At 47.0% G+C, this 137,677-nt stretch overlaps 2 protein-coding genes and 1 pseudogene across 2 annotated transcripts; 1 reads left to right on the top strand and 2 right to left on the bottom strand.

Moving 5' to 3' along the window:
• Nucleotides 1–16,375: 16,375 nt before the first annotated feature.
• Nucleotides 16,376–25,198, bottom strand: LOC121161206 (annotated as a pseudogene).
• Nucleotides 25,199–25,297: 99 nt separating this feature from the next.
• Nucleotides 25,298–61,041, top strand: LOC121161205 (beta-galactosidase-1-like protein 2). The gene is made up of 20 exons (XM_040987516.1): nt 25,298–25,383; nt 34,882–34,929; nt 35,349–35,546; nt 37,559–37,627; nt 38,324–38,419; nt 40,154–40,262; nt 46,797–46,889; nt 49,313–49,394; nt 51,810–51,880; nt 53,878–53,962; nt 55,507–55,644; nt 56,171–56,251; nt 56,581–56,690; nt 57,252–57,392; nt 57,580–57,651; nt 57,924–58,002; nt 59,729–59,816; nt 60,128–60,239; nt 60,591–60,707; nt 60,955–61,041. The coding sequence occupies exons 1-20, from the start codon at nt 25,298–25,300 to the stop codon at nt 61,039–61,041; spliced, it is 1,962 nt and encodes a 653-aa protein (XP_040843450.1).
• Nucleotides 61,042–66,958: 5,917 nt separating this feature from the next.
• Nucleotides 66,959–73,200, bottom strand: B3GAT1 (beta-1,3-glucuronyltransferase 1). The gene is made up of 5 exons (XM_040987513.1): nt 73,162–73,200; nt 72,862–73,008; nt 68,563–69,071; nt 67,755–68,051; nt 66,959–67,059 (listed from the first exon to the last, which is right to left on the bottom strand). The coding sequence occupies exons 1-5, from the start codon at nt 73,163–73,165 to the stop codon at nt 66,973–66,975; spliced, it is 1,044 nt and encodes a 347-aa protein (XP_040843447.1). The 5' UTR covers nt 73,166–73,200; the 3' UTR covers nt 66,959–66,972.
• Between the last annotated feature and the right edge of the window lie 64,477 nt (nt 73,201–137,677).

Below are 137,677 nucleotides of genomic sequence, written 5' to 3'. Positions count from 1 at the left end.
AGGGAATGAGGTAGAGAAATACAGGGTTTTGTAATAGGCTTGATACAACCAGGAGTGAAAAGATCAGTTTTTTCTGGAATGAGAGAGAGAGAGAGAGAGAGAAATCTATGCGCAATTTTATCCTAGCTGGCTACAGGGTAGATGATTCCTTAAATATCTGTGTTCGTGATGACTTCTTGGGCATTTAGGAACATTTAATTTAATGATACACAAAGATTGTTTAAGAAACAAAGAGAAAACACAAATAAAATGCAAGTTTACATTCTAACAACTTTAAGAAGCAACTGTTTTCCAAAAACTATTTGAAGACTCCTCATGAGTGTGTTTCAAAGTTCTTTCCACCAATACACAGGAAACATTAAACCTATGGGTTCATGTTCTTTTCCCATTTTTTTAATGGATTTTTTGTTGTTGTTGAGTTCCTTAAGTTATTTGTAGTTTATGGGCATTAAACCTCTGCCAGTTGTATAATTTGCAATTATTTTTCTGTTGCCTCTCCATTTTGTTGAAAGTTTCCTTTGAAGTACAGAAGCCTCCTGACTTGGTCCAATCCCATTTACTTACTTTTGATTTAGTTGCTTTTGCTTCCAGTATCTTTCCCATAAAGTGTTTGCCTACACCTATGTTCTGCAGAGCTCCCCTAAAGTTCACCTCCAGCAATTTAATGATGTCTGATTAAAGATTTAGATCTTTGATTCATTCACAGATGATATTGTCTGTGTGTAACATGCAGTAAGGGTCTTATTTCTCACTTCTGCATACAAAGACCCATTTTTCTCAGGATCATTTTTTGAGGAGTCCATGTTTTCACTCTGGATTGATTTTGGTTGATTGTGAAAAGTTAGTTGTCTGTAGGTATATGAGTTTATTTCTGTAAGTTCCATTCTGTTCAGGTCTGTTCTATGCCAGTACCAGGCTGTTTTGGTTACAACTGCCCTGTAATAGGTTTTAAAGTCTGGTATTCTCGTTCTTCCAGTTTCATTTTTGTTAAGACTGTTTTACCTCTTTGGGATCTCTTCTTATTTCATGTAAACTTTCTCATCATTTTTTTATTTAGATCTGAAAAGAATTTTGCATGTAACTTGACACAGATAGCACTGATTCTGTAAATTGTTTTGGTAGTTTAAACATTTCGATTACATTAAGGCTACCAATCGATGAACATGAAAAATGTTCTTCAACATTTGTGTCCTCTTCTATTCCTTTCTTTGTTAATGTTTTGTAATTTTCATTGTAGAGATCCCTCATATGTTTGGTTAAATATATTCCAAGTTATTTACATTTTTACAGTATTGTGAATGAGTGTGAGCTTACCTGTTCTTGCTTAACCATGCAATTGTTTGTGTATCAAAGGCTATTGTTGATCGTTTTGTTTGAGTTTCAGTAGTCCTTTAGATTCCCTATGTAGAGAATCATATCATCTGCAAACAGGGTTAACCTGAGTAACTACTTCCTAATTTTTATCTTTCTACTTCTTTTTATTTTAATTAGTATTTTAGTTGCCACAGATTAGAGAAAATATATGATGGACATATGGGCTGATTCCATTTCTTAGCTACTGTGAATTGAGCTCCTATAAACATCCCAGTACAGATTGATCTCCATTAGTGAGAAGGATGGGACTTATGGTAGACTATTTTCAGATATCTTAGGAATCTTCATAGCATTTTCCATAATAGTTGCACAGTTTCCATTCCCACCAGCATTTGCTGTTTTTGATTTTCTGGTAACAGTCATTCTAACTGGCTGAGGTGAAACCTCATTGTGGTTTCTATTAGCATTTTCTTGATGACTAGTGAACTTGAATATTTCTATGCCTGTTGATTGCTTGAATTTCATCACTTGAGAAATGCATTTTCATGTACTTCTGCATTTCTTAACTGCACTGTTTTACTGTTGTTGAGTGTTTTGAGTTCTTTAGAGAGCCTTGATGTCCACACTCTGTCAGTTACATAAGCCTAGAGCTTTTCCAGGTTTCAGGCAAGGGTCCAAGTTCGCAAGACCCTGGGTAACTCTTGCTTGCTTTCCCAGGCTCATTACCAGAGATCTGAGTCAGAGTGGAGTAGCTGTAACATAACCTGCACCTGTACTGGATGCTCACAACGGCAGGGATTCTGCACAGGAAACGAAGTCTGTGGGTGGATATCAACAGCCGGTCTTACTAATAGCTGCAGATCTGGCTGCAATTCTGGCCCCTGATCCAGCCGCTTTTGATTGTTCCACCTGAGTGGATAGAGCAGCTCCTTCTCTCAGGGCTCAGTGCTGGAGATAGGAATTATATGTGCCTCTCCCAGTGATGTACCTGCACCAACTCAAAGTTGAGGAGGAGCACGCATTTACCATTTTCATGTCTCAGCACAGAATTATGTACTCCAAAGCTGATGTAGCAACAGGACTAGCTGATTTAAAAATGACAGGCTCTTACCACCAGTTCAGGCATTCTATAGGAAAATTAAAAATAAAGGAGAATATTCCTTCTCCATGGTGACCTAATAGAATCTTCTCCTCCTTCTAGTGCTTGTCTGGGCACAGAGTCAATGTGGGTTATGACATTCTGTGCCTGGAACTTTCTCAAACACTCCACTTGGCACTCTGTGTCCTAGCTTCTCCCACCATCTTTGGTGCAGTTAACTTACTTGAAGTGGTGGTGAGTCATAGCTCACGCTGGCCCCTGGTGGCCCCAACAGAGCCAACCTCAACTGCAGCTTATGAGCTCTGTACTCCTTTCCCATATAATTTCCACTATTTTGCTTTACTTTCTCACTGGAAATTTGTTTTGATCTGGGAATCAAGCCCTTCCTTCATTTTCTACTAACAAATAATTAGATTCCACTTATTGCCACCAAGTTCTTAAAAAAAGCTCTGATGGCTATTATATTTTCCTGATGCCTCTACGGTTTGCAAGAAAGACGTCAATAGATATCAGGAGGTGTGTTGGTGGTTTCACCCCCATGCTACAGTCAGTTCTCAATCTCTTTGCATAATATTTCTTCCATATAATCAATGTGTTTCTCAGTCTCAAGAATTTGTTCATGTGTGCTGTTGAATAATGTTATCATTTTTCCATTCATTTTTCAACAGTTAATCAAGATTTTCATCCTCATAATCAAATTATGGTTAGCTGTGTTCCTTTGTGGAAGTCATTGTGTCTTCCTTGTTTTTGTATGTCTATTCTTAGGCATTTGTGTAAATTATGGTTGGTTTTTTCTTTTTATGCTTTCTATCTTTAAACTATGCCTCTGTGTCTTGGAGCCAGGGTAGTCTGGCCAGTAATAAAGTGTGAAATGAGAGTCCAGGGTGGCACCCAAGTTGGATGTGGTGGGCTAGTATAGTGATTATGAAAATCAGTGAAGAGAATGCTAAGACAAGTGAAAACTGAGCTACCATATGACACAGCTGTCCCACTCCTGCGAATATATCTAAAGGAAATGAACTCATGTGAGAAAGTGACCTGAATCCTACATTTATAGCAACAACGTATTTATTGAAGTAAGCAAATCTCCAAAGTATGAATGTGATGTATTCTCTGTGATATAAGGCAACCGTACTGTAAGATACAAGATCAACAGCTATGTATGTATAGTATCTATATGTATATATATATTCATCTAGAGGAACTGCATAAGGGAAAATAGCACACTGAGAAATGAAGTACATTGCAGTATGCATTTCTGCTGCTGAATAAAAGATGGACTCCCAATGAAAGTGTTAAATAATTGCATATTGTAAAAAAAAAATCATACTTGCTATTTTAAGATAAGTCGAAGGGCTAGGAACTCACTTCAGGTGTCCCGCATGATTGGCTGAAACACAGTGACTTTACCTTCACTGCTGTGAGGAGTGTGAGTAAAGGATTTGTAGCCAGGGATTAACCCAGTCATTGTGATGTGAAACATGCCATATTTAACCACTAATCTGAAATCCTAACTCTATTTTTGGTCTCTTTAACACTAGCCATTCTCACTACAGTGAGATTTTATCACATCATAATTATTCTTAAAAAATTATTTTGTGCTTCTGGACAGAGAGAGAATATTTTCCATCCTGTTGCCACTTCCCAGGTGGCCACAATATCCAGGTTTAGGATAGGCCACATCCAACAGAAAGAATTTGTAACCTGATCCCCCGTGTGTGTGACAGGGACCCAGATATCTGAACCATCTCCCACTCTTTCCCATTAGCATCAGCTGGATCAGAAGCAGAGCATCCAGAACTTCCTTGGATGTTCTGATGTGGAATGTGGATTTTCAGACTGTGGTTTAGCCCATTGCACAACTATGTAGGTCTTGCCTCATGGTTTGGATATCTGTTTCTGTGATTGATAATCATATGAGAATTGTGCAATATATATATATATTTACATATTATTATTATTATTATCATTTTATGGTACAGTTCCACAGGCATTTTCCTTATCCCCTCCCCAATTCCATCCCTCTGCCACCATTTGTCTCTTGAACTTTTGCTCATGGCTGGCACAAATGCATCAATAATTCACAGCAGATATTATATTTTTAGAAATATATGTTTATATATTCAAAAATATTAATATTATGCCATATTTTGATACAATGTGTCATGCTCAAAGCACAATAAATACATCCTTCTCCTTGAATACTTACTGTTTATGGTGAGCATATTTGAAATCTTGCTTCTACTTTCTTATTTTTAAATATTCAGTGCATTATCTTCACCAATAATCACATCATTACACATCATAACTGTTTTTACCAAGTATTACCAGTCTGTCCAACTTCCTTCTGCTCTACTCTCCTCAAATTCTGGTCACCACCATTCTACCATCAGCTTCACTGAAACCATGCATCAGCTCCACACATGGGTGGAATTATTGGATACCTGGCTTTCTGTGGCTGTCTTATTTCAGGTAATGTGACAATCTCGTACCATTCCCAGACAGGGTTCAAGGAAGAGAAGAGAATCACAGGGAGAAAGTTTGGCTCTCTGGTCACCTTTCTCATAAACTTTCTATCAGACGTCCCTCTTCTTTAAGGCAGAAAAGGCTCCTTTGCTTTCTTGAATAGGCTTGGATAATTTGCTTGGCTTGTGATTCAGACCTGTGCTCAGTGTCCTTGGTCCTTCAAAGTACAAAGGGTTCTCCTGTCTGCTTTCCTTCACATCCTGTAACTTACAACTGCCTGCAGATGTTTCCTAATAGACCCTGCTCTATGTTTTCCAAAGGGGACTTGGTTTATGGGTTTTCAGATCTCATCTTAATCTACTTTTGGAGCTCATCCCTGGAACAATACTGGGATGAGACAAACCCAGTAATCTTCCAACTTTTTAATTTGAAAATATTCAGATTCTGATTTCACTTTTACTCAGTAACACATAGCTGTTTTATTCCAGTTGTGTTTATTTCCCAATTTTTTTATACAAGTTTTCTTCCAGCGGGCCCAAGGAAAAGGAGCTCATGTTATTGCTTTTTATCAAAAGGCCCTGCTGAGAAGAGGGATTGTAGAGCTGCTTTTGACCTCTGATTTGATGAATGATGTGCGGAAAGGTCAACTTAAAGGAGATACAGATGTAGAACAGTTTGAAGGGATAACGGGGGCTCTTACCTGGCTGATGTGAACTTTAAGCTCTCCAGTGCCCACTTGCCAGGATTCTGCAGACTTGTATTCCAGCATGTGAGGACCTACGTATCTGCTCAGTGTTTTCGGATTTTGTGTCTTTTCCTTGCTGCTACTGCTGTCTCTGACAGACCACGAGGAAACCCTTCACCCTGAGCATATGTTACGTCTGTCACAGCTGTTGCATTGCTAGGAATCTTTGCCTAAAGCTAGGAGAGTTTAACAACCCTGCCAATCCACCAACATGGGGTGTTTCTAGAAAATCAAGTAACCCAGTCCGGGATGAAATCCTGCTGCCTCAGGCTTCTGTGTACACACGTTTGAATACTAAGTAGCAGTAAATGGAAACTCTCAGTGGCAATAGTGAATGAGCAGTATAGGGATAGGCATATGGGTCTTCAGCTCTTCGTTGTTGGCACTATCACAATGCCTCAGTAGACATGTCTTCTCTCTCTCTACAGCCGTGGTCACAGTCAATCAAAGAAGACTGTGTCAGAGAATGTTTAAATTGCTGCATCAAGTACAGGTAAGTTATCTTAAAGATGAAGTATCTTATCTCTTCTTCCAATACTAATAGCCTGTGTGTCTGGTGTCAGTGAGCCCTAACATAGTTGCCAGTAATTTCAGGAGCATTTGCTTTTATGTTTGGAGAATTAGGAAGACTTCCTGCTATCATCATTTCTGCTTAGAGATTACACTGTGGAAATGTCTAAGATTAATGAAGGTTTTTTTTTTTTAAGATTCATTTATTTTTTATTGGAAAGTCAGAAAAACACAGAGAAAGATCTTTCATTTGCTGATTCACTTCCCAAGTAGCTGCAGAGGCCAGAGCTGAGCTCATCTGAAGCCAGGAGCCAGGAACTAGGAGTTTCATTCAGGTCTCCCACATGGGTGCAGGTTCCCAAGGCTTTGGGCCTTCTTTGCCTTCTTTCCCAGGCCACAAGCAGGGAGCTGAATTGGAAGTGGTGCTGCCAGGTCATGAATGGGGGTGCATATTAGATCCTGGTGTGTGCAAGGCAAGAACTTTAGCTGCTAGGCTATCTTGCTGGACCCAAGAATAATGAAGGTTTAAAGATATAAACCCTTATCTTCTGTTCAGAGACTCTGATTCTAAGACTGATCTCAGAAATCAATCAATACCTTGTTTTGTTAATGTTGCTGTTTTCCAGCCAAATGCTGCAAGTCCTGAGAATCAGTGGTATTATTTCTTTATTACTTAACAGGAATTGAGAAGCCTCTACTTTCCTCTCAGTGCATTTCCTCTGTGACAGTTTCACAACAGACTAAACATGGTCCATGTCATGGAGAACATATCCTTTCCCTACCAAACAGCCTGATGTCGGATGTTGTCCTCTGTGCTGGCTCTGCTTTTCCCAGCTATCTCTAGGGCTGCCCATTACGTTCACATCCACTAACAAGCTCTCCTATTTCTCTTGCGACTGCGTACTAGCCTTCGTTTCTGGTCGCAGTCCACAATTTACAACCGTTTCTGTCACATTCAGAGCCATCCATTGCCCATAACTTGTACATTGCAATTCCATTGCTCTCGTTTCAGTTCAATCAATCATTTCAGTTCAGATCAATAAATATTGACCAATGAGAAAATGACACTTCTCAATTTCTACACATTTTCCAACCTAATACAAATTATTAACACAGGAAACCAAATCAGCACAAGTTATTTTTCTACATGTGGTTATTATATGAAAATTAATCATAGCTAAGATATGAAATCAAGCAGGATGTCCATCATCAGATGACTGGATACAGAAACATATGTGAGTGTGCATGTGTACATACATATACACTATGAAATACTATTCAGCTATGAAATATAATAAAATCTGTCTTTTGCAACAAATGGATATAACTAGAAACCATTACACTTGAAATAGGCCAGTTCCAAAAAGAGAAATATGTTTTCTCAGCTTTGTGATCACTAAAACACAGAGTACAAAAAATGAAATCTGTATGAGCAAGACTGACATACTGCCTGTGTTTATACTTTTTAGGAAAAGAAGGTTTTTTTTTTTCTATTTCCTGTTTGTTGAAAACTTTATGCAATTAGACTGTTAAGGATGTGCTTGTAAAGTTACAGCAAAATGTATCATTGACAAGCTTTTTTAAGAGAGACAGGACGGGGCTCTACTTCTCTTGTCCTTTCATACTGGGAGAAGTAAATAAATAGATAGAAACCGACCTGGATTACTCCGGTCTGAACTCAGATCACATAGGACTTTAATCGTTGAACAAACGAACCATTAATAGCGGTTGCACCATTTGGATGTCCTGATCCAACATCGAGGTCGTAAACCCGGAAGGGAGTGAGTGAGGAACAGGGGGAGGAGTGAGGGCAGAGGGAAAGGTAGCACTCTGCTCACGAATCTGCACTGCAAATCACATGAGCCTTATTTACTTTATATAAATAAAAGCAGAAACTGGCAGGTTTGAATAATCATAACCAAAAAGGAGTGGTCAATTATAACTTTGAAAATACTTCCCCAGATCAAAAGCAATGTTAAAAAGTCTCATTCATTCCCTTAGTTGTTTTCTGTTGGCAAGCAAGTGAATATTTTTAAATATTTTCCTTTGCATTCACTATAACAAGCAAAACATAGAAGGTGATGAGTTAAAAGTTAATGAAAAGAAAAATTTCTGAATCTTTAAAAATAAAAGATAAAATAAATACAAAGGAACCTTTGGTTGCAGAGAGACCAAGCACCCCCTCCCCCACCAAAAAAATCCAGATAAAATGCTTTAATGTTTACCAAGTATTTTTTTATGTTTCACTAGGAAATGTGTTTCCTTTAATCCGTTTAGAGTATTTCCCCCCAATATTTCCTTTTTCACCTCAAGAAACAATAATCAGATATCAGCTGTGCCCTAATCGGCTATTGGCAGACATGCGAACATGTGTTCCTGTTAAGGAAGACAGGCAGATTCCTTGGCAACCTGAGAATACATCTACCATGTGCCCCAGCCGTCCAGACAGAATGAAATCAGCATGTTAGGGAGTAATCCATAGTCCCACATTCAGGTCAGCTCAAATAACAGTAGCTGAACTAAAGAATCAATCCAGATGCCCACAAACAGATGACTGAATAAAGAACATGTGGCACGTATGCACTACAGAAGCCCACGCAGCCATAAAAAGATGAAATCCTGTCTGATGCAATAAAATGAATGCAACTGGAATAAACCCATTCCATATTTTCTAAAATACATATGTCATCTTAAGTGAATTGCTAAGTAATATCATATTCTCTCTGGATAAAACTCAATATTGAGATATTTTAATTGTTGGAATCATTTTACAACATACTTCTGTTATTTTTATTTACAAATAAAAATGTTGACTCACATAATGATGCTTAACATGAGGTCTTTAAGAGATTCTAATTTTCTAAATGAAAACCATCATATTGATTTCACAAAGGAAATGCAACAATGATAACTTTACGTTTAAAAAGAATGATTAAAATTCTGTTCTGCCACAAGGTTTCTCCAGGTATTCATGGAAAGTTTTGTGTCATTCTTCCCTTGTTATTCACTTTCAAGATCTCCAGTGAGACTGAATTTCTGTGTTATTGAATTGACCCATTGTGAGCACACAATTCAATGACAGAGTCCTACAGACATTCATAACCGGAGACCTTTTTCATTTTCTTTGTAAAGTAACCATAGGCAATCAGGATATTGTTTCTCAATAAATTTGCTTTTCTATATGTGTTTTTTATATAGATTGGATCACACACTCTGATTCTTTGCATATGGCATTCAGGAATATTGTGAATTCATGTACTTATCCATGCTGTAGCATGAATCAATTCTTTGTCCTTTTTGGCAATTTTCTGAATCTGGTTTTGTGCTCATATATACAAAGCAATGGCCATACTAAAAAAAAAAACTGTTCAGCTTTTCTTTATGAAAAGGTCTTTAGTATGTTTGCATTATTAGTATAATATGATGTTTCTAAAATGTTTGGATGAAAACACAGTTATGTGCATTATTAAGGTACTTTGACATTTTCAGTACATGCATCCTTTGTGTAATGATTGCATTAGAATAAATAACATACATTCCTTCAAGTATTTATACCTTGATTTTTCTAAGAACGTGAGCAACTTCTCTTCTGGATATTTAGAAGTAACATAGAGTATGTCCAGCTGTGTCACCCCACTATATAGAACAAGGTCTGCCACATGGTAATATTGTGCTCACAAATTAATGTCTTCCAATTCCCCCTTTCTGTCTCCCCTCTTCTGATCACTTCACTTCTATGACACAACCTTATTTAGGTTGAAGTATGAATAAAAACATGAAATAGTTGCTTTTTTAAGATCTAATTTAATTTACCTAAAATAGTGTGTCCTTTAAGCTTATCTATGTTGTTGCAAATGGTAAAATTTCAATCATTTCTTCTTTCTGAAGAGTATTCTATTTTATGCATACACACTTTTGTGTCATCTATCATTTTTGTTAAGAAATTACATTGATTCCATAGTGTTCGCCACTGTAAATATGTTTTTAATTAATTTATTTTATGATACAGTCCATAGGTTCAAGGGTTTCCTCTCGTCCAACTAATTTTCCCTATATTAGGACAATAGTATGGCTTTTCAAAAGCAGTCATAAGTCCATCATTTTGCTATTTAAATGTACCATGTCTTTGTAGATGTAGAAAATGGCAGAAAGACAGCGTCCTATTGCAAAGCTATATTTAGCATTTTCCCTCAGAGTCCATCTGTTACTCAGAAGTAGCAATGCATACTGCAATGTATCTCTACTACACTGTACACTTGCTTCCAGACAAATCTGTGTATATACATGTTTACCTGTATATCTATTGATTTTATATTTTGCAGGAAGTTTGTCCTATATCAGAGAGAACATAGGATGTTTTTCTTTCCGGGATTGGCTTAGTGGTCTCTGGTTGGGAATATTTTGTTGCAAATAGTAGATTCTCATTCTTCTTAGTGGCTGAATAGTATTTTGTGAAGTAGATGTACCACAGTTTCTATATCGACTCCTCTTCTGATGAGCATCTGGCTTATTTCCATGTTTTTGCTATTGTACAGCTGTAAATATAGGATTACAGGCCACTTTCCTATATACAGATTTCGTTTTCTTTCACTGGATTCCCAAAAGTATTTTGTACAATAGATAAACTCGTGAGTGCAAATGTCTCCTCAATAGGTGGATTAAATTTCTTTAGGTATTTGATTGGTTTTGGATTTGTTGGATCAAAGTGAAGTTCTATTTTTGTTGTTAAATGTTACATATGTTTATGCTGAGAATTTTGCTAATTTGTGTGAAAAATCCAATGTTTTTCATAAACAAATTCTGGGCCCAGCATGATAGCCTTGCATGCACACCAGAATCCCATATGGCTGTCAGTTCTAATCCCAACTGCCCTACTTCCCATTCAGCTCTCTGTGCCGTGGGAAAGCAGTTGAGGATGGTCCAAAACCTTGGGACTCAAATGAAGCTCCAGGCTCCTGGCTTCAGTTCAGCTAAGCTCCGGCTGTTGCATTTGCTTGGGGAGTGAATAATGGATGGAAGATCTTGCTCTCTGTCTCTCCTCCTCACAGAATATCTGACTTTCTAATTAAAATAAGTAATTCTTAAAAAATTCTAACAGTAAGGAAGATAATTTTGAAAAGATGCGTATGAAGCTGGATAAGTAAATTCTTATTGAAATACTAACCCCAAAATGACTAGATAGTTTGGTAAATTTTTTAAAATATTTTGAGAATAAATAATTGCACATTGATATATTGTTTCAGAAAATGGTTATGAAATGCTCCTCAGTTCATTTTGTAGGCACAATAGCACAGTGATGCCAAAACCTAATGAATACATATGCAAGGGACAGTGCTAATACAGAGTTAAGCATCGCTTAGCTTTCAGCATTTCGTGTATCAAATCTAATCCAAAAAGGAAAACTGAAATACACATCATTGCATTCTTTTTCTAGATAGTATTTTCTCTGCACTGTTGAGATTCTGTGCATTTTCATGCCTGTAATCATTAACCCTTTGCTTGTAATTGCCTGTGCATTTGTGGTGGGGCTGGTTGGGTGGTGTTGAGTTCTGTAAGGATTTGCTTGCTATGGAAAGTCTTTTTATTCTAAGCTTTGTTAGATGTTTTTGCTGGATAGAGTGTGCTTAGATGGCAATTCCCCTCTATCAAGATTTCGTGCTTTTGACCTCACATCCACTTAGTCTGTAAATATTCTGATAGATACAGTAATCTAACATAATCCTTGTAAATGACACGTCAGATTTTTCTGTTTTCTAATTGCTTTGCATTTTAAAAAAGTTTTTCATTGGAGTATGTTTGAAAAAGCAGTTTCTGGTTTTGAATTTGCTAGTGGCCCTTTGAACTTCCTCTTCTTGAAAGAGTCTTTTCTTCCATTCCAAAAATCTTGTTATTTAATCTTCTTTCTAGTCGTCTTTCCATCTGGAGCACTCATAATTAAAATTTTTGCTCCCTGGGGAATTTCATGACATTATTAATTTTCACTTTTTGGAAGAATTTTTATACTGGTTGGATTATTTTAAAATATCAACCTTCAAATTCATATTTTTTTAGCAAATCATGTATGCTAGTGGGTTCTATGTTTATGCTTTAGTTTGATTATTTTTGACCAATTCATCCCTCAATCTCTAATTCATAAAACGTATTAAGTTATTAATGTTGCCGAAATGTCCGAATTCTCTTGGGTTTCCTTGAGCTCCTATAAAGCCATTGTTTTTAACTCATTGTGAAGTAAGTCCTTGTGTCTCCTTGCGCAACTATTAAATTCATTTGTAGGACTTATGTTTCCTTGAGTTTTGTTTTCTGGGTCTATATATATATATAAAATGTATTTATGGTGAGTCAGTTGAACCTATACACTTATAAATTGTTTTTCATATTAAGATTTTTTTTGCTGGTGTTCCTTGTATTCCTTGTATCTGCTTTGCTATAAGTAAGCACTTTAGAATCTGTTTAGTTTCTTGAATTATAATCAACACTGGTGCTACCCACAGGTGCCCCAGTTCTAGTTTAAAATGTTGTGAGATTACACCTAGCAGGCATAAATATTCCTTGAACTCTGTAAGTTTGCTGGCAGTTCTGGGTGTAGTGTACTTGGCTACGTGTGATCTGTCACTTCCACAGGCCTAGGGGGTGTGGCGCATCATGCACAGTGATGTGGCAGGGTGTCAGTGTGTGAGGCTCCCTCAGGGCATGGATGCACCAGGGTGCTCCTGGAGGATCTCTTCAGTGTTTTTGAATTGCGTATGTGACTACATGAGGCTTATAGAGGCAGAGCAGCTCCAGGAGGCAGTCTGACAAGCTTTAGTCCTGGGTAAAGGGAGGGTGTGGAGTGCTGAATGTCTGCTTCCCAACTTAGAAAACATTTCTTAAAATTAAAAAAAAAAAAGCAGTTCATCTGAGAGGGGGAAAAGAGACAGAGATAGATACATTTCATCTACTGGCTCATACCTCAAATCTCTGCAACTTCCAGGGACTGCATCTGGGTCTCCCCTGTTAGAAAGAGGAAACGAGATGAAATGAGCCATCCTCACAACCTTCTAGTGTGCAAATTAGCAAAGTCCAAGTTTAAAAGTGAAAGATTCAGAACTGAAACATGGCACAGCAACGTGTACACAAACATTTCAGGAGCCATCTTAAATCCCACAGCAGATGCCTTCCACTCAATTGCAATCAGGTTTCTTTACATCCAAAGTCAATTCTTTTGGTTCCAGCCTGGAACACAAGGTTGGAATCATCGTGTTGCTGTCCGTGTTTTTTTTTTTTTTGGGTGTTGAACATTTTATTTGAAGAGTTTAATGTAAAAAAATATATACGCAGATACAGATTACATCATGGTAACTATAGCAGTACTACATGATAAAAATCAAAACAAGTTTATAAAGTCAATGTACCGACACTGAACAAGCCTGAGACTTAACAACCAATCCAGGCTGCCTATGCATAAATGATCTGGTTACATGCTTATGTTAAATAAGTTTTCTCTTGGAACACCAAAATTGCAATTCAAGCATTCTGACTGTCCACTGCCTTATTTCCCTGGTGAGCATTCTGAGAAAATTTCTCAATAATGTTAAACACAAACAAAAAAAATTGCATGGCACTTAAAAACTGAAAAAAAAAAACCACAATTAAGAATACATTTGTAATGCAATTCTATATAAAATATACAATACATCTAAGTTAAAAACAAGACTTAAAAACAAAAGACCTCTCTGAATAATGGTTAAAATTTTGTAGAAAAATGCTTATCATTTATACATTATTGGTAGAAAACTAATAGGATCTTTTGGGGGCGGGCAGGAGAGGGAGACACTTAAAGCATTTACTTAAAATCCTAAGTTAAAGAATTTACTCAAAATTTGTTAAAACTTGTACCTGGGCTTATAATTCATGCTCACTTTTCAAAATGTCCTATCATAAATACGCTTTAAAATTTAATTGCAGGATTTAAAAAACAAAACAAAATAAAACAAAAACCATAAAGCAACATACAATCGGGTCCAAGCGTCCAACAGAATTCAAAAGTAGGCTGATAATGTAATAAGGTCCTTTGAAAATTTGTAGAAAAATAGAATTGGATGACATGTTTACTTGGGTGCCAAAAAAAAAAAAAAATCAAGCGCATGCATAGATTCCTTTGTGATGTGTGTCTCCTGGGAGTTTTCCGAGGACTCGGTAAGTGACTGCACAGCTTCCAGCTTGAGAGCTAATGCCCCAGGGCACCAGAGCAGCTAGAGCAAGACCAGGAGCCCCTTTCTGTCATACAGAGCCAGAGTCCTCCAAGTTTATGGACTGAAGGCTGCTTTGCATTTTAAACTAAAGTCTAGGTACTAGAGAAACATATGAGTATACCCCTCAAACTTGTGAATATACCCAAAACAGGTTATTTTTTGTCCCTTAAGGTTTTCACACTTAGTTATTTCAAGACAGCACATTGTCAGAAACTTTGGAAAAATGACGTTTCTAAAGAAATGTAGCACTTTAAAAAGAGGAAAAAAATATGGTAACAGATTGAATGTCTATAAAGTTTAAATTTTGGAATTGTAAAGTTAAGACTAGACAGATTCCCTACAAAAAAATTTTTACTAGGATTAGACAACTGTAAATATTTGAGATGATTATGGATACTTTCTAAATCCCTTTGCATAAAAAATTTTAAATAACATAAGAACATTATATCTGGCACATTTAAATAATAAATTGCTAAACACTAATATTAATAATAAAAAAGTCAGAGTAACTCTTTCCCTGAAATGTATCTCACCATGTATTACATGTATTACCTACTTAATAAAGCTCACCTACAGCGATGGACCTGTGACATATGTCACTGTAGTTGTGTTATCCATGTTTACCTATTACTGTTCTTGTATTTCAGTAAAATTCCATAAATAGATCCAAAAAGTACACTTAATGTGGTTTTGGGCATGAAAGAGGCATAGCTAAGACAGCCAAAAGATAATTATTTTCCTGTATATTAAATCATAAGGAAAAACACACATTCTGCCTCAATGAAAGAAATGCAATATTATTAGATATCTGCTAACAATCTGCTAATAACTTCCTTTTTGTTTATATCAAATCACAAAAGGCAACTGTGGGTTCACTTCCCAATAATAAATAAATATTTCCATTGTACTTTTCTATGTCTAAATTTGCATCCTGGGTCTTTCATACCACATATTAACATTCCAGTTTTCACTAGAAGGGTAAGCACAAAAGCTACCTTCTTACATTAAAAATGATTTGTGTCAGTTTTTCAAAAACAGCTAATGATTTGTAATTGGCTCTTTAACATAATGTATCTGGTTTTTTTAAAGATTTATTTTATTATTATTATTTTATTGGAAAGGCGGATATACAGAGAGGAGAGACAGAGAGGAAGATCTTCCGTCCGATGGTTCACTCCCCAAGTGAGCGCAACGGCCGATGCTATGTCATTCCAGAGCCAGGAGACTCTTCCAGTTCTCCCGCACAGGTGCAGGGTCCCAAAGCTTTGGACCATCCTTGACTGCTTTCCTGGGCCACAGGCAGGGAGCTGGAAGGGAAGCGGGGCTGCCGGGATTAGAACCAGCACCCATATGGGATCCCAGGCATGCAATGCGAGGACCTTAACCACTGCGCCACCATGCCGGGCCCGTATCTGTTTTTTAACTCAACAAAAATGCATATTCCCCAATTTTAAGTGACATCTCTTTTTGCCAATTCAATTATTGTTTTAAAACTCAGTAACTTAATTACCCAAGGCAATGGTAAAATTTATAGCTGAATGTTAAACAATAATTCTGCAACTAAGAATAGGTAACATAAAAAAGTTGTTATACTCTGAGTTAATCTTATGTTCTAAAATTAAATCCTCAAATGGCTTCACGGAGAATGACAAAAACGATCGGAGGCTTAGGATGTAATCCTACTGTGTATCTACTGCAGCAGAAACTGCCGTGCAAAGCACTGGTACTTCCTCTCAACATCACAGACAACTCCTTGTGCATCAGTAGGCCTCCAAGAACCAAAGAACTAAATTTTGGCATGACTGTTTAGAAGCTAGTTTGATTTTTTTTTTCATAGGTAAATGTAGATGTAATAATTGGTTCTTACAACAGAAGATACTGTTCTTTTTTCTTTTGTTTTGTTTTTGGTAAGTGGCAAATATAAAAAGGTGAATTGTGTCTGGGTTGGCAGCAAGTTTGTCCATACATTAAATGGCAACATGAGCAGAATGCAGAGTTGGGAACTGAAAATTAGACACATTCTTCTGCAGACACCAACAGCGGATTGATGTACTTGAAACCTTCAAATTCAGACTGGTCAATTTTCCTCACAATGTCCTCATCATCTGGTGTGAGCTGGACAGGTTCATTGGTAAACTGAGAATCAAAGTTGTCTAAACCAAACACCCCAGAAATAATCGGTTTAAAAGGAGGCACCACCTGCTTTTGCTCCATCATATCCCAATCTACGTTTCAGAAGAATGGGTGGCCCTGAATATCAGCAAATCCTGCTTGAGGATGACAACCCAATCGTTCCTTTGGATCCTTGTTGAGGACACTCTTCAGGACACTTGCAGCTTTTACAGAGAACGTGGTATACATATTTGTTTTTCCAAAATAACTTGGAAGAGATAATCCTCTGTGTTTTGATCAGGGTTATCAGAGCTCCCAACAATGTCAAATGGAGATCTTCCTGCCATCATCTCAAACATCAATAGTCCAAGAGCCCACCAGTCGACCCTGAAACCATAATCTTCTCCTCTTAAAATTTCAGGAGCAATGTCATTAGGAGTGCCACAGAAGGTGCTAGTTGTATCTCCTAGACGTAATCCCTCCTTACACATGCCATAGTCAGTGAGTTTAATGTGCCCTTCAGAGTCCAATAATACATTGTCCAGTTTCAAATCTCTATAAATTATGCCTCGCTCATGAAGATAATTTAATGCTAGACTGATTTCTGCAGAGTAAATTCTGGCATGTTCTTCAGGAAGTTTTCAGAAAGGGATGATTTGATGCTTGCGCAAAAACATGCTTCTCTGTTTGTACCCAGTCAATATCCTCATCACCATTGACAAGTTCTTTTTTCACAGCTTTCATTGCATAAATACAATCTGTCTTTTTCAATCGAACCAATAGCACTTTGGCATAGCTTCATCTTCCCATTACCCGGAGCAAATCAAAATCCTGAAGACCCAAACTGGAAGAAGCTTTGCCACTTTCCCTAGTGTTCATTGCCTCCTTTTCTTCACCAACTTGGTCCTAACTCTCATGAGGGATTATATGGAATTACCGGTTGAGGATGGTCTGAATGCATGGACTGGACCATGGGCATCATCGGTTCCGGTGGCAAAGAATTTTGTCCACATTCAATTGTGACGAGTTCGTGGCACTTCTTATGTACCAGAAGTTTGCAGTTGATGCACTTATATTCTTGGCGCCCAAGTCCCCATATTCGGTCTGTGCAGATGGCACAGTGAGCACGCCTGTTGAACCTCTTGGCATGGAAGGTATGGCCATTTGCACAACAAAGCTTTCTGCAGTGGTGTGCACCTCTGCGATAAATGGATTTGTCTTCACCTGGACAAGGCATTCCAGGACGTTCTGGTACACAAGGGAATACATGAATCAAGAGCTCAGAATCCTTGTTTAGTTCATAAAGTCTAAAGGCTAAAGGCTTCTTCTAATTCCAATTGCAATGAAACTGTACATGGTTCTCCTTCCTCATCTATTAATTTCATGGTGAAAAGCTGTTCATTGTCAAAAGAACACATGTCTCGAACCTCACTGCAAAGCCCTTCAAAGGAGATGGGTCTCTGGGGACCAAGATAGTGGCCCGCTCCAGACTAGGAGCAGGAGGGGCAAGAGGGAAGGCAGCTCAGTGGAGGTCATGCATGGGCTACTCTGGACTTCTAGGCTTGGGCCCTGAGTCCACAAGGCCCAATGGCCCAGAGGTCCACAAACACTGGCTATGAGAGTCACCTCAATGCACTTGGAGAAGCCACAAATGAGGTGGGCAGCATTGTAAGAAATGGTGGGAAAGAAAACACCAGGCCCTGACTTTGCAAGAGGTCAATCTGACCTTGCCTGTGGGGCAGGAGAGGGCTGAAGATTGGGAGGGCTACCTCATGGCTTTAGGGGACTTATGCCATATGTCTCTGGCTGTCTCCTCCTCACCTGGCTGCTGACTAACTGCAGGAGGCACCCCAGTTCTGGACCTTCAGGACCTGTGCCCAGAAAGGCCCAAGAGTGAGAAGCTAGACATGGTGTGGACCAGCACCCATCTCTGCTGCCCAGCATGAGCTGCAGTGCCAGCATCCTGCTCATCAATGTGGTCACAGTCAAGGGTGCCATGGTGGATGGGAGTGGCTGCAGAGCCAGCCTCATGCTGCCTTCTCCCAAGGTGAAGTGAGTCTTGGCTGTGGTTCTGCTGAAGTCACTTCAGTCTTCCACAACTGCTCCATTGTACTCCAGCTGGAGGTCTAAGACAGGCCCTCAGCAGCACACATGGAAGGCCTGGGCCCTGCTCTCACATTTCCAGATCCCCATAGCCCCTTCCCTGTCTGTGGTAGAAGGGGAGCAATGAGGGCTCTGTCCGCTAATACCAAGTGCACCAGAGCCTGCTCATGAGCTTCAGCTCAGCTCAAGGACCGAGGTGCAGGAGGAGCATGGGAGACCCAGCCCAGTTCAGCCCAGCCTCTTCCTGTCTAACGCAGCTCTATGCAGCTCAGTTTAACTCAGCCCAGCCCAGCCCAGCCTAGCACCTGCTAACCCCCAATTTACTACCTTACACATTGTTCCAGATTTTCTGCTCCTGCCTTCTCCACCCTGTGTCTTTCTGGGGCAGCTTGGTAAACCTCCTCCCCACAGCCTCAAGTCTCCTCAGTTTGCTTCAGCAGTATCTGTGGCTGCAGTGGAGTGGGGCTGTGGATGCAGGATGCTGAGAAGTTTCCAGCTCAGCCCCACCTCTCCTTCTGGTCTGAAGCTTGGTGCCATACCACTGTTGTGGGCAGTCCTAGGGGTGTAAGAGGACCCAGAAACTCGGTTATCATTCGCCAGGGTGGGCCACTCCTCACCCCTAATGTCCTGAGCCAATCCTCCACTGACCAGTTGTCCCAGATTGGCACATGTGTTGGGGTGACAGGTAGCAAACAGGGCCTCCTGCAACAAGCTACGGTGACCTCCAGGAAACTTTCTAGGGGCTCTGCTCTGAGTGCACTCAAATGTGCATGTGATCCTGACCATGTGTATGTACAATGGCATGTGCCCCTGACCATGTGCTTGCGAATCCATGTGTCCCTGACCATGTATATGTGCATGATTCCATGTATGTTGCACATGCCCATGTGCAGTTGTGTTTCTGATGTTGACCATGTGCATATGCTCCTGACTCTGTGTGTGTGCATGTGCCAGTGACTGTGTGTGTCATCCTCACCATGTGTGTGAGGGAATGTGAGTGCCTTGTAGAAACTGATGTGGTTGGTGTGAGGAATCCAGGTCAGATCCCCAGGTTGGTCACTGAATTGCTCAGTGCTTAGTGTTTTGTCCCAGTGGGCAGCTGTCATTCCTGGATAGGGTCTGCCACTTGGGGAACTCTGATATATGTGATCCCACATCAAGGGTGCTGAATGTGCAAGGTTCTCTCCCAAGGCCAAGGACATGAATGAGTTCCCTTGTCAAGCACCTAGACAGTATAGCCACTTAGCCCCTGGGTGATCCTATCCCTCCCATGGCTCTGCCAGGTCTTGCCAGGTTGTAGTCTACCACCATCACCCTATATGCACATACAACCACATTCACACCCTCACACTACAAAAGTAGACACATACATGTGCACATGCATGCATATTACCTCGGGGAGCATCCCCAGGCCCACACCAACTGCTGGGGTTTGTCCTGGGGCTGTACCCCTTCTGGTCCAGGTTCTTGGAAGTCAAGGTCTAGTGACCTCCTGTCATCCCCTACAGAGGCAGAACTTGGGGTCTTCTGCTGTGACCCACACCAAGACCACAAGCCCCCCTTGCTGGGTCCTGGTGCACCAGGCATTTCTGAGAACAGACTACAGCTCTTGGGGGCCCTCTTGTCTTCTATTGGGGTCCCAGGGTAGGCCCCTCAGGAGAAGCCGTCGAGGTAAGGATCAAAGATAAATACCATCAAGGTACAGACAAAAATAAATGGAAGAGAATTATGCAGGACTGAAATGAGAAAGTCAGTAGATGAGCCTTACTTTCCACTCTGAACATGTAGTCTACTGGTCTTCTCAAACTGCAGAATGAGAGTAATTGTTAAAAAAAATATGTTTTAAAAATGGTGTTCATGCTTTTATTCTTGAGGCGCCTATCACAGCATTCCCAGATAAGTTTTTATCAAAGCTGTAGGTGTGATTAATAATAATAATAATGTATACCAAAGGAGAAATGTTGCCCTCAAACTGTTTCTTACATTTTGTATAAATTTTAATATTTTCCAATTTCAATAGCTCATCCTTTGCTCCCAGAAAGAGGAAAGACAAATCTTTTATTTCCCACCCAATTCCTATCCCCAAATGTGTCTAGCCTTAACATAGTTCCAACCATGAACATTTTTAGCAGAAATTAAAATAAAGAACTGAAGTATATTTTAAAAACCACTGCAATAGCAGTTTCTTGCCCACTGTTCAAAACATACCATTGCAAAAAGAAGGGAGCTTCTTGTCCAAGGTATAGGATTCCTCACAGTGAAAACTGGGAAGGTATCCGATTTTGCCATGAGGATGGTATCCAGATCTGAATTATTACATCAAACGGTGTGTTTCCCTTGCTATTAACTAAACTAGAATGTCCCAAATATTCATAACCCTGAGTTTTTGACAGAAAAAAAAATATTTCTTGGGAATATCTGAGCACTCCTCAGATATATATATACATATATATGATAAAGTTTACATATGATTAATATCTAATGATGCTTATGATAGTTTATGTATGATAATATACAAACAATAGGTAATTAACATAAATATTTGTATATCACACATAAATGATATGTGAAAACATTATATATAATATATAAATAATAATACTTGTGATAGGTTATGTGTAATTAACATATAAATAACATGTGATGACATATATGGATGATCTATAAATAATCTGTGACATAAAGTTTATATATGGTAAAGTTTAACTTATAAATTAGGCACAGGAAGTGATTCATAACAAATATTCAAATAGAATACCAGTTAACAATACTTCATTTAAAGCTGGGTGAATGTGGTCTCTTTCCTTCCCTCAAAGAAGTGATTATACTGTGTTCTGGACAAAGGGATGAATCATATTCAGGAAGGGTAGGGACCTGTATCTCCTTTTAAAATTTTCTGCAGAGTTATTACCTTTGAACAAGCTGTACATTTTATTGATTGATCAAGTTAATTTTTCCTTTCTTTCTTCCCCCACTAGAGGGCATTTCAAAGGGAAGGGGTTTTGGCCTGTTTTGTCCATTGCTGTGTCACGATGCCCTAAAATGGTGTTCTGCATATAGTGCATTGGCACTAAAAGCTTATCAGCAATTTAAATGAATTTAGTCTTTGTGCTTTTGGTTTTCCAAAGGCTAAGGCTGGCAAATGATGTTTCCAGACTGCCAAGGCCAAAGATGGAGATCAGTGTGCTTCCTTCTCCCAGGAACATGAGTGCATCTTGTTGGGATTTGGAGATTTGTCTTCACTTAGATACATGTGTATCATATATATGTGTATGTATCACATATAGATATAACACACACACCATATGTATCATCTACTTGAAAAGCAGAGACAAGATAGAAAGAGATTTTCCATTCACTACTTCACTCCCCTAAAAGGCCACCACATCCAGAGTTGGGTCAGTCCAGAGCTAGGAACCCAGAACTGCATTTGGACCTTCTCCACGGAGGGGTCAGAGAACTTGAGCGAACATTTGCTTTCTCTCAGGAAACTTAATACCAAGAAAAGTGTTGTGGTCTAGGTTTGTGCTGAACATTTATTTCCTAGGTTCTCATGTCTTCATTAAGAAGCATTTGAAACATGGGCACCGACATGGCTTAAGCAGGTGATCAAGTTTATTCATAAGGTGAAAGATACAGACATACGTGGGCCATGTTCAGGGAGAGTGAGCCATCAGTGAGAGGGTAAGGGAGAGAGATTGCTAACTTTTTGTCCTGGGAGTCCTGTCTGCAGGAAGCAAGACAGCAAGCAGGTATATGAGAGGCTAAGCGTTGGCACAGGAAAGATAAGGAGAGCTAGCTTTTAAGGGGGCTTGAGAGGAGAGGGGTTACAGAACACCGCCCCGCCCCCTCAGGTCCCCGGTAACGAGGGTGTGCCTCCTTTGATGCACAGATGTGCAAAAAGTATTGCACAGGTGGGGGGTGTGTGGCTTCCAAACTCATGACCCTGAACCACCTCCCTAAGACCATATCAAGAGTGTTGGGAAATGTCCCAAGTAGGGGCTGAAGCAGCTGCCACCATCACACCAATCTCCACCTTTTCTTTTTTTTTAATTTTTATTTTTATTATTTTTTTATTGGAAAGGCAGATATACAGAGAGGAGAGACAGAGAGGAAGATCTTCCGTCCGATGATTCACTCCCCAAGTGAGCGCAACGGCCAATGCTATGCTGATCCAAAGCCAGGAGACTCTTCCAGGTCTCCCGCGCAGGTGCAGGGTGCTAAAGCTTTGGGCAGTCCTCGACTGCTTTCCCAGGCCACAGGCAGGGAGCTGGAAGGGAAGCGGGGCTGCCGGGATTAGAACTGGCGCCCATATGGGAATCCCGGGCGTGCAAGGTGAGGACCTTAACCACTGCGCCATCGCGCTGGGCCCTCACCTTTTCTTTTTGGGTCTTCCTACTTTCTCTTTTGTCTAGGGTTTAAATTCCCTCATGGTCTTAATTCATTTGCTTCACTTGACACTGTAATGAGAGTTTGTTCTTGTTGAACAAATGAACTTGCACCTGTCGACAAGGAAGGCTGTCCACAGGGGGTATCTGTCAGGAAAGAGGAGCAGAGAAGTTGCTGCATCTCAAGCCAGCAGCCAGGTGGCTGTGCTGTCACTGAGGCCGAACTTCCCATTCTGCTCCCAGGAGTTTAAGAGATAGTTGTTCAAAGTGATACTAGCATTTCCCTTACAGAACGAATTAAACAGTCTCAGAAAAGTTAGTTATGTGGATGAAAGAATATCTGTAAAATTGTAACCTGTTTAAAATAAAGCAGTAAAACAGCAAATAATGTCAGTTTGATGTGATTTTTTTAACTTAAACTCTTAAATTTTTTTATGATACTGATCCATAGGCTCAGGGGTTTCCCCTCCCCCAGTCCCACAGTTTTTTCCCTTATATTATTACAATAGTGGAGTCCTTCAAAACCAGTTGAAACGATTATTTTACTTATATATAAAATATATATAGTGCTGTGTCACTATATGGATTCTGAATGATGCTGCCTTTATCCTCCTGTGAGCTGTTAGTGTGTATTTCCATCTCCCATGGACATTGTGGAATACAAGAATTCTCAAGAAGGGAGCCGGCTCTCTGAGTCTCTTGGGGCTCTGGTTTGGAGCAGTGGACAAAGAGTAGCAAAGATATTGTTTTTCTATTGGTTTTGAAACAATCTCTTATAGTTTCTGAGCCCTTGCCACCAGGAAGAGAGCCTGAAAGGGCTGTGGTTTCTGAGTGCCACAGATCCTGTGCTCATCCAGGCACCTTGCAGGGCTGTTTGTTGATGCTGCACGCCTGCAGTTTGTAGCCTTAGCTTTAGTTGGCAGGGATTTTCACATCTTGTCATCTACTTAATGATCACTTAAACGTTTTGGAAAGGAGACAATGAAGGAGAAGGTTGCTAGCATTCCACTACCAGAAGTCATATGTGCTCAGCAAAACCCATCTCAGGCTAATGCTGCCTTAGCACTGTGATGTTAGCCAGTCCAGATAACAGTGTGCTGAGTCTATGAGCAGGGCCTGTCTGCTGCTCTACACTGCCCAACAGGTTAATGGAGGCTTTTTCTCACATGAATGAAGACTAAGGATAGAGTTGCCTCAAACAGGTAAAGGCTTTAATGAGCCCATTGCAGAGTTTTTTTTTTTTTTTTTTTACTAATATTTGGAAAAAGTTGGAGATGCTGGCATTGTTTAAGCAAGCTGAGAACCACCTGCTGGTTAATATATTCTGCTACTGCTTGGCAAAATGACAAGAAGCAAAGGACAGACTTCAGCATGGATGTCTGTGACACAGTCATCTTCAAGTCAAGTGATTCAACTTGGACATTTTTCTCCATCTGCCTTACAGGTGAGAGTCCATCCCAACCAAACTCAAATGTTTTTTTAAAAAATTGGAGCAAAAGCAGTGACTGTGCAAAGGGTGTTCCTGCTCCTCACATGGACTGTGAGAAGAACTGCTGGGTGAAAGCTGGACTTCCCTACTCCAAACCCACAAGGCTTCTTAAAAATACAGATATAGATATAGATATAGATATAGATATAGATATAGATATAGATATAGATATAGATATAGATATAGATATAGATATAGATATAGATATACAGAGAGGAAGAGAGACAGAGAAAAAGATCTTTCGTCCACCCCAGAAAACTGTTTTTAGCTTCCTTTTTCGCTTGCTTCTGCCTTGCCTCTGTTCAAATTTTGTTACTTAACTAAAAGTGCTTGATTGTCTAGCCCCTTCACTCCCAAAGCTTTTCAAACAGCAAACGTACTAAGCTATAAATATGTCTAATGGAAATTCTGCAATGTCCTAGCGCTTCACATCGTGAATTGTGACGTCAAGCATTTTTCTCTTACAAATGCTAAGGATTTTGCCAGTGGCCTCTGTTTCGCAGGCGCTCTCAAATCAGGCTTCCTAAGGTGCTGTGGGGGGAGTCAGGTGCTTTTACCCCACTGGCTCACAACCACGTGCCCAGAAGTTCTGTCCCTGCCCGCACTTCCGAAAGTGCCAGAGGCGCGCACCTGGCATAGACTAGGGAAGAAGGGCTGGCACAGTGCACGCCCCTCACCCGGGCGGGGCCGAGTCCCAGCCAATGAGCCCCCGGGCCGGCCTGTGCTCAGCTCGGTTGCCATGGCCACGGCTGCGCGGTCCCGCCCCTGCACCTGGGCTCGGGAGCAGCGCGGAGCTGGCTGCAGTGGGCGAGCCAGTCTCCCCGAGCGCCCCGACTCATCATGTTCACGTGGAGCCCGCGGCGGAAGCCGGGCCGCAAAGTTGGATTTCTGCTGCTGGTTGTCCTGAGCTTCCTGGTGCTGCGCAGGTGAGAGAGAGCCACGGCGGGCACCTGGGGGACTCCTTGCACCCCAGCCCTTCTCACCTTTGGTTCTCACCTCCTGTGGATGCAAATCCCGAGTTTCCAAAGGCCCGGCTTGCTCCTTCGTGGGACTCCCGTCTTCTGGAATCCCTCTGCTCCTCTGGACAGTCTGCTCTGTCTGGAGATCCAGGCATGGGTGCTTCAGTTGCCCAGTGGTGCTCTATTCTTCTGGGCACTGCCAGGTGATCTGCTCCAGCCCTTCCATCTCTTCCCGATGTTTCCAGCGCCGCCTAGCTCATCCCTTTCCCCTCTTCTTCCAGGCCCTTTCCTCAGAGCCTGGTGGGAGGCCAGCGCGTGCCCTCAGGACTCTGGTAGATTTGGCCTGTTCCTCATGGCAACGGGAAAGGTGCCCCTTGGGCCTTGGAGACCCACATCTGCAGCTGCCTCCTCTTTGACAAAATGCTCTGCTGGCTGTGCAGTTTCCTGTGTGTTCTGCCCTGAATTTCTCTGATGTTCCTGTATAGGAACATCCAGCCTGGGTCATCTGTCTGGCCAGTGCCTGGCGATTTCCATATTCAAAACCTCTGACATTGTTGGAGAAAGAGACCACATGGTGTCCTGGGCTGGCTTGGAGCACCTCTGAGCCCTTGTAGTTGTTCTCAGGCACCTGCCGCCCCTCAGCTGTGTCCTTGCTTCCTCCCTCTGTCCCCTACCTGAGTTCTCCCAACTTCCCCTGGGCTGTGGTTCCTCATGTGTTCTTTGCTTGTGCCATGGTGGGGATATCATAACACAGATTTGGGAGAAAAGGATGGGCTTCTTTTCACTCTAGGTTCCAGAAAACTTGCTCCCAAGACCTTTCCCACCCTGTTCCGTGATCTCTAACTCTCTGTTCTTTGAAGATTGGTCTTGGTTCTCCTGGGACACTCAGCTTTCTGTCTGGGGCCAGGCTGATGCAAGCAGCAGCAGCAGCCTGGATACTGCTGTGCAGCAAGGGGCCTGGGCTCCTGAGAGAGGACAGGCTGCTGTTAGACCGATGCTGTTCAGTGGTGTCGGACAGGTCACTGCAAGGGGCATGCAGCTGGGCCAGGGAGACTCCCTCATAACTCCAGGAGAAGTAACAGAAGCTAAGGGTTTGTTGTCCACCAACAGAGCTGAGGGTCTGGCAGCTAGCTTAGCTGTAAAGAGCCTTGGCTTCTCTCAGAGGAGTGACCCATGTTTCCACCCAGCTAGGGGCCACAGGAGTCAGCCTGGGGTTGGTGCAGTGGCTGCCGGGTGATGACAGAGGAAAAGATGGGTGTGACTCAGGATTATGGAGACAGTTTCAATGCTTAGGAAAGCCGTTGTTTCCCTGCTACTCCTTTTTTCTTGACAGTAGAAGACAGATGCCAAAAGGCTCTGCCCCAAGTTCAGGACTATGTCTTAGGCTCTTTTTCTACCTTTCTGGTCTCCTTTTGATTGCATCACCCTTGTGATTACTTTCTGCCCCGCTGGGGCTGTACACCACTGGTGAGGAGGTGTTTCCACATCTCTGGGGAGGGCGGAGGGGGGAGAACACACTCTGTCTCTTCAGCTATTGGCTTAATCCAGCCTTGACCGGGTCATTAACTGCGTGGAACGCAGAGGCCTATTCTGGTTGTTGCTTGGGGAGTGGTGAAGTGTCAAATGAAATATAGGTCACATGCAATCTGGCTTCTTGTCTCCCAGCTTTGTGGAGCTAAGCTGTCATGCTGAGCTTTTTTCCTGCACCCCGGAACACAGCTGGTGTGAAGTGTGTGGCCTTAGCTTTCTTCTCTGTGGACTGCTCCTTGGGTTTGTTCGTGTGCAACAGCAGCTATATGACGACATCATGCCTAGGAAATCAGAGGGCCAGATTGACGGGCAGAGTGTCAAGCTTCTCTTGTGCATTCCTTTGTCATCTCTAGGTCGTAGCAGATCCTTGCTCCCCAGGCCCAAGCCACCATGGTTCCCATAATGACTCTTTTTCTTTAACTACTAATAAATTATGTTTTAATCTATGGGTTACATTAAAACCCAATCAGCTTGCAATGTCTTGTGTCTGAACTTTTAGCTGGTCAGCTTTGGGGGAGAGCAAAGCTTGTGGGTAGCAACATCATTTTCCTGAAAGACAAGTTCATGTTTGCTTTGAGCTCTGTCTCCCTCACTGTTCCTGCGCCTCACTTCCTGGATTGCAAGTGCTGAGCTCTTCTTGCAGGGAGGCAGAGCAGGACAGCCCATGAGAGGTGGATAATTCAGCAGTGTAGGCCCCTGACTTTGATCTTAGTAATGAGTAGTCTTGTCCTCCAACCCTATATGGGCAGATTATTTTGCTCTTCCTGAGCCTTTGTGAGGTCACTGATTTTTTGGGCTTTGCCTGTTCTACTTTGCTTGAAGCCACATCCTCTGGAACGTTTAAACTCTTTGAATGCTCTCTTTGATCAGCTGTCTGACACAGGTGGCGAAGCAGAACTGCCTGGAATGGCTCATAGTAACAGGTGGGATGTCTGAGCCATCCTCTCCTAGGAAGACAGCTGGCACTGGGTCCTTATAATGGACCAAGCTAGTCAACAGGCATGGGAGACCAGAGTTGTCTTGGGACTCTGCCATTATTGGTACAGTTGTGACTTAAGGGATTGACATAGCTAGAAGACTGTAGGGAAAGAGTCTCAGTGGCCTTAGTAACATAACTCTCAGAAGGTTATTCAAAGGGTTCTCCCAGCCTTGAGTCAAAGAAACAGCAGGTGAAACCAGAGCACGTAGTTGTTAACGGCTTGACATGGTTTAATTGTATCACCGCAGATCCTCTGCCATGGAAGTATTCAGGAGCACTGGAGCATGAAAGAGAATGTTTTCTGAACAATTGGTACTTGAAAATGACACTGGGGTATGGATGCCCCTCCACACTCCTGTCCCTTAATCTAGTGCAGAGATAGAATTCTTTCGGTGAGGGATGTTGGCTGCTTTCTCTCCAGTTGGTTTCAGCTTCCTGTTAATCTGTCAGCCTGCATGGTAGGGACCAGGCTGAAAAGCAGCAGTCCTTACGCAGGACGCCTGCATAGAAAGGACAGGTGTTGTTGAGACTAGCGGTAACTACCCAACATCTATTGACTTAGGAGACTCTTAGTCTGTTTCTGGGCTCTGATGCTAGTGAAGGACTTGGTGTGGGAAGTGGTCTTTTAAGAAAAAATGAAAAGGATGGTTTTCTTTTCTTTTCAGATTTATTTTCTGAGTAGGTGAAATAATCGTTTATGAAATATGCCAAATATAAAGAAGAATTCAGTGAAAAGGACCCCATCCTTAGCCATTAAGCACCATCTCCTCCCAACCAGAGGCCCCTGTGGGTAAGGGCTCCTTTCCGAAGCGCTGTACATACCAGCAAGATCGCCATACATAGTTTCCCAGTTATCCATTAGACGCATCATTTATTTATACAGTCCTCTCTTGATAGCATTGATTGTTGGCAATTCTTTCAGCTACTGTAAACAAAATTACAGTGAATCTATTTTGGATCTGTGAGAGTACTTCAAAAGTTTTTTGAAGCTGGTATTGAGAGAGGAGTTCTTTTTGATGCAAAAATATCTGAAATCCATGATTTCAAAAACTCCATAGAAAATGTGTATTATGAGGAAAATTGCACCAAAATAAACTCTAATTATTAAATCTGAATTTATATGTATTTATTTGAGAGGCAGACATGGACAAAAAGAAAGACAGAGTGGATGTACATCAGCTTGTTAATATCTAAAATGATTACTAAGCTTGGACCAAATCAAAGCTATAAGCCAGGGAATCAACACAGGGCTCCCATGTGGGTTGTAGGGACCCAATTATTTGAGTCATCACTACTGCCTAACAGCAAGCTGAAGGCAGGAACCGGAGCTGGGTATAGAACCCCAGTTACTGTGAGTTGGAAGGTGACATTTTAACTGGCTTCTTACCCCACAGGCAAAACACTCACCTCCTCAACTTATCTTTTAATTTTCTTTATTCCATGAACTTTATGAGGTACCCTTGCATTCCTATAAGTAAGGTGCTGCCCATAAGAAATATGCATTTTAGGGACCACTGTTGCAGCACAGTGAGCTAAGCTGAGACTGCAGTGACGGCATCCCACTTCTGGCTGCTCCACTTCTATCCTGGCTCCATGCCAATGTGCAATGTCTTGAACGTAAAAAATAATTATTTAAAAATGAAAGAAATATTCATTTTCAATCTGGACAGATCTTTCCCAAGAGGCACATGCTGTTTCTGATGAATCTGTTAAAGTGTCCCTGAGCTCAGCTATTTGGTCTGGAGGAGGAAAGTGTGTGTATGTGTGTCAGTGGTAAAATATATTTCTTTTTGTCTTGTAAGAATAGTGCCATCTCTTATCTGTTTTTCTAGATAAATGCTGTATGATGGATCAGTTCTTTCTTTATGAGACCAATTCATTTAGACTCTAAGTTCTTCCAAGATCAGAAGCTTATCATCGAGAACAGAGCTCTGTTGAGTCATTTAATGGAGTTTTTACTTCTTTCCAGTTGAGACAATGTTTTCTATTTTTGATTCTACCAGTGCAAAATTTGCCCAAAGTTACAGCATGGTGTAACATCACGTGAAGATACTTTCATTGTTGTGTGGTTGAGTGCTAATAAGGAATTTGTGTTATTTCACTTTTGGTCTGCTAAACTCTCCTGCTCTTACATATTTCCAAGAGTATTTAGGAAGTGTTCAGCTTGGAATTACCAGCGCTTACCTGGATCAGGTGGACAGCTACCTGGCCTGTTTGGGGGAGCTTGAATGCCCTGCCAATCCCTCACTTACCTGGAAGCAGATCATTGTAATGCTCTGAGACCTTTAGGCTTGGGGCCTGTGGAAAAAATGCTTATGTTTGTTTAGGGGGTGGATGGCTCAAACCTTGGAAGGGTGCTTAATGCTTCTCTCAGCGGAACATGAGCCCAAATCACTTGGCACAGATGAGGTTTCATATCTAGGTAGCTAGGCCAAATACAAGGATTCAGTTTCACTTCTGTGGAGTTGAACTTTCTGGAAACCAAGGATTGGGCTAAAGGTATTGGCCTCGGCTCAAGGGTAAATATATTCCTTAGGCCCTCAAATTCTCTTGCTGAACAGACTGGCAGGACAGAAATAATTCCAAGCAATTTAGGGGAATGTGATGTCCAGGGAAGTTAGACCTCTTGGAAGCCAATGGAAATTTTGATTTTAATCCATGTAAGGAAATGTGTGATTGCGTCTTTTGGGTAATTTGACAAGCCTGCTATTGAAATCATGGTCTTTGGGTTGGCCATTTAGGTGAATGAGAAGGTGAACGTCTTCTTGCTCAGCTTTTAGTATGGTGCTCTGGACCAGTACTCAGCTAATTCATCTTTGCTTAGGTCCTAGAGGGCTCAGAGCATAACAGAGGAATTTAATTTGTGAGCCTTCTTCTAGCCAACACTGAGGGCCAGCAAGGACTTATGTTCTGTCAATCAAATGACTGTTAGTGCAAATCCCTACCCCGGGAATCCAGTGTGTCCATATTCTTGGCTAGCCTGAGATCATAGAATGGTGCATAAGCTCATAACACTGTCTCTACAGTGGCCAAGTGTGTGGATACTGGTCCATTTGAGCATGGTTAGACTCACACTGGTAGACCAAATGGCTGAACCAGAGATCTGTGATCTAGGTGAGCTGTTCTGCCACCCAACCCCAATACTTGTTATTTTGTAGGGTTTACACTAACATAGGGAGAGATGCTTTCTGATATTCAAGGAGGTGGCTGGATCTAACTTTCATCTCACCTCCTACACCCTGTAAGACTTCAAAGTCAATTTGTAGGCTCATTCCAGTGAAAGCAGTTATACCCACTTCTATTCATACATATCCAGCAGCACTTTCACCATGCCCAGGCCACCCTGCGTGAATCTACTGTGCTCATTGTCCTCACGATGCACTCCAGAGACCAAGAACAAAGTATAAGAAGCCCTCCTCTTCCACTGCTTCCTCACTGGCACAGCTTGATGGAGAGCTTGGATCTCAGGACCTTTGTTCTTTGCTTCCTGTTTGCATTAAAACCATTTTTGTGTCTTAGAGTATAGAGGGTGTGTTGTATTGGATGAAGGCCTGCTGGAAGTCCTGATGCAGGAGTTTTCCTCCAGGAGCTGTGCACATGCTCACTTCCTTTTCTAGGTGGGAGTACAGGGGAAGACTGGACAAACAAACCTAAGGACAGTATGGGCAATGGCCATGGCCCACTCGCTGTCCAGTTGTTCCTGGGACCAGAATGTCATGGGGCTGAAAATGAAGTCAAGGTGCAATAATTCCAGAGGAAGGTATTGAGATGCATTCCTGCTTGAAAGGACAGAGGCGCCCTAGTCTCACTGTGAAAGAGCAGTTCATTGGTAAAAGCAAGAAAGACATAATGGGATTCCTGGGGGTTTACTTTCCTGCTCATTACAAACCTGTGTCTCTCTGAACTTTGAATCAAACACATTGCCTGCATTGATTACTGAACTAGTTATTCAGGAAGTTATGGGAGATTATTTGTATGTGATGCAGTAGGCATTAGTATTAATGATCATTATTAGTGTTAATAAGCATTCGTGCAGCACACTGTCATTTATGAAGCTCCGAGTTTTATCATCTCGTCTTCTCACAGTGAATTCCTTGGAGGAAACCAATATTTATCATCATTTTCCCAATGAAATCATCCCTTTCATTAATGTGTTGATAGTTTGTCTAATACCCTCCAGAATATTTCCTGAAAGAAAGGCATTTAATTATCTAAAGAATTTAGGATCTGGTAACAGCTGGCATTTTTTTTTTCTTTGTGATATTTATTTCATGTTTCATGATAAGCCTTTGGAAAGAATTATTCTTTTATTTTCATTTTTTATGTTAGAGGCACAGAGAGCGAGAGGAAGGGAGTGCTTCATTAGCTAGTTTGCTCTCCATAAGCCTGCCGTGCTTGCCCCAGCTGGGCCTGGGCCAGACTAAAGCCTGGTGTTTAGCAGTTCAACCCAAGTGTCCCATGTGGATGGCAGGGGCCTAATAGCTGGACTGTCACTCCCAGTGTCTGTGTTAGTGGGAGGCTGGAGGCAGGTGCTTGATGGGCTCTCCAATACAGCATGCAGGCAGCTGACCCTCCAGGCCGAAGGCCAGAAGATACTTCTCGTCAAATCTAGGAAATCACGGGGTAAAAAGACACTCACAAAAAAGCTCTTGGCAGGGAGAGATTGCATACACCTGTATCAGGGGAAAAGCTGCAGCTTAGTGCTTCTCAAGCTTTAAATCCAAGATAGGGTTAAAATAGCAGGTTCTGATTTAACGAGTCTTAGGTAAGGCCTAGTTTCTGCATTTCCAAATTGCTGAGGAAGACACTCGGATTCCGCAGAACCCACTGAGAGATCAGCGAGAGGTCTCCTGATGATTCCTCATTAAAATGCTGCAGAATTAAGACAGTTTGTCACCAGTAGGAACTTTCTTGAAGTAAGAATCCCATACAGCACCTCCCCACTCTGCCAACATCTCCGTTCTTTGCAGAGTGTGTCCAGGAGGCCTTCATCCCCACACCTATGCATAGCATTAATGCTGTGTGCCTTGCTGAAGAATTGGATATAGTGCTGTTGAAGATCCGGCCAAAGAACAGTATGTGAATAATTGCTAAGTTATTGCATCCCTGTCTTAAAAATCAGGGAGGGAGAGGTAGTTACAAACACGTACACACACACACACACACGCACACAAAGAGAAAGAGAGAGAAACTCTAGACTATCACAATGCCAGTGCTTTTAACAAAAGAATCTCTTTGCTCAGGCTGACCAGGGGCCAGTCCTGTAGGCACATAGGGCCCGGAGCCTCAGGAGCTGAGAGCAGATAAGCCTGATGAGGACTGGGCAGGTGGGCAGAATATGTTCTTTGGAGTAGGTGTGGTCAATGTCAGGGGAGACAGAAATTGCCTTGTGTCTGAGGTGTGGGTTCATTCAGACAAAGCCAGAAAGGTCAGGAGCTCTTAGCCCACAGAAAGGAGGTAGCTAAGGGCAGTACCTCCGAGGGATCCTGTGACCTCATTTAAATATCCAGGGTTTTGCCTGCTAGGGTAGAGGTGAGCAGGTTTACTGCAAAGTGCTGGACAGTAAATATTGCAAGTGACTGCACATACCTGTGATGACAATATAGGCATGGGAGTGTGACTGTGTGCCAATACTGCTATTTATAAGCACTTAAATGTGACGTTCATAGGGTATTTGGTCTCTCCTAATCTTATTATTTCATTTTTTTTCAACTACTTAACAAGTGACTACCATGAACTGTTCTCAGCTTATAGGTGACCCAGACAAGCGGCATGCTAGATTTGGCGTGGGGCCCGCTGTGGCTAACCCACGCTCGAGGAGCTGCATGATCTGATAGAAGCCCTATGTGTAGACTGCCTCTACTGAATTTTAGAAATTGTGCTGAAATGGCTCGGCACAAAGCCTAGCACATAAAATGTTTTATGAGGGGTCACCCGATAGGGAGCATGGGTGTGACTTCAGCTTCTGGTGTGGCATTCAGGAGCTGCATGGGCAGGAAGCCAGTAGCAGGTGCCAGGGGCAGGAATCGAACCCGTGCACTCTAATTTGTAACATGGGAGACCAACTGTGAGGGTGAAAGCCAACCACAAATTTGCATTGTAATCACATTTTCCATGAACTTGATGAAGTGTCCTCATCAAGTGTCCTCATCAAGGATGCGCCAGGAGTCTGCCCTAGACTGTCCTCTTCTAGATGCTGATTCTGATTCCTTGCCCCACAGAACAATACTTTGGAAAACCTGTATCCTAAAGTGTCATTTGCAAGTCATTCATCGGAATGCGGAATCTTTCTCTTAAAGTAGAGCAACAATTGGTGTTTGCTTCCGGCTTACTCATCTAAGACTGTTTCAACTGGGCCATAGCAGAGCTGCAGAGGCCACAGCCTCAGTATGAACAGCATGGCGAGAAGCAGGGGAGCGCAGAGTAGACCTAGACAAAATTCCCAGATAGCTAGCAGTGTCATTGCACCTCTTGATCCCCTGCCTTTGGCCATCAGGGCCCCCAAACCTGCTCACACTACTACTGAAAACTCAGGGAACTTTTCTGTGCAGAGGGCCTGCCCAGTTCTGTGAGTCCTGATAGCAGGAGCCACAGTAATTAAGGGGAAAGACATAGGGTAAACTTTGCTTCTGCACCAGACTGACTTTCCTGAACATGCTAGCTCAAAACTCCCAGCTGCATGGCCACTCTCACTGGCCCTCGCACATCCTTCCGGATGAGGCAAGGGAAGAAGATGGAGTTCTAGAAGCATGGAGTCCTCAAGTGCTCCCATTGACCAGCCTGAGAGATGCAAGCAGGTGCATTTTCACTGACCAGGACTTTCCCCAAGGCATCCCTAAGCAGGCTGTGTGTTGGGCTGCATTGTCTCTGTGCTGGGCTTGGTCTTCAGAGCCCAATCAAGACTTGTGTGTGTGGTTGATGAATAGACGCTGGTTAATACAGTTGCCTCTTTGCAGATACCTACGCCGTGAGTCCATCAGCTGTGACCGGGAGGGGACTCGCAGGTATTGTCAGAAGTAGTTTTATGTTTAATGTTTGAGTGACAGCCTAGGCAGTTCCTGTAAGCTGCACCTGGTCCCGAGTCCCCAGACTAGAGCATCCCCCTTCCGACGTAGCCTGATCCTGCCTTACCCTCTCCCCTTCTAGTCCCCAAGTCTTCATGTCGAGCGCTGTGTGTGTCTTGTTCCTAACTGTGGCATTAGCAGTTCCCTGACAAAGGGACCCTGCCTAGTGAGAGTTGTGGCAGGAGAACTTCTTCCAAGGTTTGACCTTTTCGAGGGTAGGGGCTTAGTCTAACTACTCTGGAACAGAGAGATGCTGAGGGCCTGCGGAAGCAGCCAAGTATGCAGCTCTCTTCTTTGTTTCCTTTGCTGATTGCTGCTGCAAAGGGTCCAGGTTCCAGAAAGGCCTTTTCTCCTTTCAGGTTGGAATGGAGGACTCTGATCCCACTGTGGCTTCGACATCGTCAGTTAGGACTCACTGCCGGAGTCCAGAACTTCATGCTGGAAGACTCGACCTTCTGGATTTTCGGGGGCTCTGTACACTATTTCCGGGTGCCCAGGGAATACTGGAGGGATCGCTTGCTCAAGATGAAGGCCTGTGGCCTGAATACTCTCACCACGTGAGTGTGTGCCCGTGCCTCCAGCAAGCCTGGTTACCAGGTGGCTGCTTGGGATTGAAGTGTAAGAGTGCCATTCCAGCTGATGGATGTGAAAAGATGTAAAATGGAGAAAAGCCCTAGGGGAACTAAAGTAGCAGGGAAACATTCAAGAATATGAAGTGGCACTGACCTTATGGTGGCAGATTAAGCTGCAGTGGCAGATTGCCTGCAGTGCACCTTATATCTGAGCTCTGGTTCAAAGCCTGCCTGTTTTACCTCTGATCCAGCTCTTCGCTAATGCGTCTGGTTAAACAGCAAGAATGATTCTAGTGCTCAGGTGTTTGAGTCCCCACCATCCACGTGAAAGACTGAAATGGAGTTCCTTGTTCTTGGCTTAAGCCTGGACCAGCCCCAGCTGTTGCGGCCATTTGAGAAATGAGGGGTGATTCTCTCTTGGCCACTCTCTCCCACTCTACCTTTCACAGAAATAACATAAAATACGTGAAAGAATATGAGAGCTTTTTGAAAACTCCATGGAATTTGCTTTTTTATAAAGAGATTTATTTTCTTTTATTAGAAAGATAGATTTACAGAGAAAAGGAGAGATGAAGATATTCCACCTGCTGGTCCATTCTCCAAATGGCTGCAATGGCCAGAACTGAGCTGACCTGAAACCAGGAGCCAAGATCTTCTTCCAGGTCTTCCATATGGGTGCAGGGTCCCAAGCCTTTGGACCATCCTCTAATGCTTTCCCAGGCTATAGCAGGGAGCTGGAAGGGAAATGGAGCATCTGAGGCCTGAACTGGTGCCGTATCAGATACTGGCACCTGGAGACAAAGAATTAGCCAGTTGAGACATCATGCTGTGTCCTCAAAATTTCTTTGCATCGAAATAAACGTAGCTTTTAATTCCAACTTCTATAAATTTTTGAAGCCCCATCATAGGAGAAGTTAAATGTGGATGTAGATGGTGATTTAATGACTGAAAATATATATTTAAGCAAGTAGTGCCCCACCACAGTATGGAAGCCACATGACTATGCTCTTCTTGATGCCAGCTACCTGAGAAGATGTTCACTCACCACTTTTAGCTCTCTCTTTTGAAGTGGTTTTCAGAATTCAGTGCTCCTAGCACAATGATTGGTACACAGTAAATGGCTAAGTAGGATATCCATTTCAAAAACACTCCCGGGTGGAACGATCTTGGTAAGATTCACTTTAAATGACAATAGGTGCTTGCTTTAAATCTACAAAATAAATTGAGGCATCAGTTTGGAATATCTGTTTTTCAATCAAACATAGGTGATGATGAACCAAGTTAAATGGGTTTCCTTGAGTGCTGTGAACTGTGCCTTTGGTCCCTAATGGAAGTGGAAGGTGCTGAGTTGGGTGGCATGATTGAACCTCGTGGGGGTTCCAGGGATGTCTCAGGGAACACATTCTCCCCACAGAATCAGGTACTATTGTATTCGTATGAACTTGGAACCCATGAGCACCCTGGGTGGTTGGCGGTGCCCAGATGGAATGGGAACTGGAGAGGAGCAGCTGTCATTTCCGTGTGACACGGGAATCGTACCTCCTGCCTCCCGAGAAGCACTGCTTAGTTCATATTCCATCATTGCGTTTGAGATAAAATCTCCATTCAACAGCTGGGTTTGTAATTCTGAATGCTTCTGTATAATGGGGCTGGTCACTACTCTGTTTCCCATGTAATTGCGTCTTCCATCTGATGAAGGATGTGAGGCTGTGGGTAGCAAGCTGACCCCGTCACAGAGGCTGCCCCTTTCCTCAACCTATCTGTGTGTCCCTAAATCTTGGTGACTTCTCTCATGCTTCCACTATGCAAATGAAGCCTAGATTTCCTACAGTCACCCTCCCCCCCACCCCGATTCTTTAAGGTCTCCAGTGTTGTTCTTTGCCACAATCCTCAAGTTCCTGAAGAACATGATGGAAGTGTGGATAAGAGATCGTCTGAGAAGTGGAGTAGGAGGAAGGACAGTCTGTTTATCATCACCCATGTCTTTTTTATTACAGCTATGTTCCCTGGAACCTCCACGAGCCAGAAAGAGGCAAATTTGACTTCTCTGGGAACCTGGATCTGGAGTATGTGGGGCTGATGTTCCTGGGGCTAGAGGACGAATCTGATAGGTGGTTACATGGGTGGATTAGGAGCCCAGCAGTGTGCTGCCTCCGTGCTGAGAGCCCAGAGTAAGATGCTGCCCAGCTGTGTGCTGGTCTGTGTGAGAACCTTACTGTCAGCACCAGAGTGGGATGCTGCCCAGCCGTGTGCTGGTCTGTGCTGAGAGCCCTGTTCTCAGCACATGAGATGGGATGCTCCCCAGCAGTGTGCTGCTTCCCAGATACACCAGGCCTACCACCCCTCAGGTCGCTCTGCACTACATCGTAAAGGAGCTGATGACCCTAGCTAGGACTGTACTACAATGGAGCCTGTTCACCTAAGGTAGGGTAGCAGGGCAGTTGGTGTTGGCTCACTTTTATGACTCCCTTGCTGTTTTTTTTTTAATCTCTTTTCAGAACCACAGTGAGGCTATGCAGGTGTTGCTGAGGCTGGGAACAAGTGAGACCCCAGGTGCCAGGACCTCCAGACTCTGAGCTAGCCTAGGATGCCCTGCTCAGCTGGAGTGGGGCTGAGCCTCACCATCACCCTAAGTTTTTTTTGGTAGATGGAGGATGGGGAAGATGCAGGAACCTTCTGTGCAGTGCAGTCCATACAGGCTCCCTCACACATGGCCTCTGCCCTGACTCTGGCCCGGTGCTGAGGCAGTTTTACCTTCCCAGGGCCTTTGTGCTGATGGCGGCAGAGATCGGGCTGTGGGTGATTCTGCGTCCAGGCCCTTACATCTGCAGTGAGATTGACCTTGGGGGCTTGCCCAGGTAAGCAGGACCCTGAGGGTCTCCCATGCAGCTTGAAGGGTCTGTGAGGTGCAAACCTGTCACAGATAGAGCTGTTAGTTTTGGTCTTAAAATAGAATTTCTGGTATATACCGAAGCTTCTTTATTGGAACACTTTGAACAGTTGGCATCCCTGGGGGTCATTTTGAATGAGGTCATAGTTGTTGTCCTGGCACAATCCCCTGTGTGTGACTTGATGTTGCTGGGGAGGGTGGATCTGCCAGCACCGTGTCATCCTTAGGGCCCAGCTGCAGAGTTGCAAGCCTGGGCAGTGCCTTTATTCTGAACATCATATTCTTCCCCTTCATGCAAAATGGAAAGAACTAAATCTGCCCTGTTGTCATGGGGTGTTTCTGAGTGTCATATGCAAAGTCCATTTATTTGGATTCAGTGTAAGAGAAGTGGCTGTTAGAGTTTTGTCTCCAAACCGTAAGCGCTAATGCATTTCCTCATGTGTGTTCTCTGCTGGGTCAGGAGAACTTTCTGCTGTTGACATAGTGAATAGCCTGGTTATTGGGGTGAGGGATAGCTTCTTCCCCAGCCATACAGTGTTCTGGTGCTAAGTCCAGGCACCCTGCCCTGTGTGCCTGCCATGTCCTGGAGGGGCCTGCTTTCCACACAGCTGCAGACAGCAAGTATTGCTTTCTCTCTGGTTTCCAACTACCTGCCTTTCCCTTAGGGCTACAGCCTCTGTCTCCATCTCCCCCAGCTCCCAAGACGACTGCACCATCACTGAGCTGTTCACCCTGGCACAGTGCCCTGGGCAAGGCTGCAAAAACAGCTGAGCAGCCCAGGGTGTTCCTGCAGATTAGATCTGTGTGCCACCGTCAGCACTTTGCAGAGGCTCAGGTTCAGCTACAGCGGACGCGCCAGGGTTTTAGGGTCTTAACCTAGAAAGAGCAGGGTGTGCGGAGTGATGCAGCTCTGAGGGTGACAATAGGAACTGGAGCATTCTTGTGAGTGTGAGTTGGAGCATGGAGGCCGGTGCTACTATTGTCTTCCCCTCTACTTTTCTTTTAACACGGCTGCCTTGATGCCATTGAGCATTTATAAATCTAGACAAAAGAACCTTCGGAAATGTTAGGAAATGGTGTTTTCTCTCTTATCTGCAAGTGGGGCCTATCTCGACTTGAACCTTGCAATTGCCTGCAGCCAGGTTACAGAAGAGTTCATCTCCATACTGGCCTGCAGTCGCCCTGTCCTAAACCCTGTGTGGCCAGTGTGGCTCCTGGATGGTGTGGTTCCTGGCCAGTGTGGTTCCTTGGACATGTCAGCCTCTTGGTGGCCAACAAGGCTGGAGGACGCGCCTCTTCCCAGTGTTCCCCAATCTCCAGCCCTGGGATTCCTTACCCTTTGGGTTCCAGCCATTTGTAAGAGTGTTGTGAATCAAATGGAGAGCTGCACTATGAGTCCTGTGACAAGCTTCTCCCTCAGCCTGAAAGCAACAGCTGCCAGTGCATACAGATCTGGGGCTGGACTCTCAGCAGGGCAGGGTCAGTGGGTCAGGAAGCCCTAGGGAGAGCAGGCGAGCAGACACTGTTGCATGGGGTGCTGATGTCTGAGTCCATTTGCCTGGTCTCCCATATACTGGGAGTAGGCAGTGGCTGAGAACCAATACCCCTCCTTCCGGGTCTCTAAGCTTCCCTGAAGTTGCTTCCTTATGCACAAGCTGAGCCACACAATACTAACACTCTACCCTGCACTTTTGACTTCAAGCTGGCTACTCCAAGACCCTGGCATGCAGCTGAGAACCACTTACAAGGGCTTCACCGAAGCAGTGGACCTTTACTTCGATCACCTGATGTCTAGAGTGGTGCCACTCCAGGTAAAGCAAACAGACTTTACCTTGATCTTTGCCTGTCTTCTTATTTGTAACCTTGGGTTGGTCCTTGGAACCAAGGTCCTACAGTTCTTCTCATCAGAGGAATATGTTCCTATCCAGTGCCTAGGATTTGTAATTGGAAGGGCTTGAAGTCATTGTATCCTGAAGGATCTGTGCATTGTGGCCAGCACTGTTGGTGTAGTGGGTAAAGCCAGCATCCCATGTGGGTACCAGTTTAAGTCCTGGTTGTTCTACTTGTGATCCAGCTCCCTGCTCCATGTGCCTGGGAAAGCAGCAAAGGATGGCACAACTGCTTGGGCACCTGCACCCACATTTGAGACCCAGAAGAAGCTCCTGGCTCCCAGCTGTAGACAAGCCACTTGAGAAGGGAACCATCTGGTAGAAAATCTCTCCCTTTCTCTGTGACTCTGCTTTAAAAAAAAAAAAAAAAGGAGGGGACCAGGGAGGGAGGGAGAGGTCTGTGCACTTTGCTCTCAGGCAGTACTGAAAGCAGACAGGTGAAAGAATAGACTGCTCCATGCACTGAGTGCTGGGGCTGCAAGGCTCGGATGTCTTACTAGTAAACAGCCACTGTGGGCATTGTGAACACACAATGGCACAGTTCTGCTTGGGCAGGACATGTGGACTGGCCCTGGTTTGTACAACAGCCTGACTCTATGTAATGAAAAATCCCAGTTAATGACTTCCAGTATGTTACACTTACTATTGAAAACCTATTTGCTGGAATTAATTCTTTAAGTAACAATCTAAGCATTCCATGTAATAATGGAAGTGAGACAAACAAAAATAGAAATGGGAATAGCTAACCTAACCACTTACATAAAACTGTAAAGAATGGCATTGAGAAATTAGTACATCTAGGAAATATTACTCTTGAGCCAGTGGTTTGTAATATTTACAGAACACACTAATCAGGGAGCCACCAGGTAAGATGGGATACTAAGTTAAATTTGAATATTATAGGCAAGGATGGATATTTTTGCATAAATAGATTCTAAATGTTTTGTGGTCCACACTTAGATTTGAAAACTCACTATTTGTGTACAAATATTATGAATCAATTTTAACAGATTTAATAGCAGCCCTAATCATGAAGGAAGCTGGGAAGAATCTGGGAAGTTATTACCAGAAATGTGCGGTGGGTTCTTTCCTCAGCTTAGAATAGAAATAAAAAGCCAGGAATCAGTTGCAGACAGAAAAGATTATTTGCAAAGGGACCAGGTGAGCAGGGAAGGGAGAGGGAAGGGAAAGCACCTCTGGAGAGAAAGCCAGGAGGTGGGAGAGACACCAAAGGTTTGAGGGTCTTGGGATTTTAAGCATTCCATGACCCCTCCTTATTGGGTGGAGAACCTACACATAAGACGTTCCCCATTGGTGGCCTCTTAATTAGTTAGGAAATGGGTGGGCAGTGCTGGTGCAGCCCACCTGAAGGTGTGGCCAAGACCTCAGCAGGTCCGGATGGTCTCAGCTATTAGCCTGTCTTTGCAAGGAGATTGGGCTGTTGGATGCCCAGCAGGTGACCGTAATAGGTTAGGCTGGGGAGGCCGTTGTGGGAATACAAGCTTGGAGGTATCCTTAGATGTAGAAATGACTTCCTTAAATGTTTGTTTCCTGGTGTAACATGATTTTATACACTTCATTTTTTTTAATGGAAAATACGCATTATAAAATGTGTCGTATTAGCCATTTGAGCACTTCTCTTTTTTTAACTGGTTCTTACTTGAGAGACAAAGAGACAGAAAGACTCCATCCCCTGATTCACTCTGCAGATACTCTGCTAGGTTGAAGCTTGGAGCCAGGAACCCGATCCAAATCTCTGTTGGAGGGGTGAGGACCCAACCACTCGAGCCATCATCTGACATCGTCCACGGCCGGGAGTGCAGGCACTCCAGCGTTGGATGTCAATGTCTCAACTGGTGTCTAAAGTGCTAGGCCAGATCATTTGTCTCTGACGCATTATGTGCCTCAGGAGATAAGTTCAAACCATCAATACTGCTGAATCCAGTGGGTAACATGTATGTAGATAAGCTGAATGTAGGGATGATTCCTGTCCCGGGCAGGATGACCTAGGTTGGAATGAGATTTCATCATGTAATTTAAACAGGGTGCAATTTAAAACTTGTGCAGTGATTACCGTTGTCTTAATCTAGGAATCTGTTATGAGGCATCATAGCCTGGGTATCTTGTTATCAGGAAGAAGTTACTTGTCACAGCCCCACAGTCTGGAGGTCTGGGTGCCAGCATGCTTGGTTTTGGGGGAGGCCCTCTTTCACATTTCAGACAGTGGTCTTGTATGCTCATGTGGCAGAAAGTGAGAAAGCTCTTGGGGTGGGGGGTCTCTTTTATTAGGGCACTTGTTCCATTTGAGAGGGGCCTTGCTCATAAACCAATCACCTTTCAGAGAGAATCAGGGTTTCAGCATATGAACTTAGGGGAACACAAAAAATAAAAGTGCATTGCAGTCTGTTCATTGCCACAAGTCTTCATCTTTCCTAGCTGAAATCCTGCACCCATAAAGTCCTGGTTTTCTACCTCCACAGCTTCTGAAAGTCACCATTCTGTTTGCTTCTGTGGCTGATGGCTGTAATGTGTCAGGATTTCCTTCCTTGTGAAGCCTGGCGAGTACTCCATTGTGTCTGTATAAGATGGATGGATAAGCATCTGTGGCTTATCCATTCACAGAGTGATGGGCACCCAGTTCTTAACCATTTCGCAGTGACCATATGGCTGTTATAAACATGACGCCCAAGTATGTTTTCAAGTTCCTACTTCTACTTTTTGGGGTATAGATATCCAGGAATGAGATTTCTGCATCAAATAACAATTCCATGTTTAATTTTCTGAGGACCTGCCATGATATTTTCCACAGGAATTCAGGAGTCAAGCCATTTTGAATTTCCACGCTTAGTCCCTAAGCATTCCAATTCTTCCACTTCCTGGTCAAAATGTGTTATTTTCTTATTATTTGATAAGAGCCATCCTACTGTGTGTTATGTAATATCTCAATGTGGTTGTGACATACATTTCCACAATGACTAATGATATTGACCAGCTTTTCATGTTGCTTATCAGGCATTTGGGTATCTTTGGAGAAACACTTGATCAAGTTTTTTGCAGTTTTAAAGATTTATTTATTTATTTATTTTAAGTTAGAGTTACAGAGAAAGGGAAAAACACCTTCTACCCATTTTCTCCTGAGATGCCTACAATAGCCATGTGGAAGATGAGAGCCAGAAAATTCATCCTGATCTCCCATGTGTATGGGAGTAGCCCAAACACTTGGGCTATCTCCTGCTCCTTTTCCAAGACAATTGGCAAGTGGCTTGATTCGAAGTACAGCAGCCAGGACATGAACTGATGCCCATCTGGGATACCAGTGTCACAAGTGGCAGCTTTACCCTCTGTGCCCCAACAGCAACCCTATTGACCTGTTGTTGAATCCATGTATTTTGTTGTTGAGTTATAAAACTTATTTATATCAATTATTTGTTAAGATATTAATTATTGGATTTGAAAACATTCTCGTCCATACGTAGCTTTCCTTTTTACTCTGTTAGTGTCCTTTTTTTGCACAGAAGTTTTAAGTTGGTTTAGCCTAGCATATCTACATTTTTCTTTTGTTGCCTTTATTCATGATACCATATTCAAGAAATAACTTCCAAATCCAATGTTTCGAAGCATTTTCACTGTGGTTTCTCCTAAGAATTAAATTCTTCTAGCTGTTATGTGTAGATCTTTATTTTTGAGTTAATTCTTGCCTATGTCTAGCTTCACACCCCGTATGTGAATATCTACTGTTTCCACCATTTGTGGAACACAATCTTGTCAAAGATTGCTTGACCAGGTCTCAGTTTACTCCAGCCCTGCACTGTTTGGTTACTGTCTCATTGCAGTGAGTTCGGAAATCAGGATGGTTTGAGATCCCTGACTTTTTCTTCTTCTCCACCTTTGTTTCCTCCATGTCTCTTGAGATTTTCTGTGAGCTTTAAAGATGGCATTTTCTGTGTTATTCCAAGCGTTGTTGAGACTTCTGGTAGGGATTGCACTGAATCTGTGCGTCTCTTTGGTTAGTATTGAAATTTTAGCAATATTAAGTCTTCCAATCCATGAATGTGGATAGCTTTGGTTTATTGATTTTCTTTCTTTCTTTTTTCTTTTGTTGAAACATTTAAACCCTTTAAAGTAATTACTAATAAACACTGTTGCTGGTTCAGTGTCTCTTATTTTGTCCTTTATTTAGGGCCTCGTCTCTTCCATTACTGCCTTGCTTTGTGCCAAATTGAATTTTAGCGTGATGCTTATGTATTGATTAATTTCTTGAGAGGCAGAGAGAAAGAAGAGAGTTCTCATCTTCGGTCTCAATCCTCGAATGTCTGAAATGGCAGGGGCTGGATTAGAGCTGAATTCAGGGGCAGGGGAGTTGGTCAGAATCCCATCTTCGAGCTAGTAAGGCTGTCTTCCTGGATCTGCACTAGAAGGAAGCTAGTCAGGAGCCAGATTTAGGAATCAAACCCAGGGATGTTTTGTTTTTGTCTTTGCATTTTTTCCTAGTTAGTTTTTAACAGATTCAATATAATTCTTTCTTTTAAGATTTATTTATTTTTATTAGAAAGCAGCAGGTTTACACAGAGAAGGAGAGACAGAAAGATCTATCTGCTGGTTCACTCTCCAAGTGGCCTCAGTGGCCGGAGCTGAGCTGAGCAGAAGCCAGGAGCCAGGAGCTTCTTCTGGGTCTCCCACGCAGATGCAGGGTCCCAAGGCTTTGGGCCGTCTTCTACTGCTTTGCCATGTCACAAGCAGGGACATGGATGGAAAGTGGAGCAGCCAGGACATGAACCAGCCAGCGCCCATAAGGTATCCTGGTACATGTAAGGCAAAGATTTAGCCACTTGGCCACCACGCTGGGCCCGCAATATAATTTTTAAATGCAACAGGTGCAACAAGTGCAACTGAGTAATAAGCTTGGATTTTCTTTGAGAGTCTCTTAACTTCTCTCTCACCTTTGAGAGATAGCTTTGCTGTACATGGACTTGTTTTTTCCATCTCGCCTTTTAAATGCCTCTCCCCACTGTGACCTGGTCCACAGGTGCCTGCTGAGACACCCTAACAGCTTTACTGAGGATGTCTTTCTCGGGTTTTGACTTTCAGTGATCTCAAGGATCATTTGTCCTATGGGACTGACTGGGTTATCCTGCTTGGAGATTATTAAGCTTTTATTTCCTCAATTCTGAGAATTCTTCAAATAATGTATTTTTGTCCTCCCCTTTTCCTGCTGTGGTTCCCAAAATGAATACATTGGACTGCTCTGTGATGTTGCCCAGGGGCAGATATGTATTTGTCATCTCTGGATTTTACATTTGATTCTTTTGGTCATTTCTATCTCTTTATTGATACTTTTCATACTGCTGATTTGTCATTTTACTGGATTATCTTACTTCTTTATTTTTTTTTTTCCATTGGCTCCTTGATCGTATTGATGGACGTTGTTACAAGATCTACTTAGAGTATAGGGTATACATGTGTGTTTCTTCAGAGATTGCTTCTGGAGATTTAATTTGTTCCTTTGAATGAGCTAGGTTTCTCTATGTCTTTTATGCTTTGGGTTTGTGTAAACATTTTGTAAACATTGTATTTGAAAACATTCAAAAGCAAAAATCATGACATATCCCAGTGTTTGCAGACCAAGATGAGCTTTACTTTGATTGGTAGCCTCGAGATCAAGCTAGAATCTGAGCTCCTGTCTGGGATTTTGTCCTATCTGCACTTGTGTGTGTCTGTGTGTATCTGTGTGTGTGTGTGTGTGTGAGAGAGAGAGAGAGAGAGAGAGAGAGAGAGAGTTTGTGAGTGTGTCTTCCTCACCTCAGCCCTGCTTATTTTTACACGTCTTTGTTTCCCATCAGCTTCTTGAGACCATATTTCTGTTAACGTTCTTCTACCCCTAAGTCCCAACACCAGGCTTGCTGAGGTCTCTAGACTCCGAGTTACAGCAACTGTCATTGCCTTCTTCACCTCCTAGCCTAAGAGGTTTACATTAATCTGATATTCCCTGTCTGAGCTCCAAGTCAGACAAGGTAGAAACTGGTCCCTTAGCCATCTAACAGACAGGTCAAAACAAGGGAAACAAATTGCATCTTGTGTCTTCCATCCTGAGAGGGAGAAGTGGGAACTGGGATGCTTCCTACCACATCATGTCACTGAGGAGGAAACAGATTGTGGGTAAAGAGAACTATGACAGATGTCCTGACATCTAGCATGCAGCTTGCTCTTGATTGTGGCAGTTGCTGCTGCGCTTACAGCTTCAGTTTCCAGAACTTGTGGAAATGCTCCCAAGATAGAGTACTGATTGTTCCTATTCTACTGCTTGACTAACACAACCCTTAAGGGCACACCGAAGCTTAGTATCCTTTCACTTTGCAACGAGATGCTTCTCTAGCAATTTGTTGTACCTGTTGTGAATTTAGATAATGTTGTTCCCACTGGAAACTCCATTTTTGATGCCTCATCTCTTCCTCCCAGTACAAACATGGGGGACCCATCATTGCTGTGCAGGTGGAAAATGAGTATGGCTCCTATAACAAAGACCCTGCCTACATGCCTTACATCAAGAAGGTAAGTGTTGCTTCAGTTCATTCTTTCATGTTTCCCCAGGAATGTTTTGTGGACTAGGCCCTGTGGGGCTGATAGTCCCCCCTTACTGGTACCATGTATCCCAACACTCGGTGCATTTGTCTAAGTAATTGCTGTTGTTTTATTTCAACGGGGATATCATTCACCAATCATTTGGATTTATATGGGGATTGCAGTATGCACCTCAGGTGGCAGGGGCCTCCACTGCCAAAATTGACTTGATTGAGTGGTGATGATTGGGAACACATGCTGGAGAGGCTGCTGGCATCTGACGTAGATGAGTTTTATCTGGGGAGTTCTCAAAATCCCTGTGTCTGGCCATAAGCCTTTTCAGTGAAATGAGAATCCCTCAGGTGTTTGTTCTCAGCCATCACTTCCTGGCCGTGTGACCTATGAATTCAATAAGTGTCCATGCAGTTCTCATGCATCTGTTCCCAGTGTGTGGCAAGTGGAGAATTGCTGACCCATTGCAAGGAGATCAGGGAAGGCCAGGACCAGGGTAACACTTACAGGAACAAGCATATACTCAGAGCCGATTTCTAAGGACTTCAAACAAGTGCATGTGTGTGTGTATATGTAAGTGGTACTAAAGCATGCCTGTGTGAATTGTGACAGAAGCTCCTGTGCATACCGTAAGTTGTCAGTAAAATAAGAGCTTTATTTTATGTAATGTATCTAGAGTCAGGCAGACACACAGAGACAGAGAAGTGATCCACTGGACTGAATGACTTTGGCTTTGGACTTTGGTGCCCTGGGGCCCTTTCTTCCATGATGACAAGCTGATTCAATTTCTGCTTGGGGATTAATCCCATCCCTGTAGCCTGGAGACCCCTCCAGCTTGTGGCTTCCTGGTTCTCTCTCTGTTCTTCTCACCTGCAAAGCCCTCTTGGGAGGAGAGCAGGCCATCTGAGGAGGGCAGCACTCCTCCAGCTGTCAAGGCCTCATTCAGTCCGGACGGCCAAGGGCACACCTCCAGGTTCCTGTTTGAGTTAGCTGGAAAGAGCCTACCCAAGCACAGGGACAAAAGTTGCTGCTGCTCCAGAGCCGTTGAGAATACCTTCTGCCTTGGGCTTTTTCCAGCAGTTGTTCACTCGGTTCCTGAGCTGCACAGTGGTGTGGATTTCCGCAGGGACCTTGCCTGCTCAGTGGTCCAAGGTCTTGCATGTGGCACAGGAGGGCAGAGCCATGGAGCCGCAATGCTCTCATCCTGGGGGCTCTGGGGAGGACCTCTCTGAGCCTGATGCAGCTTTTCCAGATGAATGAGCCCCCTCCTTTTCCCAAGCCTGTTTGGTCATACTCTTAGAGAGAGACATGGATGCCTCTGGGAGAATGGCAGACACCAAGACTTCGGCTGTGCTTGGCAGATCCCTGGCATCCAGGAAATACCAATTAGCCCTCAGAGGTGGAGCCAGAACACTACAGCCTGTGAACAGTATGTATATTTGCCACGGGAACCTAGATGTGTGTGGAATATTAGGTGAGGTAAGGTGGAATTTTGACAGAAACCTTGACTGTTTGGCATCTGTTGTCCCTGGGAGTGATAGCACCCCTCTACTAGTCATCCACAAGATTCTCTCTACCTTCTTTGCTTCTAGAACAGTTTAGCTTAAATGTCATCTTGAAATCAGATCGTGGGAAGCTCCCTTGAGCCCTAGAGGCTGCCGCATCATGTCCAGCCTTGCTCAGGCTGTCTGCACCCTTTCATTACTGTAACGAACAGACAAAAATGCCGGAGAGGAGCCTGTTAGGGAGAGAAGACTGCCTCTTTTGGCTTGCATATTAAAGGTTCACAGGCAGAGATCTGAGGTCCCCATTGGCTGGAGTGTGGAGGGAGGAGCCAGGCAAGAGAAGGAGTGAGGCTTGACTAAGCTTAAGCATCCCAACCACTTTGGAACAACCAGCTCCGCAGGCAAGTGCCCAGCAGCCCAAAGACCACCCACTGGGCGGAAGTCTCCACCCTTAACACATTAACAGAAACCCTTGGCTGCTTCTCAGCTGCTGCTTTCACTTCTTCCAGCATCGACTCAGCGCTTGCTGCTCTCATGGGATTCAGCCGGGCTCCCCTGGCCCTGGCTGTTGACCAAGTCCATCTTGGCTCATCCTGTGTGAAGGGAAAGCTGTAGGTGTAGGGACCTTCTCACAAGCCCTGCAGGCAGTTGGCACACAGGATGGGGCAAGCCTCAGAGCAGGAAAGCAGACAATAGTTTGATATCCCGTCCCTTGCTGTGACTGGGGTGCAGTCCCACTGGAGCTTGGCTGCACAAAGCAGGCCCAGGGGGAGTGGATTTGCCTCTGATCTCTGGAACAGTACACGTGTCTCCTGGATGTGGCCTTCTGCATTGCCAGCTGCACACCCCTGCAGAAGCTCAGAGGAGGCAACTCTGGTTTGTGTTCTTGCTCCACAGGCCTTGGAGGACCGTGGCATTGTGGAGCTGCTGCTGACTTCAGACAATAAGGACGGCCTGAGCAAGGGCATGATTCCTGGAGGTACATTCAAGCGGAGTGTGCAAGCTATGCCTGCTACCCATGTGGCCGGCTCCAGGTCCAGGGCTCCGGCTACAGAGAGTTGCAAAGTCCCTATCAGAGATGATACACTATAAGGAGCTCTGTAGCTGGTCCCCCTTCCCTGCTGGCTGATCAGCACAACCCGGCGTCCTTTAGATGACTTGCCCTGCTTTGAAGGGTTTCTTTCATCAGGAAACCGCAGCTCTGTTTCCCTACCATTTCTGGCACAAGCCATCTAGTGATTTTCAACCCTTTCTCTCCGCTCGGGCACATCTGTCTTATGTTTAGTTACTTGTTTACGCACATCTGGATGCAAATATGTTTCAACACGACCTCGCGTCTCACTCGCTGCAGTGTTAGGAGTGTTTTAAAAGCCTCCCCTTTCCACTGACACTTGTACCTGTGCAAGAAGAGCACAGCTTCCCCAAGTGAGCAGCTCCATGAGGTCGTGGGTAGTACCGGTCTTGCCCATACGTGGTCGGTGTGCCGAAAGGATCGAAGGCCCTTCACGTGGGCTCCCCAGCCACAGCTGTGCTGGCCTCTGCTGTGGCTACCAGGCTGAGCTGCTGGCAGGCAGGGGCTGTCATCTCCAGCTTGCTACCTCCATGCCTGGAATGTGATGGGCACTCAGGCTGTCTGTCCCGTGCAGGGGGAAAGGCTCTTTTGAGGGGAGTCAACGACTTGCACCTGCCTCTCATCTGTGAGGACCGTAGGTGATTCCTCATATTTCCACATGGTGGCACTGTGGCCCCATGACTGGGTTCCGGCCCTCGGGAGCTGCGCCCATGGGTCCCCCATGACACCGTGCATTTTTGGCGCTCTGTGATCCACTCAGTGCTTACTGGATGCCTTGCAAGCAGGCTGGGCATCTCTGGGATGGCTCTTTTCTCCGTGCCCTCCCCGCCTTCCCTGTAGGCACCCGTAGTGCCCTGCTGCCCCCTGATGCCTGGATTTGTTTTATTTTTCATAACATGTTTTGTAGCTGGACTAAAGCAATTTATTTATTCCTTTTTTTTTTATGTCACTTGCTGTTCTGTCTGTCACTAATCTTTCTTCAGATGAGATGTTCTCAATTGTCAGGTCTGCCCTGAGCAGCTTCAAAAAATAGGATTGAGTGCCACCCAGGGCTGCCAGCTTAGGCAAATCTGTGGACAGGATCACTTCTTAGTGGGTGATTGGGCTATGGTGGTGCTTAAAGGACGGAAACTGAGACCTGCCTGAGCACTGCTGTTTCTGGAGAAGCCTTGGGCCTCCATGCCATGATGTTTTGAGAAGCAGTGGCAGGATCAGGCAGGTTTCCCACATGCCAAGGCCTGCCACAGCCTTCCTTGCCTCTGCCTTCCCTGCCACCTCGCCCTGAAGTCCTGCAGGCCTGCAGTTGCTCAAGTTCAGCTTCCTTGGCAAATGTGCTCACCACTGAGCAGATGAGCATGGTTGCTGACGGGAAACAAAGCAGTGAGGCTGGGGACAGTGTCCTCCCCTGCATCATGCTCTGGCTTTGGAGTGGGATGAGGGAGGCCTCAGGCTGGAGGCAAAGTTGGCCATAGCTGCTGCTTTTCTTTAAGGACATTAAGTGTCATGCACTTACCTTACTCTTCTTTACTAATGTCTCCTCTCAGCTCCAGTTCCTCTTAGCATCTGCCTGTCCATCCCAGTCTTTGCATTGTGCTGAGTACCAGGAGGGGAAAGAGGTGCCTGTGTTTAGTTAGCCAGGTGTATCCTGTATTGACTTCAGGGTTTCTGTGCAGCTTCAGACAGGCCTTGTGTCTTCAAGCAGTCTCTTAATTTCAGGTGAGGAGGCGTCTGGGTGTGAGGTGTCAACCAGTTGGTTTCTGGAGGACAGTGACAAGACAAAGGGCTTACAGCCCCTTTCTGGTAGCCACTGCGTAACCTCGAGGCAAGTGACAGTAATCCCGGGGCCTCAGCTGTCATCAGGAATTTTGTCACTGATCATCAGCGGCTTATGCTGGACATACAGGACAGCCTCATACTGCACTGGTTGGCCAGGCCAGCCTAGTGCCTGTCATGCATTGCTATGCCCACTGGAGCCCAGTTTACAGCCCTCACATGTGAGGCCAGCTTTGACAGTCAGTAACCAATGGGCAGGGAGCCACCCAGCCCAGCCTGCAGCTGGACGATCCTGAGGAGGCCTCAACCATGAGTCAAAGCAATGCATCTCTCTTGAACATGTGGAAAGCCATCTAAAATATCTTCATATACTTTATATGAATACATTATAGCCCAGAAAAGAAAAAACTAATCCATCAAGAAGAAATAAAATAGGAAGGTGTATAAAGTCAGTAACAATGCTTGCAGTACCGAGGAAAGAACCGAGAATGATTTTGAATCATTTTCCTAATTTGGGGCAATCTGCTGTTTGTTTCTCTTTTTCTCCAGTGTTGGCCACCATCAACCTGCAGTCACACGCAGAGCTGCAGTCACTCACCACCTTTCTCCGAAGTATGAAGGTACGTCCTGCCCAGGCAGCGATGAGTGCCCCCTGTTGCTCAGGACTTCCTGGCCCGTGTACCACACCCCTGCCAGGAAAGCAGCCAAGGTGTTGTTGTGAGGACCGAAACAGGATGAGTGAGATATGCGGTCTCTTGAGGAGCCTTTAAAAAAAAAATGCCTGCCTCCTTTCTGTGGGTTCCATTTCCCCTGCAGCCTCTCACGGACTGAGGCAGAGGAGGAACGCCTCTTTGCCCTGTTCAGATTTTCACCCAGCAGGATCCTCTGGTGTCTCAGCATGATAGGAAGCCTAGCCCCTTCAAGGTCAGACAGTGAGTGAACTTTTGTCCAGGTCTCACTGTTCTTCCCAACTCAGTCTTGTCCCAGCTGCTCTCTCAAGTCGTTCGGTGTCTCCTAAGGAGACAGGGATGTGCGGGGCTGAGCTGCAGCTCACACGCGGTGCAGGACCGTCCTGTGTCCACACTGATCCCTAGACCTGGAGCAGCACTCCAGGGTGATGTTGGTGTCACCCTGGAGGAGAGGCATCGTGTGCGGTGGCTGATCCACCTGGTTCTGTGATCCTGCCTAAGAGGTTGCCATGCCTGCCTCCTCATAGGCCAGTATCTGCCACGGGGCTTTTCTGTGTACAAAGATGTCTCTTTGCGAGATGAGGTCACTCCCCTTTGTAAAGACTTCCTTGAGGGATGGGCCCACAGTGTGCTTGATGTTGCGATGCCCAGTGGCACTTTGCTGGTCTTCCACGTCTGCCACACCTCTGTTGATGAGCATGATCAGTACAAGTGACTGCTGTGAGCTTCACCTCTGCTGGGCTGTGCACTCAGCTTTAGGAGGACGACAGTGTGAGCTAGCCACTATCACTACTGCTTTACTGCCCAGAAGTAAGGAGGAGATAGATGAAGAATTCACACAGTGGTGGATTAAGACTGCAGTACCCATTGATTGCCAAATTCCAGCTGTTAGCCACAGACTGTGGAACAGTGACCTGGCCACCAGCAGTCACCCACTTACTTTGACCCTGGTACTCCCAGAGTGCTAACATAGTTTAGAATCGTTTTGTTGACTGAGGCGTAATACAGGATGAGTATGCCCCCTTCATGGGAGGTGGACAGTGTGCCTGCTTTGTTTCTGTCTGGGTGTGATTGGTACCTTCCCTTCAATGGGCCACGAGTTATCTTGGTCAGCCTGAATCAGATTCTGTTCTCCAAGCGATGTCCCTGAAAGGTCAGGCTGTCACAGACAGGGAGGACACTTGATCTACTGTCACTCAGTGTGCAGCGTGGCTCCCTATCACAGAGCCTGGAATCCTAGTGTGGTAGTCACTGTGCCTCCCTCCACATCCTCAGGGGATTCTGCAAGCCCGAGTTCTGCATCTTTAGGTCAATTGTGGGATGGCATCCGTATTCTGAAATAATCCTGAACACCTGTGGAGAGTGCCAGCCAGGGAACCGATCCAGACTGTAGCTGCAATACAGCACTGAATGGCTGGGCAATGAAGCCTTGCTTTTCTGGCTCAGTTTTACAAACTACTGTCTAAACCAAGCTGGACCTGCTCTGCAGCCCTGACTCTTCAAGCTGGGAGGAAGAAGTTACCAAGTAGCTCCCATCCCTGGTGTGACTCTTGCTTAGGGCATTGTGTAGACAAAGCTTCCTCCTCCCCAGACGATGGGCAGAGCTTGGCAAGATCCAGAAATCAAACCAGTGTAGGACAGTGTAGCACGTGGTGGGTTCTGGTAAAGACTTCATCTTCTTGCTACTCTGCATGTAGAAAGCCATTGGGGGTCACTGCATCAACCTGAGTAACTTCTTCCACTGTCCACTTGCCCATGTGGGCGTGGCAGGGCAGGCACATTTGGCCCTTGTGTGGGTTCTGCTCCCTCTGGTCTTTGACAAACAGTGTGAAGCCAGAAAGGAGTCAGGAGGACAGTGCCTGGGGCTCCCCTGTGGGATGGGTTTCCCTGTTTCTCTTTTGACCTAACTTTTATTTTGTGGTGCCCAGAGAATGCAGCCCACACTGGTGATGGAGTACTGGACAGGGTGGTTTGATTCGTGGGGAGGCCCGCACAATATCTTGGATTCTTCTGGTGAGTGGTGCCATGGCAATATCCAGCATGTGTGTTGACCTTAAAAGTAATACATTTAAAAAAATACTTTATTTTTTATTGGAAAAGCAAAGTTTCAGAGAGAAGGAAAAGCAAAAAAAGATTTTTTTTTATTGGCTCATTTGCCATACGGCTGCAATGGTTGGAGCTGAGTCAATCCAAAACCAGGAGCTTCTTTTTGGGTCTCCCAGGTGGGTGCAGGGTCCCAAGGCTTTGGGCCACCTTCTACTGCTTTCCCAAACCACAAGCAGGGAGCTGGATGGGAAGTGGAACATCCGGGACACAAACTGGTGCTCATATGGGATGTGCTCTCACAGATGGAGGGTTAACCAGTTGAGCTATTGTGCTAGCCCCAGAATGCATTTTAGGAAACTGCTGTATATGGAACAGCAGAATGCAAAGGTGCTGGGGTTATTCAAGGGTAATAATCAGTTACTCATATTTCAGACTCACTTGACTTGACATTTGAACAGTAGGACTTTTTCACATTGATCTTGAGAGGTCTTGTGATTGAGTAATGAATTCCTGCTGCTTGTGTCTAGAAAATACAGGAGAAAAAAATGTGGCAAGTGATAAAAGTGTTAAGGATAAATGAAGTTTGGAGAAGATGTTTTCTCAGACCTTGGAGGAAGCATGTTGAGGTGTATAGTTCAGCCTTGCCTGTTCACCTGCCTGAAGTGTACAATTGCTTCTGAAACATAGACGCAGACACTCTGCTGCTCCATCACCTCCTTCTGCCTAGTTTGTGACCCATAGCAACAGTTTCTATTCTTACCGATATCAATTCACATCACCATCTTGAAGAATGTGAAAGACTCTATTACGTTGATGGCTCAGTCACAGTGTGTGAGCCAGCCTGTTCCCAGTGAATCTGTTGGCAATGCCCAGTGATCCTATTGATTGAACTTCACTGAATGCCAAATATACGCCCCCATTAGTGAGCACCTTGTACACCACTGGCATATCATCCTCCTCTGACCGATTCAGCAAGGCACATTTGTTGCAGATTTCCGGTGTTTGTGTTTCAAACTCTTCTCCAGAAAGACATAGATTTTTCTACTCATTGCTGTGAAGTAAGAGTATGTGTCTCCCAGTTCCACAATACTGTTACAGTGATTTTTAACACATGCCAGTCTGATGGGGCGCTGTGCAGCTTGAATGTAGTTGTTAGTCACCCATCTCCTGTGATGCTCTCTGTTCACATCTTTGGGGGAACAGTCTTTGATCCTGGCTTCCACATTGTTGCCATCTGCTATCAGGCTGCATGCTGGCTGGGCTGTCAGGACCAATGTGGGGCAAGTTGTCCATGTTGCAGTTGATGGAGTTGACTCGGATCTGAATACAGAGGTCTATGCTTGGAGCCTCAGTTAGAATCACTTTCACTGCATCCGGGACCCTCTGTGCCTGAAGAGCAGAGCAATAAAGCTGTCCCCCTGACCAGGGCCCGGGAAAGACAAAAGAAGGAAAGGTTCGAAGTTCTAGGACTCTGCCTCATTTCATTGTCACTGTTCTCCCTTGTCCTGCAGAGGTTTTGCAGACGGTGTCTGCCATCGTTGATGCTGGCGCCTCCATCAACCTCTACATGTTCCACGGAGGCACCAACTTTGGCTTCATCAATGGAGCCATGCATTTTAATGAATACAAGTCTGATGTCACCAGCTATGGCAAGTGCTCCCTCACCTGGCCCAGCCCAGCATGTGCACTATTGGAACTTCTCATGGCTGGCCCTCCGGGGACTGCTTCTGTCTCCCAACTGGATTTGTCTGTGCTGTACCTGGGGAAGGTAGCGCTTTGTCTGAATCGAAGGCACTGGGGGACTGCAGCCGGTTAGTGGGCCTGTGAGCCACTGCTGTGCTCAGAGACCTCTGGAAAGGATAAGGCAGTGACAGTGAGCGGGCTCGCCTCAGAGTGGGGGGACTACTCAGGCCCTTGGAAAGGTGTGGCCCCTGCCTTTGTATCTCTGCCTATAGTGGGAAACCCCAGCTATGTCTGGATGTTGAACCGCTCCTGTTGCATTTGTAGCTTTGGTTGCCTGTGATGCGCAGTAGACTGGCTCACATAGCAAGTGCTTGTCTCAGCAGTTGCTGGGATAGGGATGCTGATGCGTGGTGCCCGCTTTCCTCTCCTGTTGCTGCTGTGCACATTTCGCTGTGTCGGAGCCTGGCAGTGACAGATCCCGGTGTCTTGCAGACTATGATGCAGTGCTGACAGAGGCCGGAGACTACACGGCCAAGTACTCTAAGCTTCGAGACTTCTTTGGCTCCATCTTAGGTACCCAGAAAACTGCAGCCCCAAGCACCATCTTTGGCCTTACTTGTGCTCTGAAACATCTGACGAGTTCCCTGCTTCCTCTCCCATCTCAATCCTAGGTGATCTGTTTACAGACACCCTAGGCAAGGGCAGGAGAGCTTTGTAGAGTCCTGTCTCACCATAGTTTGTGTTTCCCAGCTCCAACTTTGTATGCTGTAGGTGTCAGTCCCCTGTCGCTCCACTTAGACAAGACTTGTTCCTGTCAGCCCCAAAATTCTTTGGGCAGGAAGCAGGGCCAGGCAGTGACAATGAGGTCCTCTAGGGGTGGCCCTGCCATCTGCGTGTTGCAGGTACCCCTCTGCCTCCTCCACCTGAGCTTCTTCCCAAGATATCCTATGATCCAATGAAGCCTTCTTTCTACCTGTCACTGTGGGATGCCCTACAGTACCTGGAGGTGAGTGTTGGGATCAGAGGAACAGGGCAGCCCAAGGTAAGTGAGCAGGACCCAGGAACCTCCAAGTGCCACAGGAGAAAGGCCAGATGTTGCTTCAAGTGCCTTCTCCACCTCAGCACTCAAAGCTGTGCTAGCATCCTAAGGGATGCCTCAGCAGGCTCTGGGACACAGGCGCTAGGCCAAGTCAGAGGGATGCTGCCAGGCAAAAATGATGGTGTCTTAAAGCTATCAGAGCTTAGAGCTTGCTCAACTGCGTGGCTCTACTATGAGAACTTTGTTCTCTCAACCTTGTGACTGGTGGCCTTGGGGTTAGTGTGACAGGAAGGCAGACTAAAACAAAGGATTAATGTTCCTTGTCTCCCTGGCCCTCTAGGTGCTGCCTCCCATCCCCGGGGTGAGGCCTGTTTGCTAACTTGCAACCTCAAAGGCTTAGGTTAGAGTTCCCTGCTACCCCAGGCCCTAGAGTATGACCCCCGGGGCGTCTGTTTGCTATGGTCCACCCCCAAAAGACCATGAAAAAAGTGAATTGTTTTTCTCCTCATCCCAGTCTCTATGTTCTGTGTGCAGCCCGTCACATCTGAAAAGCCCATCAACATGGAGAATATGCCAGTGAATGATGGGAACGGCCAATCTTTTGGGTATATTCTGTATGAGACCACCATCACCTCACCTGGCATCCTCAGGGGTCTTGTGCGAGACCGGGGTCAAGTAAGCATGGGACCAGGGTCCACCATCCACCTCACAGGATCAGCCGTCCTCAGCGTGCAGGATGCTCTGTTGGTGGATATGTGTCGTGTTCTGGCCATACCCCTGCTGGGCCCCCAGGTGCACATGCATGCTGTGGACTCACTCACCCAGTGCTGACCAGAGCTGCTTGCTCTGTTCTCTCTGGCAGGTCTTCTTGGACACAGTATCCATAGGATTCATGGACTATAAAACGACGCAGATTATTGTCCCCTTGATCCAGGTTTGTTACCCCTTGGGACCCAGATGATGGCTAGCCCCAGCCACATCTGAACCAGTTTGGCTGGAGTCACAGAGGAAGATGGGACATGTGAGACTCTTTTACCACAGGCTGCCACTGCCAGGAGGCTGCCATGGCTTCCTCACTGCCTGGGGCTCACTCTTGACCTCAGAGCTCAAGGAAGAATGGGGGTCCACCAATAAACCCCAAGGTGCAGCTGGGAGCGCATGGCTGGTCCATCCAGCCATCAGCATCGACCACTATGTTCCTGGCAGGGCTACACCATACTGAGGATCCTGGTGGAGAACCGTGGGCGTGTCAACTACGGGGATAACATTGATGATCAGCGCAAAGGTGGGTCCTAGAGAGGGCAGCCCTTGTACACACAGACATATCAACAGGCAAGCCAGTGGAGTGCCATGGGTTAAGCACAAGTAGAGTGGACAGAGACAAGTCATCAACGGAGACCCAGCAGCCAGAGATGGGTCATGAAGGCCCAACAGCTTCTGGACTATGGAGGCCCTGTGGAAGCCTAGTGAGGGAGGTGTGTCGTGGAAGCCCCTTGGAGGGGTGTCAGGAATGGAGGCTCAGAGAAGGCAGATGGAGGCTGGGTTGACTTAGATGTGCACCCATGGTGAGTGAGCTAAAGAAACTTTGCTGGATTATGCCCTCTTCACCCTCTTTGTCCTGAACAGTACTTGTGTTCTGACACATCTTGCGGTGACCACACAGGGACAGTGAGCTGGCCTGCCGTCTGTGTCAAGGGCTGTCTGGAAGCAATAAGGAAGGAGTGAAGAATGTGATTTCCAGGAAGTCCAAAAAGGGCCCAGGATCCCTGCCTTTGTGTGTCTCAACTCTAAGTTTCTTTCTGGGTCCCTCTCCAGAAACTCAGTGTCTCTTCTGTGAAGAGGTGGAGGAAGCATGGTTTATGGTAAAAAAAAAAAAAAAAGTGCTTGTTAGCCCTTTCAGATTAACCCACCCAATCAACATATTTTTCTGGGCTTTAATCCAATTTTCCATTAAAAATATTATCTTAATGTGGGTGGTGCTGGGTAAGCTGCAGATGAGCATAGATAAACACTAGTGTGTTGGGGAGAGTGCTGGCCTCCTGGTACCTCATTGCTCTGGTTGCTATGGTGGAAATGGGCACAGCTTCCTCTTGGTCAGATTCTGACCAGTCATCTTACCCACCTGTCAGGTAAACTGTGGGTTGCTGATGCTGCAGCTTCCTGACCTCAGGATTCCAGTGAGCAGCTCGGCAGCTTCTCTGAGCTCTCTCACTGGCCAGGGTTCCCCTGCTAAGCGAAAGGGTCTGCTTGACCCTTGCTCCCAGGGGTTGGCTTTTCCTGACCCCTCATCAAAGGTGGCCTGGTCCCTCACTGGGGAGTCCACGTCCCTGGATTCCTGTTCAGAGTTGATAAGCAACAGACCTGATATTCAGAGATGACACGAGCCTGCTGGACAGCACCTGCAGGCCTTGGGGGTTGTCTCTGCTTCTCCGGCTTCTCCAGACCCCCTTGAAGAAGCTCAGTGGCTCTGTGAAAGAGAGGAGAGGGTTGCCTGCCTGTGCCTGAGCCTGCAGAGCTGTCCCAATCCCAAGGCACTAAGGAATCAGTGCTCAGGTGTGCATAATTCCTCTGTTTTTGGGTCCACACCGTGCTACTGTCATCTGCTCCCATTGCAAAGACCTTAAGAACCCATGCTTAACCTAGGATGTGGAGACGATGTCTGGGTATTTGTTTTGTTTAATCAGATGCCAGTGGTGATAGGCTTGCGTCTCTGTGACCTCTTGGCTATGTGAGCTTGACCCTTCCTGCTCCCAAATGGCAGTCTTTGCTTGCCCGGTGACATTTCGTTTCTGACACTGTTCATGGACATTTCCACTCATGACAAATAATGATCCTACTCATGTTGATACCCTCTTGGATTGCCAGAGCTCTTGTTCCAAGAGAGTTGCTTCCTAGACAATGCACGCTTCGGGAGAAATGCTCACAGGAACACTGTGGGGACCTCACTTACATGGCCTTGGCTACCTCCAGGTCAGCTGTTCCTGCTCAGGTTTCCTCGCCTTCTCCCACAGGTGTAATTGGAAATCTCTATCTGGATGATTCTCCCCTGAAGAAGTTCAGAATCTACAGTCTGGATCTGAAAAAAAGCTTGTTTAGCAGGTGGGTCCCTGGCTCATGCCAGTTTGTAAGCTCACAGACAGCATGCAGGAAGATCAGGGTTCTCTTGGGATGGTTCAAACCTCGTGTGCCAGGACCCCGCAGATGAATAAGAAGACCAAAGGCCACAGTGAGGAGCAAGTGAGGGGCAGTAGCATGGGAATCTCATGTGTTGAGGCAGCATCTACATGTTATGTCTCTGCTGTCAGGCTCTGCCCTGGCTTAAGAGATGGCAGCCTTGAAGTTCATGAACGTGGAAAGCGTGAGCCTGCAGAATCCAGTGTGAACCTTCCCCACCCTTGTGCTGTCCTCAGGTTTGCCATTGACAAGTGGACTTCTGTCCCAGAAGTACCTGTGTTCCCTGCGTTCTTCTTGGGTGCTTTGCTTGTTGGTTCTGCTCCTTTTGACACCTTTCTGAAGCTGGAGGTTTGTAACACACACACACACACACACACACACACACACACACACACACACACACACCATCACCACCATGTCCCGGCCTTGGTCCTTGCTCTTCCTCCCAATTGGTCTATGCAGGCAGCACCTGTGCTCTAAGTTCCCCTATCTAAAGGGGCCTCTGGGGCCACCTGGTGGTTCTTCTGAGGGCCCACATTCCTATGCCCAGGCTTTAGGTGCCTGTCCTGCCAAGGGGCTTAGAATTAGAACTAGAACCAGAGGTGGGAGAAATAAGGCACCCTCAGAACACATGCTCGCTTTGGATTTGGGCGTTGAGAGACTATATGTTTTGTCTGTCTCCACTATTCTTCACTGAAGGGCTGGGAGAAGGGCGTCGTATTCATCAATGGCAAGAATCTTGGGCGCTACTGGAACATTGGACCCCAGAAGACTCTGTACCTTCCAGGTGCCTGGCTGCAAAAAGGAATCAATCAGGTGGGCACACATCCAGTTTCCTGTCCTTTTCCCTGTGACTCCTTCTCATCCCTGCCCTCCTTGGCATCAGCAAGTTTCCCTGGGAGCCTTTGGGAAAGGATGTGGGATAGAGCAGATTTTTAGCAGGCCTCTTCTCACTGCTGCCTGTGCTGGCATCCTGGGTGCAGCTCCACTGCCTCACAGCACCCTCAGTTGGCCCCAGTGGCCCTAGGAGCTGCTCTCCTACCTGGTCCCTTCTTTTCCACAGGTCATCATTTTTGAGGAGATGGTGTCGGGCCCAATGATCCAGTCAACTGATATCCCCCACCTGGGCAGGAACCAGTACATTCACTGAGCCACAGCCCTGGCACCCCCTGCAAGTGTTCCACTTCCCTGGTCATTCAGACTTGGGTGGGTTGCGCATCAGCACCTGCCCTGCAGGGCAGTGTTCTTCAGTAGCAAGCTCAGGGAGCCAAGGGACCACAAGTCTTTCCCTGGCCCAAGTTTAGATCCCTAAATGTAGGAGGACAAAAGAGAAGGAAAGGGTAGGTGGCTCAGAGGCTAGACTCTTCTTGGAGGACCCCACGGATGTCTGCGGGGGTGGGAGTGTGCAGTTTGCTATGAAATGAGTTCCTGGGGTTCTCAGAAAACATGCTGCACCTAGTTGAGCATCACCTCCCACCCGGGAAGCCAAAGCCTTGCTGGTTGGGATGTTGGACACAGGAGTACATGTTCTGGTGGGTCTGGCCACATCCACATGGCCCCTTTGCGGCTCTGCAGTAGTGTGTCTGTCACCATTTTTAGAGGCTAGGGAAGGAGTGAGTGTGTTTCTTCGGAGCTGACTGCCTTTTCTTCATAACTTTCCTTGGACCATTCATTTGAGAAACACATGTGTTTTCGCTGTCACAGCATCTGAAGGAATGACAGACTGAGCTGGAGAGAAGAAAAATTCATCGCATTCGGTTACAGAGAGTGTCCAGTGGTGCTCGGTGGGGGACACACATCACAGAGCAGGAAATGTGAAACCCAGCAGACACTGCACACTTTCCCTAGGTGTCAGGAGGCAAAGGGCAGAGGCCCCACTCCCTGGCACCGAGTGGGTGGTCCCCAGGAAGGCTGAGGAAGCCGAAAGACTCACCAGGCTTTGCATCTGCCCCATGACCCAGCAGCAGGGAGGAGAGAGGGCCTTCCCTTGAAGTGGGGGAGGTTCTTGTTCTAGGGATTAAAGGCAGTGGTTTTGTCTCAAGCTTGCTGTACAAATTGCAATAGAGCAATAGTGTTGAGTCGGAGCCTGCTTGACAGCACGCCTCCGTCTGGTCTGCTGCCCTGAAGCAGAGAAGGCAGTCTGTTAGACACACACAGCCTGGCTGCAGCTGGAAGATCCAGGCGTTGCCTGACACACCTGGGAGAAGGGCCCGTGCCCTGGCTTCCTGCCTCTCCTGACCTGCATTCACAGGACCTGACATGTTCCTGGAAGGGACACAGGTGAGAATCTGCTCAGCAGCCAAGAATGCTCCTGCAGACAAGCTAGCCCTGGCCTGAGTTTCTTCACAAAGAATTGCATCTATTGCATCTATGATCTTCAGGAACCAAATAAGTCAAACAGCATTCATATCCCCAGCACAGTGCCCATGCAGAGGCATGGGAAAACAGGAAGAATAGGGCAAGGAAACCCAGGCAGACAGTGGCACCTACCCTTTGTGTCACTCAGAATAAAGTCTCCACTGGGGATATTTGCAACAACTGGGCCAAGAGCTGACACAGGTCGAAGGCAGATAGTTCTAGGGGCTGGGCCAAGTGTCAAACTTGGGACAGCAAACTGAACCTTAAAGTGAAGGTTGTGTACAAGAGCTTGGGAGCAAGACAAGGGTCGAGTCCTCAGTTTTGCTCAAGCTTGCCAGTGATGTCAGCCTATGCTGTGGAAACACCACAGCACGTGGGGAGGCACTGAGCCTGCAGTTCCTCTTGCTTTAGGTAAGTTCATGCTCTACAAAGCTGAATTTGAGTTGATCCGGTTAAAAAAATGTTACAGGGAGCTGAAGTTTAAGGACAGCTGGTAGCAATCCTTTATAGGTGAAGAATTGTGTCAAGTGCTGCTGTTACGCACCCTGAGCAGTGATGCATCAGCTGTTTCAAGCAAGGTCTTCCTGCTCCGACTTCTTATCTGTAGCCTTCTTTGAGTTAACCCTTCAGCTCCCCTAGCAAAGCCACTCTGGACAGAGCACCCTTGAATGCTGGGAGAGTCTGGGCTGCTCCCTGCTCCCTGGGCTTCCTCTTGACTCAGTACACAAGCCTTGGCATTAATAATGCCCTCCAATGTGTATCTCCATCCGGTTCCACATTCCCAGGCAGCTCCGCCCTGTCTCTCCTGCAGCTGTCTGAAATGGATTTCTGGCTCCCATACCTCCCCTGCTTCCTACTACTTCATCCCATATCAAAAATGACATTTTCATTCTGCTGGATCTCACATGACCTTTGATCCTCTCTATCCCACATCAAAGGTAATTCCTCCTGAACTTACCTCTTAGTACATTCAGAATTCTGTCACTTCTCTCTGCCCCAGAGCTTGCACCATGTCCTACACACCATCATCCCATACTTGGACAAGCAGGAGAGCCACTTCCCGGCCTGCCTCTTTCAGGGCAGTTCTGTTGGTCCTGTGGGTCCTTAGCACCGAGTCCCACAGAGTCTTCCCATGTCGCCGAGTAGAAGCCAACAGCTTTTGAGGGAGCAGTGTCGTCTGGAGTTTTCTCCTCCACTGCCGGCCTCGTCGGCTGCTTTGCTTCATCTGTCCCCATGCACTGCCAGTCACAGCCACAATTGTCTTTTCAATGGTCTAGAAACACACTGAAGTGCTGGGGAGTTTGCTCTTCTCAGGATGGCCCTGAGGGCCTTGTGCCAAGAGCAGCTCGGCTCAGATGTTTACTCTCTGAACACCGCCTGGAATGCCAACCCCACTTCACAGCCACACTGTCTCCCCACATGGTTGCCTTCTGACATCTCATCCGCAAGAGCAAACACTTCCTTACTGTTCCCTAGATGGAGAATGAGCTCCAGGGGGGCCAGAGTATCCCCTATTCCCCGCTAGGCCATAGCCCCTAGGGCCGTGCCTGTGCTGATATAGACATTTGCAGGGTGAGTAAATGAATAAATGAGAATCAAATAAATCAAGGATAAAGAGATGAAGACTGTTAAAAACCATATTTGACTTTTAATTTCGAAAACCAATGCAGTTAAATTAAAATGGGCCAGATGGCACAGCTCACTGGTCTCCAGCCCCGCCCCAGCCCCCATTCTTGACACTCCCACCCCCTTGGTCTGACTGCTCTGGAGGGCTTGCCAGCCGTGAAGACTGGGTTTGGAAACCAAATTGGGGAATATCCATCCTGGTTCCTAACAAAGATGTTCCCACCACAGGTGAAGGCTGTAGTCTACCGGGGTTATAATTATAAATAAATATACATGCAGCTAAGAGAGTGTTAGGTGAAAAAAACCACAGCTAGCATCTGCCCCCAAAAGGAAAAAAAAAAAAAAAAGAGTCCTCATTTTGTTGTTCATGATCAACTTCCTGAAAACGAGCCCTGGGTATTTGGCTAACAAGTGGCCCCAGACCAGCCACTGTAACCTAGACATTCAGGACTGGTAACTAGGAGGGAGGCAATGGAGTGTCCACATGGATCCCCCAGCCTGGTGGTGCCTGCTTTGGCCTCTCTCCTCTGCCACCCTACTTGATTTCAAGGGATCAAATTCCCAAGCAACACCCGGAGTATAAGAGGCTGGAAAGCACTTCCTGAAGGTGACTCGAGTGGGTTCATGAACACTGTGGGAAGTTAAATCCATTTCCAAAGAGGCAGCCTCGCTACATTGTCAGTGTTAAGGTTTTGACTGCCTCTTACTCAGGAGGGCATCTGGGTGGACCTCACATTTGCCTTCACATGAGTTTGAATGGAGTGCATGAGGCTGTTAGCAGTTAATAAATACACAACACTTTAGTAGGCCCAGGCCCTTTCCTTTTTCTCCATTCCAAGGAAAATTGTGCTTCCAACTTCAGGACATGAGCAAGCACCTCACCAAAAGGCCTGGCTGGGTCAGGGGTCCAGAGCCTTCCTGTTCACCCGGGAGAGCAGGGGAGCTTCTCCAGAGGCCAGTGACAGGACAGGAGGCAGCTCTGCCTGCTCCCAGCTCAGAGCAGTCAGAGTGCCTTTCCCAGTCTGTGTGTACATTACATGGTTCCCAAGGCAGCCTATGCCCAGGTCTCCTCCTCCACATCCAGCTAACCCCTGCCACCTTGCCCTAAATCCCAGAGCCCCCCCCCCTCCCTCCAATCTGGGTGCAGGAAGTGGGTGGAGAATTGCCAGTCCCACTTCCACAGGCCAGGGGAGACTGTTACTTCACCAACCACTCCTTAACCCTGGGGTAAGTGATTCTCATGAGTTCCAGAAAGATGGTATCCCCTCCTGAGCCCAGCTTAGTCAAGCAGCACTGAACCCCAGGGGCAGTGGGAAAGACAGTGTGTGGACAGTGGGGTCATGTGGCTCTTAGTCCAGATCAGTGGACCTGCGCTGGCTCTGGGCCCAACTCCCTGCTAGTGCTGGAGGAGAAGGAATGAGGGGAGGGAGGCAAAGGAGGGGACTACATTCTCACCACAGCCTGAGGTATAGGAGGAGCTCACCAGCAGGCCACGGGTGCCCCCATGCAGGGCTGGGCATCTGTTGGGATCAAGAAAACCTATGCCTGTAAACATGAACCAAAGGAGAGCCAGAGGTGTGTGTGTGACTGCGGAGCAGCTCTGAGGGTTGGAGGAGGGGAGTGGGATGTGGATGGCCCCCACTGGCTGTTCTCTGGTCTTCAGAATTCCCTGGCTGGGAGTCCTGGGTGATCATGCTGGGCCCCAGACCATGGGGGCCTTTTGCCACCCTCCCAAACCTGCATCACTCTGGGGTATCTGTGCAGGAAGCTTCTGGCAAGCTTTGTGCCAGCCCTGCTGGCTGCTGGACCCTCGGCCCTTGTCTCTGGGGCTGCTGGTCCAGGTAGCTGGAGAGGACAGCAGGTGTGGGATTTCTGTGCTTGAATTCTCTGTCCTGGCATCAGGCTGTGTGCCGTAACCCCCAGAATAGAAAGGAGGAGGATGATGATTCCTTAGGAGTCTGCCTTGGGGGGACTGCCAGCCATGGAGAGCAGGTGGAAGGCCAAGAACGGGGAGAAGGAGGCTCCTGTGGAGTGGAGAGGAAGAAGGAGTGAGGGCATGGCCAGTATGGCTTGAGCCTTCCATGGCCCCAGCTCCCTCCATAGAGACTATTGAAGGGAAAGGCATGAAGGTCCCTGGGCGAGGCCATGAGGAACGGGCAGGGATGAAGGGATGAGGCTCTGTACTAAGGTAGGAGGCACCAGTGGGCACTGGCAGCCAGAGAACAAAATAAGTCAGTGGGGAGGGTGGCCCCAGATGACCCAAAAGCTGTTACTTGGCTCCTGGCCAAAGGGCAGATATTCATCCCACTGTCTGAGCACCCATTTCCCAATGGTATTACCTAGCATAAAAACTCTGGACTAAGAATTGGTGTCAGTGGGCAAGACGACACCACAGAAGGCCCCTGGAAAGGCCTAACCTGACCAGTCACCCACACAGTCGTATCATGGCATCATTGGGGAAAAGTCATTCAGCTCTTTTGAACATCTTAGAAACCCTATAATGTGGGCACCTTGTCTGATATGCCTCCACAGAGGGCTTTCCTGATGCAAATAAGTATAGCAACACATTTATACGACCTTTGTGCCACTGACTACTTGATGACCCATTTTACCAATAAAGAAACCGAGGCAGAGAAGTCAAGTCCATCATAGTAATGTCATGGGTCTGGAAGTCGATGCAGCCTGATGTCCATGCTTCCCTGTTTTGTTGCCTTCTGACCACTGAGTCACATGATGATGTAGAGAAGTGAGTGTGGTCCCTGTGACAGGCAGGACTGTGCACAAGACAGACTTATGGGAGGAACCTCAGCACAGCAGTGGCCTTGGTTTCCAGCACAGCAGCGACCATGAGAAGCCAAGAAAGGGGGTGGTGGGGAGAAGGTGTTCAGAAGTGTTGGGTGGCAGAGGGACCCAGCTGTCTGGATGGAAATGGGCACCTGTTAACTTTGCAATGGCCAGGCCTCCTCCATTCTTGTCCCCATTTGGCCTGACCAGCCACAACTCACTTCAAGAGGAAAAGCCCTCAAGGGCATTGGTGCTCACCCTCCCTCCCTGCTCCTCACCAGCACAGGTCTGCCCTCCTACCTGTGTCTGAGGCTCAGATCTCCACCGACGGGTCAGTGAAGCCCTTCTTCCCCTCGTTCACCAGGACAGGCTTCTCTGTCCGTGTGTGCCAGACCAGGATCTGTGTGTCCAGAGGAACAAAATTAACAATGGGCAAGTTATCAACCATCAGGCTCCCTGCTCCCTCCCACACCGTACATATATGTCTTCTTCCCCCTCCAGTTCTCCCCTCTTGCCATGATGACTTTCTAAGTTGTTCTTTATTTCTACCCACCCCTCAAGCTTTCTGTTGGTACTTGTGGTGTATCCAAAATACATTGTCAGCACTGGGTACAGGGGCACCTATAAATTCCCGAGCAGAGTGCCTGGGTTGGAGCCCCAGCTCCACCCAGCTTCTTGCTGTGATGTGCGCTATGGGAGACGGCAGGTGCTGCCTCATGTCACTTTGGGGAGTGAGCCAGCGGACGGGACACCTTTCTTTGTGTCTATCTTTCAGACAAACAAATATTCAAAAACCTTTTGGAAACAGGCAATCTAGCTGAGTCCAAGTCTTGAGATTAGTCAGGTGCCTGTGCGTATACATGTAGAAAGGCATTTGTGTATGCGTGTGCAGTAGCCCCTCGTGGTGGTTCCTTGATGACCTCCTCTGCCCAGTTCCCTACTTGCCTTCATTCTGACCACATTAGAGGTGGTGAACTCCCTTCCCAGGAGGAGTCTCCAAAGGCCAGGTGATTTTTGAGGCCTCTGATCTATAAGGAGGAGGGGACAGACTCGCGAACACTTGCATTAGAGCTGTCAGTTCTGCTGAGGGCATACCTTAGTGCAGTTGGCTGCTTTGGGCTCCAGATCATTGAGGGTGACAAGCTCTCGGAGGAGGCTGCTTTCTTGGTAGCCTCCTTTAACTCCACGCAGTTTGAAGTAGGCCTGGCTCCGCTGGAGAATGAGCCGCAGGTTGACTGCAAATCCAGCCATGTCTATTGCAAATGGTCGATGGGGGTCAAACACGGTCTTCCAGCCAACCACCTTCCCTGCTCCGTTTACCCGTGGAGCCTCATACCGAAGGCCACCAACGAAGGCAACAGGCCACACGGACACCCTCCTGGTGCTGCGCATCTACAAGGGGGATCCAGAATCAGGAGTGACACCCCTTTCACTCAGCCAGCCCTGCACTGGGGCCACAGGCAGCCACAAGGGGTCTGGCCCTGCCTACAGACACCATCCTTCATGACGCCCACCTGCTGTAGCAGGACCTGCCCTTGCCCATTTTCTCCTTGCACAAAACCTCTCCATCTTCCCACTGGTGATTCTAAAATAATTCCTTGACTCTACTCACATGGCCCATACGCCCGAGCTGTGCTACCAAAGAAATTTGTGGGAACTACACCCAGTGAGTTCAACTAAGACAGCACCTATAGCACACCCACTACCCGTCTCTCTTTAATGGGGAGTGGAGGAGGGCTTTAACCTGAATGAGGGTTCCTGCGCCTCTTCCTGCTTCCCTGCTTTCCGCCTAGTCACCCATTCCTGGACTTGCTTTCTCCATACACAGCTGCACGACCACTGCCCTGGCGAGCCCACCCTGCATCCACCAACAGACTCCAGCCCCTGTATCCGGAACCCGCACCTCCTCAAAGAGCTCCAAGCTGTAGGTGTTGTCATCATCCGCGAAGTACACCACACCTGGTTGGCTGGAGTTGCGCGGGAAAGTCTCGCGCAGCCAGCGCAGGGCCAGGTTACGTTGCATGGTGCCCCGCGGTATGCGCGGGTCGCGGGCGTCACCCCGGAGCTTGTAGTTGCGGGGCGTCTCCACGTGCAGGTGCGTGTAGTTGAGACCAGTGTCCCGCAGCAGGCGCGCTGTAAGCAGAGTGCGGCGCGGCGCATCTTCCACCACCAGCCAGTGCAGGTTGGGCACGTGCAGCAAGGTGTTAGCCATGCGCGTCAGCTCAGCCTTCTGCACCGGGCGGCTGTAGGTGGGTGTCACCACATGGATGGTAGGCAGCGTGTCAGACCACGGCGGGGGTCGCGTGTAAACATACTCGGTGCGCACCACCTCCACAATGTCGCGGTCGGACATGCAGTACTCCCTGGGGTCCGTGCCCGGGGCTGTGTCATGCCGGGGATCACTGCCCTCATCTGCAGAGTCGGGGGACAGGGCATGTGGGCAGGCAATACTGGACACAGTCCCTCCACCATCACCCCGCCCCCCTGCTAGGCTGTTTTGGGTCCCTGCCTCCTGGAGTTACAACTGGGTTGAGGCCTCCATCCTTGGAAAACTCAGAAGGGATTTTATTGTTCTGGCTCCAGGGATGACAGAAAAAGCCTCTTCTTCCTCACTTGGAACAGCATCCTCCCTTCCTAATGCGCTGGATGTTACACCCTGCTTATCTGCCCAGAGCTGATCGCAGCATTGCACATATGCACTGCCCTGCTCGGTACACTGAGGCCACAGAGGCCGGGAGTCCTTTGCGGGTTCTTCCTGGTGGTTGCATTTTAACTTAACATTTTAAACACTGCATTTTATTACAGTGGGTTCTGCCCATCCCCGACTAAATAATTTTGAACCCTGAACCTGCCATTGCTGATTTGGAATAAGCCTCTATTTTGCCATATGCAAAAAGGGTAGAAACCCGTGCAAGCTCTTCCATTGGCTTGATGCTCACATGTTCCCAGTTGCTTTCTGCATGCTCTTCACAGCACCACTGTCTCTGCCTGTCCTGGCAGCCAGCTGCCTTTACTTGGAGATCCTGACCGACCCCTGGAGAAGCCTGGCTTCCAGCCAGACACTCAGGTTGCGGGGGGTTCCGTGACTTCCTGAGGCCACTTGCTCCAGATGACTGAGGAGTTCCTGATGGGCTGCACCGTCTTCACTGGGTAGCCTCACAGTCCTACCCCAGAGTGATCTGTGTGTCCAGTGGGCCAGTTCCTCTTCCACAGGACTATGCAATAACCCCCAGCGGAGTGGCTCATGCTATTCTAGTATCTCAGTGCAGTTGTAAGTGGCCAGAGAAAAGACCGAGTAATTTCAGTGTCTTGGCTCTAACTTTGCTCTTCTGTAATTACTAACTACACTTCTGCGAGGAAATCACTTAGCCTCTGGTCTCCTGACTTCACAACTGTAGACTGGAGCTAACCGTAGCATCTGCTTTACTGAATTATTGTGTGGATTGGTGATTCAATACATGTCAGCAACCCAAAGCACTGCTACATACTGTTCCCATTTCTAGCTCATGTGCTGGATAATAGTAGCCGACTCTATTTTCCTGGTCCCATGCACTTAAAAGGATGAAGCAAGCATCTGTGTGCGTTGGAGTATGGTCCTAGGAAGGTTTGACACTTGGGTTGCGTGAGTGCTGATGTGGAGTGTGACCCAGCAGACCACCAGCCCTCGGTGACAGGGAGGGGTCACAGGCTGATGTCACAATGAGACACATGAAAACACCAGGGAGCATGACCCAGGCTGAGGGGTGCAGGTGTAGGGAGGAGACTGGCAAAGATAGAGCTGCTCAAAGGTCATTTCTAGGGGCGGTTTGAAGGATGAACATTCTGCTGTGATCAGAGATGATGTTGCTCAATGCTCTCTGCTACCCAAACGATCCCACACAGGCACGGCATTTGCGTTCAGGGCAAGTGCCCTGTGTGTTCGGACTGGGCCACACTTGCTCTGTCCTTCCCACTAGTGTCTCAGCTTCCGCAGCCCTAAGTGGTAAAGGCTTCCTGGCACCCTCACCGCATCCCACTGCTTCCTGTTCCTCTTGGCCTGCTCCAGAGACAGAAGCCGCATTCCTGTCCTGCAGCGGTAGTGTCCGTGCTGAGCCAGGCAGCCATCATGATACCCTCTGCCCTAGAAGGTGATCAGCTGCCCTATGTGCAATAGTTTTAACCCTTCCAGAATGGTACATGTTCAGGATAACGGATTAGAAACTGACAAGTCTCCAAAAAGGGTGATGGAGACTAGAAGAGAGAACCATGTTAGTTAGGAAGAAAGAGCCCAACACTGGGCGGCAGGGAGGCTCCAGTCTTGAGCTAAGTCCTTCCTTGTGCTGGGGCTTGGAATACCTGGTTATCTAACTGTGTGTGGGGGGTGGGGGTGGGCAGCACAGCATCCAGCTGTGGGATTGAGCCTGGAGCCAAGTCATGAGTGGCTTTCAGGACTCAGGGCCTTGCCCCAGCCCTGTCATTCATCTCTCAATGGGACGATCTTTTGTACTTTCATTCATTCCCCAGGTAAGATGGTACACATTGCAATCAGGAAAGTGCTACATGTCTAAAAGTGTTGGATCTGCTTGTATCAGGAAGTGAAGGAAAGGGAAACAGCCAGAAATGGGTATGTGGACAAAGTGGGGTCACAGGAGAAAGGCAGCTTTGGGACCCAGAGCCAGAAGGAAGCAGCTATACCCTTTGAGCTTCCACTCATTCTTTGAAGGACTTTTCCTGTCTCTAGAGCGACCCCAACCAGACAGGCCTAGATCAGGGCTTTCTAAGCAAGCAGAGAGCAGCAAAGGGGGTGGTGTTGGATGCAGTGGACTAAATCACCACTGGGGATGTTCACATTCTACATGACAGTACCTGGGATACACCCCACCTCCACCTCAAATCCAAATTCCTGCTGTGCTCCTGGAGGTTGTCCATGAAGGTCCAAGCTGTCGGACCCCTGCCACCCGCATAGGAGACCCAGATGGAGTCCCTGGGCCCGGCTTCAGTCCAGCCCTGTTACAAACATTAGGGGAATGAGCTTGCGACCAAAGACCTCTCTCTGTCACTGTGCTTTTTGTTGTTGTTGTTTGTTTTGTTTTTATAAATAAGGCTTAAGAGACAGAGAACAGTATGCCCTCCAAAGTTTATTTTATTTATTTTTAAAGATTTTATTTTTATTGGTAAGTCAGATACACATAGAGGAGAGACAGAGAGGAAGATCATCTGTCCATTGATTCACTCCCCATGTGGCCGCAATGGCTGAAGCTGTGCCAATCTGAAGCCAGGTGCCTGGAGCCACTTCTGGATCTCCCATGCAGGGTCCCAAGGCATTGGGCTATCCTTGACTGCTTTCCCAGGCCACAAGCAGGGAGCTGGATGGGAAGCAAGGCTGCCAGGATTAGAACTGGTGCCCCTATGGGATCCCACTGCATGCAAGGGGAGGACTTCAGCCGCTGGGCTACTGCACTGGGCCCCACCATACAGTTTAGAAGCCTTTCCTCTCTATGTTTGGTCCATTCCTTGGGTGTCTTAAGATCAGATGTGACATTACTCATGGATGTCATTATGTGAACTGATAATGTGTTCTCTTTTTAGAAATGCTTTATGTTTTATTATGCTTTTATCTCTTGGGGCTTTGTGGGCCCAGGTAGGGTCTGTATTGAGCCTGCACTAGCTCCTAAGAAATTGTGCCATAGATACTTTCACAAGCCAACCAATCAATCCCACAGTGCAGCATGCAACGCCTCCTTTGCTGAACTGTCACATCCAATGCTGATCGTCCCTTCTTCCCCAACTCTAAGGGGTCCCTGGGGGCCAGGTGTCAGGCATTACTCCAACTCTGATTCAAATCCCACCCGGCTGCTACTTTGCCTCTCTTCCCTTCCTGCCAAAGCCACTTCACCTGCTCTTCCCTCTCATCCCTGCCTCCTGATTCACCTCAGTGCCTCTCTTGTGGGCTGGCCTGGTTAGGTATACCGTCTTTTGCTGAGAAGCAGGAGTGGCAAGCCAGCCTCTGCAGGCAGTTGTCTGAATGACTGCTCTCTGCCACTGCTGCTGACACAGGCCCTGATACATCCTGAAACAGTATAGCCCTCATTGGATTCCCACACTGAACCAAGGATTCAAAGATCACCCACAGGGTCCCCATAGCTCCTCCCAGCTGGACCCATTCATGTTAGCTGTGGCTGTGCTTGTTTTGGGAAGCCAGGCCAGGGGCTGGTAGGCTCACCCTTGTGCACGGCGAGCAGGGGTGCAAGGGTGCTCTGGTGCCAGACGGTGATGAGCAGTGTCCAGGGCAGCACGATGAGGACGACCGCAAGGATGTCCCGTCTTTTCGGCATCTCCAAGGCTGGCTGCACCCAAAGCTCCTCATTACCTGAGTGGCGGTAAGGTCAGGAGGAGCCAGCCACAGGACAACGGCAGCAGCACAAGGGAGAAAAGAAGAGGCATGGGCTGACCAGCCAGACACACAGAGAAGAGAGAGAAGCTGAAGGCTGGCTAGCAGGTCTTACCAGCACTCACAACCCACCCATTGTGGAAGCAGGTTTTGCAGACTCTGTCACAGCCGGAGTCTGAGAAGCGCTGGCTGTCCAGGGGCAGGGTCAGGAGCCCTGGGAGACGGACACCTGGAAGAAAGAGCAGAGGAGGATGGCCAGAGACCAAGGCAAAGGGAAGGATGCCAGCAGGGGGATACACAGCATGGAGTGCCCACCCCCCACAGGGACCCCTTCTGCCCGCCTATGAGCTTCTCAAGAGGCCAGGTGAGTGAGGCTTCAGAGTCAACTATCTTGAAAGCCTTGTCACTCACAAGCTATGTGATTGTGTTGCAAGTTTCTTATATATAAGAGAGGAATGACCAGCCCCTACTTCACAACTGTCAGAATTGAGGCAATGCCCACATAGCCCTTGACATGTATAACTGCATAGTAAATGTTAGATATTATGACACCCAAAGGTTTGGGTCTGCCTGGATATAGGCATGAAAAAAAAAAAAATGGAGCTCTCTTGAGAACAGAGGCCCTGGCATAAAATGCTGTCTGCCTTGGTCAGCGTCAATGGGAAGCTCTCATGGAGCACCTGGTTGCCCTGTGCAGCGAGGAGCAGCAGGCAATGACCTGGGCACCACAGCGGAAAAGGTGGTCATGGTGGAGTGAGGACTGCCACGTGTGGCTGCAGCAGGGCCAGGGACGGTATCCCCTGTGAGGAGATGGCCCTGCTCAGGTTTCACTGTTGGAGAACACATCCCATTTCCATGAGGATTTGCCTCTGGGCACTTGTTCTTCTTGTGACAAGGTTATAAGAGAACTTACAACCACCTTGAAAATGGTCACAATCTCTCTCCTGCTTTCTTTATAATTCTGTGGTGAACACTGTGGACACCACTGTTGGAATGTGTAGGAATTAGGCCAAGGAGGTCCCTGCTCATGCTGATGCACCCAGCACCCACGGTCCCCAGCCCTAAGCAGTGACATGTCTTCAGTGGCCATGGTGCCACCATGCCCAAGCTGGCATGTGCCCTCCTCCTATGGCATTAGAGGTTTGGGAAACAGCAAGTGTCAACCCCTGTTTTTTCTGACTCTCAAATACATCAATTAAATTTTTTAAATTCCAAAGGCAGGGTCCATGGATGGGAAACATGGGAGGCACTGCCTCCCTGATCCCTATAGATCCATTGCACTGGCCCCACAAGTAACAGAGCAAATCTCCCACTCCAGGGGGCCCTTTGGGTCTTCTGTGGCAGCTGGAACAACCTGGTGCAGCATCGCCCCATCTGGGTCATGTCCCAACACTCAAGCCTGTGACAGAGCTGCACAAGGCAGCATATCCAGCCACGATCGGGCAGGGAAGAATGAGGAGTGCTGCTGACTGACTGTGGTCTGCCTCCTTCCCCCGAAACATGACTGTGACTTAACTGTAACGGTTCAGAGCAGGAAGAGGGATGCCTGAGGCACCTGAGCTGTGCAGAAGTTGAGTGCTTGAATGCCTTTTTGTAGGAGCTGGTGAGTCGGCATGACCAAGCGAAGCTGTCCCTAGCAACTTCTCACATACCAGCTTACTCTTTCACTTCCCATCAGGGTGGGAAGTAACAGGAGGCCTTTGTCCATGGGAAGTAACAGGAGGCCTTTGTCCATGTCGTGTTGCCAGGCTTCATCAGAACCAGGAGCCTCTTTTGGTTTATAAGCCATGCCAGATCGTGTATGGTAAAGGGCTCTGATGGGGAGAGGGTACATGTGGACCTTTCTGGGGCTCCTACAACCTCTGGGAAGATCTCTTCTATCATCAGAGATTCTCAAAGTATATCTCCTGAATGCCCTCAGTTTGCATGAAAGTTCTATTTTCAGGGTGCAGACAGCCAAGGAAAGAAGGCATCAAGTTGGTCCATGCAAGCTGAGCCCAGGGGTGACTGCCCTTGCAAGCAGTCGGTTTATGTTGTGGCTCTTCCCTCTCATTCTCGCTCATTTTCCCAATGTCTGTGTGAGTCGTAGTTAACAATAAGCTTTCCTATCACTCCAATGAAGTCCAAGGTTTGGCATTTCCGGCACGCGTGCTCTGTGCGGCATTATCATCCACGCTGCAGGTGCTGTTGTGACCCTTGTGTGACAGAGAAGGGAACCTGCCTGCTGGCAGTGACTAGAGACTATGGAGCCAGCATGAAGTCAAGGCCAGCAGACTCTATGTTGTCATCAGGAGCACAAGATGAGAATCCCAAGTTCAAGCCCAGGGAGGAGGGAGGCACACAGCCCTCATGCTTTCTCTGGCTTGCATTAGCACAGGTTGTGGGTCTCTTTCCTCCATCACAGCTGCCTCCATAGTGACTCTGCAGTGCTTGTTACAGGGTCTGGAGAAGGAACAGTGGGTGGGGATGGAGAAGGGCGAACGGTGGAGGCTCAGGGCGAGTGGGTAAGAGGGCATCCTGATCCCCACCTGTCTTTCTGGAGAGGGAGGGGACATGAAGGAGAAAAGTTTATAAAATAAACTTAGCAATGAACCTAGTTGTGCATTAATTACTCTTGAAACCATTACAATTTGAAAACCCCATAACTTTAATGGAGACTATTATAAGCATGGTAGCAGAGTTATGGAGTTAATTACCAGGCAGTTATTAAGTGAAACGCAAGAGAACACACAGCCTTGGAGAAAATCACCTGGCCAGCAGAGGGTGGGCTCCTGGGAAATAGTGCCTCCTTGTGGGGCTCCTGGTCCAGGGCTGAGATGGAAGTGAAAAGTGACCCATGTTAGTTGTCTGCAGTTTCTGTCCAGGGCTGGGCAGAAATGTGGGGGTAGAAGGCTATACCACTAGGGACTCCAGATGGCTCCAATCCCCTGGGAGGGACAGGCAGAGGATCCAACACAGACATAGAGAGAGGCCCTGACCACATTCAGAAGAAGGGCAGAGAGAATGAGGTGTTTAAGGGAAGGAAGAACGGGCTTGGAAAGGGGTGAATGAGTCTCAGCAGGATATTGTGTGTACAGACGTGAATGGGATGCTTTGCTTATGATTTTCGACCCTAAGACCTGGACTCGTATCTGTGGCTAACCAACTGGTCACTGTTGGAGAATACAGTCAGCATGCGTAGGCATTCGAAGGTTTCTCTGGGCATTGTCAGGGCTCCCAGCAGTCAGAGACTAAGACTGTATTGGGGGCTAAGTATGAGTGACCACGGGAGGAGGAGCAAGAGCAGCAAGGAACTCTGTAGCCAGCTGCTTGCCCCTTCATATTGTATCCTCACTTTAAAGCATGAAAGCCTGGTTGAGAGAATACAGATGAATTTTAAGGTGAACATCAAGTCAGAGGCAAGGCAAGAAGAGGGTGACACACATCAGCTCCCATGGAACTAGCTCACAATGATGGGGCCACATACACAGGGATTTGCCTAAAAGTCGTAAAGTGTCTGGAATTCATATGGGAAGGCTCTTATCTTCCAAGGCTGGGACTCAGTTGGTCTGCCCAGAGTGGTTGGGCATAAGGATGCCAAAGCAAAGTGTGGATGGATTCAAGACTGGCAGATTTTTATTGAAAATTTTTTTTCCTGAGCCTGCAAGTGTTCAGAATATGGAGGTCTCATCAATGTCCCTAGTCGTTAAAGAGAAGGGCTAATTTAATCTGCTAAGTAAATATTAATGAGGACAGCACTAGGTTAGACCTGTGGGCAACACAGCAATGCCGCGGAGGACACAAGGCTTCCTTTTAGCCTCCTGCAGGCTGGGAGGAAGCATGGGCTACGCAGTTGACTCTCAGGCAGGCAGTGTGTGCAGAACACAGAGCATTCAGTGACCATGCTTGTGTGTGTGCGTATCTGCAATAGATAAGCTCAGAACCCACCCATGCCCTTGCTGTCTGGAGGGAAACACAAGATTTCTGACCCAGAAACAGTGTTAGGTGGTGAATCAGAAAAGCCGACCCTTTACAGATGCAAGGAATCTTTCATGATGATACTTGTGCCATGTACATTTCATCTTAAACAACGTTTACAAGGCCAACTGTTCAATAGCTGCTGTTTTGCACTGCAGATAAATATCTGGCCATGTTTTTTTTTTTTTTTTTTTTTTTTTCAAATGCACACTCCCCATTGCTTTCTAACTTTCAGCAACTGGCAGCACAGTCAGCTGCCACTGACCTCACCACAACCTATGCATGACACTACCAACTTCTCAGGACTGGAAAACAAAGACCACCCGAGGAGGCTAAGGGTGAGCCCCACTGAACACTGCTGATGGTTGCCACCAGTTTGGAGATTTTGTTTCTAGATTCACACTGCTGGAGGTCCCTGAGAAGAAACAACACATATCTCCACACACTTTCCAAGGTCTGCATGATCCACCACAGCAGTGACTGCATATGGCCTCTCTTTGACTCAAGTAAACATCACTGACCCTGGCAAGCAGACAGAAGTCCCAGCATCAAACCAGCATGGACACTGGTCAAGCTGCTTGTGGTGAAGTGCAGAACATCTGTCGATGTGTTCAGTCAACCCGTGTCTGGTTAAGAAAGCCCCTGCTCTCCATGTCTGCCCTCCGCCATTCAGAGTTTAGAGCTTCATAAGGGCTGAGTGGCCTGGAGCAGCCTCACTAAATAACCTGTAGTAGGAGAGAAGTTGGAGGGAGAAAGATCCCACAGCCCTGTGAGCAAGAAAAGGAGACAGCATAAACAGCTGACTGAGGCTCCAGTCTCTCCCTCCGGCCACAGGCAGTATCATCAAAGTGAGGGACACAGAGAGGTTGTCCCAGGAATCTGCAGATGTCCTAACAGGATCAAAGGATTATCATTGATTCTGCAGCACTGCTCAGGAACAGTCCAATGCCAGAGCTAATCAACCCCCAGCCCAATGCATCCATACTTCATTTATGCAGCAGCAGTCCTACAGCACCAGCACACTGCCCTCTGGCCACATGGCCACAGATGGCAGGGCAGCTTGTTGGCAGCAGCCCCTTCCCATGCACCAACCACATAACCCCAGAAGCACCCAGGTACAGCTGTGTTCTGCAGGCTGCCTACTGCGGTGACTCACAGGGGATTGAAAGGGAACTCTGAGGAGACGATTCTTCACCCCATACTGTTTCAGAAAGCCAGGTACTGAAGCTGGCTCTGGATCATATTGAGCAAAAAAAAAAAACACACTGCCTGCGAGCCAGATTTCCATATCTGCATGGGTTCAAGTCTTGGTTGCCTAGGAAAATAGATATGAATCAACAGCATCAGAGACAAAAAAGGAAATGTAAAACTAGATACACAGAATTACAAGAAACCATATGCCAACAAGTCAGAAAACCTAGAAGAAATGGATATAATTTTGGACATACAAAATCTACCAAAAATGAATCATGAAGCAATTAATAATCTAAATATACCTATAATAAGGACTGAGATTGAATCAGTAACTAAATTCCTCCCAACCAAGAAAAGCCCTGGACCAGATGGCTTCACTGCAGAATTCTACCAAATGTTTCAAGTTACCTCAATCCTCCACAAGCTATTCATAGGAAGGGACACAATTCTTTCAAACTCTATGAAGTCAGTATCAACATCACACAAAAGCCAGATAGAGAAACAACAGAAAAAGAGAACTATGGACCGATATCCCTGATTAACATGGACGCAAAGATCCTCAACAAAATACTAGTCAATAGGATCCAACAGTACACCAGGCAGATTGTTCACCTGGACCAGGTGGGATTCATCCCTGGCATGCAGGGATGGTTTAACATTCAAAAACCAATAAATGTGATTCGTCATATCAATAAATTGAAAAATAAAAAACATATGATCATCATCTCAGTAGATGCTGAGAAGGCATTTGACGAAATCCAACACAAGTCATGCTAAAAACCTTAAGCAAGATAGGCATAGAAAGAACATTCTATAACACTCAGAACAATACATGAAACACCCAATGTCAGCATCATACTAAATGGGGAGAGATTGGAAGCTTTTCCACCAAGTTCTGGAACTAGACAGGGATGTCCACTGTCACCACTGGTATTCAATATAGTAGTGGAAGCCTTTGCCAGAGCTATTAGGCAGGAAAAACAAATTAAATAATTCAAATTGCAACTGAAGAATTAAAATTATCCCTGTTTGTAGATGACATGATTCTCTATATAGGAGAACCAAAAGATTAAATCAAGAGGCTATTGAAACTCATAAGAGAATTTGGCAGGGTAACAAAATTAATGAACATAAATCGATGGCACTAGTACACACAAATAACTCCATGGCTGAGAAGAAATTGTAAGTACTGTCCCCTTTACAATGGTGGAGAGGAACCTCAAATATCTTGGAATAAACCTTACCAAAGATATTCGATCTCAAAAATGAAAATTATAAAACATTAAAAAAAAACAAATCGAAGAAAACACTAAAACATGGAGAAACCTACCATATTACTGAATTAGCAGGATCAACATCATCAAAATGTCCATATTACCAAAAGTAATATACACATTCAGTGCAATCCCAATCAAAATCCCAATGACATTCTTCTTAGAAATCGAAAAGGTGATACAAAAGTTCATCTGGAAACAGAAGAGACCACGAATATCCAAAGCTATCCTGAAGAATAAAAATCAAGCAGGAGGAATCACAATTCCAGACCTCAAGATATACTACAAGCCGTGGTCATCTAAACAGTCTGGAACTGGTACAAAAACAGAGAAGATGATCAATGGAACAGAATAGAAACCTCGGAAGGGAGTCCACACATGTGCAGTCAATTAATCTTCAACAAGATAATTGAAAATAATCCAAGGGAAAAGTCTGGTCTCTTCAACAAATGCTGTTGGCACAAGTGGACAGCAGCCTGTTGAAGTAAGAAACCAGACCCCTCACTTGTAGCTTACACAAAAATCAGCTCTGAATGGATCAAAGACCTAAATCTGTGCCCAGAAATTTGTATTATTTATTCTTAAAAGATGTGTATGTTCTTGTATTTATTTTTTAAATTTGAAAGTCAGGGAGACACAGAGAGAGAGAGAGAGAAAGAGAGAGACAGAGAAAGAGAGAGAGAGACATATCCACCTGCTGGCCTAACTCACTCATGGCCTCAACACTAAGGGTTGACCAAGCCAATACCAGGAGCCACATCTGGATCTCTCACAAACACTTGGGGGCATCTTCCACTGCTTTTCCCAGGCCATTAGCAGGGAGCTGGGTCAGAAATGGAGCATCTAGGACAAAAATTGGCAACCGTATTGAGTGTTGGCATCAAAGGCAGCAGTTTTAGCTACTATGCCACAACACTGGCCCAAGGACTGCATTTCTGTGTGGCTGGGTGACTGAGGAAGAATCTACCCAAGGTCAGTGAAGCCATTAGCAGAATCCAGTGCCCAGCGGGGCTAGGGCTAATGTCAAGGCATTTGCTGGCTGTATGTTGGGGTCATTACCCAGCTTCTAGGGGATCTCAACACATGTAATATTCTTGTCCATATGATGTCTTCATCAACTCAGCAAGGAGAGACGGTGTGGCAAGCACGAATCCTGGATGGCACGATGTGATTCTGGAGTGACAGCCCTTCTGTTTGCTACATTCTGATGATCGGTCATTGGTGCCATTGCACCCACGGAACAGCATTACACAGAGGCACATGTGGGGATCATAGCCAGGCAGAGAACCCACAGTTGCCCTCAGCTCCTCAACTCTGTACAGATCCTGCTGCCCCAGACTTTCTTTTCTCTTTCCTGTCCATGGAGGGATAGTCTAACAACAGGGAGTACCAGGGCCCTGGCCTCCTATCTGTGTTTCCCTTCCCTGCTGTGTGATGTTGCCAAGGGACCTTCTTTGGGTCTTGGTCTTCCACCTCTAAAATGGAAATAAACCTATTGTTTCTCCCACTAGGCTATTAGGGTAATAACAAGTTTTTTAAAATCCCTATATACCACCTGACACATTATGCACCAATAAACTGAAGCTAGTGGGTCTGGAAAGAGATACTTGGCCTAGCCTCCTTCTAACCGTTTAGCCAAATACCAAGCCGCTGGAAGGCAGAAGGAAGCCACCCAGACGGTGTGAGTGTTCTTAGCCAAACGGCGAGACATGTTCTTGTCCACTGAAAGCCTCAGTATCAGTGTAGCCATTGTGTGCCTCCCTCATGCCCACCAGCCTCTTGAAGCTCGTGACTAGCAAAGGCAATTCAGGCACCTGCTACCCTGCCCCTCTGTATGTGGTATTTGTTATGCAAATGAGAAAAATGGCTGGGCTTGAGTCTTCTATTTTGTCAACTCATTGAGGATGTCTTGGCAAAGCACTGAAATCCCTTTGTGTGAATTCATGAGGCAGCTGGCTCACTTCTTGACACATGTGTTCTCACGTGTGTACTCACGGCCGCACCCCATCTGAACAAGTGCATGTGTTCAAGGGCACGTGGATGCATGTGCATATATTAGTTTTGGCTTCTGCTCTGTGCCTTGCTGCAGAATCCCATGATTGGCTCCCTGTTCACATAAGAGATTATTTCCTGCTCCCTTGGCACTCAGCAGCCTCACATCCTGGGATACAGATAGGATAACATAAAGAGACCGATTCACATTTTCCCCGAGTGCTAATAACTTTTGGTGTTACAGTGGTGCTCTGTGGCTTCCCAAATGATTTCACATTGTTAGTTCATTTCATCACTAAACATCTGTAACCCCAAAGCTTTGTCCTTGTTTTACAGATGAAGAAATTGAGGATTGGAAGGGGACAGGGAATGAGTTAGCTGTCCCAGGTCCAGTTAGAAAGCTAGAAACTGTTCCATAGTGCATTACGCCACCTCCTGCTGTACCAGTATCTCACTTCCATAGCATCAGTTCAAGTCCTGGCTGTTCTATTTTCAATCCAGATCTCTGCTAATGTGCCCAGAAAAATGGCAGTGCTTGGGTCCTTGCTAGCCACGTGAAGGATCCAGATGGGGTTCGGGGCTCCTGGCCCCAGTGTGGACGCTCCCTATATACCATGAACATTTGGGGAAGGAAACGGCAGGTAAACCTTTTCCTCCTTTCTGTATCTGCCTAGCACTCTAGCTTTCAAATAAGCACATTTTTAAAAAGAAAGAAAAGGTGGTCAAGTCCCTGCACTTTCCTCTGGGCAGTGCTATCCACTTGGGGGTCATGCCACGGTAGCCTTGTCACACCCTCCTGGCCTGGAAGGTTCTGCTGGCTCACTCTGGGATGTTCTGTGGCCAATCCCTGTTCTCAGTTCAAAGGAAATGTGTTTTTCTCCCAGGTGTGTACCCAGTTCCAGCTTCAGTGTTCCACAGCTGGAACCCTTGTTTTTCAGAGCTAGTTTGACCTTGCTTAGAACCCTTTTGCAAGTGTGACAAAGCATTAAAAAAAAAAAAAAGATGGCAGCCAAATGCATGAGCCACAGGCAGAGGCTGTAGTCTGACCATATCCCTTGCCACTCCATATAGATACTGATTGTGGGGGCAAGTGCCAAGGGCAAACTGTGCAGCTTCCCCGTTACTCGCTGCCGAGGAGGACGCCATTGCTGCTGGAAAGCCCATGATCTACTTTTATAAGCTAGAGAGCCAAAAATGACTCCCTTCCTCCGTGTTCTAAGCTCTGAGAGAAAGGGGATCCTTTCTCCACATTCCCTAGCCGGTCTGGAGGCAGGCAGAACTGAATCATAGCCCCAGGAAGAGGCCACACCAGGATTTGGATCCTGCCCTTGGAATTCAGTGGGGCTGCAACAAAACATTTCTGTTCTTCGAGATTCTCAGCAGCCAGATTGCTGCAAGCCCATTGAGAGGTCTGTGCTGGGAGCATGTGTGAGTTACAATCCAGCAGGCAAGTTCAGTACCAGGCACCTGCTTAGCAAGGAGTTCAGCCTATTTGGCTGAACAAAGAGCCCATGACCACCAACAGAAACGCAACCGACACCTCTTCCAGGCAGGAACACATTGACAGTAGCGGCTGGTAGTCCAGAAAAAGAAAGATTGGGAAACACCTAGAATCTTAGGCCTGGAAACTTCCATCTAACCTTCTATGGAATTTAACAAAGCAGAAGGACTGAGCCAAGGCTGCAGGGCGCAGCTGCCACACCCTGATTGCAGAGTACCTCAGTGCCAGGGAAGTGAGGGCATCCCTGCACCATAGGAAGCCTGCTGCAGCTTGGGGTAGCTGACTCAGCCCTGCTGGACCCTGGCAGGTCCTAGGGACCAGACCGAGTAAGCCAGGTGCTGAGACTCAAATGCAGCAGTCGACGGAGCTTCCTGGCACTGCACTCCAACACACATCTTGTTCCCAGGCCTCGGTCCTGCTTGGTGCTGATCCCCATGCAGACAGGGGCAATATCCCTCAGAACTCCCGCTCCCCACAGTGCTGGGTCTCACCCTGGATAGGAGTACTTTGGGTGCCCTGAAAACTGCCCTGAGCTTTCTGGTTTCCACACCAGTGCGTCACCAATTTCAGTATTCCCGCCCCAACGTCCAGGACCTGACACAAAGCAGACACTATGCCTCTATGTGCCTACATTTCTATACCTGTAACCCTCATGGCACTATTGGGCAACCAAAGGACTCCAGGGGGAACATCTGACAAAGGCCAGTGAACAGTTCAAACCACATAAAACAGAACCTAAGTGACCTAAGTGCCCGGAATGGAAGGGGACAGCAGAACCTGAGAAACCCATGAGGCAGAGCAGGCAGCGTGCCCTGCTCCCAAGCACGCAGCAAGCGATGAACAGAAGGGACGTAGATCTCAGAACCACGGACAGCAGATCATACTGCCACTCTCTGTTCTACAGGCTGTGTATTAAACAGCCAGCTGTGGGGTAGCTACGGCCCCCTGCTAACTGAGTTGAAGTCTACACAGCTTACACATGTTCAGGGAAGGCGGGCTCTGTCCCCAACGCAGCTCCGCAAGGTCTCTGCAGCTCCTGCTCCTAGACAAGTGTTTTGGAAGCAACAAGCAGATTTCTGTCACTGGGTCCAAGAGGCCAGTGGTGTGAGGAGCGATTTGGTATACAGTGCAGACCTGTTTTCACTGGCCAGGATGTTCATCTGGGGTGTGTCCTTTCACCTGTTGAGCTGTCCAACCCCACAGAGCTGGCTGGCCACATGTATCCCAAGGGACTGCCTCATTGTGGATCAGGCACCTTGGGATGCTCTGGAAGTATAAAGGGAGCTACTGGAGCCTAACCAGACACTGGATAAAGTCCTTCTCTGCTCCCATGATGCCTGGTGGGGAATGCATTCAGAGTTGAAGTGTTTGCTGGGCTGTCCATATGCTGAGCCCTTTTTGCTTCACGACATGGCATAAAATGGATGAGGGGGTGAACAGCTGAGGGACCTGCAGCAGTCAATTTATAGAGAGGAAGTGGAATGGCACTAGCCATGGGCTAGGCAAGAAGAAATAAGAGCTGTCTCCAAGAAGGGAGAACTGAGCACAGGGTGACTCTGTGAGCATAGAAATAACTAAGACAATAAAATGTATGTCAAGTACTGTGTGTTTTTGTTTCATGCTTCTAAAAATAAGAAGCTGTCCTTCAGACATGCCAACCATGACATACTCTGCTGGCCTTGGCCTCCAGGCAGGGAACTTCAGGCAGACGACCCTGCAGCGAGGCTGGGGAGGGTAGCTGTGCATACATCCCTGGCAGGAAGCAGGAACAGTGCGTGCTCATGGGAAGCACCCTTCAGAGGTCCCTCGTGTGCTGGGAGGAGCACTGGGCAGTTGCTCACAGATGAGGCTGACTCCAGCAGAGCAGCAGGCACACACGAGCTGGGCTGCTTGTTCTTGGGGAGACAGATTTACGAGTCACAGATGAAGTTAATATCGACAAGTGATGAGTGAGGAGAGCAATGCTTAGGCCTAAGTTCAGAAACTCTGACAAAGAAATAAAAACAGCAGGTCTAGAGGCTGTAAGCCAGCCGGAGCAGGCTGTTCAGTGAAGATCCCAGAACCAAGGGCAGTCACACGGTGGCCTCTGCGGACCCAGGCCTCCTCCATGGGACGACACGTGTCTCTTCTATTCTAGTCTGAGGATAAAGGGAGTGAGGTGAGGACCAGAGAACAGGTGAGAAGACAGCAAGGGCAGTGGAGCCCAGCAAACTAAATACAGATCCTGGATGGCCAAAGGAAGGAGGTACCTCTGCAGTGACAACTGCCCATGTTCCATCAATGCTGCCTGCCGGGCCACACAGCACTACTGCCTCTGGGGAGTGGCATTCAAATCCCCTAGGAATCAAATCATGAAGACAGGAGAAATGGCAGAGAACTGGATTTCCTCAAGTTCAGATGACCCCAAACAGCTGTGGAGGCTGAGAGGGCCTCAGGTTTAGGCTGCCCCAGACCCTGAACCTGAACCTCAGGCCCCCAAGGGCCCTTGAGAGCTCACCAGGCTTCATTAGTTCCAAGTGACCTGGTTCCTTTGGTTCACACATGCATGGACACACTCAGGCTAATGAAGCACTTATTTAATTAAAGTTTTGGATGTGTTTTTAATTTGTCGCCTGAGGCCTGGATGAGCTGACCTTCCCAAGGGCCCTGTCAGAGACAGTTGATTGGGCCTGCTGGATTCGTCTGTTTGGGGGAGAAGAAAGACCTGTTCCTGCTTGGGTGAAGCAGCCTTGGATGTTGTCAGTCCCCATCCCCTGGGGAGGCTGGTACTGTGACCCCTGCATCCTTCTGTCCTGCCAAGGACCTAAAGAGGGAGGAGCAGAGGGAGGAGTAGAAAGACTCTAATCGAGACCTCGGATGAAGCACCAAGTAGCCACAGGGACTCAGACAGGCGCAGAAGCAATGGGTGCCCCTGCTCCCTCACCTGAAAGAAATATCCCAGACCCACTGCATCTTCTGGGCGCAGACAAGCAGGTTAGTTAGGCAAGGGTGTTCACCCACGAACCTGCAGCCACCTATGGCAAATCCTCTTGTTTTCTTCCTTGCAGTAAGTCAGCCACAGGCCACCTGCTTCCAGCACTAGGTGGAGAGTTAAGGAAGGAAGAATGGAACTGACTCGGGTCGGGAAGCGGCCATTCAGTACATGCCCATCACATCATGAAGATGGGAATAAGGTTTCTCAAGGTTCCGTCACACAGCAAGGGGCTGACACCGTGTCAGCTGTTCCTGTGAGGGCGCTGAGTCCTGCCCGGCCACCGCCCCCTCCAGCTGCCTCCCCTTCTGAGTTGCTTCTGTCACATCCCTCCCTCCAGCTCCTACCTAGCACAAGGCTGGCAGTGGGTGACTGGCACGTCCTTGGCTGCTTTTCATTTTGAAGACCCAGAGGCTTAGGAAACTTTCTTGGAGAGGGCGCTCCAGTACAACTGGATTTCAGCAGCATCTGCTTCTCCTTCTGCTCTCTTATAGACTCAACTGCCAGTGGGGTGTGTGCCAGGGACTGGCTTGTGCCCACATTCCCAGCAAAAGTGAGGAAACGGAGGCTCAGAGGGAGAAGCAAGGTTGTAGGCTGACCAGGGACGGCCTGGTACAGAGAAGCGGTTCTGTGTCTAAATGATTTAAAAACAACCCATGATTTATGGGACCTGCTGTTTATTTTCAAAGGAAACAATGGCACTTGCAGGTACTGAGTGATTGACATACATATTCTGGTATCAACCCTATTTTATAGATAAGAGATCTAAGGCACAGAGAGGTTGATCACTATCCTAAGCAGCCCACTGGGGACCTGAGTCCAGCTGTGCTCTTGGACAACTCCGCCAGCCCATTTATACAGAGGTGGGATGGCTCTGCTCCTGCACCAGCCACACGTGGATGCTCAGGCCTTGTAGCACGGCTCACATGACCGAGGGGGCAGCTACCCTGGACCTAGAGTTGGATGCTAGCTAGCAGTTTCTACACAAGGAACAAGTGAATACCCAGCCTTGAGCTTATGGACTGCTTCATGTCCTACTTGTTAGTTAGTTAGTTAGTTCACTTGCTTTAGAATGAGGGAAGCAAGACAGGGAGCAGAAAGGGGCATACGTTATGGCAGCGTGGACTGGCAAGGCCCGGTCATTGATGATGCTACTCCCAATCCCTCCGGTCATGAGACCTCGTCTCTCTCTCCTTCTTGCTCCTCTTTCACTCCTGTGAGCAAACGGTGATCCTGCACAGATTTTCAAACATCAAGCCCTGGCATCCAGTGACTCGGTGGTCAAAGTTAGCTCTCAGGTCCAGTCGACCCACCCCGCTCTCAGGCTCAACCTCTCCACATTTTTGCGTTCATCAGGAATGGTAAAGCCTTAATTCCTGCCAGACAGTTGGCACGGAGGCTGCCTCCCGCGCTGCTGTCAGCTGGTGTGTGTGGAGGGAGTGAAGACTCATTTTAATTTTGGCCATAGTTAAATCTCATTAGAAAAGTAAATTTGCTATAACTACAAAAGAGGGGGAAAAAAAAAAACCAGCCCGTATAAACCTCTTTCCAAAGCTAAACAGAAAACACTAATTTTGGATGATCTGATTCTTTACGTTCCCAGCACCAGTGCTGAGCCCAGAATGCTCAGCAGGAGCCCAATCTCAGATCGCCTGTCACCTTTCAGCAGGAAAAAAAGAAGTTACAGATTAGGAGTTCTATAAGTTTCAAGGATGCTGGTGATAAATTGGGATGATTGCATCTACCAATTATTAACATGAAGGCACTATTGTTGTGTGCTGAAGCATGATCTAAATACCTCTGGGTGAATGAGCGCCAGGTGCTGCCAGGCATGATGTGGCCAATCAGATGGGGTGGAGAGCCTAGAGGAACTGAGGTTGGGAAGTGGGTCAGGTAGGGTGAGATTGTGCTAGGCTGGTCTGGTCAGAGAATTGCTACATCCTAGAAGGATGGACTGGGTGCATAAGATACATACATTGACATTCACTAAGCATATCCTTAAAAACAGTGTGGCAAAACAGGCATCGCAACCCAAAGAGCTACAGGGAACTAGGGCTAAGGGGACTCAGAGTTTTGCAAAGTCCACTCAGCTGATCACAGACAGAGCTGAGAAGGCACTGTGTCCATGTGCCCTTGTTGGTCTTCCTCAGGGAGCCCAGCTATCTGCCTGCCTGGGGACCTGGGTGGAACAGGGCTTTCATGAAGAAGGTGCCCTTTCTCCCTCCTGCCCAGATGCCAGGCTTCCCCAGACTCTGCATCCTTCTTAGTGTCCTACAGTCCAGGAGGAGCGGCAGAGCAGAAGCCAGAGCAGGGCAGGAGCCCTCTGCACTGGGCCACGGGCAAGGCAGGAGGGCTTCTCTGAAGGTCCCCACATGCTGGAGCTCTTGGCTGGCTCCTCTGCCTTTGGCCTTCCTCTGCTACCCCTACTGCACCCATCAGTAACTTCCTGAGTAGACCACCCAGCTGCTCCACCAAGGGGCCTCCTAGGGGGTGGGGGCAGGGCACATGATTGCTGACGTCAGGAGGCCTTTACAAAGAAGGGCCCTGCTTGCCAACCCATTGCTTGGCACACCTTTCCCACGTGCCTCCCTCTGACAACTGCAAATGTGCTTTGAGTCTGTCTGAGGTCTCTGCCTCTTCCTCTCTTCTGGCCTCACCCTCTCATGTTTCCTCTTCATCCTGAGACTCTGCCTTTCTGCCCTTGCACATTGCAGCAGACAGGAGCACCCGGCCTTTCTGGGCCAGCCAATTCTCTCTCCTAGCTACGTTGTTGGACCATCCAGTTCCTATCTGCAGGGCATAGGCTCCAGGTCAGCACACTCTCCCTTGAGTTTTAACACTTGCAAATCTCCTCATTTCCCTCTTCACCCTGTGCCCTATAGCTGGGAAAAGTGCAGTTGGCTTAGGCCCTTCATTCCCAAAAGCTTACTGTGGGCAAATCCAGGTTCATTCAGAAACCCGAGCTTTACGTGGGCTAACCCCAGGACATCTTCATCTCTGCAGATCCTGGTCTACTTGTCCCAAGCCCCAGTCTTGCAGCTGGAGCTGTGTGGTGCTTCGTCCATGCCTCAGGTGGAACAGACAGATAGTCAACCTGGATCACGTGAGCTTCTAGAAGGCCTGCACATGAAGCAATTCCCCAATCTCTGTGGACAGGTTCCCAAATGGAAGCAGCACGTCACTGGCTCCTGTACTGAGTGGATGCAAGGGTATTAACTCTCATTGTCATTAACTCTAGCAAACAGCCTTGTTCCCATTAAAGGGGCAGCTGGAAAACAGTACCAGAACCTTAGGGGATACTCAGCAGAGTAGGGGGGACTCAGCAGAGTAGAAGTCTCCTTGTGGAAGTTGTCTTCATTTTACAGGAAGCAAGGGAGTGTTTGATGCCCGCTCTTAGTAAGGCCCGGAAGTGTCTCAGTGTTTGTGAGGGCTACTGGCAGAAGTGTGTGACAGAAGGTTGTCGCAGAAAGCCCTAGAATAACAGTCTTGTGCAGCTACATATGCCCAAAGCCCAGTAACTTAGAAAGCGATGTACCTTCCACCTCCACACAAACACATACACAACACTAATTCCACAGTGTGATGTGCTGGGAAATCTGTAGCCAATCACTTTAAGTAGTGCATGATACAACCCAAGCTCAGTGCTCCACTGGGCATCCCACCTAGCCTGGTGCCTAGCAACTGGCAGCAGAAGGCACCCTTCAGGGTCCTGTGCCTTAAACACCTCTGGAGTCCTTGCGTTCCAGCTTCTCCAAGAAGCCACTCAGCCAGACCACAACTCCCTGGGGGAAGCAGTGAGAAGAGAGGCAGGTCCAGGACACGCTTACGAGTGCATGGGGGCACTCCTTGCTTTAGTTGCTTGGTGGGAGGCTGTCGGCCCCTTTTCCTGGCACTGCTGGATCCTCTTGGCTCCCCCCAAAATGGAGTCCTTAGCCAGAGACCAGCTGCAGAGGCCAGGCTGGTGAGCAATGTGGCTCCTTCCTCCTGCCTACGTTCAAAGTACCAAGGCCCCTTGGCTTCAATGGCTATGGTTCAGGCTTTGGGCATTCCCAGCACAGCTGCAGAGCTTGGGCCCCTGAAGACGGTGAACTTGCCAGTGCTGGTGCTGCAGGGTAGCTGGAGCTGCCAGCTGGAAGAAGGGCGAAGCCCTGCCTTGACCCCTGACTCTCTCCCAGGGACACGGGGGAAACCACCTGCTGAGGCGGCAGGGCGGGAGGGTGATGTTCAGTTGTCAGAGCAAGGGGCAACCAATTTTCCCTTTCACCCTGGTGCAAGAAAGGTGCCCAGATTTTGTTAGGGCGCCTCTTGTGCAAGCGGCAGGCCCCCTAGCTATAGCCCCCTTTGCTGTGTCCCCTATGCGCGAAACACACACACACACACACACACACACACACACACACACACACACACACACACACACACCAGGCGCACACACTGGGAAGACATCGATGGCCTGGGGACTGCCGAGGACGCATAAAGGGGTCTGTGTGCGCGGTGGCGGCCCAGGCGCCCTAGGGGGCGCGGACACGTTGGGGCACTGACCTGAGGTGGTGAGTCCGGATCCTCCCCAGCGCGATCCATCGCGGGTGGTGGCCCCCTAAGCCCCGGTCCCAGCTCCCCTAGGCAGCTGTTCAGTGCAGCGCGTGCCTCCTTCCCCGGGGGCTCTCCGGCTCCTGGCCTCCAGGGGCCACCACATAGCCGCGGGGCCCTTGCGCTTGCTCGGGTCCCCCGCAGCCCTGGCCCGGCCCAGTTGTCCCGGGCCCGGCCCGGCTGCTTCAGGGCTCTGCAAGGCGGCGGCCGGAGCCTGAGAGCGTGCGGGAGGACGCAGGCGGGCGCAGATCTGGAGATGGGAGGTGGGGTGGGAGTCGGGGAGCGCGCGGCGCGGAGGGAGAGGCTCCGGGACGCGGAGCTGCCGGGCGCGCGGCCGGAGCCCAGGCGGTCGGGCAGCGCCGGGTCCCCTCGGCGACGGCTGCGGCGGCGGATGCGCCGGTGCAGCCGCGGCTCTGACAGCGCCTCCCGCCCCGCCCCCACCCGGCGCCCGCCCCCCGAGCAGGCGGGAGCCGCCACCGGGACCCGCGCCGCTTGTGGTCGCTACCAACCACGCCAACTGGGGCGGGGGGCGCGGGGAAGGCTGCCAACGCGGAGACCCCCGGAGACCCGGCTCAGCATCACCGCCCCGCCCCAGTAGAGAGCGCACACCCTTCCCAGGCGGAGGCGGCTTACGCTTTGGGCGCCGGAGGAGGGAATGGCGGGCAGGGGGCGGCGCGCCGGACTTGGCTCTCAAGAGTTAAAGCTCGCCCCCCACCCATTCCTCCTGTGCCCGCGCCCGCTCACTCCCCGCCTCCGTCCCGGCCGCTCCTGGCGCCCAGCTTGGCAGCCTCTCTCAAAGGGTTATTGTTTCCTGCCGGAGCTGACGGGGATGGGGGTGGGGGTGGGGGGGCTTTGCTTTCTGCGACCAGGAGGCAGAGCTGGCCTCAGGCCTTTGCCGTGGAAGGCAGCTGCTGGGAGCGGTGGTGGTACCTGGTCAGGATACCGGGGTGCTTGCATAGGAGGAGGTAGAAGGCCCGCCCCTAGGAGGGCCCCACGTGTGGGCGCTGTCTGGTAGAAGGGCCAGTGGAGCAGCAGCGGCTGTCAGTGCCCAGAGTCCTGGGCGTTACCAGGAGAAGGCAGAGAGGCCCTGTGGGCTGCCAGTCAGTCAGCCAGCCGCCCAGGGACAGGGACAGTGTGGCAGCAAACCATCCAGGATTCCCCAGGCTCCAGCAAGGGTAGGAGGGTAGGAGGCAATGGGTTGGGATGGAGGTGTGCAGGGATGTGGATGCGTAGTAGGCTAGCCGTGCGAGGAGAGCTTTCTGCAGGCTCCTTTCTCCACTTGCTGTCCCTGAACTTTAAAGGTGTGGATCCACCTGAGGCTCCTGAGCACCTTTATTCTAGCCCTCACCAGCCTCCTCTTCAAAGTCCCAGGGAAAGACCAGCTTTTGTACCTGGAGTGTTGACCCTGTACTTTCCCCACAGGGTCTGCCGCTTCATTTGCTGAGTCAGTGACTGTGAGCTCAGTGTGATCAGGTAAGCCTGGCACAGCCTTACAGCCTTGCAATGACCCGCTTTGCTCAGGGGTTCCAAGTAAGGAAGAGACCCCAGCATCCGTTGACATCTGAAAACCTAATTGGGCCTTTGTCTCTTTCTTTCATTCCTGTCCATACAGAGGCTTCTCCACATCGAATCTGAGTATGTCTTACTGAAATGCAGGACCACTTCCTCCTCCTTCTATGGAACCCTGGATTGCAGCAACCTTGGCTCTATCCTTCCTTGCCCACACTCTTAACCAGAAACCATGTTTTCTTTCAGATCTTTTTTCTTCTTTCTTCCAAACCAACTGAAGGAAGGGGAAGAGCAGGTGCAGGGCAGAATAAAGAAATCTCCAGGGATACTGAGAAAGGAACAGGCCATCCTAGAAGGCAGAAAGCCCGTGTTTCCTGCTGGGCTCTCCTGCCACCGTCACACAATCACCACATGGGAAGGTGGGACTGGTCTTGGCATCTGGTTCCATCGAGCTGCACAGAGTAGCTCCTTGGTGGGCCCTTGCCTCTTCCAGCACAGAGCCTCACTTCCACAAGGAGCACCAGGAGCAGTGCAGAGACAAGGCCTTGTTTCAGCCCATTTCTAAGGTACTGGCTCACCAGTGATTGCCACACATCCAGCACTGGTGTGATAGAACAAGAGGTTGGCCTGGGGAACCCCTGGAAGTGATGGCCATTTGCATACCCCCTTCAGTTCTCTTCAGAACTGTCATTCCTTTGGTTCTTGGGAGCTCCACCAGTTGGGACAGCAAGAGCAGCAAGCTTTTCCCTCATTCTTATGAAAAACAGTAGCAGTGAGAAAGTAACCCCTATTTAGGATCCTACCATTATTATAAGATTTATTTATTTATATTGCGAAGTCAGATATATACAGAGAGGAGGAGAGACAGAGATTATTCATACCCCAAGTGAGCGCAATGGCTGGTGCTATGCCGATCCAAAGCCAGGGGCCAGGAACCTCCTCCATGTCTCCCACACGAGTGCAGGATCCCAAGGCTTTGGGCCGTCCTCCACTGCTTTCCCAGGCCACAAACAGGGAGCTGGATGGGAAGTGGAGCTGCTGGGATTAGAACCGGCGCCCATATGGGATCCTGGCGTGTTCAAGGCGAGGACTTTAGCTGCTAGCCCAGCGCTCCAGACCCTTTAGGAGCCTATCCTATAATTTAATACTAGGCTATATTTATCAAATCTTTAGTATTAATGTTTAAAGCCAATCTAGAACTATAATATGAGATTAAAATTACATGCTAAGGCTTGGTGAATATAGCACTCTGTAAAGAGTTTCAGGAGAGAGTTTCGACAACAGCCCGACATCTCTGAATGCTCAGAACACGCCCATGGAGGCAGACAGGTGCTAATGCACTTAGACATGCTCTCCTATTGGAAAGGAAAAATTAGAACAGGGGAACTTATTTTTTTTTTTTTGCCTTCTGTATCTTGCTTGCTGAGAATAGCTGAATAGGACTTCTCTTGGTAAATGATTAGGTTCAATTGGGACTCAGGGTACAAAGCAAAGTCCCTGAGTTCCCAATAGAGGCTCCAAAGGTCTGAGAAAAGCAAACTCAAGAAACAGCAGTCTTATGATGTAATGGTCAGAAGAAAAAAAAAAAATAGAAGCCCCTAGTTTTATGATTTTATAGTTTTATGGTTTTAGCCTTTACCCTTTGTGCAAGTGATTTTAAAATGCTGTGTAAGTGATTTTGGCTTATAAAAAGAATGTTGTGTAATGGCTCAGAGCTGGTGTGCCTACCCTCCTGCGTTAGAAACTGGTCCCAGCCCCAGCGCGCTGGTGCCCGAATAAAGCCTCATGCTTTTGCATCAAACCTCGTCTTCACTGATCATTGGGGAGTCTCACTTTCTCGATAGACGGTAAGGTTGTCCTCACTTCGGGGTGCCTTACACTATGCATCGTGTTCACGTATCAGTGCAGTGATACGCACACCCTGCAGCGTCTGCACCAACACAAATGAGTGCCACACCCAGCAGTCCCCAGCAGGTAGTCTAAGCCACAGCACCCTCCTTCCAGTTCTTGTCTCTGAGTTCCTGCTTGGCAACCGCAGGCCTATAGAAATCCTCTTCCAGATCTGGATACAGTTTGGCTCTGGAGCCTCCTCTTGGTCTTCCTGAATGACTGATGATGCTTTATCTGTTCCTCCTCCCCTGCAGGAGTGAACCCCTCAGAGCCCCTACAAGCCCAGCTCTGAAATTTTTAGTATGCAGAGCCAGGTTGGTCCTTTGGAACAAGCCGTTAGGTGTTTCTTGTGAAATTAAGCAGGACCTGAGCCGTGGCCCTGCTTTGGCATGGCCCAGTTCCCATCATCTGAATCCCAGAAGGGTTCCAGGAAACCATTATCTGCATTGCAAAAGTGGCAAAACAAAAGTATCTGTAGGTTTTCTCCAAATCACCTGTGCCCTAATTTAATATGAATAACAATTAGCTTACTCTTATCAGTTAATTGATCCCCAAGTGGGTTCTCTCTGATTTGACCCCCTTAGCAGGAGCTTTGGTCTCCTCCAGAAAGTCGGGATGCTTGCTTTTCAGGCCAGTCTCTTCTTCTCAGCTACCCACCCTGGCCCCCACCACCATACACTGCCCCCAGTGAGGGTATGCAGCTCAGTGCTCCCTGCCTGTGTGTGCTCATCTTAGCTGTCTCATTGCTGGAGTCTTTCTTTTTTAGGGAGATTTCCACTACTCCCTTGTCCCCCAACCCTTCCAGGATTCTATAGCCACCACCACCCCCACCCCCCGCCAGTGCACGTGCTCACATCTTTTGCCTAGGCAAGGATACTCAGCACACATGCATGCACATGCACACCTAGGCACCAGCAGGGAGAAGACAGAGTAAGCGGGAGCAAGCCTGGCCTTTCACTTCTGCATTCCCTGGGGATGGAGGCATGCCTTGGGAGGTACTCCAGCAAGTATGGCCATGTGTGTGTAAGTCCCCTTGGCTGAGCTCACACCCCAGGGAGGGAAAGGTAATGACAACTTTGAACATTTCTCCTTCTTAAGGAGGCTTCCAGTTGGAGCTTCTGGGTGTTAGGCATTGAGCTCAATACGCAAGGAATCCTGTTGCTCTCTTCTCCATCGCTTCCTGACTCATGCCTCCCTCACATCTCTGTGTCCATGGCAAGGATGCAGTTCATGACTTTGAATGTGCCAGTATTGTAATTCTTGTTTTGTTTTCCTTTCTTCTGTGGCTTAGGGAGGGATTAGAGGTGATGGAACAGAGCCCTGAGAATTGTGGAAGCATCTCTCTGGAGCCAGCCTTGGAGTTCTTCTCTTACTCTCTTGAGTTTATTCTTGCCATTTCTTCCTAGAGTCCCTTGCATCCTGCGCTGGGAGCCCATTTTCTTTCTGCATCCCAACCCCTTGCCCAATTCTCAGAGGTCAAGGCAATGTGCTGCTCATCCTCTGGGTCACCTGGCACTTCACTGTGGGTCTTATTCATACGTATTGTATTCACTTATTCCTCTAACATTTGCTAAGTTCCTGTTGTTTCCTAGGTACTGCGTTGGGCACCAGAGAGAGCAGTGAGCAATCCTGCTATCAGTATCACCTGTGACCAACCTCTTTGTACACAAAATCTTTGTGCACATTAACTAATAAGACATTGCTTTTGAGGTGCTGTTTCTGATGGGGTTCTTTTTTTTTGTAGGTCAGGAATCTGGGGCATGGTGTTTAGACATTTTAATCAAGGTCACCTGTACAGTAAGTGACAAATTGTCCTCTGCTGCAGACAGGTATGTTCCAGATGGATCTGCTCATCATCACAGAGTTGCCTGGGATGCTCATACGTCAATGCGTGCCTCAGACAACACATGACACAGGGGGCATTGCATGGGATACAGGAGGCAATAAACGGGGTCAATGTCTACAGAGACTCCTTGGTCACACTTGAGCAGGGATCTGCAGAAGAGTCAGCAGCGTGTAGAGTTGGAAGATCGGTTTCAGGTCAGGGAAGCCACTAGCAAGAGATGCAGTAAGTACATTTGAAGTCCAAAAGCAAGAGCACCATGGGTGGGAGGGAGAGAACCCTGTGAGGGAGAAGGACACCTTTTCACAAATCTGACTTCTTGTGCTGCTGCATTCCTCCCAGAGAGTGACCATTCAATCAATATGATGGATGTAGTTCTTTAATTTCCTGCTATAACTCCACTTCACAGGCAGGTGACAGAAAAATGTCTCAGACCTTAGTGTATCAGTACAACCTCTGCAGGAGCTGCAGAGAAGAACCTGGACGATCTTTCCTGTGGGTGCTTTGATTTCAGTCATTCATTCACCACAGTTTCTGAAATCCCCTTGTGGCTGGAACCTTTACCAAGGGCTGAAGATGCAAAAGTAACCTATCATCTGCTGTTCACAGTCTGTCAGTTTCCTCATTTCCAGAGACCCAACGTTTCCATAGCTGAGTTTCACCATCTGCTTTCCCCATTGTGGTCCTCCTGGATTCTTCTAAAGGAAAGAAGAGAGGGACAAAGGGCAAGGTTGTTGGGGTACACTGAGATCAGGCAGGGGCTGGTGCAGACTGCAAAACTGGGCCAGGAGGCAGGGGAATGCAGCAGGCAGCAACTTCAAATTCCTTCTGTTATCACGCAAAGCGCAAGAATACAATGGCTACTTTGGGTGCAAGTGGAGAAGAAAAGCCTGTAGTAACCCTAGATGAATTTCAGACTCCCAACAGTGACTTAATTAGGCACATTTTGAAAGAAAAACTGCACTGAAGAGCAGGAGGAACATGACTCAGTGTGTACAAAACACAGCTCTCCTCGGTCTCCTGACTTTTGTCTTTTCTCTTCCTCTTGCTTTTCCCCCTTCTTTTCCCCCTTCTCTTTTTCCATCTCCTCTTCCTCTTTGTTTCCTTTTCCCTACCTCCTCTTCCTCCATTTTTCTCTTTTTCCTTCTCCCCCTCTTCTTCTTTCTTTTCCTTGTCAAGAGAATGGCAGAAGTTGGAGAGAGTTCTCAGACTTACTGAAACCTGTTGTTTTTGCCCAGCCTGTATATGGCCTGAGACATCTGTCATGACAGAAAGAAAATGAATTTGCACTAAATTCTCCCGTTAGCATTGCTCTTGGAAAACTGAGTCAGGGGAGAATACTGACCTGTTGGCTTTAAGAGTCTTTCTATATAAAGGAGAGAGTAGATTCGTGGAAGTGAAGAGGTCACATTGCTGGATACAGAGCCTTTCCTTCCTTAGACACTTCCTTCCTTAGAAGACATGATTGAACAAAGCCCCTTATAAGTCTGGGCCATTCCATGAGAATCCAGGGACTGCAGTCCTGAGCTTCCTGGCCAGATAAATGAACACGCCCATCCCCACATGCTTCCATGGCTGCAGGTTGCCTGGAACAGGGATAGTTGCATTTTATCAGATGACTTCTCTTTGGCTGAAAGCTTTTGACATCTCCGCAGGAAGCCTGGTGATCTGTCCTCACATAGCTTTGTGATGGATGAAGTGTCCAGAGAATTAGAGCTTTAATGGGGTCCCCTGGGTTTGAGTGCACATCTGACAGCTCAAATTCCCCAGCTCTCTTTTCTGCAAACGGATGGTCATTTTGGGCTTTCCACTCTCTAATCCCTCATTCAACAAAGCAAACACCCCGAATCCTCAGTAATGTCAGTTTTACAGTCTTGTATAAGCCTATCTGTGTTTCAGCACCGAGGCCAGCACCACTCAGGAGAGGCATATGCTCTGGCATCTGGACTTCAGCAATATCAGCACACTGAAAGCCCAGCATACACTTGGCAGGAGGGTCACACTGTGGCAGCCAGGATGACATCCACAAAAGGACCTGTTCTCAAACCTTATCATTGCTTTTCCTTGAAAAAGACAGGTTCTTCTTAAAGGGACAGTTGAATGGATCTATAGGTGGTCAAGGTATGCAGGAAACACTCAGAAGAGGCGAGCAATGCCATTTGAGACTCAGTGGGATCAGGCAAGGCAAGTCGGTTTGTCTTACCTTCCAGTGTTGATGAACTTGGCTGTGGCTGTGTGACATGTTGTGAAGAATCCCACACCTCCATCTGTGGTGAGCAGGCCAGAGTACACAGCCAGTTAGTGATGTCTAGTTAATTTCTCTAATTTTGTCAGCATCCGTTTGAGTGCCTATTACTGGGAAGTGCATTTGATTTACCTTCATTGAGCTCATAGTTTAATATGGGAAGGAAGCAACTAAAAATACACGATGGGTCTGGCAGTGTGGCACGTCAAGGTAAATTCTCATCTGCTCCCTACTAATCCATCTGGGAAAGCAGCAGAAGATGATCTAGTTTTAGGTCTCTGTCACCCAAGTAGAAGACCTGGATGAGGCATCATAGCCCTGACACTGTGGCCATTTGGGGAGTGAACTAGCAAATGGAAAATCTCAGCTTCTCTGTCTCGTTCTCTTTTTGTGTAATTCTGCCTTTCAAATAAGTAAATAAATCTTAACGAGAAAGTGGAATAAAGACTGTTCTGTGGAGTTGATGACACGTTCTTGCTGCAGAGAAGGTGTGGTAGGACCCTGGCCCCAGGGCTTGCAAAGTTGTCACAATTCTCCTGTGATGGTAGTCCATCTGGCGGGACTTACAGATCGAATTTCTAAGAAGTGGTACTGAGGTTCATAAAAGAGGTCCTGAGCTCTGGGTCATCAATTTTTTGATACACGCAAGACTTTGCAAAGGACATTCACTTGTTGATAAAAGCAAAAATCACCATAAATTCCTAGGCTTAGCCCAATTGTGGCCACCACAGTTTTTATAGCAGAACACTGTAGTTCTTGGAGTTGCAGCCCCAAATGCTGCTTTGGAGGAGTGTCAAAATGCCCACATAATCAGTAGGGATGGATGAGACCTGGGGAGGGGGGAAGAAGTCCCAGATCATATGGAACTGTATCATAAAATAGTAATGATAATAAAAAGAATGCAAAAAAAAGGATGGGAGTTTGCTAGCAATGCAAGCTCTTGGGAAGATCACCAAGATGCTTCTGGAAGTGCGGTGGAAGTTACTTCTAAGTGTCTCAAGTTCAAGCCGTTTGTGATAACTTTGTCATCTGTTCCTTAGTAAGCCATTCTTATCATCATGGATCTTAGCAGACATAGTGTGACAAACTAGGCTGGAGAAAATGTAAAGGTGGCCCCTTCAGAGCTGGGCACACTGAGGCCCACAGAAGGTGCTCAGAACATGTGACAAAGCTTTAGCTTCTAATCTGTATGTTCAGGACATACAAGTGGTCCAGGGGTTCCTGAAGCTGAAGGAGGAATGCTATCCATCCCTGTGGTGACTGATGCATCTCAGCCTCTCTTGAAGATGCCACAATTAAACAGGCAGAGAAATGTGTTTCATAAAATATGCATACTGTTTGCTTCATACAAAAAGCATTTTAATCTGCTCCAGCTCATAGCCAAGATGAGCAATTGGTGGGGTTGGAGAAGAGTGGAACTTGCACTGCCCGTTAACATTAGTACCAGCCAGCGCTGTCTTCTGGTCTCCAATATCACCATCATTTCTACTATGGACATGAAAATTGTGTTTCAGAAAATCTATGTATGAATTTCAGAATCATTTTGTACCAACATGCTACACACACACACACACACACACACACACACACACACACTTTCTGTTTTCCACAGACCTTCTGTATTTATGGCTCATGTATAATTTTGCATGAGTCTCAAGGGAGTTTGGACTATCTCTCATTCATTAAAATTATTTTTTCATCTAGGATAGTGTTTGCCGTGTGCCTGGTGAATGTTAGATATTATAATTATTTGTTAAATTTAAATGAATGAATGAGGTCTCTGATATGTCATTGCAGTGCTTCTGTTCCTAAGTAAGATCTGTGAAGATCGGCAAGCAAGGCTTTCACTGTCCAATCATATGTGTAAGGGAACTGAGGCTCAGACAGGTGCATCGTATCAGCATGGACTCAGTTTCATATTCTGACCTCATGAACTGTTTTGTTCTGGTCCAGGTTCCCACCACAGGTCTCCTTAGCCCCACCTCTCTCCAGCCTAGTCTGGTGCCTCCCTTGGAGGTGAGTGCTTCCATCCCATTGTGATTCTCCTGATCTCTGAACCCACTCCTACAGATACAGTCTTTCTCCACATTAGAGCCTGAGGTGTAAATTCTTCATTAGAAGATGAACTGACATGTGAGAACAATTGGACTAAATTGATTGTATTTTCCGAATCATTGCCCAGTTTCTAATTCTATCTGTGAGATGGATAATTTGAATGAGAATTTTCTTCTAAATTGAGAATTCAAGCTCTTGACCAGGAAGAAAAAAAGGGCCCTGGTGCAGGGAGAAGGAGGTTTTTGGGTCTATAGTAGCTGCTGTGGCCTTCCCAGAATCAGTCCCAGAATGGGTGAAGAGACAATGATGCATTGAGAGGGCCCTGCCACTCTCCTTGGCTTCACGCTTGCCTTCCACGGCTACATCGTGTTTCATGATGCAGTCTAAAAGCACCTGGGTAGATGAATTGGATGTTCACCCACACTAGGGCACAGGTAAGGCTTTATGCCTTCCAGTGAGAAGGGGACCCCTAGAGCCCTATAGAAGACTGTTCAGTACAACACCTCTGAGACAGGCCTTTCCTAGTTGTGTTTGAGCCTAATGGCACAACCTATTGATGGTAAATATTCTATTTCGTATTCAATATGCTGCCTAAGCTATAAGGTGCTTTTTGTGCCTTCTTGCAGTCTGGGCTGGGTCTTAGAAGTGACTTTTAACCTTGTAGCATCCAGGAATCTCCTGATGATCCTTACTGAAATCTGATTGAAGTGTCACCAACTGGCATTCAGTGAGCTCCCGACTTGCATTTCTAGGATATGTCTTACATGACTGGTTCCCAGGCCTCGCTCGGAGCAGTGAAGGCTCTTAAGGCCACAGCCGAGTTTACTTAGAGATGGTGATAATGTCTAGTGTTTGATTTTTTTGTTACATTCACATTCTATGTTCCATCAAATGATGATGAGGAAATGTGGCCCACAGCTACTGTGGGATGCGTGAGTTCAGAGAGGTAGTTCTTTTTCTATCTGTGATGCATCACAAGATTAAGAAAAAATACATAAGCCCTGCCAGAGACAGGAGGATAGAGCTGGATAGATGTATGAGAGGTGGGATAGACACCGGAAGAGGTGAGGAGTAGCTGGGCACAATGAAGGCAGGAACATTGCTGAGCTATTATAGAGATTCCTGTAAGATAAGGGATGATGAATGCAGGTAAGGAAGGAGTTGGATCCCTGTGCTTTCCATCACCACAATGCCTGGTCCTTGTTCCCTGTGTGCAGTGTTTTCCTGTTACCTTACCACATATGCACAAAAGGCACCGTACAGGAAAGCAAGTTGATGTGTTTATCCCAGACACCCAACCCAAATATGGCAGATATTGGCTGCATGTGTGTTGGATGCATGAACACCTGAAGGATAATTAGAAGCAGCAATCCAAAGAGTCTAATAAATAAAATATTATTACTGTTGACACAAGCAAATATCTTGGTAGGAAAATGTAGTAATTAGCCTAGGACAACCATGGAGGCTTGATGGGTTTGGGATGTGCATGCTGAGGGAAGCTGATAAGAGAAGCTTAGCTTGTAGGTAGGTTGGTGGATTGAAGGAAAAGGAGAGTGGGAGATGAAAATTGGGTTTCCTGGCAAAAAAAAAAAAGCCTAAGAATTCTGGTTTGGATAGTAAGTTTAAGGTGACATTTCAAGGAATATTCTAAATGGACAGCTGGAGAGACTGCTCTTCCTGGGTCCAGAAGAACTGCTGGAGGCTGTGGGGTTGCTGAACTCTTCCTCTCCTTGGAGAGAAGCCTGCCAGCTGCCAAGTGGTTGAAGCTGAGCACCTGCCTCCTAGAGCCTCGACAGCTTCCAAGCAGGACTCCAGGAGTCATGGGTGTCCATTGCCCGGGAAAGAGCCCACAAGTCAACAGCAATATAAGTCAACAACTGAAACGTGAAGCACCCCTCTGGGGTTCTGCAGCACAAGACCAGGCAGGGCAGCCAGAACCCCCAGAAGCTGATTCTGCTCATGACAAAAAGGAAAACTCCTACTGCAGTAGTTGCAAAACTGGAGCACCAGAAGGTTTTCATGAGCTTTTTGTCCCATTCTCCATCAGAAAGCTCAGTCAGTACCTGATTAAAATAATTATTGAGAAGTGGTTTATGAGATTCAAACAGGGAGTAAAACATAAACAGTGGGAATTGGGGGAGATGTAAGCTATTTGGAGGACACATTTTGGAGACTTCCATGGAAAAAATCAGGAATCCAGGAAGGAGAAAAAATGAACACAGAGGGAAGTAAAGGGTACAGAGATCATACAGGTTTTGTGTGTGTGTGTTTGTGTGTGGGGGTGTTGAGTTTGCAGATTGAAGGAGCTTGCTGTGTCCTACGTGGGACTGACAGATACGTCCTGTGAGTTTAGCTCCTGGGCAATGTGCAGTGAAGACAGCTTTGTCTTCGGAAGATCCCACTTGACCCCAGTGTGATGGGTTCTGCCTTTTAGCACCCACTCAAACTCCCTAGCCTTAGAGGAAATCTGGAGAAAGTAGTTCAACAGGTCCTGTCTTGAGGCATAATAGGGAGAAGAAGGGCTTCAGAGCACACCCTGCTGTGAGCAGCAACTGCCTTTTTCTAAAGATTTATTTATTTTGATTGGAAAGACAGATTTATAGATGAGAGGGGGAGACAGAAAAATCTTCCATCTACTGGTTCACTTCCCGTAAGTGACTGCAACAGCTGGGGCTGAGCCGACTTAAAGCCAGGAGACAGGAGCTTCTTTGGGGCTTCTTATGTGGGTGCAGGGTCCCAAGGCCTTGGACCATCCTCTACTGTTTTCCCAGGCTGCAAGCAAGGAGCAGGATGGGAAGTGGAACTGCAAGGACACAAACCAGTGCCCATATCTCAGCAGGTTCTAGGAAAGAATTTAGTCCTAGGCTTTGGCACTGGCCCCATTTGTATATGAACTTTATGTGGAGACATTTAAAAAATTTTTTGAAGACTTATTTATTTTTATTAAAAAGGTCTACAGAGAGAAAGAGAGACCTAGAGAAAGATCTTCCATCTGCTGATTCACTCCTCATATGGACACAATGGCTGGAGCTGAACCAATCCAAAGCCAAGAGCCAGGAGCTTCTTTTTGGTTTCACACATAGATGCAGAGTCCCAAGGTTTGGGGCTGTCCTCTACTGCCTACCCTGGCCACAAGCAGGAAACTGGGTGGGAAGAGGAACATCCAGGACACAAACTGGCACGCATATGGGAACCTGGTGTGGGCCAGGCAAGGATTTAGTCACTGCGCCATTGTGCCAAGTTCACAGCAACAGCATTTGTGCTGTGAATACTACAGTTCTAATCTAGCCATAATAGACATAGCATAATGGACATGAACTATGGGGCGCCCATACTCAGAGACATGCTACGGAAGCTGGGAAGCTGGCCCCAGAGCTATAGTCTGGCTCAAGCCTAAAACAGGTGGATTGAAAGCAGTGGGCTTATCTTGGAGTGCCCTTCAGCTAGAGGACTCACTCCTGGGCACCTGGATGCCAAGAAGCATGGCCATGTATGGTGGTGTTCTGGGTGAGGAAAAGCTAGGAGCTGTGTCAGTAGAGGCTCCACACTGAGCCATTAGTATGAGTTTGAGTTGGAGCTCCTGTGCGATAGGACTAAGACGGAAGGAGCACGGTATTGGTTCTTGTCCCCCTGGTATTAAGATATCAGCAAAACTGTTCCAGTACAAATCATGGGAACCACAACAAATTCATCCAACAGTACAGGTCTCTATTATTTTGAATGTCCTGAAAATGACACACTGCTAACTGCTGAATATCAGTGCATTTCTGTAGCTCCAGGTGAGTGAATGCATTTGCGAGCAGAGGTGTAACAGTAACTGAGAATGAACGAGCTGCAAGTACACAGGATGCCGAAGCTGTATGTGGACAGGGAAAATACTGCTTGGCTGAGCTATTTAGAAATTTCCTTATGGAGGTTGGCTCAGTGGATAGAATGGCTTTAGCCTATTGCAGACATTTGGGAAGACAACCAGCAAATGAAAGATCTCTGTGTGTGTGTTGGGGGGGGGGGTGGTGTCTGTGTAAATGAAAATAGATTTCTTAGCAATTTTTTGTGGTCTCTTTGGTAGAAGGGATTGGATCTAACAAAGGCTGGCCTCCTCTGCTGCTCTTTCCTCTGCTGAAAGCAAGGCATCAAGCAGAACTGGCAGGTGAACAATATTCGGCAGCTTCCAGCCTGGTGTCATAACAGTCTGCAAACCCAGGCAGAATGCTGGTATCATCTAGTCTACCACCTTCCTCCATCTTTCTGGATGTTGTGATAGGAATAGTACTCATGTAAGCTGAAGGTCACATCATTCCATACAGTTAATTTGCAATCTGCCATGGGACAGGTCGAAGCAAAGATTATTATCTGCCCATTTTATGGATAGATGATTGAGATTCTTTGGTTGAAGAGTTAAGAAGCAATTGACCTTAATTCTGCCACCTCCCTGAATGTTTGCCCTGTCATGAAATCCTTGCTGTTTCTCATTTACTTCCACTGCACTGCTCCATGTAACTTCCATTGGACACTGGAATGGGGTTGGGAAGGAAGAAAGCTGGTTCTCCAAAGGCCGTTCAGGATTCCACGCAGTCTTATTCCATGTGTTCTGTCTCCATGAGAAGCAACACTGCTCCCTCAGCCTGGGCCGAAGACCTGAGCCCAACATGCAGGGATCTGTGGCCTGAAGCTGAGTTGCCTCTATGGACGCATGGCTATGGTGCCACTCCTCTGAGGCTTTGTGAGTTTATTTTTGTTTTGCACAGTTTTCCACGCAATGGCTAAATGCAGCTGTTGGAGACAACACAGCACTGAACGTAGTAAGCATCGCCTGAGGTCCTCTTAAGACACAGACTTGTGGGACTCTGACAGATGCTCGGGTCTACGGAGGAGTTCAGGAATCCTCATTAAGTTTGTGCTTCTTTGTTTCATCGAAAGTCCCACTAAATACAGAGTGGGAAAAGCTGTTATTTGTCTCATGTGCACCTGTGACTGGTGGGTATGTGGTACATTTTCACGCCTGGGCCTTTGGCTCCCAGAGGCCAGTATTTCCCCCTGTAATCCAACTACAGCAGGCAAAATGTTTACATTGCACAGGGGAGGCACACTCTGAGTAGCCTATTAATACCATGACCTGCCTTGAGTCTTTGTACTGTGAATAACGCAGTTCTAATCTAGCAGATCATTCCAGGAGCTGGTTTGACGCTGTTCTCTGTGCTGCTTGCAGCTGCAGCTTCTTCAAGTGAGCCGCCCCTCCCTGCACACAAGCTCCCACATGCGCTTACAGACGATACAGCACTTTGCTTTCTGCAGAGATCAAATTGGCCCCCTTGTGCTGCTCAAAGCAGCTGTTTATTTGTTGTTTCCGTGTTTTCAACTGTTGTGATGAGGTTTGCTTCCTTCTCCTTTAACTGAATTACGTGTCATTTAGCTCTTCAATGCAAACTGCAGATTGAGCTGGATCCTTCTTCACGTGGGCTTCGGAGTCCTCCTGGTATACAGTCCTATTAGATTAGTGCAGCCATCAGGCACTTGCAAGAAGAAGGCCAGAGCCCCAGGCATCCTGTGGCTAAGCCAGCTACCTCATCTTGTTTTCCTGTGAGCGCAGTGAAGACCAGCTAAAATATTTTTAGAACTTCCAGTTTCTTTATCCTCAATCTGCATCCACACTGACCTCAGAAGGGCCAAAAAACTCACCACCAGTCCATTGTTCTTTCTGTTTTCCTGCCCCCAGCAGGAACATTGTGGGACTTACCTACACCCTCCAGTGTGGCACAGAGAAACCAGCACTGCTGTGCGACCAGCACTAACATTTCTTTCTCTGACCTTCAGTCACTTTAAACTCAAAAGGAAATGGTTGAGGGAGATAAATTAGAGCTAAGATTTTATTGACTCTAAAGGTGTGCCTTTCGTGTTACCATCACTTCATGAAATCCCTTGACCCCATGAATGAGAAGTGACGATGGTCTTAACCACATTCAGAGGGACTGTGCAGGTCCTGGAGTTGAGCACTTTGACCTGGGTTTGCTTTTTAGAAAGGTATGCCTGGTGTCTGATGAGGTCAAAATACGGTGTTGCAGGAACCAGTCAGGCGGATGGCATAAGTCATGGGAAGCTGAGATGGGTTAATACGTGGCAGGTCAGGGAAGGGTTTGGAATGGGGGAGCGCTTGAGAAGGCTGTGTGGCAGGAAGCTGTTTCAAGAAGGGTTGGCAGCTGTAAAGCAGGGCCTGTGATGTGGACTGAATGTCCTTGGAGTGAATGGTGAAAATCACAACCCTAGCAAAAGTCAAGGGCTGAGCAGGAAGTGGACACAGGGCCTCACAAAGGAAGTCGAAGCAGGCACTGCTACTGAGCACCCGAAACACAGAGCCCATGGAACCTCCACCCGAGTCTTAAGTGTCATTGACCCTACTGTCCTTGCACTCTCTAGCTCAAGCATTCTGGTGGCGAGTGCCACGCACTATCCTGTTCCTGTTTGTTAGTCACCTGGAAGTCCTGTCAGGCCAGGCAGATCTGCTGCTTAGCTGGGAAACTGCGGCCAGGTCTGCAAGGGCAGGCTGCCTTGGTCCCCTGCTCCCCTGAACCCAGGAAGTTAGCAGGTCAGTGATGTGTCTGCTAGGAGCTGGCAGTCTGGAAGCAGTATTCACTCCTCCTGAGCCCCTGCCAAGTAAATTGCAGCTCTTCCCAGCAGGATTAACTGATGCTTTTGATAATTATGCAAGATTATATACTCTTTCTTCCCAATTAAGCCTGTATGAAGATAGAAACCCCAAACAGAATTCTGAACAAAGTGATGCTATTTCTGAGAAGCAGCAAGCAGTGTGTCCTCTTTCTAGTGCGAGTGGAAGGACATCTGCACTCAGAGAGGCAGGCACAGGTGCCCTGGATCCTGGGGGGCTTTCTCTGGAACTCAGGTGCTCAGTATAGCTTCCACGGGGGCCCTTCCAGGGATAAACAGTGCTAACTTGTCTAGGCAACCAAGAAGGGTCTGAAGAGGTTGAAGAAGAAATTCCTTCTTGTGGGCCCGGCGCGGTGGCGCAAGTGGTTAAGTCCTCGCCTTGCACGCCCGGGATCCCATATGGGCGCCGGTTCTAATCCCGGCAGCCTCGCTTCCCTTCCAGCTCCCTGCCTGTGGCCCCGGAAAGCAGTCGAGGACAGCCCAAGGCTTTGGGACCCTGCACCCGCGTGGGAGACCCGGAAGAGGCTCCTGGCTTTGGATCGGCATAGTATCGGCCCGTTGCGCTCACTTGGGGAGTGAATCATCGGACGGAAGATCTTCCTCTCTGTCTCTCCTCTCTGTATATCCGCCTTTCCAATAAAAAATAATAAAAATAAATCTTTAAAAAAAAAAAAAAAGAAAGAAATTCCTTCTTGTGCAAGAGGCCGTGAAGTATGGAGAAAGGGCTGCAAAGGAGATTTCAGCCTTGATAATGGTGATAATGGACCTGGGCTGCATGTTTGTGCAGGACCCTGAACCAACTACAAGGCTCTCGAGTCCACGTAGCCCCTCCACCTGCAGAACACTGCCAGCTTTGCTTAAGGTGTGTATGTTACAATCAGACCAAGAGTATCTGGACGTCAACTCACCACCACATTCCATAAAGAACCCCTTTCCTGGCAGTTCTGTATATCTCTATGTTCTCTATGTGTTAACTGGTAATGGATTTTACATGGCTTTGGTGATTCATTATGCTTGTATTCATCCTGGTAACTCAGACTTTCTAGATTCTGGTTAAAAAAATATGTTACTGGGCCAGGTATGGTGGTTTGATTGGCTAATCCTCCCCTTGCAAGCACTGGATTCCATATGGGTGCTGGTTTATTTCCTGGCTGCTCCACTTCCCATCCAGCTCTCTGCTTGTGGCCTGGGTAAGCAGTAGAAGACAGCCCAAAGCCTTGGGTCCCTGTGCCCATGTAGGAAACCCAGATGAAATCCTGGTTCCTGGCTTCAGGTTGGCTCCAGTTCCAGCTGTTGTGACCACTTGGGACAGAAGATCTTTCTGTGTCTTTCCTTCTTTCTGTAAATCTGCCTTTCTTTTTGTTATTATTTTATTTTTAATGATGATTACTTGGTTGATCAGGGTTGGAAGGATGGAGGGTTAGGGAAAATTGGGTGAAATCATTGTTTCCAGATTTTCTATTTCTTCTTCTCGTCTCTGGGGAAAGGGGAGAGAGGAAGGGAGAAGCCACACCCAGCCTCCCAAATGTCCCAGTATCCAGGGATGGGGAACCACCACCTGATATCAACCCAGCATCCTGATGTGGTGCATACTCCGAGGGTTCTGCCCAGGTGGTTTGGATGGTTCTGAAGTGCTGTCGATTTCATGAATCCAGGGGTGAGGCAACCCTCCCAATGTCTATTTGCTGACATAGTTGTTCTCAAATCTCCATTCACTCAGATTTTGTCATCACTTCATTGGGGTAGTTGTCCAATTTGCTCTGTTCGCCTTACTCTGCTACAGTACCCAGTGGGCTACAAGATTCGTCATGTGCATCAGGGTCTGCTTCCACTGCTCTGCCTTTTTCACTTGCAGGTGGGTCCAAAGATCCTGACCAAGGGACCTGACTGCCACCAGATCCTCTACCCCTGGGGCTCAAGAACTCAGCACGCACTTACCCCCAGTTGGCATGGTTTGCCCTACCTTAGCATCCATTTTTGCATTGTGCAACTTGGCTCAGTTCAGCCTGTCCCCAATTCTAGCTCCTGCTGTGAGGTGTTACAGCCTAGTCCAGTCCAGCCAGATCCCCATCCTGGCCCTAATGTGAACTTGCTGGTGTAGAGGCCTGACCTGGCCCCTCCTGTACCCTGTCCTTGTTCTCAGACCTGCCAGTGAATTATGAATTGCGCCAGCCTGGTCTGTCCCAGACCTGACCTGACCTGGCAGATACTATAACTTGGCATGGTGAGGGCTGTTCCTTGCCTTGATTTTTGTGCTCACCCGCAAGGACTGTGTCCCGACAAAGGAGTTTCCCAAGCTCCTCTATAGGTTCTCCTCCCAGTGGCAGATCTCATGCACACCAGTGGATCCTTGGTCCAGGCTCACTTTGCCTACCTCTTGTCCTGACAGGAACAGTGACCTTACTCAACTGGCCCACCCCCTTTCTGGTTCTTACTGTTGGGTGTTACAGCCCAGCCACACCTGGCCCATGCCCAGACACAGCTTTTGCATGGTTCAGTGGGAGTCAAGACTTAGCCCAGCTTGTTCTGCACCCACCCTGGCTCTCACAAGTATCATTGGGTACTGGAGTGTGGCCCAGTCTGTTGCTTTCCAGACCCAGTCCACACCCATGCTGAGGGAGGTTGTAGCAGTGTCCAACCCATCCTGCTGCCCTCAATCTGGCTCTTGTGCTCAGCAGTGGGAACCCCAACCCAGCAGACTGTCCCCTTAGTTCCCCAGCCAGGCCTGTTCCCATCCACAGCTTTTGGGCATGTCAGCGAAAAATTGCAGTTCCCCAGGGGTGAGCCCACACATCTCCCACAGATTCTACTACCAGGTCCGATTCTTTCACATACTAGTAATTGTCATGGCTGATACTAACATCACTTGTCCCCTGTTCCAATTCTCATCGGTGGGTACTGTGATCTTGCCTGTCAAGTAGACCCCAGCCTTAGCTTTAGCATGTGGCAGTGAGTAGTGCTCGGAGATGGTCGATGCTAACTGCCCAGCTCAGGTCTCCCATGTGTGCTGGCACTTTGGTCTGACCCTAAAGGCCCTTCTGTTCCTGCCTCCAAATCACTTGAGCTCAGTCCCTTGCTTACCTACATGTACAATGGTCCTATCCATGGGAGTCCCTCAGCAATAATTCTTACCTGGGCATGAACTCTCAGGTCATCGTTCGTCCCCACCTCTATGATCCCTCAGTCCCCCTGCAGATCTATACTACCAAGTTTGCAGAACATGCTGCTAGGCGGCCTTGAGGCAGCCACCTGACTTGGGCTGGGAGAGATCCCCTAGTCTGGCCTGGCAGTGGGGCTACCCAAGGCTGTCAATCCGCCTTTCAATTTAAATAAATACATTTTTAGAAAGATAGTAAACCCAATAGTTTCCTGGTCTAAGCAAGGGTTTCTGAGAATTTGAGGTGACACCCCAGGGTTAAGTGGGCCCTGTGCTTCACTTCCTCAGCGTCTAAGGATCATCTTCAGGGTGTCCTACAAGGACCTCTGCTGAGTATAGATTTGTATGAAGATGCTTTGAACTGATTATCTCCTGGGAACAAGGCACTGCTGGCACAAACAGAACAGATTTGGCCCCTGCCGTTGGAAGTTACATCCTGCGTGGAAGAGGTTTGTATCTAAGCACAGGGACCTGTGTCTGGAAGGAGCATGGGGCTATGTGGGGAGGGCTTGAAGGAAGGCATCCTAGGCACAGGGCATGGCAGAGATCCAAGATGCATCATGTCTCTATTTAGTTTTTCTCAGAGTCACTGAGTGCATCTGTAACCTCTGATTCTATTTTCCTGGAAAATAATACTGCAATGAACGAAAATCAGCCTAGAAGATTCCCTTGGTTCAGTACAAAGGCAGCTGCCCAGCTGTGCACTGCACAGCCAAGCCAGGAAATTGCTTGTCTGCTGGCTGCTCAGTGATGGGGAACACCCCGGGGGAAGGTTAGCTCAGGAACAGCATTGTTTGCATCAGCAGAGAGCAGCTCCCCTCCAGGCCCAAGCAGCTGGCTGGGTGCACTCTCACCATGAGAATCTGGGCCCTAATTACCATGGAGTGACCCAGAATGTCACCACGGGACAAGGTCAGGCCATCACAGAACAGGTCAAGCTCTGCAGAACTGCCACCAGGATCTCTTTTCTGTTCTTTAAGCACTGGACACTTTTGGTTTTTACTTACCATATCTGCCTATCTCCTCCTCATGTGGTCATTATTGTTTGCATGTTGCTGGTTAAAAAAAAAAAAACAAAAAACCAAGAAAAAAAAAAAATGGATGAGCCTGCCTCACCTTGAATGCGCCAGGATCTCATATGGGTGCCGGTTCTAATCCCTGCAGCTCCACTTCCCATCCAGCTCCCTGCTTGTGGTCTGGGAAAGCAGTCGAGGACAGCCCAAAGCATTGGGACCCTGCACCAGTGTGGGAGACCTGGAAGAAGTTCCTGGCTCCTGGCTTTGGATCAGCACAGCATGGGCTGTTGCGGTCACTTGGGGAGTGAATCATTGGACGGAAGCTATTTCTGTCTGTTTCTCCTCCTCTCTAATTTACACTAATAGTGTAATCACTAGTAGTGATTTTTGAAGCTTTTTAAAAAAATCACTCAACATTTATGTGAAAGGTAGAGAGAGATAGAAATAGAGAAATAAATAGAGATAGAGACAGAGGAAAAAAAGGAGAAATAGGCCTTCTATGTGCCTGTTTGTTTCCCAGATGCCTGCGACAGGACAGAAACCAGGTGCAGGAACTCAGTCCTGGTCTCTCGCACGAATAGCCAGAGTCCATGTCACTGCTGCTTCCCCCAGGTTTGCATTAGCAGGAAGTGGGAAGTGGGGAATGGGAAATGGCTAAATGGCTGCCCTGAAATTGCTTTTGGATCACAGGTTTTTTTGTTTGTTTTCTTGTTTATTTCTCTTCACTCCTGGGCTGGCAGCAGCGAGGGGAGAAAGAATCTGTAGTGGTTACCGTCCCTGTGTGGGCCAGTTTAGCTGTGCTAACCCACTTAGTAACAGTCATTTTAGGGGTAAAGAAACTAAGTCTCAGAGAAGTCAAATAAGGTACCCGTGGCTGGTGAGCTAAGATTTGATTCCAGAACTGCCCACATCTTTCTTTCCTTTCCTATGACATCTGCAGACACTCCTGGTGTTAGGTCAGGGCAAAGTGCCTTACCAATCGTACTTGGTGGGCTCAAATGATCTGTGGCTTGCTTGATTCTGACAGGAGAGTCAGCTGCTGAGCTGTATCAACAGCACATTTGAGAAGCCTTGCTTTGTCTGCTTGGGTTGGGAGTCTCAGAAATAGAGCCCACTTCTTGAACAGTAAGGACATTCGCGGGGGATTGGCTGCCCCTGGGGTCCTGAGCGTTGCCTCTGTAGAGTATGGAGGTCCTCCTGAGGTCCTCCAATAGGGCCACTGTTTCCAAGCTTTGTCCTCACTGGGAAGGTCTGCAGACCCTGTCTGCTCAGCTGCCTAAGTACTGGAGGAGCATCCCTAGGAGTGGATTTTGTGCCCTCTGTGTGTCTTGTCTCCTAGAAGTCTAAATTGTTATTTTGTGTAGTTATGATATGAAACAAGATAGTGCAATCTTTACTTTCTTGCCCCATAGACGTAAGAATGCCAAGTGGAAGCTTACATATATTGTACAAATATTTATCAATTACACAGGATTTGATGAGTGAACAAATGTTCATGGCACCGTGTGTGTCACTCCACACCCACCACCAACAAAGAGCTATGTACCATGAGTAAGCCAAGGTGTTGCCTCTGAATAGAGAGGAGGGCTGTACTAGCTTCCACAGCATGGCCAATGCCGGAAGCAAATCTTTTGCTGCTGTCAGTCACCTTCATGTCATAGGGGGTGGCACATGAACTGACTAGACAGAGGGGGTGAGGTCTCAGCATGCATGAAGCTTTCTGGGTTTTTTTATGGCACCTCCATGTGGAGCTTCACTTATTGTGGTTCTGGGGGAAGACACAGACACATCGGATAGGAACAGTCTAGTTATAAGTGTCTATTTACTCCCATCTGCATCTACACTGCTCCAAATGGGTATAGATAAAAATAAATCCATGGGAAATATGGGTAATAATATTATCAATAATCTCAATTATATCCTTAATATCACTACACTTTTATCTGAGATTGATGACCCAGAAATAGCTACAATAATAGACCTTTTCTGTAAGTTATGCTGTGACTTAATAATGGATATAGTATGTATGTTGGAGATGTTGAACAGAGATGACTCCATCTTCCTAAACTACTGGGGAAATGGGGCCTCCTATCGCTCCTCCCATGGGAGTCTCCCATGTCAGACTCCCATGTGTGCATCCTTGTCAAGAAGCTCCAATGTATGTAAGCCCTCTCCTATCACTCCTGTCACAAAGCCCTAACGTACGTAAGCATGCCCTAATGTACGTAAGCATGTCATAAAAAAACAAGTTATGGTAAAGGTGATTAAAAAAAGAAGAAGAAAATGTGTCTTGATAAATATGTAAAAAAATGTTTTTCAGAACTAAGAGAAAGCACGTGTGACTGATAGATAATATGCAATAACCAATCAAAACATTATAGCAACTGCTTGCCTGACTCCCTGAATTGTATAAAAACCCATGCCTTGGTCCCAGTCACTGAAGCCAGCATGCTCCCACGAGACCGGAGCCAAAGCCCTTGGGTTTCCATCCGAGCTTTGCAGGCTCCCATGAGGCCAGAGCCAAAGCCCAGCAGACTTCCACGAGACCGAAATCAAGAGCGCTCTGGTGGCTTCCCCCATCCTGTTCTGTGTGTGCTCGCCTGAATAAACGCTTGATTGCAAAGCATCCACTCTCCACTCTTGGCATTTGTTCCAGTGACCGGGCTTGGTGTTCATGACAACATCCTGAAAGGGAGACATATGAAGATAACAGGTGAAGGGATAAGGTCTTATTACAGGGCTAGGAGAAAGCCCAGGTGCTGATACTGTGGTGTGACAGATAAAGCCAAGGCCTTACATGCCAGCACATCATATAGGCTCTGGTTTGAACCCTTGCCATTCTATGTGCAATCCCTGCTATGCGCCTGGGAAGGCAGCAGAAGATGGCCCAAGTGCTTGGGCCTCTGTGCCCGTGTTGGAGACCTGGAAAAAGCACATGGCTATGGACTAGCCCAGATGTGGCCACTGTGGCCATTTTTGGAAAGAACCTGTGAATGAAAGATTTCTCTCCATCTCGCTCTCCACATCTACCTCTCTGTAACTCTGCCTTTCAGATAAAAAGAAATAACTCCTTTTTTTTTCTTTTTAAAGAAAAAATTTAAAAGAAAAACTCTAGCTCATTCATCTAATTTACTGCCTAGCTACTCGCATCACTTAGAATTAGGATCACTGGATGAGATTTTCCAAAATACGCTGCAGTTTACAATTAGCATCATAGGCGCTCGGGATACAAAGGGAATTTTATGCTCATCTAAGCCAACCTGTTTGCTTCACAGACCTGAAGACTGAGGCCTTGAGAGGGTGAAGCGACTGTGCAGTGGGGAGGCAGGCTGCCTGCGAGCAGGCTAGTTTTTACAGTCTCTTCCTCTTTTTTTGAGGTAATTATGCCATGATCTTGCTACTTTCTGTATCCTATCTCTTGTCTTCATTTTGACCCAATTTACTAAATTAATTCCAATCAAAGTGTTCATTTGGGCTGTAAATGGGCTGAATAATTGCTGTATGGATCTCACGCTAGCAGCGCTGTGAGAGAGCCCTTGAGGCCAGCCTGAGCTGACTGCCTCCGTTCCGTGTGCCCTGCTGGAAGGGCACTGTGCTCCCCCAAACCCACCATCAAACCAAGCCCAGCCCACACAGAAACAGCCTAGGGAAGAGACAATGAGGAGGCTGAGGACTGAAAGATGGGAGCTCTTCCTACAGTAAAATCTTTACAGACATCCCCCCAAGTTATTTTGAAAAGGTATGTATGTGAAAACAATTCTGAATAATGGCAAGAGGCTAAGATGCCCGCATTCTGCCTGGGCTTCATTCCTGGCTTTGTTCTGGATTCCAGGTTCTTCCCAGTTCTAGCGCTAGGAGGCAGCCGAGAGGGGGAGTCTAATCTGGAGCATTTTGTTCTCTGCCACCCACAGGCAGACCGGGGCCTGCACCCAGGCTTCCACGGACTAGGCAGTCCCGGGCCATCACTCTTGACGCACACCTGGGCTGAATTCTTGGCTCGCCGCTTTGGCCTTGCCTGGGTCTGGCTGCTGCACACATTTTGAAGGCAGCCCAGTGGGTTGGCCTTCTGGATGTGTGTTTTAGCCTTTCTGTTTTGTTGCCTCTCAGGTGATTAAAATAATTATAAAAAATTGTGACAGCCTGGCAGGATGGCACAATTGGCTAATCCTCCCCTTGCAAATGTCAGGATCGCACTTGTGTTCTGGTTCATGTACCAGTTGTTCCACTTCCCTTCCAGCTCCATGCCTGTGGCCTGGGAAAGCAGTGGAGGATGACACAAAGCCTTGGAACCCTGCACCTGCGTGGGGATCCAGAATAAGCTCTTGGATCCTTGGCTTCAGCTCAGATGGCCATTTCAGTCATTTGGAAAGTGAACCAGTGGATGGAACATATTTCTCTCGGTTCTTTCCTTCCTCTATTGGCCTTGCCAATAAAAAGAAATAAATCTTAAAAACTGGAGTAAAGAAGTTGATGCAAGTGGCTTGCTTTCATGTTTGTTAGATTGCATCAGAATTAATTGTTCACAAAGGCTGCACCGCAGAACTGAGAGATGAGACACAGGATAGCTCACATTAGGACCCCTTGATGGAAACAGCCCGGAAGCTCAGAGGAGAGGCATGGTCACTGAGTCAATACCATTGAGCTACTAATTGGGAGAAAAATTTGCAAAATTTGGGAAAAAAATGGGCACTTTGCCATCTCATTTTTATATCGTAAAACAGAAGGGATATATGTTAATGGAAGATAAGCAAGCTATAATAAGAGCAGAAGTTTATGCTTAACTGTGAAAAAGGGATTGTACACTTAAAGTTGTACACTTCTTTAATGAAAGACAGGGCTAGAAATAGAACTGACCCAGCAATTGCTACTACCAGCATATGCATAATCTGATTGGGGCAACGGACTAGGCAGGATCCTGTACTGGGATTCACACACAAGAATCAGGTCTGATCTGGACAATAAGACGCTGAACTTTATGCTAGGCATGTGTTTGCAAGGAATGAATCTCAACTGAACTTGAACTATGGTTATGCAACAAGGTGGAGGAATCCACCATGGGGGGAGGGGTATGGGAGGGGTGGGGAGAATCCCCAGCGCCTATAAAACTGTACCACATAATACAATGTAAACAACAATAAAAAAAAAAAAAAAGAATCAGGTCTGGGATCACCTCACATGAGGTTTATTTGGGGATCCCGCCAACTAAACTGCTGATCTCAGAACCCTAGCTGTGAAAAGAAGCACAGGTTCTGTGGTCTGACCGTGAATATAGTGTGCATGACAAGGCTGAGCCTCCTCAGTGGCTCTGATGGTGCAGTGGACAGCAGATCCCAGTGTACACGAAGGATATGGCAGTCCATCGGGACCTGCAGAGGACACCTGGTACCACAATAGGGGACAGAGGACAGAACAAATCAATCAGCTACCCTAGCCATGTGTTGGCAGGGAAATCTGGACAGAGACTCTGAGGTGAACTATGTCAGCCAATGGATTCTGGAGAGATTTCATCGTGCTTGGAATGATGAGACTGGCAACAATTCAGAACTGTGGACCTATCAAAACCATTTGAGCAGGACCCTTGGAGCATGCCCTGAGCTGGGGATCCTGGGATGGGTGGGAGGCTGGGTGGGGCTTCTCCCTTTATTTCCCTCCTTACCTGATACAGAAAAAAAAAAGTGTGGAAACAAACAAACAAAAAAGTCATGGAAAAATAACAACCAATTTGAGTATTTTTTTAAAAAGAACTCCACAAAAGAGTCTACAGTGAAAAGCCAAGTGACAATTAACAAAAACAAAGAATATGTTATCTGGAGAATTAATGTTTTTGCTGACAAGAAAAGGTATTGACTCCACTAGAAAATGGACAAAAATCACAAATATGGAAGTTGACATGTCCATGACTGAGAAAAACATATTAAAGACGTTCAATCTTTCCAGAAATCAAAATAGAAGCTTATGAACAAAGCTGAGATGCTCTTTTCACCTACCAAGTTACCAAATATTTGCAAGTTATGCTTTTGTTGGGCTTCAGTGTCTTGTGATCAAGCTTGTAGCCTCTGTGATGGGCTCACTGATGGAGGGCTAACCCGACACTGTCTTGAACTAAAGCACTGTGGATTATGCATTGGAGGTCTTTCCAACTGTCTCCTTTACTGTTGAGATTCATGTGCAGGAATGTATACAACAATGTGGTATTAATAGCAATGCCTTGGAAGGGACCCAAGTGCTCATTCATCTTTAAATCATTTACTCAGTAAGTAGCAAGACCTTGTATACTCTCAATGCTGTGTTAGGCATTGGACACACATGGATGATTGAAAAGTTTCTAGTTTCTGCTACTTACGGAACTTGCAGGTTAGTGGGAGAAGACTAGCAGTAAATATGTTACCAAGCAATTGCACTGACCTACATTAAGCTCTGCAGCAGAGTACAGAAGATGCGTTTTCAAACGCACACAATTCCTGCCCGCATAGCTGTCATATGGGTAGGGAAATGTGACAGTCTTGTAAAGGTGCGTAGTAGACAAACTGGAGTAAGCTGCTATGGAGACAGGTGGCAAGAGGATCATGAACTTCTTCCTGCAGGAAATACTGTGTAAGGTAAAAAAGTGAGTTCTAGTAGGGGAAGACTAGAAGATGAGACAAGTAGAAAATGCAGGCAGTAGTGCACGTGACGTGTTCACCCTGTTATGGAGTTCCTGAATAGAGAGGTGACATCAAGGCCTTGAACAGGAGCAGTCATTATTATAATTATGCTGGGGTAAGGTTCAGTTAGATTTGTATCCAGAACTTTAAGCCCTGAACAAAGAGGAACATTTCTTGGTATGTGTTTTTGAATTCTCTGTCCCCATACAGAGAACTGATATAAAATTGCACATATGTACATGGCCACTGATTAGGTTTAACCAGCTTCCCTTATTGCATTTCTTCTACATATTTACTGAGCACTGTTGGGCACTGGGTAATACCATTGGTCTGTGGTGACAAGTAAACGACGAAACAGTTACAAACAATGAAGAAAGATAATAACCACACTTAATTCCAAGGGTAAGTTTCTCTTTTTTGATCTTGGGCAGTGTTCTACCACATCAGAGTGTCTTGGTGCCATGCCTTGTTCCATCACCTGGCTACACCTTTCTGATAGTGCAGATCGCAGGAAGCAGCAGTGATGGTTCAAGCAGATAAGTCCGTGCTATCCACATCGGGATTGTGGGGTGAGTTACCAGCCCCTGGCATCAGATTCTGGGGAGTTAACCATAGGAAGGGAGTTCTCGCTGTCTCTCTGCCTCTCAAAATCAAGGAGGGAAAAGGCAGAATGCACAGGTGTACATATATCATGATATGAAAGTTGTGAAAACAAGCCAGGAGCAAGGGCACTAAGATACTACCTGGCTGGGACTGGATGCTATATTTTCATTCCCTAATTCCTACCTATGAAGTGAGGCCACTGTGGTGTTTTCCCCCAAGCTTTTCTTACCCATGCCCTGCACTCATGGCTGACTGCAGCCTCAGGCTTGGCTGCTGTCCTCAGTTGTGGTCACATTGAAGGCTAGAGGCAGCCACTAGGGCGCAAAGGCTTCAGGATGAATCTGAGATGTTGTGAGAAAAGTGCCCAGAGGAGTAAGGGAAGAAGAAGGAAGCCAAACCTTGCCACAAGAAAAATTTGAAAATGATATTTTCAGGATAAGCTGTATCTAGGAGACCTTGATATTTTCATTTTGGGGGTTTTCTTTTTTGTTAGAAAATCTCTTTGAATAAAAGCCCAAGTATTCTTGCTTAGCACAGGGTGCTGGAGGGCTGTGGAGAGCCTGGTGACAGGGGTTTGGCTTCGTGTCCACCTGAATTCAGTCCAGACACTGAGTCACCGGAGTTCTCACCTCCCATGTCCACATCGGGGGAAACACTCCTTTTTTTGGAGTGATAACGCTGAGAGCTAATGCTTCAGCTGCCTGACTCCTAGAATAAATGCCTAACAGCTTCCAGGAATGCTAAGATTTGTTTCTTGTGGACCTTGTCCTCTGTCTGGAATTTCTTCCTGTCTTTATATCTGCTTGAAAAACCTCCGTTCATTTCATAAGATTTTGGCTGTCTTTCCAGATCATCCCCATTGTAAGTAGGCATTTTAATCTAACTTGTTTGGTATTTACTGTCAGAAACACTCATTTGACATTTATCACATTCTGCCCTTTATTGCCTGTTATTTGTCACTGTGTTTGTGACTCCTTTGCAAAGCAATGATACTATTTTCTTGCCTGAGAAATGTTACTCATTCCCTTGCCGGCCTGCTAAACTCCTACAGAGCTCGCAGTCCCAGCTCACAATCATGCCCCACCCTGGGTACCTGCTATGATTTTTTTTTTTTTTTTGTGAAACAGAATTCATGTTTATCAATTAGCACATATTTCTTTTTTTTTAAAGATTTATTTTTATTATTTTTTCATTGGAAAGGCGGATATACAGAGAGAAGAGACAGAGAGGAAGATCTTCCATCTGATGATTCACTCCCCAAGTGAGCGCAACGGGCCGATACTATGCCGATCCGAAGCCAGGAGCCTCTTCCGGGTCTCCCACACGGGTGCAGGTTCCAGGCCACAGGCAGGGAGCTGGAAGGGAAGCGGGGCTGCCGGGATTAGAACCGGCACCCATATGGGATCCCGGGCGTGCAAGGCGAGGACCTTTAACCACTTGCGCCACCGCGCCGGGCCCTAGCACATATTTCTTAATAGTTTGGGAACTATTGATGACTTGTTTTAGCCTTCTTCAGGTGCTCAGCTCAGGCCTGGGGCCTAGCAGATGATGAGATTCAATGCTGAGTCAAGGAATGAATAAATTAATGAGTGGAAGTTGGTGGGGAGGTTTTTATTTTTTCTTATTTTTGATGAGGTACACGTAGTTGATCAGAGTGGGAAAGATCGAGAGTTACGGGAAAGTGAGTCCATTGTTTCCAAATTTTCTTTTTCTTCCTCCTGTGTCTGGAGAAAGGGGGAGATAAGTGCAGACACAGCCAACCTCCCAACTGCCCCAGTATCCAGGGATGGGGAACAGCCATGTGGTATTACCCAACATACCCAATATGCAGCACGTTCGAGGGCTCTGCTAAGAGATTTTTTTTTTAAGATTTATTTCTATTTATTTTTTTATTGGAAAGGTAGATATGCAGAGAGGAGGAGAGATAGAAAGGAAGATCTTCCGTCCAATGATTCACTCCCCAATTGAGCCCAATGGCCAATGCTATGCCGGTCCGAAGCCAGGAGCCTCTTCCGGGTCTCCCACGCAGGTGCAGTGTCCTAAAGCTTTGGGCTGTCCTTGACTGCTTTCCCGGGCCACAGGCAGGGAGCTGGATCGGAAGCGGGGCTGCTAGGATTAGAAGCAGCACCCATATGGGATCCTGGGCGTGCAAGGTGAGGACCTTAACCACTGCACCACTGCGCCGGGCCCATCTGCTAAGAGATTTTGATGGTTCTGAAATGCTGCTGATATCCCCAGTCTTAGGATTAGGAAACCCTTCCAAGATCCATTGGCTGACATAGTCTACCTTAGAGTCCCCATTCACCCAGATATTTGCTGGCATCATTTGGCTAGGGTAGTTGACCAATTTGTTCTGCCCTCCTTCCTTTGCTATGGCACCAGATGTCCTCTGCAGGCCTCAGTGGGCTGCCATAGACTCCATGTGCATCTGGGCATGCTGTTCACTGCGCCACATTTTAGTGGGGAGTTTTGAGGATTGTTGATGTATTTAAGATTGGATGTGTCATGTATCTTTTTCATATTGCATGGTACTAGGGATATAGCAGATGCTAAATAAATATGTATAGTTTGATGAATTGTGGTGTATGTACTTATAATTTCATCATCAACATCATCGTATAACACAGCCATCCCTGGGCAAAATCTATCACCAAATGATCAGTGCTTGGTCTCTTTCCCTGTCCTCCCTGGGAAGGTAGACTTCCCGCTGAAGTCCTTCCCGCACACCGTAGCAGAGCCTTGTGGGCAGCACCCTTGCATCCACGGGCCTGTTGACAGAGCCCAGCTGCTGTCCATGGAACTGCCACTGGGGGCCCCAGCTTCCACCCTGGCCATTGTACTGTGTATGGCGTGACACCTCCAAAGTTGTCTGGGGAGATGGGACTAGAACAGTGAGAAAAATACCAGAATGCCCTAGGGTTGTGGCATGGCTGGTCACCCTGCGACACCTGGTCACTCTGTGACGGCTGGTCACCCTGTGACTAGCATGTTATAGGAGTCTGTGCTCTGGTCCACAGTGATCCCAGTAAGTGTATTAGCAAAGCAAAGGGGAAAACCAAGACCAAACCTGAAAGCTGCAGCTCAGCAAAATCACACCATTTGAGTGGCTGTGTTTATCCTGATAAATTCTGTCCTTGTTGTCGCCCGACCCTCATCCAAATAAAGCTGTTCTGTTTTTGTTTTAGTTTTATCCCAGTCACTCCCAGAGAAAAGCATGGCACTGAGAGAACCACTTTTTTTTGAAGTTGCTGAGGTATCACAGCCAGAGACAGCCCCCACCTCTTGGAGATCGCAAGTGCTGCTGGCAGTCTCTTTTGGTGTATGCCTGGGCCTGAGCCCAGGGATGATCCAGCCTCAGCGATTTTCACTCTCAAAAGGCTTCACCCAGGAGTCAGTCAGGCCATCCCTGCAGGCTGCTTTGTTGGGTGGCTGAGTTTAAAAACCCCCCCCCCCCCCCCCCCCCCCCGTAGATTCAGGAAATTCAGAGAAGGGGCTGGGGTGGAGAAGCAGTCAGAACAAGTGATGGAGGTGACGTGGAGAGGGCAGGGCAGAGAGAGGGATATCTGCTGGTTCCTGGAAAGAGCTTGAGGGGTGGCAATTGGCAATCCTTCTCACACAGAATCCATCACCCTGGAGAAAGCAGGTGTACAGTTTCCACTTGTGGTCGGGGGCGGCTTTGGGTCATCCACCTGATGCCTGGGTCACCTTTGCTTGGTGTGTCCATCTGGTTAGTGAAGTACCTATATGTTTTCTGCCTTTTGTAATTCTGCCTGAATGGCTTGGCTGGGGGCTGTGTGAACTCTAGGCCTGACAGTCTACGTGACACCCCCGGCAGGACACCTGGCAGGTCACGTAGGCAGAACATTCCCCAGGAAGGAGGTCCCTGGTAAGATTCACCGCCCTATAGCTCATCAATTTGTGCTTTTTGAAAGTTGCTTCCTTCACACCCACCAATACAAGCCTGCTAAATCATGACTGTATAATTAATAGCCTAAAATGTATAAGAACTGGGGGGCTCTCGCTCTCTGTTTTTGCCTTCCCTGCGGATCCTGCAGCAGCCTTGGCTGTGGCAGCCCCTCCCCCGCCCAGCCCTGCTGGGCTGGGGGAGGTGACTGGGAGACCTAGGCTAACCTGAATAAACCACCTTCATGCCTTAGCACCGACTTCAGACTTGATGATTATCTGGGGATTTCAAAATCCGGCGCAACATTAGAAACCAGGCCTTGAGAAGGAAAGTGGACTTTCTTGGCCTTACTGAGACACAGCAGCCAAGAACTGTAGTGGGTTCCTCTATGGTGCTGTGATTCTGAGGCAGTGGGAAACCTGGGAGCTCTACTTTAGGGATTAATTCTTGGCTGGATCTCGAATTGTGAGGCTGGGAGGTGTAAGGACACCAGGGGAAGGCAGACCCTCACCACAGCCACTCCCCAGCTCTGTGGGCAGGGCACTTGGAGGATGCATTGGGTCAGAGGTCCAGGCTCGTAATCCCAAGGGTGTGGAGTATTAACCCACAGCCAGATTCTCAAATTGTTCAGAGATAAGGGAAATGCCTTCTGATCTAATCTGCCTCTACGAATTTTCTCTGAGGCTTTTGCTGCTCTTTGCTGTGGCACCAAAGCCACATTAGTGAGCATCAAAGCTCCTTCATAAGTGGTTTCCGACTTCAGAGGTCTGCTGACAGAGGAAGCCATCTATTTGGGGTGCTAGCAGGGAGGGGGCATTCCAGGCTTCTGGGGAATTTAAGTGTCCTACCTTGAAAAGTCAATTAGTACATTGCGTATCACAGGATCACTATCCAGAATGTAACAGAAAGATGTAGGCATCCAGATGGGTCATCACGGTGTGGGTCAACACAGACCTGGAGGATTCTAGAGCCAAGCCCCGGTATCAGTGAAGACATTCTGCATGGCTTTCCACGGATTTCACCTCTGCTTGCAGGCAGAGTGTCCTCCTGTACTCACCAGTTTGCTCCTGCTCAGGCCCCTTTACTGTTTGCCTTGAGGACAGATTTATAATTCCCATCCCATAAGCAGAGGGGCCATGGATGATTCATGCACCGTAGACAAGAATTTAAGGAAAGGAAGAGAAAACGTGGCATTTTTGGCAATTTTAAAAAAATGTACAGTTCTGAAGAAACCCAAATTTTATCTAAGAGCCATAGGCAGATCATGATGTGGTCCTAAAGGACCAGAGATGTGTTGACTTGGTGTGGTGTCCAAGCTTTCAGGCGGAAGATGGAAACCAGCTACAGTTGTGGTGATGCTTACCCTTGTCCCTGATCAGAGACAGGAACAGATCAACCATTTCCATCTGATTTACTGGAAATAAATAATTCTGGCAAGCTGCTGGAGAAGTTAGCCTGGGGTTTTGGGAGTGTGAGTGGTGGGACTGGATGCTGGGGCAGGCACTCTTGTCCACTGAGCAACAGTCAACATTCATAATTGGCAGCAGATGGCAATTTTCAGTTCATCTGCTTCTGTCTGACAAGTCTCCCTTGGGCCTTCACTGCCTTTGTCTCATCTATGCGTGTTCCCATGAAATGCTTATTCTTTGAAACTTCTTTTCTTTCCACAATATGAAATCAAAACCTCAGACCTCAAGGGCACACCAGAGGGCCAACTATGGTCCTTGGTCTCCAGGTAAGGAGAAAAACCCAGCCCGTCTTGCCCCTGCCCCTGGGCCTGTGGAGGTCCCCATTCTGCCAGTCCCCTGTGCCAGTCTGGCCTGGAAGATCTTCCTTGCCAAGACTGTTTGAAGATAGCAGCCAGATTGATGGTCCCAACACTCTGCTTTGATGATATCACTTTTATAGACCCATAAAAGAAACATTTAGGCAGTCAGTCATGCTAAATCTTAACCGTCTTTACAGATTTTTTTAGTGCAGCCCATCAAAATAGCAGCCCTGAACGTCCCATCTTTATGGTGGTCTGTGATGGTATCTCCTTTGCAGGAGCCAACAGGCATGTGGAAGTGCAGGGCACATGACAAGGGAGGTCTCTGTCCCCATCCAGTCATGATCAGCTCTGTCTTTTACCCAAGACCAGGCTGGAGCCCAAGATTATCTCCTGTACTGCAGCCAATGACACAAGTAATCCTTGCCCTAGACAGCAGCAAACTCTTAGAGAGGCAGTAGAAAGCAAAAGTTAAAGAGAACTGTCAGGTGTTCACCTGCTACCTGCTGTGTGGTAGAAGGTTTAGTTGTCAGAGGCAGGTGCAGGGATGGAAAGAGTGGATAGACTTCCACAGCAGCTGTTAACTAACCCATATGGGTCAATGACAGTGACTGCAGATGGCAAGCTATGCCTCCAACCCCCTCTCACAACGCTGGGAAGCAGCACGAGCCCTGATCCTTCAGCTCCTCTACAGTCAGAGGGAAACACCTGATGCCCAACAGCCTGACTGTGCTGTTAATCTGATGTTTTGTAGGTTGGGCCAACTCAAGGCATTTCAATTTAGGATGTCACCTATCAGAAAGAAGATCTGTCATAAATTAAGGATCATTTGTAGAAGAAAACCAAAACCAGGACAGGAAGTTCTGACTTGTGGAGGTGAAGTTTGGGCCATTGGTGTCTGGTGAAACCCATTCACATTGCTAAGTAAAGCAGTAGCTAAAATGACAGCATAGAAATGGAATTATCAAGAAATGAAAAAAGAAATTTTGTCTCTGGGAGATCAAAATTCAACATCAACAGTATTGGCATCATGGGCATCACCAATCATTTGAACCTTGCTGGGTCTCAGTTTTCTCATTTACAAAATGGGTATAGAGTGATATCTAGTGCTTGGACTCATGGTAGCTCATGTTCTGAAAGGCGTTTGAGTGCTTTGGGTGTTGATTGACGCATAATGAGGAGCCCAAGGGATTACATCATGCCCTGGTGTGCTTATGACACACTGATGTTGGAATGCTAGCTGCTGACTTTCAGCCTGTGTCTTAACCATGGCTCCTGCCCTTTGTCCAACTACACCTGCAGTTCTACCTGTTAGTTGTCCCCTTGATGTGAGCTGGTCACACCTTGCCTGTGCATGCAGCAACCCTGCCATTGGACCCACAGAGAGAAGCCTCAATCTCATCTCCATCCTTCAGGGAAGGTTTTCCATGAATGTTTCTGCTTCTGTCACCTCTGTGTCTTCCCACAGGCTTAGCATGTACACACTGGACCTTGTGCTTTGTAAACTCTGCAGTTGGGTACCATGTATTTCCCCAGTTTATGAGCTCAGGAGTAGGTGGATTCTGTGTAAGCTCCATCTTGACCTGTGCTGTGAGGCAGGATTGTAGGTGTTTTGGTCATTCCATTTGGTGCAAATTTACTCTCCTGACCAGTGCATGCCATCGCATGGCCAGTGGGGAATCAGAGGTGCTGGTCCACCCTGATCACTGGCCACAAGACTGACATTGATTCTGCCTTTAGGAATTCCTGTGGCAAGGTCTGAATCAGCAGAGTGCAGGAGGAGTATGTGCGGAAAACGGCAGCTGGTCTCATTCGCACAACTTACTTTTGGCAGAGATAGAAGCCCTTCTAAGTTGCAAAGGAGCAAGGCACTATCTGCAAAAGATGCAGGCTTCCTAGGCATGTGTTGTCTCTGGACTTCCCAAGTCACTAGCAGGACAGGGTGGAGCCTGCCCAACTCTGAGTAGCGGTAGAAAAGCGGGTGGATCTGCTGTGCGTTGTGGCTGGTGGTCTCCGCCCACTGGTAGCAGGCACTTCCACGTCACTGAATAGTGAACTGAGTGCTATAGGGAGTAAGACACATGCTGATCTTGGTACAAGGCTTCCATTAACTGTTTTTTTTTTTCCAGCTGTGTGCTGCATCTCCAGGAACAAATTAGAGAAGGGGAATGTGGGTTTGAAGCCAAGCCAAGAGACAACTCTCATAAAAGGTGATAGATGATAGAATATTCCTATTCCCATAAAGACATATATTTCCTCAGTAACACTGAACATAGGGTGGTAACCTCCTGCAGCTCTCAGCCCTGGGTCCTGTTGTTGGAACAGGGGACCTAGGTGTCGGTCATGGGTTGGCCTAGCTTTGGGCAGATTGCTGCCTTATTTATCTGTTTTTATGGCGCTGTAAAAAGGAGAATCACTGAATAATCACATACTTGCCTACTAGGCCTTGCACAGAGTCTTTCTGTGACCTGCACATGGCTGTGAAAGCCAAGGACTCACAGACTGATGAGGTAGTATATCTGACCATGAGGGGACGCAGAAGCTCACAGAGGTCCATGCTGCATGGCTACAATATCCAGTCCAGAAACTCATAACTAGAGTCTATTCCTCCAGAGAAGAGATTGTCTTCCTCTCTGCTCTGCCTCAAGCACAGTTCCTAGGGCCTTGATTATGTGGAGGACTGCAACAGAGGCCATGATGTGGACAGAGTCAGCTGTGTAATGAGGTGGTCCTTTAAGTAGGTGCCTACTTGAATAGGTACATGAATGATAAAATTTCTCAGTCATTCACAAAACACCCCTTCTGTGTGGAGAACTACTGTAGGTGGTGTGGTTGCCATTACTGACAAAGATCAAAGCTTCACCAGGGAGAAGATGAACAGCAGACAAACCAAAAGGGAAAATCTGTAGTATCGAGGATGGAGATAAGTGGATGATGAGGGAAAAGCCGTAGCAGGGCAGGAGGGGGTGGGGAGCACATAACCCTTTGTAAAGATTCATTTTCTTTTTTGGAAAGCAGAAAAGGAGCGAGAGAGACAGAGAGAGACAGAGAGAGAGAGAGAGAATCTTCTGTTAGTTCACACTTCAATGATTGCAAAAAGCAAGGCTGAAGCCAGGAGTATGTTTTGGTTCTGCTACATACATGCAGGGTCCCAATTACTTGGGCCATATGCTGCTGCTTTCTCAGGCACATCAGAAGGGAACTGGACCAGAATTGAACTGCAGGGACTTGAACCGTCACTCATAGGCATTGTCAGTGACTTTATCCACTGTGCCACAGTGCTGGCATTGCCCTTTTAGGAATGGTCAGGGAAAATTCTCAAGAAGATAACATTTAGGCAAAAGTTTGGAGGAGAGGAAGAGGCCCAGCACTCCAGAGCAGGCTTTTGAGCAGAAAGCCTGAGAAGAACAGTAGTGGAGTACTCACAGGGGATGCCCATGCCTGGAACTTGCTGTGCCCAGGTGAGTGGCAGAAGTTGAAAGTAAAAAGTAACTGGAGGCTTCAGCACTCAGGCCTTATCAGGGCTTTAATTTTCTTGGATATTGAAGCATTTTTCAGTTTTGTATTACAAAATCACATCAAGGAAGGCAAAATGATGATAGGTTCAGACGTAGGTTCTAATGTCTGGGCCCTTAGTAGGACAGAGTTAGAAAAGGGTTTGCAACAATGTAGGAGGGCTTAGAGAGAGGAGGAAGGGGCATGTTGTGGACTTGAAGGTGCAGGAAGCGGCCACCAGTCAAGCAATAAAGATATGCCCAGAAGCTGAAAGTAACAAGGAGACACTTTCTTCCTTAGATTGTCCAGAAGAAAATCGACTCACACTGACCCATTTAGGTCTTCAGATCCCCTGCTCTGTGGGTGACAAATTTGTGCTGCTTCAAGGCACTAGATTTGTGATAATCTGTTATAACAACCACAGGAATCTAGCACAAATAGTACATCAGTATGTTATAATTCAAGAAGGATTGCTGAATGGATTGCTTGGAGAGAACACAGCTAGCGATGGGAAAGCCTTGCCTCCTCTCGCCATGTGGAAATGGGTGCTAGAGCATGAGCCTCCGGGAGAGCTGCCTTTTGCACTGATGCAGCAGGCTGTGCTTTCGGAACTGAGCCTGGGTCATCTGCAGGGGGCACCTGTCACTACGCTGTGTGAGCAGGATGCACACATGCCAAGGGAGATCTCCCCTGTTGGGTAGGGTTAGGGGCGACAACACCAGCCCTAGGGGGTTTGCCCAGACAAGACTTTTGAGGTTTTCACATTTTCTTGACTGGTTGACCAAAGAGAAGGTGAACCAGGAGCAGGCAGGGGCTGCAATAGACAGGCCTCTAACAGAGCATGTGCAGTGGACTTGTAAGACAGCTTTTCCTGAGGAGGTTAAGATGAGGTCCTGGTGCTTTCTTTTCCCTTTTGAGATTTGTCATTCTTCTGAAGGCTCAGAGGAGATTCAAATGGAGGAGCCAAATGCTGGAATGCTCAACAAGGACTGTTCGACTTGAATAATCTGTTCTTATCATCTCTTCCAGAGAATCTGGGGCTTACTGTGCAGTGGCCTCAACACTGCCTCTAGTGAGTTCTATAATGTTGATGTTTTCCCCTGTTTTCAACTTCACGACACAGGCTTTCATTCTCAAATTAGGTTTCCAAACCTTCTCTCACACCACAAGCTCCAAGACAGGGCATATGAGAATCACCAGGTTAGAGAATTCTGACTGGCACAGTGGTTCACATTCTCATTTACAAATGAGTTATCAAAGGCCAGAAAAACATAGATGGCCAGACATTGCCTAGCTGGATATAGCCAAACAGGATTGGCCTCAAGTCTCTGTCTAGAGGATTTGCCACTACACGGAGAAATCTCCAACCCAGTGTCTATTACAAGATAAGTTACAAGATGCACGATTTACAACTTTCTATCTGCAGCTACAGGATTGAAGGGACTGATGTGTGCACATTCTGGTCACAGTTGGAACAGGTGACATACAACGACACTGTAGGCAGTTGAGACCCCAGCGTGGGAGGAAGCACTCTTCAAATGAAACCCTGCATACCTAGGGGATGTGCTAAAGTGTACAGAGACCTGAGGGGACCGTCCACACAGGCAAGGGAGGCCTGTAAGGGCCATTGACCCTACAGTGTTCACCTGGAGAGGGTTTGAACCTATTTAGATTCTCAGACGTGGAAGTGAAGCCACAAGCAGCCAGGCTGCCCCTAATAGCACCTGTGGGTTCATGCTCCTTTCGCTTCCTTCTGGTCCCATGCTGTTGTCTTCACCTGAGATGCAGAATTTCACTTGGAAGGCCGTGGAACTGTGCCAGCCTGGTCCACTGTGAGCATCCCTGTATTTGTTCTTTTGTACCTGATCCATTCCTGCACTGTTTCCTCATCTCAGTGCTTTCTCATATTCTGGGATGAATAGAAAACAGTGTTTGGGTGGTACACTGCAGCAAGTTGGAGAGAATTTTGAGAGTGCTTACAGAAACTTGAAGGCAAATGTTCATTTAAAAATTGAAGTTAATACACTCATGAAATACACAATTCTAAGAAAATATTAAATTTGTGTAGGGGTTCCAGAATCCACAAAACATGTAAATGAGGAAATTGAGCTTGTTTTCCTGAGCGTTACTTTTCTTTACATATTCATTTCAATGCTTAAAATAGCTAGACTACAATTTAAGCGTCAGACTTGGTGGTGATTTCTTTGAGTTCCTGGTAGGCACTGTTGATTACAAATTTTGTTTATTCAAGTGGATGATAAAAAAAATTTATAACTGTTTTTTTCACAACTATTCAGACATTTATACTAGTTGAGATGAGAGCTAAAAATTCAAATAGTTCTTCCTTTTCCTGTTGACAAAAGTGATGTTGGAATTCCTTGGATCATATGCTTGTGTTTCTTCTTAGATGACCTCATATTAAGTATTCTGAAATATTAAATGTATACATGGCTAATGCTCAGACATGCCAAATGGCATGTCAGATCCATATAAATGAACAGATGGCTCCAGGGATGTGAATATAGATAAGCTGGCTGATGCCCATGTCAGAAGCCTCCTTGCCAGCCCCTCTTGGGAGCCCTTAGGTGACAGGACAGCACCTCCTATCTGTGGGGGACAGGAGTGGAGTGACTGGAGCAGAGGTGGCCGAGTTTCCTGGGTACAAATGCTGTTGTGTCCATGTGGTGTGGGACTGACTGTAGGTGCTTCTTTAGTCCTGGTCCCCGACTGGGAAGCGCTGCTTAACACATTGCTTAAGGAGCTGTTTTCACACTCTCTCCCTGTCTCTTAACCGTCCAGTTTGCCCATCTGCTGCATTTTGAGCAGATGACATTTTTCTTGAACACCACAGGGAAAGCTAGTATTATTTGGTAAAACCCCTACTTCTTATTTACAGAAACATTTTTTTTTTTATTTATGTATCTGAAAATCAGAACTACAGACATAGGAAGACACACACACAGAAAGAGAGAGAGAGAGAGAAGTACTTCCTTCCATTGGCTCACTCCCCAAATAATCACAGTGACTGGGGCCAGGTCAGGAAGATGCCAGGAAGCAGGTAGCTGGCTCTTAGTCTCTCATGTGGATGTCAGGGACCTGTGCACATGGGCCACGCTCTGCTGTCTTAGTCTTTCACGTGGATGTCAGGGACCTGTGCACACAGGTCACACTCTGCTGTCTTTCCAGGTGCTTTAGCAGGGAGCTGGATGAGAATGGAACAACCAGGACTAGCATGATATGCAGGTCAGATCCGATGTTGCAGGTGGTGGTTTTAACTCTACACAATGCAGGCCCCCTACTGCTCATTTTCACTTGTACCTCAGATTCTACATTCTTTACGTCCCTCTATAAACCCTTGTGTTTTCATTCACAAATAATTACAGCACCCAGTATTTGGTGGAAACACTGTTAGGTGGTGGGCACAAGTAGGGTGTAGTACTTGCCCAGCTGGCTGGGGATTCAGCTGACTCCCCCGTTACAGGTGCCCTCTCTCTAGCATCCCCATTTATCTCTGCTCTGTGTTGCATTCTCTGACATACTCCTCAAGTCCTACCTAATTGCCTCTGCTCCCTTTTATCATCCTGTGGCTGCTCCCTCCAGTTTGCTGCTTGGGTTACCTGCACTGGGGCTACTGGTGCTCCTGCAGTTCTCCCTGTCCACTCAGGCTCCAGATTCACGCCATCTGGCTCCTGCACTCACATGACAGAACTTGCTTTCTCAAAGGCCAGCAGAGACTGAAATGCCAAATGCAGTGGCATTTCCTTCCCCTCTCCCCACCTGCTGTGTGATCCAACGCTGATGATCACACTCCACACTTGCAGCTTGCCTCCTTGACTCTGTGATGCCAGCACCTCCTGGCTCCATCTCACCTCCTCGGGCTCCTTTTTACCAAGGAGAGAGAGAGAGAGAGAGAGAGAGAGAGAGAGAGGAGAGAAGAGAAAGAGACTTACAAAAACCCTAGACTGGGACCAAAGCCAGGATCCAAGAATCCAGTTCAGGTCTTCCACATCAATGGCAGGGACACACCCACCTGAACCATCCTCAACTGTTATTTCTCACAGTGCACATTAGCAGGAAGCTGGACTGGTAAGAAAAGCTGTAGCTTGAATCCAGGCTCTGTGAAATGGAACGCGAGGTTCCACATAGTGTCTTAACCATTCCTATTGAATTTAAATCTTTGAGCTGTCACTTTGGTTCCTGCCTATATTTTTTACTCAAAGTGAACAAACTCAGGTAGCAGAAATGTGCTTTGTACTTGTTTATGAAACAGTTGTTACGGGGTTAGTAGTAATCAAGTTCTCTTTTCTGGATCAATGCTTTGGGTCAAACGTGAATCTCTAGCAGCAATGAACTCCAGAGTTGCCTCGACTCTCCTGGTTCTTGAAGATGTAAGTTTCCCTAAGTGGCTAGCACATTCCCTGACTTGGCGTGGACCAAGCTGTGCACCTGCTCCTGTGCTTCCATAAGCATTCCCTCTGAATTCTTGCTGAGCTGTCCTTCCGTTAGCTACTTGCTGAGCTGTCCTTCCGTTAGCTACTGCTTGTCTGCCATCTCTTACAATTGTTTTGGTCTTCCTTTCTCTGCAGCTTTGACTCAGATGAGTAGCACTCTGCTCCTTATCTACCCATATTTTCCTAAACAACAGGGCATGAGAGAAAGGCTTGTGTGTGGTCAGTAAGTGGAATGATTGTGTAGGGAAAGTGGGACATCCAGGAGAAGCCGTACCCAGACACACGCTGAGCTGGCCTGCACCCTGTGCCATCCCTAGCTTCCTTCTCCTGGGAGCTTTCTGTGGGATGGACAACAACAGGGAGTTCCTGTAAGAGTAGGAGGGAAAGCCAGAATAGCCTTTCTGTGTTGTTCAAGAGATCAGTCCCACTCATTGACGTCCGGGAAGAGGAAGTAGCTGGAGATGAAGATACATTAAAAACTTTGGAACCATGAGCTCTAATAAGCTTCCGTGTGGCTAAACATGTGAGGTACAGAGAGGGCATGGGTGTTTAACATGCTCTGTCTCTCCCACACCTTGTCCTATGTGTCTCTTCATCGGGCTGTGCCTCTGTATTCTTTACAGCAAACCAGTATCTGTGAACTGCTGCTTAAACTTTACAACAGACTGGGAACTATATGCAAAATATCTGAATTCTGTGTTACTCCAGCAAATCATAAACCCCTGCAGGAATTCATGGGAACACCGCTATGTGGCCTGTAGGTCAGGAACATGGGTACCAATCTGAGACTTGGTACTGGCACCTGTCACAGCACAGTCCTGCGGGACTGAGCCCCTAACCTGCAGGGTCTTACTCTAACCCAGGTCGGCAGAGTCTGACTTGAATCATCAATACCCAGCTCGTGTCTGCAGCAGAAAGCCTTGCTGTGTGCAATGTGCTTTGAAAAGTGAATTGGTCAAGATCTCATTGGCAGCAGTCAAAGCCAGCTCCTCTGCCCTCGGCTCTGGTCCTCACTACATCAGCTGGAGTGAATAACAGGAAGAGGTGTTGGTGGTGGGGGGCGCCTTTGCCCTTACTGAGGGGCATCTGAATCCCTATGGGGTGAGACCACAGCCACGCATTTCACATGATGGGGTGCCTGCTGCCCTTGGACTTGATCCTAGGGTTTCTCTGGTTTGAGCAGGACCAGGACTGTTCAACAGGACAGACATTGAAGCCCCTGTGGGTGACTGTCCACTTCTCTGAGATGCATGAGGTTAGGTGGGAAGTAGAAGCAATTCCTCTGGCGTATCATGTGCTTGCTTCATTTATAGATTCATTATCATTTTGGACAAGCCATTGATTTTTGCTCTTCTTTAGGATGGCGCTGGTAGTGTCACCTCAACCATTGGATGTGTGGATTAAATGCAGTGGTGTGCGTGGAACTGTTATGACGGGGACCACCACAGTGTAGAGCTCAATAGAAATGTGTTTCACTGATTGAAACACCTTGGCAACAGGAATGTGCCAAGCCCACTCAGGCTTCAGGGGGGAGTCATCCATGATACATATTCACTGGCTGCACATGTGCAAACATCCAACCTTTAGCCCCTAAACTTGCAGAAGGAGTGTCAATGAACTCAAATATGGGGCAGATTTTTTAGGTTCATCGGAATCAGTTTACTGTGGAGGACAGAGAATCTGGTATATTTAGTGACGCACCTGAAGCAGGAATCAAGCTGGGCTAGCATCATGTAACTGCACACCTGCCTATGAGCTCCTGATGGCCTTTACCCTCATACAACTTCTTAGAGAAATGCTGCATGAGCCAATCCTGTGATGCCTCTATGGAAGGAACTGAATTGTGCCTGCCAAATCAGACACATACAGTGGAACTGGATTCTGAACATGAATAAGTTTAAGAACATTTTACTTAATTTATGTTATTGATGTTTCTTTTTATATATATAAGAGTTATTGTAAAAAAAAAAAAAAGGATTACCAGAAAAAAAAGGCCTAAAAATCTCCTTGAGTAAATGTAAAATAAATATGTTATCTGAGCTGTGTTTTTGGAGAAGTGGTTAGTATGCTGCTTAGAATGTCCACACCCATATCAGAGTGCTTGGCTTCCAGTTCCCAGTCCATGTCCAATTCCAACGTCATTCTAGTGCTTATTCTGAGAAGTACAAGGTTAAAGGCTCAAGAAATTGTGTCCTTGCCACCCAAACTGGGAGACCTACATTGAATTCCTGGCTCCTGGCTTTGCCTTGCTCAGCCCCAGCTGCTGTAGGCGTTTGAGAAATGGGCCAACATTGAAGACTGTCTCCCAGAACCTATGAAACTATGTCACAAAATGAAATGTTTTAAAAAAGAAGAATCTCTGTTTCTTTTCAGCAAAATAGAAAAAAAAATAAACAGAATACAAGAATGCTTCATAGTTTAATTACCAGAGTCCTTTATTTTAATAAATTAATGAAATTATTTAATAAATTATTGATAAATAAAATTATTAATTATTATAAATTAATAAATAAAATTATTTAATAAATTAATGAAATTAATGAAAATGTCTGTAGCTAAAGATACAAATCAAGTTACTCAAAAATATCTTTGGACTCTTTAAGTAATTCTAGAACCCCATAGTTACCTTTCCTTTCTGATTAAACTATGGCTGATGTGATATTTCTTTGTGCTAGACGATTTTAAAAGGTCTATCTACCTACCTACTTATCTGAAAGAGAAAGATAAGAGAAAGTGTGAGAGCGAGAGTGAGAGTGTTTGCAGATGGTGGCAATGGCAGGGACTGAGCCAGGCTGAAGCCAAGAGCCAAGAGGTCCATCTGGGCCTCCCACTAGGGAGGCAGGGGCCCAAGCACCTGGACCATCTGCTGCTGCTCTCCTTGGTACGTTAGCAGGGAGCTGGGTTGAAAGCAGAGCAGCTGAAACTCAAACAGTGCTCACATTAACAACACGAGCAGTAATGTAATCTGATGCACCATCACGCTGTCAATCCCCACGAAAGTCAATTTTTTGAGCCAGCTTAGTTTGCTTGTGGCTTGTAATTGATCAAATATCAGTCTAGATTCTACTGAGGGGTAACTTCTGAACTTTTGATTAACAGTTGCAATGAGTTCCCTATGCAGAAGTTAAAAGTTTGAATTCCATAACATACGAGTGGCGTGGATTCCCCCAAACCACTGAGCACCTTAAAATCAGTAACTGAGATTTCCTGAAAAGAAGGAATTGAACCCTTAGCTCAGTTTCCACCCCATTTTCCTGCCCTACAGATTTCAGATTATCAGCCCTGTAAACCGGGTCCAATCTCGTGTCTCTGGAAAACCCTAACACAATGCTGTATTCAGCCTAGAACAAAGCGACAGGGAAGACTTGGAGAGGCATGTGCGACTCCTTACTCTTCCTGGCACCAAGGAAATGCACTGACTCTGAGCTGGTGACTTGTACTTTCAGCTCCTCTTTGTTGTCATGCGACTGGCTTTGGGAGACCCACACAGAGGAATTTATATCTATTCCAAGTAACTTCCACTTAGCCAAATTTGGGAAATTGCCTTAGGCATCATTTAATATTGAGAAGGATGTCATGTTATGTCACTTCCTTGCCCACAGGGGACCTGGAGGGGTTGCCATCTGTGGCCTGGAGGGACATGTGCAGTGGTGCTGGGGCTTCTTCATTGCCAGCCAAGGAGTGGTCACCTCAAGTCCTCTCAGTCTCTTTGCAGTCAGTTGCTCTGGGCTGATACTGCACATGTGCAGAAACGAATGAGCTGCATTAATAATTTGCCCAGTGTAATCCATCATCCCCCCAACAATGCATTTCTGGCAGTTAATTAGAATCCTCACCATGGACTAACAAACCTCGTGTTTAGAATTACAATTCAATGCTACACAACAGATCAGACAGCCCGTTGTCTCCTGTCACCCTAGCTGTCTTAAATATTTAGTTTCCAAGATCTGCTTAGCATTCTGCAGGCAGTATTTCTGCTGAATGGTTTCCGATGGCTTAATCACAGCCAGGAGGTGGGACCCATACCTGTTTGTGGCAGGCAGGGACTACAAGAAGGAAGGAACAGAACTCAGGGTCTGGGAAATGGAAGTTGTCAAGGCCTGGGGTACGGAATCTGGTGTCTCTCCCCTGGATCAAGGGGCACTGGAAAAAGGGCAGAAGGTGAGCTGAGACACACACTGGGGGTGAGAGGAGCCTTGGAAACATCCTAGGCAATCTCTTCCCCATTTGGAGGCCTGGAGAGGACAGAGATGCTGCCTTCCACCCAAGGCCCAGCATGTACAGAGATGTGGGGACACTGTCATAGCAGGGACACAGGCAGCCCTGGTTGTACTCACTGAATGCTCTACCAGCCATAGAGAAATGACTGGTGTCCCCACTTAGCACAACAGATATTTGGAAAATTCTGGCTGCTCCCATGATCCCTGGCCCTGTGAGGGAGCCATGGGCAGAGGCAGCAACCCCATAGGAGACGTGCCTGACTCTCACCTAGTGGGGATTTGCTTGTGTTACATCATCACCTTGAGAATAGGGACCAAGAGGAGTCTTCTGGGTACAAGAGGTTCCTAAGGGCCTCCCTTGAAGGAGTCTGTGTTCAACTTCTTGGCATCCATAGCTCCTGGTACCTTGACTGTTATGCTTTGCCAAAGTTCCCAAAGTTGGGGAAGAGCCACATTGTTGCAGGGGTGGGACCCAGCTGTCTCACTTTGGTTATTTATCCAAAGGAAACCAAAGTGTCAATGAGACCTCCAATAGTCACAAGATCCAAGTGTGGAATCAACCAAAGTGCCTGTGGATGGGTTATTCATGTTAATATGAACAGAACTGGAGGGTGTCATGCTAACTAAAGCGAATTTGACTCAGACAGGCAAATACTGCACATTCTCACCTATCTGTGGCAGCTGAATGTAAAGGGAAGAGGACAGAACAAGGGCCACTAGAACCTGTGGAGTCGAGAGGACAGGGAGACAGGCAGGGTGGACCACAGGTGCCAAGCCACAGTTTGGGAGGAATGAGTTCTGGCGTTCTGTAGCACATAAGCAGTAATATACGGTCCAAAATTCCATGATCTATGTCACAATAGCCAGAGTCCAGAGGCTTTCAATGCAGGTGTGATATACGACAGGGTCCACAGGAGCTCATTCCTCTGATTTGGACATTCCACATTGTGTGCATATATCAAACTATTGTACTATACTTCAGGCTGTTTAAGAAGAGTATAGTTCAGTCCTTTCTTTCCCTCTTACATGCTCCCTTCACTCTGTGGTGTCCTCCACCATGGAGGCAGCAGCAGGGAAGTGCTCCCCAGTTGTTGCCCAATGGCTCTTGGCCTTCTCTGTTTTCAAAACTGCAAGCCATATCATAAATATTCCTGCAATCGGGACGGTCTGTGGTACTCTGTAAAGTACCTGATTAATCTTTTTTGTTTTAATTGTTTATTCTCATTGGAAAAGCAGATTTATAGAGAGAAGGAGATATGGAGAGAAAAATCTCCCGTCCACTGGCTAATGGCCCAAGTGGCTACAATGGCCAGAACTGAGCCAATCTGAACCCAAAAGCCAGGAGCCAGCAGCTTCTTCCACCCCACCCTCCCCTACGTGGGTGCAGAGTCCCAAGGCTTTTGGCCATCCTCTACTGCTTTTCCAGGCCACAAACAGGGAGCTGGATGGGAAGTGGAGAAGCTGGGACATGAACCAGTGCCCATTTAGAATCCCAACACGCGCAAAATGAGGATTCAGCCGCTAGCCATAACACCGGTCCCATACCTGATTAACCTTACAAAGAACCCTGCTTTATGCATTGTATGTGCTAAATAAATGTGCATTGCATGTGAGTGTGTGTGTGTGTGTGTGTATGTGTGTGTGTGTGTGTGTGTGCGCGCACACCACAGAGAAAGAAAGAAAGTCAGAGAGGGAAAGGGAAAGAA

Source organism: Ochotona curzoniae, unplaced genomic scaffold (assembly GCF_017591425.1).
Source record: "Ochotona curzoniae isolate NIBS_2020 unplaced genomic scaffold, NIBS_Ocur_1.0 contig_4714, whole genome shotgun sequence".
Taxonomy (NCBI): Eukaryota; Metazoa; Chordata; class Mammalia; order Lagomorpha; family Ochotonidae; genus Ochotona; species Ochotona curzoniae.
The sequence above is the reverse complement of the archived record's forward strand: the minus strand, read 5'-3'. Positions and strand labels throughout refer to the sequence as shown.

What these genes read in the sequence shown, in the direction of transcription:
- LOC121161205 (XM_040987516.1), top strand. Translation starts at nt 25,298, where the DNA reads ATGTTCACGTGGAGCCCGCGGCGGAAGCCGGGCCGCAAAGTTGGATTT. An exon ending in CTAGAGTGGTGCCACTCCAG is followed by an intron (nt 40,263 to 46,796) that starts GTAAAGCAAACA and finishes TCTTCCTCCCAG; the next exon opens with TACAAACATGGGGGACCCAT. An exon ending in CCTTTCTCCGAAGTATGAAG is followed by an intron (nt 51,881 to 53,877) that starts GTACGTCCTGCC and finishes TGTGGTGCCCAG; the next exon opens with AGAATGCAGCCCACACTGGT.
- B3GAT1 (XM_040987513.1), bottom strand. An exon ending in GCTTGGAGCTCTTTGAGGAG is followed by an intron (nt 68,052 to 68,562) that starts GTGCGGGTTCCG and finishes TCCCCCTTGTAG; the next exon opens with ATGCGCAGCACCAGGAGGGT. An exon ending in AAGCAGCCAACTGCACTAAG is followed by an intron (nt 67,060 to 67,754) that starts GTATGCCCTCAG and finishes CTGGACACACAG; the next exon opens with ATCCTGGTCTGGCACACACG.